The sequence below is a fragment of the Neovison vison genome, chromosome 4 (assembly GCF_020171115.1).
Source record: "Neovison vison isolate M4711 chromosome 4, ASM_NN_V1, whole genome shotgun sequence".
NCBI classification, from domain to species: domain Eukaryota; kingdom Metazoa; phylum Chordata; class Mammalia; order Carnivora; family Mustelidae; genus Neogale; species Neogale vison.
Genome location: NC_058094.1, coordinates 169,487,862 through 169,632,040, shown reverse-complemented (window position 1 = coordinate 169,632,040; position 144,179 = coordinate 169,487,862). Strand labels below are relative to the sequence as shown.

At 39.4% G+C, this 144,179-nt stretch overlaps 2 protein-coding genes and 1 pseudogene across 3 annotated transcripts; 1 reads left to right on the top strand and 2 right to left on the bottom strand.

The window, feature by feature from the left end:
- Positions 1-4,576: 4,576 nt before the first annotated feature.
- On the bottom strand, positions 4,577-6,929 carry ARL4A (ADP ribosylation factor like GTPase 4A). Of its 2 annotated transcripts, XM_044246122.1 has the most exons (3): positions 6,743-6,929; positions 6,033-6,160; positions 4,577-5,591 (listed from the first exon to the last, which is right to left on the bottom strand). In XM_044246122.1, exon 3 carries the CDS (start codon positions 5,503-5,505, stop codon positions 4,903-4,905), a length of 603 nt encoding a protein of 200 aa, XP_044102057.1. In that variant the 5' UTR covers positions 5,506-5,591; positions 6,033-6,160; positions 6,743-6,929; the 3' UTR covers positions 4,577-4,902. The 2 variants fall into 2 exon arrangements, with proteins under 2 accessions (XP_044102057.1, XP_044102058.1); XM_044246123.1 differs by lacking the exon at positions 6,033-6,160.
- Positions 6,930-54,311: 47,382 nt separating this feature from the next.
- Positions 54,312-131,459, bottom strand: SCIN (scinderin). The gene is made up of 16 exons (XM_044246121.1): positions 131,200-131,459; positions 124,412-124,566; positions 118,833-118,994; positions 104,906-105,055; positions 86,202-86,294; positions 81,460-81,592; positions 80,953-81,041; positions 79,917-80,132; positions 77,722-77,843; positions 71,459-71,549; positions 69,011-69,181; positions 62,380-62,557; positions 61,989-62,110; positions 58,842-58,919; positions 56,421-56,481; positions 54,312-55,165 (listed from the first exon to the last, which is right to left on the bottom strand). The coding sequence occupies exons 1-16, from the start codon at positions 131,396-131,398 to the stop codon at positions 55,038-55,040; spliced, it is 2,148 nt and encodes a 715-aa protein (XP_044102056.1). The 5' UTR covers positions 131,399-131,459; the 3' UTR covers positions 54,312-55,037.
- Positions 131,460-132,967: 1,508 nt separating this feature from the next.
- Positions 132,968-133,116, top strand: LOC122905650 (annotated as a pseudogene).
- Positions 133,117-144,179: the final 11,063 nt, after the last annotated feature.

Here is a 144,179-nt window from a genome sequence, read left to right as displayed (position 1 = left end):
TTCCTTATTACAGACTCAGAGAAGAGAGGGCCAAAGAAAGTATGGGTTTATTTTGGCTAATAACCCAGGATTTTCTACTCAACTCCTTTTTAATCTCACATCTAATGTGGGTAATCTCAGCTTCAGCAAAACATGAGCAGAACACATAAAACCCTGACCCCAAACCGAAAGTAACTGGAAAACAACACAACACACATATCCGTCCCTCCAACACAAATCACCACCATCTACCAAATGTGCCCACAAATACTGGCAAGTTTCCACTGAAGAGTCAGCGTACAGACCCCAACTCATTATTGCATAAAATCTGCAAACTGGTAACAATCTTGAGGTATTCTGAACCACAATGTACACAGTTCCAGATTTTTTAATTTCTGCAGTGAAGTGTTCTATTTGTGTCTATACCAAAAAATAATCATGTTTTTAAATTGTGTATCTTAAAAGGGAAGGTGAGACAATATTGTGCTAAAACAGACTGTGCTTTAGAAATTTAAGGAAATGACCCAGACTTCAAGAGAATTTGGTACATTTCATCCTTCCCAAGTTCCACCAAGCTCCCGTTTTGTGCCATGCTGCAGGAAAGCTTACACAACAAAGTCCGAGCTTTTTGTGTCACAAATATTCCCCTCCAAAGTAAGTTTTCTTTAAATATATATTAAATATATAAATATATATTAAATATAAATATATATTAAATATAAATATATATTAAATATATGTCAAAAAATATTCTGGACATTAATAACAAAGATCCATTAAGTGTTTACTATGTGGCGGGTATTCCCTAAATATCATACATTGTTTCATTTAAGACTTTTAGTAAATTAAACACATAGTAGGCATAGGCTTCAGTTTACCAATGAAGAAACTAAGGCTGAGGGAAAAGAAATCGTCCCAAGTGAAAGTAGTACATGGTGGAGCTAAGGTTCAAATTTAAATTTTTCTGGCTATTACCAACTGCCTCTCAACACCTATGGATCCATACTTGTTAATGGTAATAGCTACCATTTATTGAGTTCTTATGATATACTTGATGAGGCACTAAATAGTTCACATTACTTCACTCCATATCCTCAATATTCTACGTGACAGGCTTCATCTTCCCAGGAGGGCATTCACATTTTTATTTTATTTTGTTTTATTTATTTATTTGACAGACAGAGATCACAAGTAGACAGAGAGGCAGGCAGAGAGAGGGGGGAAGCAGGCTCCCTGGTGAGTAGAGAGCCCGATGTGGGGCTCAATCCCAAGACCCTGAGATCATGACCTGAGCCAAAGGCAGAGGCTTTAACCCACTGAGCCACCCAGGGGCCCCAGGGCATTCACATTTTGAGAAGTTTCAAACAACAAGCCAAAAGGTCACAGGTATATAGCTGGAGAGCCAGAATTTGAACACTAATCTGACTCCAAAGCTCCAGCTGTTTTTAGCCAATACATGTATTCTCCTAAACTAGCCTCCCTTGTAGGCATTCATAGGTTTCTAATTCACATACACAGATTTAACACATACTTCAGCTGTGGTTTGTTGGGAATATCGTGTTTATCATATATTTTAATATTAACTTTACAATTATTAGTTTACCATGCTGTATGTTCATACTAAATTTTTTTTAAAGATTTGAGAGAATGTACCCGCACACTTGAGCAGGGGGGGCAGGGAGGCAGGGAGAGGGGAGGAGGACAGAATCTCAAGCAGACTCCCCGCTAAGCACAGAGCCCAACAGGGAACTTGATCTCACAACCCTGAGATCATGATCTGAGCCAAAACCAAGAATCAAAAGCCCAGCCAACTGAGCCACTCAGGCACCCTGTTCATATAAACTTTCAACACCCCAATCTTCCACAAAATTTGCAACTAAATATGATCTCTAAATTAGGATGCTCTCACTCTACTCTTGGCTGATGCTTAGAAACTAAGTGTACACTTAGTATTATAAATTCTTAATTGTGGTAAAACATACAAAAAACTTACAATTTTTAACTACTTTTGAATATATAACTCAGTGGCATTAAGTATATTCACAACGTTATACAAGCATCACTACTATCCATTTAAGAATCTTCTACTAAATTTAAGCCTTAAATGTAAAATTTCAACTTCAAATGATATATTCAAAATTCCATGGTTTATTTAGTTAAATGTTGACTGTTACATCACCAAAAGCTGAAAAAAAATTTTTTGTGTCTTTTGTGACCACTGAAGAAACTACTGTGTTTATATTACGGATTACTGAAATTTTTGTATTAAGTAGGACCTTGAAACACTCTACCAAAGACCTCCTTCCAGGCCAGTATGAATAATTAATCGGACACTGTTTAAGTGTCAAATGCCTTGTACAAACATACATTCTAAGTCTGGGTCTTTCCTTCTGTTCAAAAACCATCATGCTTCTACAGGCTAGTTCTCTACATACACTTATTATTAGTTAACTTCGCTTTTCAGCTTCCAAGGATTTATTCGTTTTTCCATTATTAATAAACATATGCTGTCTACACAAACTTTTTTCCTAAGTGCTTATAATCCATTTAGGAGTAAGTCTAGACATCATAATTAACTTATCTTTGATAGTAATTTGACCAGTAATCTGGACCATGATTGAGTATTAAACCAAACAACCTCAAATTAAAGAAATATTTTAGAAATATACTTTAGAAACAGGTTACCTTAGCACTGTCGTAACTCTTCAGGGTGTATTTTGGGAAGACTCCTTAGTGGAGTGGAAATTATGACCAGTTTTGGAGTTGAAAATGTGTTTTATAAATCAAAGCTAGTATTATATTCATGCCATTTTTGTTTTTGTAGTTGTGCACTAAATATGAAAACAGGTAACATGAATTTGCTTATCAAATTCTTAGGCTACAAAATAAGGGTCAACACACTTGAAACTCCCAAGAGATGGTTAAAACAGCACGATTTTATACAGCAAGTATATAAGAAGTACAGGTGGGCTAAACATCTAAATCCATTCACTGATCTTTTTTCAGCAAGCTTTATTAATCCACAACAGATCTAGTGATACTGAGAATATATACCATAATTTCATTTAGTGAAAGGTTTAAAAAAAAAAAAGCTCTCGCAAAAATCGACCTTTGGTGCCTCTGTCACACTTGAGGAAAACCAAAACTTCTCTGGGACTATGTAACCATGTAACCCAGCTGTCACAGTTGTTTTTGCACACTTAAAAGCTTCGGCAAACGGAAATACATTAAAACTCAAAAGTCAAACACTGTTCTCCTAGTGCCTCCAGTAGTTTATTGGTAGTTATTATCCACATTTTTATAAATATAAACATTCTAAGTGACTGTCACTAGTGCAGGTACATTTAACAATGAAAGCTCCACAGGAAGCTACTTCATTTTGTGTGTAACAAGAAAAATCAAGGTTCCAAAAACTGTACCACTGAAAACGAGAGAGAACCCCCAAAACAGAAAACCCCAAGTCAAAATAAAACCCTGCTAGCAAAGTGCAGTTCTTTTGGTTATCTTCAGAACAAACAGCTGTTGGCTTTACACATAGAATTATGCTGAGTTGCTAACATAGGATCACTGGAAGTAAGTCCTTGCTTGTAGATAAGAATTAGGAAAGGGTTTTCCTCCTTTTAATTTAGAGGGCTTTTTGAATTCCAGTGTAAACAGCACCAGCGAATTTTCACAAAACATAGCTTTGCTACTTTCCCCTTCATTTTCTAGAATCGTAATTCTTATCTGCAGTACTGTATCATTTCTTCCTACCTTATAATCAGGACTGGACTGCCTACATAACACTTCTGAGATTGTAAACAAAAACTTAAAGCTCAGAGCACTTATAGGACATCTCTTACATTCTCACTCCACAGTGCATCAGGTGTTGTTTATAAAGCTTCTGCTCCTCTCAAAACACTACAAAAATATATGAAACCACATCTGTGTTCAGCCAGCAAGGATCAATAAAACAAGTATTTTACAGTTGGAATACGTTAGAGACCATGTATTGTAACTGCATCCTCTTGACTGAATTCATCAACTGCTTTCTTCATAAATCCATATATACCAAACATATGTGTTTAATCTACATGCCCTAATTTACTATATAAAAGAATTAAGTAAATTATTTTAGGTCCTTCAAGTGAAAGTGCTTCTGGTAATAAACTATTTCTAGAACAGCCCTAAATCCCCAAAAAAGGTGTTTTAAACCTGACCATGGAGAAGGATGCATAGCTACTTCTAAAAAGTAAAAAACTACACACCGAAACATGCATTGTCAGGAAAACGAATCCATGCACTTGAATATGCCCCAATACCTTATTTGTATTATTTTAAGTTAGACCAACTTAAACATTGTCTAGAATTAAGATATACCATTACATCATCTGATTCCAGAAAATGTCAAAATTCATTTGGCCAAAACTTAAAAAAGCAAACATTTCCTCCTTATCCCTTACTGGTTGGACCAATGTGATCAATATAACTGTGTATATATATTAATCTATCTTAACATTTCCATTCATTAGCATTTTATGTTAACATACAAAACCTTATATGCAATTTCCTGGTAAAGGCTTCCCCCAAAAGGTATAAGGACAAAACACTAGGCAGACACTCTTCAAAGTTTTATTTCACTAACTTCAGGTCAAATTTCCACAACTGTTTTCTGGTTTTCTGGTCAATTCGCTATCCATGCTTGGCTTCCTAGAATGGTAGTACCAAAAATTTGTGGGGGTAGGGACAAGAGACCATTTTAAGAAGCACTGCATTTACTCATCTTCCACAAGGCAAAGAGTTGGGCATCTGATTGTTCAACAAAACAAAGCTTTATCAGCATCCAAGAGGGCAGGCGGGCAAACCAGGCTGTAGACACTCTTCCATTTGTCAATATCAGACCAGAGAAAACCTACTCCACACAGATATAAAAAGAATCGCCACTCATCTCTTCTTTTTCTGTTGCCGCAACATTTTTCTTCTTTTAATTATCATATCATGTAGTTTCTCAAGTCCTTCCTTCAGTCCATCTCCTATGATCGCACAGGTGGGCTGCAAATGCCAGGGAGTTGATGAGCTCAGTTCACCCATTGCTAACAATTTCTCAATTTCTGACAGAGACAGTGAGTTCCTCAGGTCTTGTTTGTTAGCAACTATAAGTACAGGGACTCCCTGATTTTCTGATATCCTGGTTATTTTATGAAGTTCAGTTTTGGCTTCTTCCATTCTTTCAACATCAACAGAGTCCACAACAAACACAATGCCATCTGTGCATCTGGTATAGGACTTCCACAGTGGCCTTAATTTCTCCTGGCCACCTACATCCCAGAAGTGAAAAGTGACCGTTTTAGAATTTCCCAAGGTTACCTTAATTTTTTCAGTGTTAAATCCTTTGGTAGGTACAGTATTTACAAATTCATTGAACTGCAGCCTATACAATACAGTCGTCTTTCCAGCACAGTCCAAACCCAGAATAACAATGTGAAAGGACTGAAATGAAGGCAGGCTGGATAGGATAGAAGTCTGGTCTGACAGTCCATTCCCCATTTCCAGGTGCAAGTTAAGTGATCCAAATTGAAATGCTTTCTTCTCACTGCTTTAGTCTCTTCCTAGGGGATCCAGCTACCAGAGTGCTGAGGGTGAAAATGAACAAGTTATTTTGGTGAAACAACGTTACTACAACTGTTTTCCTCTCTTCCTGCTTAAATAAGCAAGACGGGGAACTTGAAAAATCCAACTTGCTTCAATAAACAAACCCAATGAGATATGAAACATACGCAAATCAAGGCAACCAACAGAGTAATCCCTGTGATTGCAATTCTTTAACATTGGCGAAAATTGCAGTAATACGTACTACTCTACTTCTCTGGGTTCCCAAATCTCCAAGCCCTCATTCCGAAGACAACCTAGTCATTAGTATCTGGTCCAACTCGCAATAACCACAGAAATGCCTCTTTGGGCGCAAACCCCCTAACATAAACCTATCTCAGGGATCTAATTCCACGTGCTTAACAGCATACCCAAGGTCACTATTATCCTCCCCGGCTTCCCCCAAAATAGCACAATGCTCTCACCTCCGGAAGTGGAGTCTGGGTCCAAATGAGAAAGCATTTGGTGGGCCTTTTTTTACGCGGGGTCCTGGGGGAGAAGCACCCCACCTCCGCTCCGCTTAGCTCTCCGCGCAGCTCTGGCAATTGCTGGACTAGAAACCGTAAATTCAGAATCTGGCCACGCCCACTCCTCCCGGCCCACCCATGAGCCCAAATCCCATTGGTCACCCGCGCCAGCGCGTCCAATTCACACCCGCCCCAGCGCCCTAATTGGCGAGAGTTAACTGCCGCTCCCAGTGCGGCCGAGCTGGGTTCTCTCTCGGTCCGCAGGCACCACCTGTTGCCCTTAAGTTGGAAAACAAGACGCCCGCGGAGGGAGCCGAGCGGCCCCACCAGGTGAGGGAACGCGTAGGCCGCTCGATCAGGTCGCCGCCAGGCCGCTCACGACGCCGGCCCCGGCGCACCTGCAGCGCGGCCCGCGGACGCCGCACCGCGGCTCCCACATCCGGGGCCCGCGGTCACCGCCGGCGCGTTAACCCTTTGTCCGCTGGCCGGAGGGTGCTGGCCGTGGCCACGCCGGCTTCCTGGCGTGAATGATTCAATGTGGGACCCCTGCAGGGGCAGGCCCACTGTCTCCGCGCCACTATCCCCTCACGTTGCCCCCCTCGCACCCGGACGGCTCCTCTCCTCCGGCAGGGCGTGGCCACACCAGCTGCCTGCCCCGCGCGGCTCACCTGACTCACAGTCCTCCGTCGTCCGGACCCCTTGTTGCTCACAGCCGCTGGGGAGCACGGTGGTACCTGCCGGAAGGCACCCGTGAGGCCAGGTTGGTGGCCGGAGACGAGACGCGGCTTCTGGAGACGCCGGGGGGACGCCGCGCGCCAGGAAGCCTAACGGTGCTCTGCCGACAGCTCCCGGCGCCAGCCGCGGCCCCGCCCCCTTTCGGCGCTCGCAGGGCGCTGGCCAGAGGGGGGCGCGCGGGAGCCAGGTCTCCTAGCAACGTCAAAACAGGGTCACGTTCGAACCGGCCTAAGGGGGACGGGCAACCCGCGAGGTCGGGCGGGGCTTCCGGCTTCGGCCTCGGGAGCTGTAGCGGTCTCAGAGGCTTTCTCTAGCCCGGGGCGAGTGACACGAGGGCCCTGTCGGGTTCCACCCTCCCTGCCTGCCTCAGGGCGCCGCGCGGTGTCCCTCTGGGCGGTGGCCGGTGACGTAGGGTCAGATTTCAGAGGACACCAGACGGGTGGGCCCCTTATATAACGGGGTGACGTGGGCGTGCCTCAGTAGCGGCCCTAAGCGCCTGGGCCAGACTAGTGCCTGAAATTCAGCTTCCTTTTGTAAAGCAAGTAAATCCCCTCTCTCCCACAGGATCCCAGCAACAGCCCCGTGAGGTAAAAATATCCCCGTTCTATAAATGAGGAAATAAACTGAAAGATGAGCTGTTTCTGCTGACCCAGGAAAGTAAGTGGTGGCCCTGGAACTAGTCTACTAGTCACTGAATGCTTAATGCTTCCATTCAATAATTCTGACCCTAAATGTCACGTGTGCTTGACCCATAAATTTGCAAATACTTATTGAACATTTAACAGTCAATGGGCACAATTCTATGTGCTTGGGGAAAGAATGGTGAGCAAATCGACATTGTCTTTGCTCTTGTACAATACTGGTCTCATGGGAGAAAAAGAAAGTAACCAAATTGCCACGTGATAAATAAATTTTATTAAAACTGATGAGTGATAATTGGTACTTAAAACATAGGAGGAGGGATACTGGGGAAGTGTCAATCAACAAACATCTTTTTATGGTGGACTTGAAGACTGGAACATGGAAGAATTTATATGGTGTATTTTAAAAACATTGCCCTTTTTATTTTATTTTTTGAGCAAGATTTTATTTATTTATTTATTTATTTTAAAAGATTTTATTTATTTATTTGAGGGAGAATGAGTGAGAGAGAGCATGAGAGAGGAGAAGGTCAGAGGGAGAAGCAGACTCCCCAAGGAGCCGGGAGCCCGATGCGGGACTCGATCCTGGAAGTCTGGGATCATGACCGGAGCCGAAGGCAGTCGCTCAACCAGCTGAGCCACCCAGGCGCCCCAAGATTTTATTTATTTTAGAAAGAGCATGATGGAGGGCCAAGGGAGAGGAAAAAAGAGTCTCAAGCCAACTCTGTGGAGCTGGGAGCCAGAGGAAGGCCACCATCTCACCACCCTGAAATCAGGGCCCTGATCTGGAGACAAAATCAAGAGCCAGATGCTTAACCAACTGAGCCGTCCAGGCACCCCAAACATTGCACTTTTTAAATGCAGATTGATGGTTCCTCAGGAATTTTTAAATTTTTCTCAACATCATTATTGCTAGTGATATTTACTGCTAGTGGTATTTATTGACTAGCATATAACAGTACTTTAAATTCGTTTCTTTTAGAGTAACAGAAAATCTTAGGACTAAGCATGGCATATATTTTTAAGACAGCAACACCGACTTTGAAAATAAAGCGAGAAGTCTCAAATAGCATATTCTATCAAGTTATTGAATCTAGTACAAGTTAAAGCTTGCCATATTAGTTTTAACTGTAGAACCTTATTAGCCATTGCAATAATCAGCAAGAAAGTGTAAAGGGTATAATGCAATGACTAGTCTCCTTTTCTTAGAAATTTAACAGGTATTCTTTGTTAAGCTGAAAAAATTTGCAAATTATCATTAAATCTAGAATTAAAGAACAAAAGTTTGTAACGCCCTTCTGTTTACAACAGTTTACGATCAGGTAGACCTTTCACCTGAAAGGTGAATATTGCAAGGCTGCATATTTGCAGTTTTCCCTGGAGCTAAAAGGAGATAGGAAAATATTGAGAGCTTCTACCCTTGCAGAATCCCTTTCACTGAATTGCACTTAATGCTATAACTTAGGCTTAAAACTAGAACAGGGCTTGGCAAACTACAACCTGTAGTGTGTGTGTGGCCACGTCAGGAGATAAAAGTCGTTTTTACATGTTTAAAGGACTGCAAGAGAAAAGAGAAGAATATATAATAGACGCCATTTGTGTTTCTCCAAACCCAAAATATTTATTCTCCCGCTCTTTATAGAAAAATGATACTCTTGCTCTATAATAACAATCATACAAAAACTGCAATAAATGATATAAAAAGTGATGAAATTTCTGGAATACACTCTCTACTTGGTTTATACAATCTACCTATAGAAGGCAAGTTCAGATACTTTATTTAGATGCTATTCCAGAAAATGTTCCCTTTAAGCTATATAGTTCATTTAGGCTCTGAGGGACGCTGGGTTGCCTCAGAACTCATGGGAATTCTAACTTTTTTTGAGGGAAACACAGCGCCATCTGTTGGACTCTGTTAACAACTGTAACTATTGTCTGGATCTAACCACTTAAATGGAATGAATATATTGGGGTATTTCTTCTGGCCTGATGCACCATGACAAAATTATTTAGAGACTAGAGGCTCTGTGAACCTTGGCTTTAGTTATGGTTTTCCAAACTTTGCTAACGGTGCTTGTAAAAATACACATTTCTGATCTCTATCACAGACCTGCTGACTCTGAATCATTAGGGGAGGGGCTAGTGATCTGTATCCAACAAGAATCCCAGGTACTTAATGAGTAGACATTTTGAAGAAATACTGATCTTATGAAATTGGTAAGCTTTCTTTTTCTAAAATACTACAACTGAGTAATTTACCTTGTTTCTCCTTTTTGAATTCCAGGACCCAGATCAAAGCTGATGCCTGTAGCATTTTTCCTCTCTTCTATAATCTTATTTTCTATGTTATGCCTAAATTAAGCAGGCACACACTGTAGCTAATGTCCTTCATGACCTTTGCTGCCCTATTTTTACATACTGTTTTTTGTTCTAGGATACTTCTCTTTATTTGTTTCAGTAGGTATTTACTGGAATCTCCCAAGTTTGAAGGTCTGGGTAAACAGAAGGCATGGACTCTAGTGGAAGGAATTGGTTCAGTGGAGGCAACAGACACACAGCATATAATTGCTATGAATACAGTAGGACTTCTGGATGGTAAGATAAAAGTTATTATCAAGTTCGATGCTTGTACAAACTTTATCTGACAGGGTGGCTTAAGAGAAAAAGATGTAATTTTATTTTTTTAAAAGATTTTATTTATTTATTTGAGAGACTGAGAGAGCACAAGTGGGGAGGAGAGGGAGAAGCAGGCTTCTCGCTGAGCAGGAAGCCAGATGCCAGGCTTGATCCCAGGACATGGGGATCATGACCTGAGCCAAAAACAGACACTTAACTGACTGAGCCACCCAGGTGCCCAAAAGATGTAATTTTAAAGATGAATATTAAAAGAACTCAAGATGTAGGAGAATAGAGTTGCAGGTGGAAGTGACAGAATGCAGAGCTTGGAAGCATAAAGTTTATTATATGTTCAAACACATCCAAAAAGAGGAGATTATAATTCCCCATGGGGGAAAAAAAGATGTTATGTCTTAGGGGGACTTTAATACCCACTCTCAAAACAAATAGACCATCTAGGCAGAAAATCAATGAGATATCATTTGAACAACACTATAGACCAAATGGACCTAACAGACACATACAGAACATTCCATCCAACACCAGCAAAGTATATATTCTTCTGAAACCCACATGGAACATTTTCCAAGGTATATCATGTGTTAGACCATAAAACAAGTCTCAATAAATTCAGGAAGACTGAAAATACCTTGTATCTTTTCTAACCACAATGGCTTGAAACCAGAAGTCAATAGCAGGAGGAAAAACTGGAAAATTTGCAAATACATGGAAATTAATGAACATATTCTTGAGCAACCAATAGATCAAGGAAGAAATCAAAAGAGAAAAAAATATGAGACAAATGAAAATGGAAATACAACATAACGAAACTTATCAGATGCAGCAAAAGCAGTTTTAAGAGCAAAGTTTATAGCGATAAATACCTACATGAAGAAAAAATAAAGATGTCAAATACACATTAACACCTCAAGGTTGGTTCAAAATATGCAAATTAATAAATGTGACATGCCACATTAATAGAACGAAGGATGCAAATCATATGATCACCCCAAAAGATTCAGAAAAAGCATTTGAAAAAATTTAACATCCTTTTATGATAAAAACTCTCAATAAATTAGGTATAGAAGAAATGTATCTCAGCATAATAAAGGCCATATGCAATAAGCCCACACTACATCAGACTCAATGGTGAAAGGTTGAAAGCTTTTCCTCTTGGACCAGGAACAAGATGAAGGTGCCTGCTCTCACCAGTCCTACTTGACATAGACTCAAATCATCTAAGAGGCTTCTAAATCAGAAAAGAAGAAGCAAAATTGGGATATGATCTTATATATAGAAAACACTAAAGACTCCATAAAAAACTATAACAACTAATAAGCAAATTCAGTAAAGTTGGAGGATACAAAGTGAACATACAAAATCAGCTGTGTTTTTATACACTAACAAACTAAAAAACTAGATAAACAAAATAAAACAACCCCCCCTTACAATAACATCAAAAAGAATAGAATATTTGTAATAAATTCAACAAGAAGGTAAAAGACCTGTACACTGAAAAGTATAAAATGCTGAAGAGAGAAGTTGAAGAAGACATAAATAATAAAAGAGATTCTGTGTCATGGATTTGAGTAATTAGTATTGTTAAACCGTCCATAATAACCAAGGTAATGTATAGATTGATCAATCTCTCTTTGCATTCCAATGGAATTTGAATTCCAATGGAATTTTTTACAGAAGTAGTAAAAATAATCCTAAAATCCATATGAAACCTCAAAAGACCCCAAATAACCAAAGCAACCTTGAGAAAGAATAAAGGGTCACACTTTCTGTTTTCAAAGTATATTACAAAACTATAGCAATAAAAACAGTATGGCACTGCCATGGAAACAGACATATACAACAATGAAATAGAATTGAGAGGCCAGAAATTACCATGCATAAATGGTCAACTGAACTATGACAAGGAGCCAAGAATAGTCAAGAAGAAAAGGATAGTCTCTTCAACAGAAGGGAATTGGAAAACTGGATATTCATAGGCTAAGAATGAAATTAGACTCTCATCTTTAAATACTAAGATGTTAAGACTTGAAACCTTGATAATTCTAGAAGAAAATATAGAAAAGAAGCTCCTTGACATTGGTTTTGGCAATGATTTTTTGAATATGACACCAAAAGCATAGTAATAAAAGCAAAAATAAATGAGTGGGACTACATCAAACTAAAAAGCTTCTGTTCAGTTGGTTAAGCACCCAACTCTTCATTTTCTCAGGTCATGATCTTGAGGTTGTAAGATTGGGCCCTACACTGAGCTCCATGCTAGGCATGGAGCCTTCTTTGGCTTCTCTCTCTCTTCCTCTCCTTCTGCCCCTCCCCTCATAAAAAATTTCATAAAAAATAAATAAAAGCCTTCTGCACAGCAAATGAAACAACAAAATGAAAAGACAAACTATGGAATAAGAGAAAATATTTGCAAACCATCTACCTGAGAACAGATAAATATCGGGTTTGTACCCAAAATATATAAGGAATTTATACAACTCAATAGCCCTAAATAAGTAAATAAATAAATAAATAAAATATAAACATAATCCAATTAAAACGGGCAAAGGGTCTGAATAGACATTTTTCCAAAGACACATTAATGGCTAGCTGATACACAAAAGGTGCTCAACATCACTAATCATGAGGGAAATGCAAATCAAAACCACAAGGAGATATCACTTCACACCTGTTAGAATGGCTACCATCATGAAGACAAGAGATACCAGTAGGAAAGGCTGTGAGAAAAAGGGAACTCTTGTCCATTGTTGGTGGCAATGTAAATTGTTGCAGCCACTGTGGACAACAATATGGAGGTGTCTCAAAAAATTAAAAAATAGAGCTATTACATGATCTAGCAATAAACTGAAATCACTATCTTGAAGAAATAATCTGCAACCCTGCATTTACTGCAGTTTTCCTCACAATACTGTCTCTTGGTTAATGATTGGATAAAGAAGGGGAGCCTGCTTCCCCCTCTCTGTGTTATATGTATACAATTGAATATTATTCAGCCATAAAAAAAGAAGGAAATTCTGCCATTTGCAACAGGAATGAACTTGGAGGGCAATATGCTAAGTGAAGTAAGTCAGAGAAAGAAAAATACTCTATGCTATCATTTATCTGTGCATCTTAAAAAGTTGAACATAGAAACAGAATAGAATGGTAGTTGCCAAGGTTTGGCAGCAAGGAAGAATAGGGAGATATTGGTCAGGGGTACAAAGTTCCAGTTACAGGTTCTGAGAATCTAATCCATAGAATGGTGACTCTAGTTAACATACTGTATTGATACCTGAAAGGCGCTAAGAGAGATCTGAAATGTTACCACCGCGCACACACATGCACACACACACACACATAAATGTGTGAGTGTGATGGATATTGTAATCTTATTGTACTCTCATTTCACTTCACAATATATCAAACCATCACACCGTACACATTAAGCTTACACAATGTTACCTGTCAATTACATCCCAATAAAGCTGGGGGGTGGGGGGAGATATGCCAGCCAAAGGGTATTTTTCTAAGCTCCAAATGATAAAAGTGGATGCATTTTATGTTTCCAAAGTGTATCGGTATCATTCATGTTATGGTAAATTATTCATGCTTCATAATCTTAGAGTCAGAAAGTTTTTTTGAGCTGGATTCCATTTCATATTGTTTCTTGAATTCCTCTGCCAAAGACCCAGCATGTTCAAAGCTTCATTATCACTTCATTATCGCTCTTGCTGAACCATGGCCCTGCTCTTTTGGTCCCTGCTTTGGCTGGTAGTAGTTCATTTAATAGCCCCAAGTAGAATCACAGAGCGATTTAAAAAATTCTCTGATGTCCCACTCACAATTAGCTACCCATGTCTCTTTAATCCATTTCTTTCTTTATATTCAATTTCCAGTACTTACAGCTGGTTCTCATAATGTCTTCCCTAAACTAGTTAATTTACCTCCTAACTGATTTCTCAGTTAATAGGCAGTGACGCTGGGATTTGTCTCCTATGTCTGGCACCAGTGTCTGTTTTCTTCTTCATGACACTCTAGGGAGTTCACATTTAGGTTAACTCACTTTCAGCCAGTAAAGCATAAAGCCGAGGTACAATTGGACAAGACTTTACAAAGAAAATGTCAGTATGGAGTATAATCCCAAAGGTACATAGAATGACTCCTAGATAAGAATTCACCAGTGGGGGGCGCCTGGGCAGCTCAGTGGGTTAAAGCCTCTGCCTTTGGCTCAGGTCATGATCTCAGGGTCTTGGGATCGAGCCCAGCATTGGGCTCTCTGCTCAGTGGGGAGCCTGCTTCCCCCTCTCTGTCTGCCTGCCTCTGTCCCTACTTGTGATCTCTCTGTCAAATAAATAAAATCTTAAAAAAAAAAAAAAAAAAAAGAATTCACCAGACCTATAGGTCCTAAACCCTCCACATGAACTTCTTTTATGGGCAGCTTCAAACTACCTTCTCTGATTTTAAAGTCTCAGAACAATTGGCGCTTTCCTCTGAGAGGGCTGTCACAGGCCTCTGGATACTTGGTCATGCCCAGATGCCAAAAGACACACTGGTGGAAAAGTCTCTCCATACCAAACAAAGTCTACCTTTTTTTCCCCTTCAGTAAGACAGCAGAAGAGATGATTTATTGTGTATGTGTAACACTCAGGCACAAATGAAAGCAGAATTAGTCCCAGAAGTCACAGGTCCAGAGCAAAGAAGCAAAAGAGATTGTTTTGGTATGAACAAGTCAGGTCTCTCAGAGGTGTTCATTGTGATCTGATGGTGATGGATAGTCTAAATCCATTAAATCAAGCTCTAGAGAGTAGGCATGCAGTCCAAAAATTAGTACCAGCGTCCCTGGTCTCTGGTTTTCCTTATTTCTGCTCTTGTGGCTCCCTGGGTGCCCAAGCCAGTGGTTTACTTGGACCTCTGCCTCATCTTTCTTCCTTTATGCTTCAGTCTGTGCGTTCACTTCTTCCTCCTCATGGTGCAGAAGTTTCCAAGATGGCGGTAAGGCTGAGAACCAAGGTCTGTTTTCTATGTCCCTATTTCCTGGCCTTGGGCCTGCCTCTTCATACATGATTGACAGTGAGAATGTTTAGTCCAACAGGACCCCAGTAAGACTATCACATCAGAACAGAAGAGTCCCGATTCTTCTTGTTTTAACAAGCACTGTGTGTTGAGGCACCTGGGTGGCTCAGGGTGATGCGTCTGCCTTCAGCTCAGGTCATGATCCCGTAGGTCCTGCACTTGAGCCCCACAGCAGGGAGTCTGCTTGTCTCCACCGTCCCTCTTATGCTCTCACTCAAATAAATAAAATAAAATAGAAAAACAAACCAGACCAAAACCAAAACAAAATCAAAACCAAACAAGCACTGTGGGTTATATTTGATTTCAACAGTCCTGTCCTGTCGTGTCCTTTTCACGTTTCTATCTTCTATCATGAACACTGTAATCCTCCCCATCACATTCATATTTTCTTGTTGGAATGCTCCAAAGCTCTGTGTTTAGGACTTTAAAAACCCTTTACTCTCCTAAGTTTGTTTCCAAACTGGACCTATTCCCCAAACTCCACAACTAAGATGAATATAAACATCTCAAACAATTCCTAAACCTACTCCTCAGACTCAGAATTTCCCATCCTATACATTAGCACCCAATTCACCTACTTACTCAGAGCAGGAAACTGGGAGCCATCCTCATACACCACATCTAATCCATCCCATGGACACATACATCCACATCGAATTACTTCTTACCACCCTACTGCTGCCTTACCATGCCACACTTCAGTCTGTGTCCATTGTGCCCCTGGTCCTCTCATGTGGTCTCTCTGCTTTTGGGGGGAAAGAGGAAAGCTCTTCCCTCAGGCTCAAATGTTGCTCCTGGGAGAGGCCTTCCTGAACATTTTATCTAAAGTATCTGCCCTACCTGTGGGTGCTCAGTTGGTTAGGTGACTGCTTTCAGCTTGGGTCGTGATCCTAGAGACCTGGGATCAAGTCCATTTGGCTTCCTGCTCAGCGGGGAGTCTGCTTCTCCCTCTCCCTCTGCTGCTCCCCCTGTTTGTGCTCTCTCTGTCCCTCTCTCTCAAATAAGTAAATAAAATCTTAAAAAAAAATTTTTTTTTAAAAGTATCTGCCCTAGGTCACCTGGGTGGCTCAGTCGGATAAAGCCTCACACTCTGGATCTCAGCTCAGGTCTGGACCTCAGGGTTGGGAATTCAACCCCAGTTTGGAGCCCACTTAAAAAAAATAAAGAATCTGCCCTGACCAACCTCCCACCCCCCTCACTACTTTCTATCCCTTACTCTGCTTTATTTCTTCTTCCTAGAATTTGTATTTGTTTATTGTGTGTTCTGTCTGTCTCCTTTTCCATTACAGTTCTAGCAGGCAAACAGGATGTCAGTGTCACGTGTCACTCTATCCCCCAGTGTCTATGTAGTGTCTGGCACATAGTAAGAGGTCAGAATTTATTGAATGAATGTTTCATATCCTAAGAATAATCGCTCAAACAGGAACCAACTGATGTCCATAGAGACAAGTGATAACTTTAAAGGCGTAATTCTACACAGAGGAAAAAACCAACAAAACAACTTGTACCTATTACCGAATAGGCAACAGACCTATAGAAACAGCTTTGAATGCACCATTATGACAAAACAGAATGCTTAGCTTCTCCATGTAAAATATCTTCATTAAGCTTAACTGTTATTTTACTACTCCTCAGGCTAGCCATCAGGTGCTTACTGTTTTTTATAACTAATGGATCCCTTCAAGTGGTTTTCTCAATCCCAAGAGCAGAGGGACCCAAAGCAGTGTTCAGATCTTTACAACTTTTGAGGCAGTAACTAATTATCATTCTAAGACGAAGAATTTCCCCTACCTTCAAACTATCCTTGTTTCCACTCTTTTAGCTCAAGTTTCAGCCTGACTTTTCTGTTTCCAGCTTTTTCATTTCTTTGTTCGCACCCAATATTTGTTGCTTTGTTTTGTTAGTGGTAGTTATCCTGTGGTGGGGGTGGGAGCCCAGGTATCAGAGGGTACTCCATTCACACTGTCCACTGTTCCTCTGAGATAACGGATAAAAAACACTTTTATTTTATTTTATTTATTTATTTGACAGAGAGAGTCAGCGAGAGACGGAACACAACCAGGGGAAGTGGGAGAGGGAGAAGCAGGCTTCCTGCCGAGCAGGGAGCCTGATGTGGGGCTTGATCCCAGGACTATGGGATCATAACCTGAGCCGAGGGCAGATGCTTAACTTAACGACTGAGCCACCCAGGCACCCCAGGAATAAAAAACATTTTTACCACGAGTCAAGAATGGGCAGAAATTCCCCTTTTCAGTTTCTCTAAATGTGTCCTTACTCTTTAACGTCAAGAATTCATATGTGCCTTGTATAAAATACGTAAATGATGATTTAGAGCCACTCTATATAATTGAGGTGCTCCCTCCTTTGTCAAACACAGAATAAAGGATTAGATAACTCATTTCAAATTCTCTAATCTAAACTGAACATCTAGGGGCTCCTGGCTGGCTTAGTCAGTGGACTGTCTGACTCTTAATCTCTGGGTTGTGAGTCTGAGTCCCATGTTGGGTGTAGAGATTACTTAAAAATAAGATCTTTAAAAATAAAAAAAGAAATAAACTGAACATTTGTAGAGTTATTGAGGGGAAATTAGATATTACCCAAAATAGAATGAATATCATAGCATTTTGGGGTGTTTTAATTAACACAAAACAACATTCTATGATCTGGTGAAACGGTAGATAGTCAAAACAGTGCCCCAAATACTCCCCATTATTAAAGAAATCCTAACAGTTTAAGGTATCTTTATTTTTTTAATAAGTTTTTTTTTGTTTTTTTTTTTTTCTTTGTTTGTTTGTTTTTGAGAGAGAGAGAGAGAAAGAGAGAGCACAAGCCAGGGAAGGGGCAGAGGGAGAGGGAGGAGCAGGCTTTCCACTGAGCAGGGAGCCTGATGAGGGGCTTGATCCCAGGACCCTGGGTTCATAACCCGAGCCGAAGGCAGACCCTTATCTGACTGAGCCACCCAGGTTCCCTTTAGGGTATCTTTAAATAAGCTTTATGAATATACATAAACAGTAGATTAGTTCTCTTTGCAAAAAACCACCTAGTAAGTAATTTTACTGAGACAATTTAGAAAAACTATGGCCTAATATCCTAGGGAAAATAAGAAGAAAAAGTTCGGTTACATTACTCTTTAGCTCATTTTATGGATTTGTTAATTCACTTGCTTAAAAACAAATTTCACAAAGTTTTTGTAGAGCAGTAGCCTAGTACTGGAACAGATGTTTAGAAAACCACAAGTTGATTTTTGTCTTAATGTGTGTGTATGTGTGTGTGAGTGTGTGTATCTGTGTGAGTGTGTGTATATGTGTGAGCGGCATTAGAGTCGTTGACCAGGTGAGGCAGGTGATAATCTGGAAGGAAGACAAAGGATAAGTCAGGTAATTAAATATAATTTACTAATCCTGATGAAGAAATAACTAGTTTATGATGACAAATAATAAAATAAACTACTTTTTTTATTGCCTTACATTTAGCATTTAAGAGCAGCTTGAGGTTTGGTTTATTTTAAAATTGTAAGTCAGGTAGAATCTTCGCTTCCATTCTATGAGTTCTCATTACCCATGGAAAACATCTTTTGTTGGGAGAATTGTTCTTGATAGATGAGAAGAAAAGTTTACTTAATCGAGAAAAAGAAGACAATAAAAATACGTCACATGTGTTTGGATATCAACATCTCTCTCACTCTATAAATAATATATTTTGGTTGCCTATGGAGAATATTACAAAAACCTAGGTGAGCTTTCTGTTGTGATACGGAAGTTATAATTAAACTCTAACCCCAAATAGAAGGGGCCTTCTATATTTTATTTTAATTTTATTTTATAAGATTTTATTTATTTATTTGACAGAGAGGAGAGAGAGCACAAGCAAGGGGAGCGGCAGACAGAGGGAAAGGGAGAAACAGGCTTTCTGCTGAGCAGAGAGCCCAACCTGGGACTCGATTCCAGGACCCCAGGGTCATGACCTGAATTTAAGGCAGACGTTTAACCACTGAGCCACCCAGGCACCCCTGTACTTTATTTTATTTTAAATTTCTACTCCTTACTTTATTTACATTCCAGTTGACATGGAGGAAATCTTTGATCACATCTGAGTGGCATACTGAATACTTCTGTGCTGCCAAATATATGACATCAGTGATTGTTCATGCTGCTGAGCGTAGAGAACTCTTTTATGGTTAAAAATATAAGTGATGACTGACAAAATCATGTGTGTACAAAATACCTTGGTTCCTCCTCTGAGATGATATTTTAATAGTAAGCCAATATAAAGTGGTAAAATGATATAAAATGGATGTAAAACTAATATGAAAATTCAATGTCAGAAAAGATCAAGGCTGTAGCATGGGTCCACATAATGTCATGAAAATGTCCGAAGACTTGGACTTACCTTCAGTCAGGAGGAGCACCCCTCACTGAGAAGTCGCTGTTGACGCCGAGTCCCACAGGAAGGCTCTGAGCTGCATGTGCTGGAGGAAGGCGGGATGAAGGAACAGGCCAGGAGAAGGAGCTGTATTCCAGGAAGAAAGAAGGAACAGCATAAGCAAAGGCACTGGAAAGACTTAGAATGTGTTCCAAGGAAAGAGCAGGTAATTTATCAACAAGCAAGAGCACAGGACTCTGTGATATGAGGCAGATTGAGAAAGGAAAAAAAAAAAAAAACTGACCTTGATAGTGGAAAGTCTTGAATAATTTTGGTAATTTGGTAATTTTATGGGGATACATTTTTTAAATCTTTACATTAAAAATCTGTTTCATTAGTAATAAGTGGAATTGTTTTATTGACACTTAATTGAATATTTTTTTTTCCCACCTCTACTGAAACTATTCTTTGGGAGGTCCTCAGTGACCTTCTGCATGGTAAGTAACTTTTGGAAAGTGACCAATGCATCAAAAAGTTTGTTCAGTCCCAGTCCAATATCTTTTTTAAAAAGATTTTATTTATTATTATTTATTTATTTATAAATAAAATAATTTATTTATTTTATTTATTTATTATCACCACAAAGTATTTACAGATAAGGCTGGCTCTTTAAGTTCCCATGGTTATGGGATCATTCAGGCAGAGAGAGGAGGCCCCAGGAGACAGATTTTATTTATTTGACAGAGAGAGAGATCACAAGTAGGCAGAGAAGCAGTTAGAGAGAGGGGGGGAAGCAAGCTCCCCGCTGAGCAGAGAGCCCAATGCAGGGCTCGATCCCAGGACCCTGAGATCAGGACCTGAGCCAAAGGCTCAATCCACTGAGCCATGCAGGCACCCCCAATATCTTTCTTTTATAACATCTACCGCTCCTTTTTTCTTTTTTATTCTTACTTTTTTTTTTCTCAAAAAGCATAAAATGCTTATAAAAAAGCACAGAAATCTTAAGTGTGTTGCTTGGTAACCTCTAAGAAAGTGAACACATCTTTGTAACAACTATCAAGAAATAGAATAATATCACTTCCCTTTAAGGAGTTACTACTCTGCTCAGGTACTCTACTAAGTCTTGGATGGAGATTTTGGAACTAAGTTGGTGTGGGGTAATAATACCTCAGAGTCATCAATGGCGGAAGCCCAACTTCCTTGGGGGTGCCTGGGTGGCTCAGTGGATTGAGCCTCTGCCTTCGGCTCGGGTCATGATCTCAGGGTCCTGGGTTGGAGCCCTGAGCTGGGCTCTCTGCTCAGCGGGGAGCTTGCTTCCCCCCCTCTCTCTAACTGCCTCTCTGCCTACTTGTGATCTTTCTCTCTGTCAAATAAATAAATAAAATCTTTTTTAAAAAAAGATATTGGACTGGGACTGAACAAACTTTTGGATGCATTGGTCATTTTCCAAAAATTACTTACCATGCAGAAGGTCACTGAGAACATCCCAAAGAATAGTTTCAGTAGAGGGGCACCTGGGTGGCTCAGTACGTTAAAGCCTCTGCCTTCGGCTCGGGTCATGATCCCAGGATCCTGGGATCTAGCCCCACATCGGGCTCTCTGCTCCGCAGGGAACCTGCTTCCTCCTTTCTCTCTCTGCCTGCCTCTCTGCCTACTTGTGATCTCTGTCTGTCAAATAAATAAATAAAATCTTAAAAAAAAAAAAAAGAAAGAATAGTATCAGTAGAGGTGGGAAAAAACAAACAAACATTATTTAATTAAGTGTCAATAAAACAACTCCAGTTATTACTAAAGAAACAGATTTTTAGTGTAAAGACTTAAAAAATGTATCCCCATAAAATTACTGTCCTCCCATCAGAAAGTAAAATTAATATTTTAGCAAAATGTACCACATTACACTACAGATTTCAATTCCCCCCAGACACCTCCATGTTTCCCTCAAGTTGTAATACTCCACTTTGTAGAGCTTTGATTACTGATTTTTTGGCTGGCTTTCTACCTCATCGGCCACTCTTCCTTCTCCCTACCTCCCCACCCTCATTCCTGAGCTCCACCCACATGGAGCTCTTACTTTTCTAGGTATTCTCTAGCATACCACACTCATTCATGCCTCTGTCCTTTTAATACAGTGTCCACAATGTCCCCCGTCCATCCCCCTTCCAGCCCTGCACAGACCCTTGTCCCCTTGTCCCCTTGGAGATCTGTTTACTGTTCAATGCAAGGTTCTGGAGCCTGTTCCTTGGTGAGGATTTTCTCAGTTTCCCAGTCAGAGTAAATCCCTCTTTTCCTTGTGCCACGTCAGTTTCATGTACCTACCACCCCTTAAGCACCCATCACTTTGAAATTCTGTTTTCATGTCTAATTCTCCTGCTAGACTCTTTGATCTCTAATGCCTTGCACAATGCTGGTACAGAAGTTATCACAGCAAGGTGATTTATTAGGCTGATTATTTTTTTAACCCAGACACATCTGCCATGTAAAAGCTGCCAGCTGCCTCTCTGACTGGGAATGAGTGTAAGTTTCCTTGAGGCGTATCTTTCGTTGTTTAAAAAAAAAAAAAAAAAAAAGGCAGTTTAAATGCCCTTTTTAGTGAAATAAATGCAACACAATTAGGTAAAGATTGCCTAGGAAATGAGACAGAATAGGGCCCTTTTTTGTAAACAGTATTGCCACTACAAATGGAATTGTTACTTAGGGAAAGGTACAAAACAGAGTCTGAAGCCAAGGAGCTTCTTGGGTGGAAAAGGAATAAAAGGCCTTGTACGTTTCTGAATCTTCTTTTTTTCAGATTGACATGGTCTCAGTCAAGGGCTATAGCAGGAAAGGGCTTCAAGTGGGAACTTCTGAGAAGTGGGGCAACAGCCCCACTGGGACCTGGACTCAACAGCGGGGTTTGAACGGAGATGGGAGAAAGGCCCAGTTCTGGTGCATGCTGTGGATGAATGCAAAAGTTTGTCCTCATCCTGCCTTCCCAGCAGGGTGGACTTCCTCCAGATGTAAGCTCACTCTTCCATGATGTCAGAACTACTGCGGGCTATGCAGAGATCTTGACTAATAATCACATTATGGAGAGTAGGTCTTGTCTGGAACAGTAACACTGCAGTACAGACTAAAACAAAGGGGCTGAAAGACAGGCCAATGGGAGGCCACTCATATTATCCTTGACTCTATCATCACAAAGTATTTACAGGTAAGACTGGCTCTTTAAGTTCCCATGGTTATGGGATCATTCAGGCAGAGAGAGGAGGCCCCAGGAGACAAACAGTGGTCTTCGTGCTAACCTAATATTTGATTCTGAGGCAGTCGTTGAAAAATAAGATCTCTGACCTTCCTGTACCCTCAGCTCTTGAGGTAGGTTCCACCAACTGCAGAATGAATAGTCAAAGATCTTTTTTTTTTTTTTTTTAATTTGAAGACAACCAACTTCAGATCTGTGTTTTGAGAAGACTACCCTGGCAAAAAATGGTTAAGAATAGCAGGGGGGATGGGGTGCCTGGATGGCTCATTTGGTTAGGCAACTGCCTTTGGTTCAGGTTACGGTTCTGGAGTCCTGGAATCAAGTATCGCATCGGGCTCCCTGCTCCGCCGTCATTGTGCCTTATTTCCTCCTTGGCTTGTTTTTGGGGGCACTGAATGAGGTTAGTCTATGCATAACACCAACAATGCTAAATAAACTAGTACTTTATTTTATATGATTTCATACCTAAAAATAGTATTTTATTTGAAAATGCTTACTTTTACTTTTAGGCTTCCTGAAGAGCACAGAACTTATTACCTAAAGCATTTTATTTTTTACTTTTTAAAAAATATTTTATTTATTTAACAGGTAACACAAGTAGGCACAGCGGCAAGCAGAGAGAGTGAGGGAGAAGCAGGCTCCCGGCTGAGCAGGGAGCCAGATGCAGGACTCAATCCCAGGACCCTGGGATCATGATCTCAACCGAAGGCACATGCTTAACTGACCGAGCCACCCAGCAGCCCCTCCTGAAAGCATTTTAGTTATAAGTAATTAGAGTTAAAAATTACTCTAAACTGTTGAGATTTGGGGCGTAAAAATGGTAGAATGAGCAAAGATGCAGCATCATGTCTGACCTACTAAAAGAGAGATAAAATTATTGGCTATTAGACACCTGGGTGGCTCAGTCTTAAGCATTTGCCTTCCACTCGGGTCATGATCCCAGGGTCCTGGGATCAAGCCCTGCACTGGGCTCCACACTCAGCGGGAAACCTGCTTCTCCCTCTCCCACTCCCCCTGCTTGTGTTCCCTTTCTCGTTATGTCTTTCTGTCAAATAAACAAAATCTTTTAATAAAAATAAATGTTGGCTCAAAAAAAAGTTACTCACCGGACATGGGGAAATAGAGAGGAGAAGGGAGTTGGGGGAAATTGGAAGGGGAGGTGAACCATGAGAGACTATGGACTCTGAAAAACAATCTGAGGGTTTTGAAGGGGGGGGTGTGGGAGGTCGGGGTACCAGGTGGTGGGTATTATAGAGGGCACGGATTGCATGGAGCACTGGGTGTGGTGCAAAAATAATGAATACTGTTATGCTGAAAATAAAAAATAAATTAAAAAAAAGTTACTCACCAATGTGAGTAATTTAATGAACAAACTCCTAAATTTGATATCTGATAAATTATTAACATTTATAAATATTAATTTGTTAAATAAACACATGAAGAGCAGTTACAGTCTACAAACTTATTTTAAAAAGGGGTTTTCCCCATTCATCAATTATCGTCCAAACTGCCTTATAAGAAAGATCTGTGTGATTTGTCCCAACTTTATAAATGAAGAACTTGAGGGTCTGTGAAGTTAAGTGATTTATTTGCCAAGGGTCACTAAACTAGTGTGTATGTGTTTTGTTTTATTTTGTTTTTAAGATTTATTTACTTATTTTAGAGTGAACTTGTGAGGGAGGAAGGGAGGGGCAGAGGGACAGGGGGAGAGAGAGAGAGAAGCAGACTCCTGCTGAGCCCAGAGCCCAACAGTGTTTGATCCTATGACCCTGATATCATGACCTGAGCCAAAATCAAGGGTTGGACGCTTAACTGACTGAGCCACCCAGGCGCTTCACTAAGCTAGAGTTTTGGAGTTGTAACTTAGCTAACTCCAGGTAAGAGCTCTCTCTGTGACCACTTGCTGACTCAATTCTGGGATGGGGAGAAAAAGGAAGGGAAGTTATTTCATAAAGTTTCCAGGGTAGCATATTAGGGCAGCAAAAAAATGAGGAAAGTCAATATGTGCTTGTTTTGAATGTACACTTTCTGTTTTTAGTACATTAATTCTTAGTATGCTTCATTTATCATGAAGATAGAGTATTTGAGGATTAATAACTAGCAGTCTGGAATCTATTGAGAGTTGGTAGCAAATTTATGATGTTCTCAATCCAAAAGGATTATATAGTCTTAAGGCATATCCAGATGTGGTTTCAATGAAATCAGGGGAATGCAATCAAGTTTAAAGGTTAATACTCATAGAGAAACAACTGGTGTTGACGGACTGTCCTGCTATCCTCTATTTTAAGATATAGCAGTGCCTTTTAGTAGAAAATTGGGGCTTTCTTGATGCCACATGTATCACCAATTGGTCTTCAAAAGTTCTTTAGACTAATAACTCTCTGTGACATAAATTGAAAGTGTGTTGGATGGCTTATTAAACAGAATCAGGGGCACCTGACTGGCTTAGTCGTTAAGTGTCAGCCTTCAGCTCAGGTCAAGATCCCGGGGTCCTGGAATTGAGTCCCGCATCCTGCTTCCTGCCCAGGGGGAAGCCTGATTCTTCCTTTTTTACTCCCTCTTATATTCCCTCTCTCCCTGCCTCTCTCTCTCTCTGTGTGTGTCAAATAAATAAATAAAACATTAAAAAAAAAAAAAACCTGAGAGTCAATATTCTCCAACAGAAATCTAAAAATCAAATCATCCTAATAAACTGAGAAATCACTTCTGTTATAACTTAAGACATTACACAGAAATAGTATACACGCCAGGTTCTCAAACATTTCCAAAATGCTGAAATTAAACTTGTCTCCATGATGCCTATATACTAAATTTAATAGGACAATTCACAAAAGACCTGAAATATTAGAAAGCTGTGCATGTGAATTATTACAAATATAAATAGTATTCAATTTGAAATCCTGCTTGTAATATAAAACAAAATAGAACCCAATCCTATCCTTTTTGTCTCAAACCAGAAAAAACTTTTTATTTCATTCTAAAACAGAGGTACAGAGAAAGTATAACTGATCCACCAAAATATGTTAACATTTGATTCTAACAATATTTGTCAGACTATTAGTATCAGAAGATCAACTTAAAATGTAATGTTTTGTATCTTAGAGTAAAATTAGACCTATTTTTAGTTCTGTTTATTCAAACATATAAATGGGAAATACACTTGGAAAATAATTTTACATATTCTATTTTAAAAGGAAATTATACACGATGAACATGGTTATTATTTTCTAATTTTTTTCCTGCTTTTTATCAGTAAGTGGGGTTTCCATTTATTTAGTCAGAGGTTAGTGAAGGGCATTTGATTAGCTTGTAATGAAGGAATGAAAAGTATAATATAATGCGATCTTCTGAAGGTCATATACAACTTGTAAAATTGCAAAGTATAGTTATACATAATATAGCAAAGGGCGCCTGGGTGGCTCAGTGGGTTAAGCCGCTGCCTTCGGCTCAGGTCATGATCTCGGGGTCCTGGGATCGAGTCCCGCATCCGGCTCTCTGCCCAGCAGGGAGCCTGCTTCCTCCTCTCTCTCTCTGCCTGCCTCTTTGCCTATTTGTGATCTGTCTCTGTCAAATAAATAAATAAAATCTTTAAAAAAAAAATTGTTTCCTTCTTTGAAGAAACGGATATTAAAATCAGGCTTCTAAAAATCAATTACCATTTAATATTTTAGATTTCAAATAACAATTTCCAAACAATTAAGACATTCTGTTTGCTTTTATTTTACTCAAACATTAAAGATTATTATATTATTGGATACAGAAGTAGAAAGTTTCAATGAATTCCTAAAATATGTAAATATTTGGAGATTAAAAAGTCATATGCAGCTGCTGCTAGGGACACACGACAGTGCAGCTGCTTTGGAAAACTCTGGCAGTTCCTCAAAAGGTTAAACAGAATATCCATAGGAGCCAGCAGTTCCAGCCCTGGGCAGATTCTCAAGAGAAATGAAAACACGTTCATGCAAAAATTTGTATATGAATGTTCCGAGCAACCTTATTCATAATAGTCAAAAAGTGGAAATCACCCAAATGTCCATCAAAGGGTGAATGGATGAACAAAATGTGGTGTATCCACACAAAGGGATATTATTTGGCAATAAGAATAAAGAAATCCTGTTGCGTACTATGTAACATGGATGAACCTTGAAAACATGCCAGGTGAGAGAAGTGAGTCACAACACCTATTGTATGATTTCATTTATATGAAATATCCAGTTTGGGCAAATCTGTAGAGACAGAAAGTCTGTTTGTGGTTGCCTAGGGGCTGGGAAGAGAGAGAGATGGGGAAAAATGGTATGGGACTGCTAATGGGTCTGGGGCTTCTCTCTATGGTGATAAAAATGTCCTAAAATTGATCTTGATGATGACTGTACAATTGAATATACCAAAAATTATTGAGCAGGTTTTTTAAAAAAGGAGGCCATTAGCAATCTCTCAAAAACTAATCAGCTCATGCAAGTAAATAAATATCTTTTCTTTCTTTCTCTCTCTCTTTTTTTTTAAGATTTTACTTATTTATTTACCAGAGAGAGAGAGAAAGCAGGGAAAGTGGCAGGCAGAGGGAAAAGCAGGCTTCCTGCTGAGCAAGGAGCCAGATGTGGAGCTCCATCCCAGGACCTTAGGATCATGACCCCAGCCGAAGGCAGCTGCTTCACTGACTGACCCAGTCGACCCAATCATATTTCTTTTATGAAGATTTTCACACTCACCCATATACAAGGATATAGAAATCTAGCACATTCATAGTAGTAAAAACAAAACCGAAAACTTATACTCCCGCTCTCCAGGATATGCTACAATTCCTGGTGTGTTTGGAAGAACAGACATTTGACTGAATTTTTTACAGTTCTACTTCAAAGGGCAAATACCATCAGGCTCTAACAGATCTTGAGTTTTGGTATCAAGATGTCAGGCCATCTGAAGAGTGATTGGTTGACAAGGAAATAAAGAACATGAGCTAGCTTCAGTTACATACGCAAGACTCCCCAAAGCAACATGCCTTGTGGGTTTCAGTTTAGGACCGGGTCCACTATGTGTTTTCATCTCACAGATAATTCACTCCAAATAAAGTATAAAAATTGTGCTGCTGCAACATCAAAGAAGAGGACTAAACAAGGATGAAGCAAAGGTATTTGGCAATCCTCTGTGCCAGTAGACGGAGACAGAGATCTCAGTTTGGGCAGCTGTGTTTGTATACATTCTAATCCAGGCTGAAAATTCGGACTCCTTACCAAGCTGAACGCCCATGTGACTGGTAAAACTTTGGCATAAACACAGACAGTGTTATGTATGTGAATTCCTTTTGCAGCCTGATATTTATGTCTTGGGAATTAAACATGTATGTGTACAAAGGCAGAATATATCTGCACATATGTACAATATTTATAGAGTCTATTCTTGCCAGCACTGTGCTAGGCTCTGGGGAAATGAGATATATATTGATACCTATTTATAAAATAATGTAGAAAATGCAAAATGTTCTTTACCGTTGTTACAATAGATCTCACTGCATTTATCTTCCTTCATGAGGTGAGTGCTAAACACACTACAAATTATTTAATCAAATACATAGAACACTAAAATTTGAATTTGGTTGGTTTTCCCTGTGCATCTTCTATGCACATAACTTTGAGTGACTAAACGAGACCAGGACACCAGATTTCTCGTGTGCCATCCTGAGGAGCTCTTACAACAAAACATTTCACACATGAAAGGAGGAAACTTTTGGTTCTTTCTTAGATTTTTAAGATATACGAAATTATCTACTAGAGGAACTCGGGGGACTGTCCTGAGATGATGGAACTTTCTGCGTGATCCACGATGTTCTGGAATCACAGCCCTCGCTGAGGTAAGAATTAAAGGTAATTGCATTAGAAAATCATATTTTTTTTTCCAGGAAACCCTCAATTTCAACACTTTGGTCTGCACATAGCAGTTGAGGTTTGAAGCTGCCAACAAATGAAATAAATCAGTTCCACTTAGTTAAGCAGAAAGGGAACATATAAAATGTCAGATAGCTCTTTGAATCTGCGGGAGAGCCAGAGACCTTGGCTTAGGGGCTGCACAGCCAAAACCCATGCCAAACTTCTTTCAGGAATTTCCTGTACTAGCTCTTTCTATGATGTCACCTCATGCTCCCTCCTCAGCCCCTGAGCTCCCTCGGTAACTGCTCTCACAGAAGTCAGCAAAAGACTGTCAGAGCCGCATCTGACAGACAGTGCTTAGATTTTTATCTCCCTTGATCACTCAGAAGCTTTGAGACTGAAGACTCTTCTTTCCCCCAGGTTTCTTAGATACCACAGTCCAGTCTTGTTTTCCTTTCCCTCCTTCTTTGGCCTTTTCTTCTGAGGGTCCTTGGAAGCTTTTATTTTCCAGTAGGGAAATTTCTTTTTTTTAAAGATTTTATTTATTTATTTTTTGACAGAGAGAGATCACAAGTAGGCAGAGAGGCAGGCAGAGAGAGAGGGGGAACAGGCTCCCCGCTGAGCAGAGAGCCTGATGCAGGGCTCGATCCCAGGACCCTGGGATCATGACCTGAGCTGAAGGCAGAGGCTTAACCCACTGAGCCACCCAGGTGCCCCAAGTAGGGAAAATTTTTTAAATGTTATTCTTTTGACCTTGACCTTCACCTTTTCTTTCTCTACAGACCTCTTAGGGCTTCCGCATTTCCTCTTACCGTTCCGAATATCATCTGAATGATGACAACTCCCAGATCTATATGCTGGAGACACAGCCTAAGCTCCTCATGTGTGTTGCCAGCACTTACGTTCGCATGAGCTCATGGACATCACAGACTCAGAACACTCAAAACCAAGCTCATGTTCCTCCCACAGAGCTTGTCTGTTTCCATACTCTCTCTCTCATGAAATGACAACACCGCTCGCTCAGCCGACTAAGCCAGAAAACTGCCATCACCTTTATTCATCTATTTGTCTCACCCTTTATATCCAGCCATATGCAAAGTCCCTACTTCAGTATCTCTCAGGACTATTCACGTCTCTCCATCCTCAAGGCAGCTACTCTAGTTTTTACCATCACTGTTCCTGTCTGGATGGCTGTCAGCTTCAATGGTGGTTCTGCTTCCATTCTTACCCCTTCCAGTGCATTCTCTACCCTGCAGCCAAGGAAACTTTCTATTATGCAAATGTGATGACTGGCTTCTTTCCCTAAAATCTTTTAGTGGTATCCCTAAGGCTCCTAGGATAAAGTCCAAACTCTTTAACATGTTTTAAGGTCTTCCACTGATCTTGTTTCTGCTTGCTTGTCAGCCTTAATCTTCACACACAATGCACCAGGCATCTGTACTAGATGAGATTACATCCAACTATATGTAACTAGTGACCCAAAATCACTGAAATTGGAGGGAGGGCCCATTATTACTTACCATATCAAGAAATTCAGCAATAGGGCCCCTGGGTGGCTCAGTGGGTTAAAGCCTCTGCCTTCGGCTCAGGTCATGATCTCAGGGTCCTAGAATCGAGTCCCACAGCAGGCTCTCTGCTCGGGAGTGAGCCTGCTTCCCCTCTCTCTCTGTCTGCCTCTCTGCCTACTTGTGATCTCTGCCTATCAAATAAATAAATAAAATCTTAAAAAAAATGAAATTCAGGAGTAGACAGTTCAGGGTTAGAACACTGGCTCATGATATCATCAACCTCCTAGACTCCTTATTGTGTCTTTCAACCCTACCACCCACAGATCGGGCTTTTCTCCTTATGGTTACTTCATGGTTTCAAGATGGCTGCTTCATCTCCATATTCCAGGTAGGAATCATCCATATTCCAGATAGGCGAGAAAGGAGGAAGCAACAAGGAAAAGAGATAGAATCTGTAGCAAATCACCTAAACATCTGCTTACGTCTCCCTGGCCAGAACTCTGCCAAATGGGCCTTAACTGTAAGTCAAGTGTTAGGGCCAATTTAATGTTAAAACCTGTTTAACTGGGGCACCTTGGTGGCTCAGTGGGTTAAAGCCTCTGCCTTCAGCTCAGGTCATGATCCCAGGGACCTGGGATCGAGCCCCGCATCGGGATCTCTGCTCGGCGGGGAGCCTGCTTCCTCCTCTCTCTCTCTGCCTGCCTCTCTGACTACTTGTGATTTCTGTCTGTCAAGTGAATAAATAAAATCTTAAAAAAAAAAAAAAAAAACCTGTTTAACTGTTAGGGCCTGCTTAGCCAGAGCGACTCCATATTGCCTAGGTAGCCATAGCCATAGCCATAGTCGTGTTTACATCCACGGACTTCATTCCAGGAATAAACGCCCCCGTAGTTCCTGGTATGGTTCTGGGTATCGATTCCGGGAGTAAACGCCTTAACAATAGAAGCCACATACCTTGGGTCTGCGGTTATGCCCTATAAAACCAGCCTGTGAGATCGGGAGGGGGTCACTCTGTTTGGAGGCGGCCCATCGGTCTCACTTCTAATGCTTGGTATACAATAAAGCTTCACATAACTTTCACTTTGTCTCAGTCTCATTCCCCTGGTCGGTCAGTCTAACTTCTAAAGCTTGGCATAGAACAAGGCTTTGCATAGCTTTCACTTTGTCTCAGTCTCGTTCCTTTGATAACGGACCCCAACATCAAGCAAAAACATGTAGTATTTTTTGTGTCTGTTTTTTATCTTTTAACCTCAATGGTTTTCTCCTTTGAATAAAATCAGAATTCTGTTCATAAGAAAAAGTAAAAATTCCATATGGACTAGGGACACCTGGATGGCTCAGTGGTTCGGCGGCTGCCTTCAGCTCAGGTCATGTTCCCGGGGTCCCTTGCTCAGTGGGGAGTCTGCTTTTCCCTCTTCCTTCTTCTCCCCCTGCTTGTGCTCTCTCTCTCTCTCTCCTCCTCCCTCTGACAAATAAATAAAATCTTTTTTTTTTTAATGACACATGGGCTAAATAATAGCATTTAGCATAGGAGCTTTCTCTGAATTCCTGAAATATGAAACTTTTTCTGGAAGGATCTTTTGTCATTACCCCTGTTACTCTTTCCCCTGGAACAGTTTTTCATGACGCTTATTTGCCTGGCTAACATCTACTTATTCTTCAGGTCTAGCTTGAATGTTACTTCTTGTAGAGCGTCTTCTGTGAGGCCCTCCTATCCTACTCTCCCTCAAATTTCAGACTAGCTTCCTTACTACTTCCAGTATGATTGACTGTTTGAAATGTGATATAATTTTTCTTTAATGTTCTGGCTTTTCCACTACACTCTGCCTATTTTGATCAACACTGTATGGTTTTTTTTGTTTGTTTGTTTTGTTTTTAAAGATTTTACTTATTTATTTGACAGAGAGAGAGAGATCACAAGTAGGCAGAGAGGCAGGCAGTGGGGGGGTGGGAAGCAGGGCTCCCTGCTGAGCAGAGAGCCCGAGGCAAGGCTCCATCTCCATTGAGGCTTTTTCCAGATATACAAGGAAATTTGAGTTGTAGTGTTCACTTGTACCTGTGAATGTGATCTCATTTCAAAAAAAAAACATTCTTGCCGATCTAACTATGGCTCTCGAAATCAGATCATCCTGCGTTAATGGGGCGTGCTCTAAATCCGGTGAAAAGTGTCCCTATAAGAAGAAAAGACAGTGAAGGAGGCCTAGTGAAGGATTGGCTATGAGCCAAGGAAGACCTAGAGCTTCCAGAATCTGAAAGAGCAGGAAGGGGTCTGCCCTCGAGTCTTCAGAGTGAACGTGACCCAGACGACACCTTGATTCTGGATTTCTGCTTCCAGAGCTGTGAGAGAATAAATCTCTGTTGTTTTAAGCCACCAAGTTTGTGGTAATTTGTGATGGCTGCCTTAGGAAACAGACAATTTATGAGAGTAATAAAATAACTACAACTAAATTATCTGATTCGCAATCCTCCCGACTCCCTCACCCTTCTAAGGAGGCAAGGCTCTCCCCTCAGCTCAGCCAGTTATCGCTTGCTGGTTTGCTTTTGTTGCTTTGGGGCTCGATCATGTTGAAGGGCGACAAGGAGAGTAACGGTAAGAGCAGGAATTGGGCTGGAGGCTGGGAAGAGATTAAGGAGGAAATAAGCAGCTTCTGAGAAGAGGAGATTTGGGGGAAGGCCTGCTCTGTGTTCTTCTATATTAAACCCCCTTTTGTTGCCTTCACAAGAGAACTTCAACCAGCCCTGGAAGTACTTCAGAGGCTTCCGGGAGCGGGGGTGTTTTTCTCTTTAGTTTGCATTATTAACTGTCATTAGAGTGGTGGTGAGGGGCACGTAGATTAGGTTACATTTTTGTAACCAGAAAATAAAGGTGATTTCTCCGTGACAAAACAAAATGTGTGTGTGTGTGTGTCTGTGTGTGTGTGTGTACACCAGGATACTCTTGATATCTTGTATTCAGAGATGGCTACAGATGTTCAGGAAAAGCAAAGCTTCTTTTATTTCTGCCCTGACCACGGGCGCCCCGACCCACCCAGACGGACAGCACCAGGATCTGTTTCTCCAATTGGACAACAGATGTTTTCTGCTTGTCTCAAGAGCTTCTATCTCTACATGATTTGCCTGGGAAACTGACCCCAAAAGTATTATTCTCTTATCTAAAAATGGAAATTACGTGTCAAATCTGCCTTCTGGGCTCTGTAAGCACCAATCTAGCCATGATCTGCTATAGCCTAGAGCACAGGCAGAGAGCCCCCAGACTCCTCCGTCTCTGGCCTTAGAGCCTGCACACGTTAGCCCTGCAAGTGTGCCGTGATCTACAGGCAGGGCGTCTCCCCAAAACAACAGCAGCAGCAGCATTAGCAGTTTGATGAAACCCCTTAAATCCCAGCAGCCCATGTAACGATGAGGCCCAAACCTGAGAATACCCCTGATCTGAACACTTAGCTTTTGTTAATTCCCATCTGATTCTGAACACGTGAGATCATCGTGCATACCACATACTTACATACAGCAGGCTGCATCTATAAAAATTCCAAGGCTAAGTGTGGTGTGACCTGCGTAAAGCCAGGGGCTGTATACTTCACGTGCACAGGGCAACCAATGGCCAGGATTTGCCACAGTGCCATTTTAGCCAACTACCGTGTTAAACACATTTAATGTGGTTTAGATTAGGGATAGTGGTTTGTATTGTGTTTACTCATGTTACCTGTCTCCAGGTCAAGTAGTAGTCAAATGGATTATTCAACCATTTTCTTCCCCTGGTGATCACAGAGACACTTCTTCTGGATTTTATTTCCTTCCTTAACACAAAGCGATCATGGTGGTGTTGTGTATTGACACCAAAATGGCCCGTGGTCTCTAGCACACCTCTTACCTCCACCCCAGGCCTCGCCAGGGAGGGCATCTCCTGACTCCATGGACAGGTCTCGCTATCGGACGTGTGACTTCCGTTTTTTTAAGGTGGTGCTCGGACATGGTCAAGTCTATATTTGCCTGTCTACTGTTTACCATCCATAGAGAAGTGGGTTCAACCCGTAGACAGATGGGTCAGGAAATGTGCTCTCAAAACCACATGCAGCAGCCCTGAATCGAAAAACACAGCAGCTCCACCCAGAATGGGTCACACTTTCTAGCATCTCGTTCTGTTTTTCATATTCCACGAACTCTACAACTTCACTGACACCTTGAGGTAATTTGTGTCTGAAAAAAATGATAGCATTGATAATAAATACCTCCGGGACTCCTTCCATAGGCAGAGGGCAGGGAGAAGCAGCAAGCTAGAGACAAATCATACGAATGAGCCTTGGCAGCAGCTTTCTCCACGATCTCCCTTTCCAAGCATCGGATCCTTCTAAGATGAGGGAGACAGTCACAGTCCCCCTCACTTTAATTGCCTGCCTGCCTTTTTCATCTTATTCCCTGAACTCTATCTGACGTGAGCTCCATGATGCATAATAAACACCTAAAACGTTAAGCAAGACTGTTTTCCAGAAGGTACAGTTGCTAAAGACTCCTTATTCAGCTGCTATTTCTAGTTCATTGGAAAAGGAAGAGGTCAGGAGGGATTTCCACCTGTTAGCATCTTTGGTGGGTCAATGTTCCAGTGACAACTTGTCCCCATTCATCTCTTCCTTTGACCATTCTGAGGAGCTGAGGGCCATCCCCTGTGGTTCTTGTTCCACTGAATCCAGGGATCATCAGTCCCCTGGGAGGAAAGATCTTATAAAATACATCCCAGCACACGCTAATGCCGATGCTGGATAATTAGGAAATTGAAATGATCTCATTCTTGTTTATTTGTTTACTTGGGAGTTGACATTAGCCAGAATAATTTGGATAACATCAACATTAATCTTAATTCATGAATTATTAAAACAGACTGTGTCACAGCAAATTTGCGGGAATAATATTTTAATTCAGTACTGTTCGTAATCAGTATGGAAATGCATTTTATGATCAAGCATTTTTAATAGTTTCATTTTTATCATAATAACCTTAAACATAATCCCTCTAAAGAAAATGGACTTTGTCAAAGTAACTACATCAAAAGCCAGTTTTTTTTCAGAGGCTCTAGAAAACATTATGACTACTGAATTCTCATGCTGGCATTAGGAAGAAAATGGATTGGAAATCATCATTCCGAAGAGAGGGAGACAGGATGAAATATGTGCAAATATCATAGTCCATTCTGTGCTGAAAATGACATCTTAATTCGGGACTGGTGTTGTCAAATAAGTCAGCTGCCATTCACATCATAATGATAGAGAAAAACACAAGTTGCAAAGCACAAAGCAAATAATACCTCCAATTTGCTTTCCACTGATTGCATTATACAAGGAAATTGTAAATCAGTATGTTCATTTCTTTGCCAATGCAAAAAAATAAATTCATCACTTAAAAATTATCATATCTTTTGGTGCACTTTTGTATACATATCTATTGGGACGCCTGGGTGGCGCAGTTGGTTAAACGACTGCCTCCGGCTTAGGGCGTGATCCTGGAGTCCCGGGATCCAGTCCCACATCAGGCTCCCAGCTCCATGGGGAGTCTGCTTTGCTCTCTGACCTTCTCCTCGCTCATTCTCTCTCACTGTCTCTCTCTCTCAAATAAATAAAATAAAATCTGTATACATATCTATTGGGTGTATACCATGGAGTGAAATTTCTGGGTCCTGGGGTATGTATGGATGTATTCATTTTAATCAAAAGTGGAAGTTTTTCAAAACCAACCTATCAGTTGCAACTGTGTATATGAACCAGCACTGGCTGAGACTTCCAGACGCACCACACCTTCCCTAGGATTTTTACTTGATATTGCCAAGTGAAATATTTTATTTTAGCCACTCCCTAAAGAAGACTGAAGTCGAAGCACTTTTTCTGTTTCTAGAATTGCTGTTCTTCTCTTCGATCTGCCGATGGATTTGCAGGTGTTTGCAATCTTTAGATAAGCTCTCTAGCTGATCTCCTGCTAGCTGAGGTAGTCTCAGCCTGCTACTTCTCCGCCATCTTGACTCCTCCCTCAGTCGAAGCACTTTTTATAGGTGTAATGGCTTCGTTTGTATCATTTTTCATATAAAGTTATAAGCCTCTGGCCCCACCCCCAGGTTGTTTTTCTTACTGGGGGACAACAGCTAGCTAGAATGAAAGGTCATTCTAGGCTGGACATATGTGCCTTTGAATCCAAACCCTGTTCAAATGCATCAGGCTTAAAGTGCACGTTAGGGTTTTTCCCCTTCTAATTTAAAGTAAGTTTCAGTTTACTGCTTTGTAGTCAAAGGGCTGGTTGCTCTACACAACAGTATCCATTCAGAGTGTGGAGCTTTGGGAAATGGCTGGTCGAGCTCCCGCGAGGCTGAATGATGAGTCTGTTGGACAGATGCTTAATGTTCAACTCTATAGCAGGCTTCTCACCATTACTGGAGGATAGACATTCCTAAAAATACAGTACAGAGGCCATTCTCTTTACCAGGACTGTTAGAAGAGAAGGTGATGTGAAGAATAATTCAAGAAGCTACTAAGATAGGAGATAGGAATATCCAGAATTATGCTGGAGTAAGTACAGTTGATCTCTAAATGGCACTCCAGAGCACGTGGGTGGCTCAGTGGGTTCAGCCTCTGCCTTCGGCTCAGGTCATGATCTCAGGGTCCTGGAATCGAGTCCTGCATCAGGCTCTCTGCTCAGCGGGGAGTCTGCTTCCCCCATCTCTGCCTGCTTCTCTGCCTACCTGTGCTTTCTCTCTCTGTGTGTCAAATAAGTAAATAAATTCTTTAAATGGCTCTCCAAGGCAGAGCACTTCTGACTGGCTGTATTTTCTTGTAGGGAAGCATATCATATTTTTTTTTTCTTTGATGCCTTCTGAGAGCATATGTTATTGCTGTGATGCATTCAGAAATCATATTGCTATGCTTTCTTCTCTTCTCTTTCTTTTGGGCAGGTTACAACTCCACAACCAAACTGAATAATCATTTTAGGCTTTCGCAAGATTATCATCTTGCTGCCTGTCCTGTCTGAGATTGCCATTCAATAGAGGTTAACTGAGATCCTTCTATATGCCTAGAAATCAGAGATAAGAAAAAGCCACTAGATGAACTACAGAAACATAGTGAAATACAATTTACACTGAGTCACTAATCTTGCTCATTATTAATTTTATGAAAAAGTACTCTGATTCCTTCTCACCAGCTTTAAACAAAAGCTTACCTGATCCTGACAAATATTTTTTTTATTATTTTTCATTCCATAATTCCTAGAAATAATGCTTTCTTATATTGTTTATGTCTAATGCTCAAGTGCCATCTTCATTAGTATCCAGATTAAACTTCTGTAGCAAGAAGATTCCTTTTCAGGTAAACGCCTATTAAGTAAACATCAGTACTGAGTCACGTGGCCACGATGGGCTCCAAATAAGGCTGAGAGATTTCGGTTTTACCTCATTAGCCATGTATTTGCTAAAATTTTGGTCGATTCTATGATTAGAAGGAATGAAGGGATGCTGAACACTAGGGTACCCTAAGTAGCTTCTACCGTGATGTATTTGTATGATAACTCAGTTATCCCCTGTCTCTCTTTTTTTTTAATTAACTTATTTATTTTCAGAAAAACAGTATTCATTATTTTTTCACCACACCCAGTGCTCCATGCAATCCGTGCCCTCTATAATACCCACCACCTGGTACCTTGACCTCCCACCCCCCCCCCCGCCACTTCAACCCCCTCAGATTGTTTTTCAGAGTCCATAGTCTCTCATGATTCACCTCCCCTTCCAATTTACCCCAACTCCCTTCTCCTCTTTAACACCCCTTGTCCTCCATGATATTTGTTATGCTCCACAAATAAGTGAAACCATATGATAATGGACTCTCTCTGCTTGACTTATTTCACTCAGCATAATCTCTTCCAGTCCTGTCCATGTTGCTACAAAAGTTGGGTATTCAAAAAAAAAAGTTGGGTATTCGTCCTTTCTGATGGAGGCATAATACTCCATAGTGTATATGGACCACATCTTCCTTATCTATTCGTCCGTTGAAGGGCATCTTGGTTCTTTCCACAGTTTGGCAACCGTGGCCATTGCTGCATAAACATTGGGGTACAGATGGCCCTTCTTTTCACAACATCTGTATCTTTGGGGTAAATACCCAGGAGTGCAATTGCAGGGTCATAGGGAAGTTCTATTTTTAATTTCTTGAGGAATCTCCACACTGTTCTCCAAAGAGGCTGCACCAACTTGCATTCCCACCAACAGTGCAAGAGGGTTCCCCTTTCTCCACATCCTCTCCAACACATGTTGTTTCCTGTCTTGCTAATTTTGGTCATTCTAACTGGTGTAAGGTGATATCTCAATGTGGTTTTAATTTGAATCTCCCTGAGGGCTAGTGATGATGAACATTTTTTCATGTGTCTGATAGCCATTTATGTGTCTTGATTGGAGAAGTGTCTGTTCATATCTTCTGCCCATTTTTTGATATGTTTGCCTGTTTCGTGCGTGTTGAGTTTGAGGAGTTCATTATAGATCCTGGATATCAACCTTTTGTCTGTACTGTCATTTGCAAATATCTTCTCCCATTCCGTGGGTTGCCTCTTTGTTTTTTTGACAGTTTCCTTTGCTGTGCAGAAGCTTTTGATTTTGACGAAGTCCCAAAAGTTTATTTTTGCTTTTGTTTCCTTTGCCTTTGGAGACATATCTTGAAAGAAGTTGCTGTGGCTGATATCGAAGAGATTACTGCCTATGTTCTCCTCTAGGAGTCTGATGGATTCCTGTCTCACATTGAGGTCTTTTATCCATTTTACGTTTATCTTTGTGTACAGTGTAGGAGAATGGTCAAGTTTCATTCTTCTACATATAGCTGTCCAGTTTTCCCAGCACCATTTATTGAAGAGACTGTCTTTTTTCCACTGTATATTTTTTCCTGTTTTGTCAAAGATTAATTGACCATAGAGTAGAGGGTCCATATCTGGGCTCTCTACTCTGTTCCACTGGTCTATGTGTCTGTTTTTATGCCAGTACCATGCTGTCTTGGTGATCACAGCTTTGTAATAAAGCTTGAAATCAGGTAATGTGATGCCCCCAGCTTTATTTTTGTTTTTCAACATTTCCTTAGCGATTCGGGGTCTCTTCTGATTCCATACAAATTTTTGGATTATTTGCTCCAGCTCTTTGAAGAATACCAGTGGAATTTTGATCAGAATGGCATTAAAAGTATAGATTGCTCTAGGCAGTATAGACATTTTAACAATGTTTATTCTTCCGATCCAAGAGCATGGAATGGTCTTCCATCTATTTGTGTCTTCTTCAATTTCTTTCATGAGTGTTCTGTAATTCCTCGAGTACAGATCCTTTACCTCTTTAGTTAGGTTTATTCCCAGGTATCTTATGGTTCTTGATGCTATAGTAAATGGAATCAATTCTCTAATTTCCCTTTCTGTATTTTCATTGTTAGTGTATAAGAAAGCCACTGATTTCTGCACATTGACTTTGTATCCTGCCACGTTGCTGAATTGCTGTATGAGTTCTAGTAGTTTGGGGGTGGAGTCTTTTGGGTTTTCCATATAAAGAATCATGTCATCTGCGAAGAGAGAGAGTTTGACTTCTTCATTGCCAATTTGGATACCTTTTATTTCTCTTTGTTGTCTGATTCCCCTGTCTCTTTCATCCCACATACGTCCTTTCCAAGAGTGAGCAATGCAGAGTTGACTGCCGTGCCTCCAGTCGCCAAGTCCCACACACAAGTGCAAATATCCTGACATACAGCGATGAAATAGAATCAGGAAAACCATAAGAAAGATTCCTACTTGGACATGCAAAGAATGGGAAACCTCCAGAATCGCTTGTCTAGAGCAGCGCTAAGATCTTGCTGGACAGAAAGGGAAAAGAGTACCTTCACTACAGGTGGAAAAATTTCCTTAATGAAATCCTGCTTCTCTCTCTCTCTCTCTCTCTTTTTCAAAAAGATTTTGTTTAGTTATTTATTTGACAGAGAGAGACACAGTGGGAGAGGGAACACAAGCAAGGAGAGTGGGAGACGGAGAAGCAGGCTTCCCTCCCTCAGGGCAGGGAGCCTAATATGGGACTCGATCTCAGGATCTCTGGGATTATGACCTGAGCCAAAGGTGGATGCTTAACGACTGAGCCACCCAGGTGCCCCATCCTGCATTTCTCTCTGAAAAGCCCCTTGTCATTTTGGTCTCTGGGCTTTGTCCTTTGGGAAACTCTCCTCTGGCCAAAATCCCCAGGGACACAGTTCCTATGCATGTTGGAGAGCATCCCTTCTCTTCCATGCTAGATGGGATGATAGACAAGGAGTTCTATGTTTTGAGCAGAATTTAGCATGAGTTTCTCTCTGCTGAGAGGATCTTAGGTGGTGCTTTATGGCTAAATAATCACAGATATTTGTAGACTAGACTTGTAAGTTCTTTAGTGGTATAATTGGCTCAAAATCAGAATTGACTCTTTGTCTACTTGTTCCTGGTAGTTGTATATGAAAGAAACCACAACTGGAGACTTTATTTGGATATCACTGTAACAATCATCCCTCTCTCCCTTAAATTAAGAGCAGCTACGATGAGAGGAAAAACACCCTTAATCTGATTTTGGATTGGCTCACATTCCTGGCTGAGAACACTTAAAGGAAGGCTCCTGAATAAGGTCCTGAGCTACAACTTTATCTACTGTTATTTTGTTTATAGAAACAGTTGGCTTTTCCAAGTTACTAATCCCTTAGTCAATTTAGATTAAAGGCCACCTGCTGAGAAGAGAGCAGCCTTAGATCCCCTTTCATCTTTGCTTTAAACTGATTAATTCCCGCCTGACTTCATCGCTCTCTTAGAGCACATTGCTAAAAGCTGCAAGGAACCCCCAGCACACATTAACATTCTGCACTTTCTCAACCTTAGCAGGCATCTAATCTGCCTTCTTAGTTACCACTGGTAACAGTTTTATTTACTGTTTTACCATATAAAGGATTATGACTATCTCAGCCTGTAATACCTACTTACTCACTCGTAGCACGCCTGTCACTAAGTCAGGATGCCATATATTAGAACAATTTTAATTTATTTATATTTATTATTATTATTATTTTAAGATTTTATTTATTTATTTGAGAGAGAATGAGTGAGAGAGAGCATGAGAAGAAGGTCAGAGGGAGAAGCAGACTCCCCTAGGAGCTGGGATCCCGATGTGGGACTCGATCCTGGAAGTCCAGGATCATGACCTGAGCCGAAGGCAGTCGCTCAACCAACTGAGCCACCCAGGCGCCCCTATTTATTATTATTATTATTATTATTATTATTATTATTTTATATTAGAACATTTTTAGGAAAAACTCTACTTCTGGACTCAGTTTTTGTATTAATGAGGGTACAGGTTGAACTGCTCTAAAGAGACTCCGGGATACAGTGGCTCAAATATGGCAGAATGTACTTTCTTTTTTATTTATCAATCTTAAAATAAGCAGGTCCAAAATCTGTCATCTACTACATGAGGCTTCTGTCTCTGGGCGCAAGGTAGCCATTCAAGCTCTCGTCACTTGCCAGTGAGTGGGAAAGAAACAGAAAAGGGAGTACAGAGAACTTCCTTCTTAAGGAATTGACTAGAAACCTGCCCTTAGAACTCAAAAGAACTTGTTCTCCTATGTCAGTGGCCGGAATTTTGGTCAGACGACCACATCTTGCTTCTGGGAACGAGAAAACATGAACCTTGAAGGCATGTAAGTGGGTTTCTATTACTAAAAGGAAAAAGGCGAGAATAGATAATATAGACTGATTAGCAGATACAGATATCCCATTAATGTTTTGTTCCCCCCTTGCTTGTGTTTTTGACATCACTTTGAGAGAAATAGCACATATATGTAGAAACAGTATTTTTAGTTCCCAAGTTACATATAAAATTACATATTTTTCCATTTTTTTCAGAGCTAGAGAGAACACCTCTTTGGACTTCTACCTTCAACTTTCTGAATGCTCAATATAATTGCAATGTCTTACTGTTGTGCTGGGTGTATCTGGTAAATGCAAAAAGTGTGTGGATATATAAAATGGTTAATAACATTCCAGTGTGAGGTGGATATTTTTCTTCCAAACACTTCTTCCACCCAAATTTCTTCCATAAACAAAGGAATTTTCCCTACCTTCTACTTAGCTGTTGTTTAATTAATTTTTTACTTCTCACCTTTGCATATACAGTGAATCTCATGGAGCACAAAGTATTTCAAATCAGAAAGAGAGTTTCTGGCACTCGGGTTTCTTCCCCATTGCCTCACGCTCACCACCATTATTGTTTTATTGATTCTACTCAATCCTTGAGCTTCTCCCAACACTCCCTCCTCTTCCTGCCAAGGTAGCTATGAGTAGTGAATAATTAATTATGCTTAAAACCCCATTCCTCAGCGTATCCACTTTTTGACACGTCCATGAATTTTGGTTTCGTACATGCAGTTTATCTTGTCTTCTTGGTATTCTGTACATTGGAGACTGGCCATGCTCTTGTTCATTGTCTCCTTCTCTTGTCATTTGGCTTAGCCTGGCCTGGCCGCCCGTGACCTCCCGCCCGTTGTTCCGGTGCTTTCCCAGTTCCACACTCCCCAGTGAAAGCTGTCTTGTATATGGATTGTAAGATGAGCAGGCAAGCAAATGTAGGCTTACCTATTAGAGAACCCGAGGTTTAAAAGTAATTAAGCAATTTACCTAATATCCCCGTCCCAACTAGTAATGATAGAGCCAAGGTCCTCCTGACGTTTCTTTTAGTTAAAGGACCTATGAAGACACCATGCAGTGTTTAGTGGGATGTTGGTATCAGAACCAACTACACTGCTTTCTGACAAAACAAAGGAAGTCCAATAGATCAGTCATCTGTCCAGTGTATTTCTATTAGACGCCATCATAGGGATGCCCAGGAGGGACTCTTGTTCTGCTGAGACCGGAGCTGTTTCCTTTCTGTGGGAAAAACCATGCCTGGAATGAAATTATACCCTTTCCTTTTGGAATCAAAAAGTCCATAAGTACTAAATACATTAAAAAAATAAAAACCAAGGCAGCTAGAAATTTTAGGATCATAGAATATTTTCACTAACTACAGAGTACCTGTGATCCTTACCGGGAAATAGAACATAATAACTTTGCTATTGATGTTTTTTCATTAAAAGCTGTGGAATTATTATTCCGTGGCTATTTGTTCTTACACATTCTTTTGAGCTTGTGGCAGTTCGAGTTTGTGGCAGAATATGAAAGGATTTGCTCCTATGTATCATTTATAAAATTCCTTGAGAAATATATGGGTTTTGGCAGCAACTTCTTTTCCTAAGGAATCTCATCATGGGAACATAAAGCAGAGGGTTGTGTGGATTCTGGAGGGATGGTTAGGCTTTATATAAATTTTCTACTTTGAGTAACTGATGACCTCTTGGGGCCTAAAACATTACAAAGGCAAATATAAAATACAGACTTAAATGAGCCGCTGATTCAAGGATTGTAAAACCAGATGTTATCAGTACTGCCCCCATAAAGGTTCATGTAAAATAATACTTGACCGAATAAAAAATATGACCTTTTTTGAAGTACTTTTATATTCAGGAGTCAAAATTTCAAATAATGATTCCTCTCATTCAAACCCGGGTTGAATATTATGTACCATTAGAAGTCTGTTGGCTAACCTCACAGATGACCTGCTGAGACTATTATCATTCTAGTAATGTCTCTACTGTATCTCAAATACAGGCATTCACAGATATCCTGTACCTGAGAATAGAAAAATGCCACTCTCAAAAACCAAAGCTCAAAAATCTCTTATTAAATTGGATCCTTCAAAATATTGTTGTTCAAAATATTTTCAAATTGTTGTTCAAAATATTTTGGTTTTGGCTAAAGCCCAGTGAAATATTATTGTACCTACTCCCTTGTCCCCATAATTGTCCCAGATTTACTTTTGTCTTTTCAAGTAGTGCTACTATAATCATACAGATAGCAAGGGCCTATGTCCGCCCAGGATGAAGGATTTCCTTCTGCCTCCATATAATATTCTCAGGTTAGAGCAAGAACAGCAACTTGGCAAGAACTGGGAAAGAGATGAAATGCTGACCAGATGTCCCTCTAGCTACAATGATATTTGTCATCTGTTTTGGAAATGAGGTTTTAAGGCTGAAGGTGGAATAGATGGAAGAGAGTTGGAAAATCTGTTTCTCAGCTTTCCCCCAATATGCCAACCACTAGAACATGGAGTTCACTATATGCCTTTTTACCTTGTGTGGTAGGTAGAATTACAAACCCTCAAAGATTACCATAACTTGCCTGGAACCTGTGGGTACATCACCTTACATGACAACCGTAGGAAGGAGTAGAGGTAGGAAAGTCAGTCAGAGAAGGAGACATTACTAATGGTCACACAGCAGAGGTCAGATAGGGAGAGAGAGAAAGATTTTTGAAAATGCTACACTGCTGGCTTTAAATACAGAGGAAGTGGCCATAGGCCAAGAAATGGAGGAGGCCACTAGGAGCTGGGAAAGGCAAGGAGAGGGATTCTTCCCCAAGAAACTCTAGAAAAATCCAATGCTGATAATCCATTTTATAATTCTGAGCTCCAGAACAGGAAGAAAATATATTTGTCTTGTTTCAAGCCACTGAATTTAGGATTATCTGTAACAGCAGCAATAGGAAATGAGTACACATCATTGATGGTAAAATTGATCATAAATTGATTGTAAAATTGATTCAACATCAATTTTAAATATAGCATCTCAAAATTGTAGTGATTAAAACTGAAAAAAAGGCTCCACATAAACACACTGGTGTCCATATATTTTAATATCTGTTAAATAACTAAGTCTTAGGTATAGGGTCCCTATTTCATGATGCTAAGAATATGGCAAATTGAGTTAATCTGAAGATCTCATTTGTCCTTTATGTGAAATATCATGTTAAAAAACACAGCTGTCCTATCATGTGGTAATATCTCATTTTAGCTTCTCTCCTTAAAATTTCTCTGGGGGTAACCCACTACTTTTTTTTACATTTTGAAATGCGGATCCTCTAGGTTTGGGATTCTTGGACTTGGTGATGTCGACTTGTTGGACTAAATAATCCCATGTCGCAAGGGGCCGTCCTGTGCTCTAGGATGTGGCCTGGCACCCCTGGGTTCCATCCACTAAGTGCGAGCAACTCTTGATGTTCCTTAGTGTGGCAACCCAAAATATCACTAGACATTGCCCAGTGTCCCCTGGGGAGCAAAATTCACTCTGGTGGAAAGCCACTGTTTTAGGGAATGCACAATTTGGTGAGAAATGCCCCTTAAGCATCCACTACAACATTCACAAGAGTATGATTATATTGTGGGAACATTATCAGAAAGACACGGGTTGTTGTACGACTAAAGGAGGCTGACATCCTCACCATCATGGATGCCCTTGGACTTCTTGCCTCACTTTGGTCTTTTTCTCATCTTTGGTCTTTTTCTCATCTTTGCTGCTCCTCCCCACCTCTTGTGCGTCTCCACAGTGGAACATCCTGGGACTCAGTTATCCTGTCAGATGCCTTCTTTATCTACACTCACACCTCATGTCATCACGTCAGCTCTCACGTCTTTAAATGTAGCCATGTGCTGACTCATAGCAAATATATGTCCCTGGCCATGAATTCTCTATTGAACTTGACTAGTCTACCTGACAACTTCCACTGACAGTCCAATAGGATGAGCATCTCAAAAGGGAACATGCTCAACTCCTGTTTCCCAAACGCCTCCTCCCACGGGGTTTCCCAGCTCAGTAAATGGCAATTCCTCTGAGAGTCAATTTCTCTCATTTTCTCACAGCCATTATCAAATCCATTATTCTCTTACTGGCTTCATATTTCAAACATATCTGAATCCAGTCCCTCCTCACCAGCTCTGGCCTGGATTACTATCCAATCTCTTCACTGGCCTCTGCTTTCGGGTTTGCCATCCTCAGTCTCTTCTTGACTCAGCAGCCAAAGCTATCCTCTCAAAATGTGAGACAAATCACGTCACTTCACTGTATCTTACCCAGAGGAAAAATGAAAATACCACAATTTCTAGGCGATCTATGCTTCTACTACCTTTCTGCCTCATCTCCCGCACTTCTCCATCCCTTTCAATCCTCTCCAGCCACACTGGCCTCCTCACAAAGCCTTGAAAAAAACCAAGCAGCTTCTTTTCCCTCTTGTTGAAGACTCTGCTAGATCTGTCCAGAGATACATCCAGGGTATTAGTCATTGGTCATGATTCTCCAGAGAAACAAATCCAGTAGGAGATGTGTGTGTGTGTGTGTGTGTGTGTGTGTATTTGTGTATAATTGAAAATTATTTTTAAGAAATTTGCTCATGTGATTCTGAAGGCTGAGAAGTCCCACAATACTCAGTCTACGAGCTGGGGACCCAGGAGAACCAGTGGTGTAAATTCCCATCTGAGTACCAAGCCCTGAGAACCAAGAGAGCTGATGGTGTACATCACAGTCCTAGGGCAGAAAACTGGTATTTCAATTCAAGTGGTTAGACAGAGAGAGCCAATTCAACCTGCCGCCACATTTTTGTTCCATTCAGGCCCTCTACAGATTGGATGAGGCCCACCCAGGCGGGGGGAAGGCCAACTGCTTTACTCAGTCTACCGATTCAAACGCTAAACACCCCCACCTATAACCCAGAAACTATGTTGAACCAAGTATATGGGCATCTCATGGCTGGGTCAATGGGACACAAAGTTCACCATCAAAGACTCAACCCCTTACTTACTTCCTTTAGATCTCTGACCAAATGTCAGCTTAGAGAGGCCTTTCCTATTCCCTCCATCTAACATGGAATCCCTCATCCCACAAATGCTATCCTTTCTGGCCTTAGTCTTTTTTTTTTTTTTTTAATTTTTTAATTTATTTGACAGAGAGAGAGATCACAAGTAGGCAGAGAGGCAGGCAGAGAGAGAGGAGGAAGCAGGCTCCCTGCTGAGCAGAAAGCCCGATATGGGGCTCGATCCCAGGACCCTGAGATCATGACCTGAGCTGAACACAGGGGCTCAACCCACTGAGCCACCCAAGCGCCCTTCTGGCCTATTCTTTTTATAACACCTATTGCTATACAGCAGAAGACATATTTGAGGATTTGTTTCTTTTCTGTCTCTGTCCACTAAACTGTAGCTTCACTGAGGACGGGGCATCCTTAACTGTCTGCTCTTTGCTGTATCACCAGGTCAAGGATATACGTGAGGATTGATTTATCTATCTATCTGTATCTATATTATATAGTTATATTATAATAGATATTATAGGTATATATCAATATAGATATATAGATATAGATAGATATAATACATATATCAGATAGACAGATAAATATGCTAACATATACATGTTGGCATGTAGCAAATATATTATAAAAATCAATATATGATTGCACTCTGTCGAACCTCAAATTTAGAGGATAGTATAAAATATTTCTAGAGTGAGAACACAGCCACATTTGACCTGCCTAGAAGCACCATTCTTTTTCAATCTAAAATAAAAGTAAATATGACTATTTTTCAGTGTTTTGACCAACTAGTGAAGTCTGCCTTTATTAACATGGAGGAAGAGTGCCCTCTACTGTGCTGTTTAGATATACGCAGTTCTAAAGTCTTTTAAAAAAAGTCTTAATTTTTGTTTTAATCAGGCAGAACATTGATTTCATTAATTTGAAGAGAGTTACAAATAGATAATGTCCATTCTTATTGCTTTAAAATAAAAATCTGTGTCTACAGTAAACGGAGAATAAATCTTATGCTGTGGACATGCAGATTTCTTGTACTGGGATAATTACTACCTCAAATTTGATTCAAGGCTAGAGTAGGACATGGAAAGAAATTTTAAGTCAAAGGCATGTTTGGCAATTATCAAATACTGTGTTTGAAAGATAAACAATGATCGTTTTTGCTGTTCCTGCATATAAAAATAATGTAAGTATGCTCCCTGGTTAATGAAGAGGGCTCCAGAGCCTGAGAGAGCTGTGTTTGATTTGTAAAAGGCTCTACTAGGTTTCTACCCTTGCTGCATATTATAATCACCACGGAGCATTTAAAGACTATTAATGCCCAGATCGCTTTCTTTCTTTCTTTCTTTTTTTTAAGATTTTATTTATTTATTTGACAGAGAGAGAGAGATCACAAGTAGGCAGAGAGGCAGGCAGAGAGAGAGAGGAGGAAGCAGGCTCCTCGCTGAGCAGAGCTCAATCCCAGGACCCCAGAATCATGAACTGAGCTGAAGAAAGAGGCTTTAACCCACTGAACCACCCAGGCGCGCCCCCAGATCACTTTTACCAAGAATCCTTCTTCTTTTTCAATCTTTGAGTTTTTAGGTCTCTCTCTTGTAAGAGTGGTTCTCCATGAAGGAGCCATTGTGCTTCTCTATCTCCCCAGGGACTTTGCAAATGTCAGGGGGCATTTTCAGTGGGTTCACTGTTGGTAGAGGAGGAGAGTGCTACTGGTATGGGGTAAACAGGGGCCAGGGACTCTACAAATCAACCTGTAATGCTCAACCCCTCCCCCCAACACTTAAAACAAAGAATTACAAAATGTCAATAGTGCCAAGGTTCAGAAGCCCTGCCTTATTACACTACTTATAACCCCCAATAAAATTTGGAATAGAAAAGATTAGAACAAACAACCGTATTTTGCTCCAGATCTTACTGAGAAACGTTTTTTTTCCTCTCTCAAATAGGATGTACATTTTTTGCAGATCGAGAAACTCCCATTCTACTCCTACTTCGTTGAGAGCTTTTATTATGAATGGTCATTGGATTTTATTAAATGCTTCACTGCATCTATTCAGATGTTCATATGGTTTTTCCTTTTTAGTCTGTTAATATGGAGGATTCTTGACACAGTCTTAAGTGTTAAGGTGGGCTCCATGACAAACTTCTTCAATTTTTACATATTGTTGGATCCAGTTTGATGTATTTTAAAGGTTTTGGTATCTATGTTTTGAGAAATGCTGGTATGTAGTTTTTCTTTCTTATAATCTGCTTCTTTGGGGTATCAGGATAATATTGGCCTCATCAACGAATCAGGAAATGCTCTCTCCTTTTTCTTTTTATCATCTTTTAGTGTGTATATAGAATTGGTTTTACTGCTTTCTTAAATGTTTGATAGAAGTCACCAGTGAAGCGAAATAAGGCAACCGGAGAAATACAACTATCATATGCTCTCCCTGATATGAGGAAGTGGAGATGTAATGTGGGGGGCTTGGGGGGTAGGAAAAGAATAAATGAAACAAGATGGGATCGAGAGGGAGACAAACCATTAGAGACTCTTAATCTCACAAAACAAACTGAGGGTTGCTGGGGGAAAAGGGGTGGGAGAGGGTGGTGGGGTTATGGTCATTGGGGAGGGTATGTGCTATGGTGAGTGCTGTGAAGTGTGTAAACCTGGCAATTCACAGACCTGTACCCCTGAGGCAAATAATACATTATATGTTTATTAAAAAATAAAAAATTAAAAACAAATAAAAATATGCAAATCTGCAAAAAAAAAGAAAGAAGAACAAGAAGAAGAAGAAGTAGTAGTAGTAGTAGTAGTAGTAGTCGTCACCAGTGAAGTCCAATTAAGCCTAAGCTTTTTTCTGCTAGATGTAACTATGAATTCAGTTTCTTTAGCATGCACACATTTTGCTACTTAGGTGGCTGGAATACTTTGAGTTAACCTGACTAGTCTTTCTCCCAAGGAATTTGCCTGTTCATTGATGTCAAATTTATAAGCATGAAATTATGTCTCTTATTTTTTAGTGTCCATATGTTCTATGGACTCTTTTTTTCTGATATTAGGAATTCATATTTCTTCCCCTTTTCTGGAAGAGTCCATATTAGTCATTCCCATCTCCCTGCTTTCTTTGGGTTTAATTTGCTCTTCTTTCAGTTTCTTAAGGTGGAAGCTTACATCATTGACTTAAGGCTTTTCCATTTATGTTACATTAACATTTAATGTTACAAATTTCCTTTTAAATACTGAGTTAGCCAAAAATTTGATAGTCTGCATTCCAATTTTCACTGAAATACAAATAGTTTCTCATTTCCCTTGGGATTTCTCCTTTCATCCAAAGATTTGGAGATAAGCCAGATATCTCCCTGTCATTCACATCCTGTTTAATTCCACTATGGTTAGAGACCATCGTATGATTTTTTCAATTCCTTGTATTTGTTGAAATTTCTTTTATGGTTCAGAGTATTATTTTCTGTCTTGCTGAATATTTTAAATGTCCTTGCAAAGCAAATATGCATGCTGCTATTACTGGTGGCATGTTCAGTACATATCAATCAGGTTAAGCTGGTTGAGAACGTTGTTTGAGAACTCCATGCTCTTACCGATTCTCTTCTCACTCTACTAGCTGTTGAGAGATGATTTCCCTATTGAGATGTAATTCCGTGTTTTCTTCTGTTTTTTTTTTCATAGTTTCCTTTTCAGTTTAACTTTTTGAACCATATAGACTTTATCTAGGCACATATATGAAAATGTGGATTCAACTTTTTCTTTTTCTTCTATCAGCATCAAAGTAGCTTATCATTAATATTTTAGGTAGTATGGTAAGATGGTATTTGAGAGAAATTATTCTAGATAATTGTAAAATATATAGCATAGCTTAAAAATATCTAATGTAAGTCTTTAAAACTGAAAGGGAAGAAATCATAGTGGAGAATAAAGACAGCGAGAAAAGTTTCAATAACACATTTTGAACTACAACATATGCATTCTGTACATATAAAATGAATACTATTATTCTTTATTTTGACTAGAATTCCATCCCTCTGAATAATTTATCTAATGTGGAGGTTATTTTGAAACCAATTTTCTAGTGGTCTTGCAAAATAAAACAAATGTTAAGGTAAAACAGTAGTTCATTTTACATAGGTTCCTCATTTTCTGGCCTTTTGCTCAAAGTTAATGTCACAGTCTGATTTCTTATTTAAAATTTCTGATATTGGGGTGCCTGGGTGGCTCAGTTGGTTAAGCATCTGCCTTCAGCTCAGATCATGATCCCAAGGTCCTGGGATGGAGCCCCATGTCGGGGGGGGGGGTCCCCTGCTCAGCAGGGAGTCTGTTTCTCCCTCTCCCTCTGCCCCTTACTCCCTCCTCGGGCTTTCTTGCTCTTTAGCTCTATCAAATAAATAAATAAAATCTTAAAAATCTTTAAAATTCCCAAGATGTGCTACTTCTGACTAAAATATTATTTCTTTTTTTTTTTTTAAGATTTTATTTATTTATTTGACAGACGGAGATCACAAGTAGGCAGAGAAGCAGGCAGAGAGAGAGGGGGGAAGCAGGCTCCCCGCTGAGCAGAGATTCCCCATGCGGGGCTCGATCCCAGGACCCTGGGATCATGACCTGAGGCAAAGGCAGAGGCTTTAACCCACTGAGCCACCCAGGCACCCCTTAGAGTATTATTTCTGGTTAGCACATGGTTTTCCTGGATTCACTAAATTTTGTTTTCTAGTCACACATTTCATACAAAAAGGAGTGTGTTATATTATTTGAAGTAACGAAAGGTCTGTAAAAGCACTAGTCACTGAGGACCAGCTATATTTTTTTGTTTTTTCATCCCCAAAATCTTTGAGGAAAATAAAAAAGAAGAAATATAAAGTTCATATTAAAAATTAATAAGCAATAACTCCATTCAAGAAAAATATAAAGTTACGAAACTTCTCTATCTTAAGCTATATAAAACTGCATTTTAAATCCAGAAGATGAACTTCTGTGAGGATTTACATAAAATCTGAGTTTTAAAATGATACAGTATCATGGAATAACCACCCTTCTATAATCCACCAATCGCCTTTTTAGAAGTAGATGGTTCCCCTCCCCTCATAATGATTTTACATGATTTGCAGGTGTTTCTTCAAGCCATAACAGCTTTAGGTATGAAACTCAAAAACAGCAACTCCCTAGCTCACCCTTTCTAGGTAATTTTTATAAATCATCTTATTCCCATCTCCCCACCAGCTGCCCACCACTTTCCTAAATGTCAGGTTTTTAAGTCTTCTTGACACAGAAGCCGTGGTTGCTGGTAATTTCTGCAGCCACCTCCAGTGTTGGAGCTGGGCACCGCTGCTCAAGACATCCATCCCCCCCACAATGCTTGCGCTGATTACCTGGCTGGCTCCTTCGTGGTCACCATCTCTGCCTCTGAGGACTTGGGTTTGGGTTTAGGAAAGCAATCTCTTCATAGCTCAGGCTTAAAACAGCAGTTCTGCTTAAGATGAATTTGTTCTAGTTCAGTGGTGACAGGAAAGAACCCTAAGGGATCTCCCTGCTTCTTCAGAATTCAGGCATGACAAAATGAAGCCATTCTATCAGACATGCTCCCAACGCCTGTGTTCTTGGGATTCCCTCAGACTGGCTGCGATCACAAGGTCCATTCCTTCCCCGTTGACTCCATGTTTTGTTATCATCTACCCAAAAAGACCTTCTATAACCACTCTATTAAAATTGTACTCTGCCCCACTCTTACCTAATATTTCCTGTCCTCCCTCCCTACACATCAGTTACATTCTGTTAAATTTTACATTCTATATTTACATTCTATATTTACATGTATCCCCGCTTATCCACAGGGGATACATTCCAAGATCCCCAGCAGATGCCTGAAACTAAGGTTAGTAGAGAGCCCTATACATGGTATTTTTTTCTATACGTGCATAGCTCTTGTTGAGGTTTAATTTATAAATTAACTCTTAGGAGCGCTTAACAATAACAACAAAATAGAACGATTATAATATACTGTAATAGGAGTTGTGTGAATGTGGGCTTTCTCTCTCTCACAAAGTCTTACTGCACAGTCTTATTCTTCCTGGGGTGAAATGCCTGTGGGACGCAACAATAAATGGATGAACCATTGTGTCATAGCATTAGGTTACTATGGGCCTTCTGAGCTTACCTCAGGAGGATCATCTGCTTCCAGATCACAGTGGACCGAGGTTAACGGAAACCAAGGAAAGCAAGACTGAGGGTAGGTGGGAACAACTGTATCTACTTAGTGCCTTTGTTTTTGTTAGCTTCTTCCCTGGACTATAAAATCCATGACAGTTAGGATTTTGTCTGTTTCATTCATGTTGGATCCCAAGTCCTCAGAATAGTGCCCCACACCCGGTAGATGCCCAATAAAAAGATTTACTGACTGAACAGTCTCTAGAAGTGTAGCTTCTCACGGCTTCCTCACCACTCACACAAGCTGTGGGTCCCCGCATGACTGCTCGCTTTTCTGCCACAATGGTACGGGGCTTGATTCTGCATGCCAGGACCATGCCAGGACCCCGTTTGGAGCACAGCCATCCTTCATCCCCCAGAGACAGTGTGAGAATTCCTCAGATCGTTCCTTGGCTCTGAGTCCCCTTTCCATGGAAATGTGACTTCTGCTCCTCCACAAGTCACCTCCTAGCCTACTGTCAAAGTTTGTTTCTGCTTTACTAGTGCTCCTCCTTCTGGCCCAACTCCTATCCTGGGGTCTGTTAAATTATTTAAACAAGGAGGCCATTAGACTGAGTCGTGGCTCTAACGCTGCAGAGACCCATGTCGGCAAACCAAAATCTAACCCTACAGATGCCTCAAGGTTACAAAATCAAAACCTGAGGACAACCCTCACAAGCAGCCAACTGGGCATTCAGTCTAGCCAATCAAGAATTTCCTTACTTTGGTACGTCTGGGTGGCTCAGTCAGTTAAGCGTCTGCCTTAGGCTCAGGTCATGATCCCAGGGTCATGGGACTGAGTCCTGCGTGCAGCTCTCTGTGCAGCAGAGATCCTACTTCTCCCCTGCCTGCTGCTCCCCCTGCTTGTGCTTGCTTGCACTTTCTCTCTTTCTGACAAATAAATAAATAAAATATTTTTTAAAAAAATTCCTTACTTTGTTTTTTCTCTAGAAAAGTCTTTCCCTGCACTCCTGCTGGTAGAAGGCTCCTAACTGCTTTTAGTTTGGCACTGCCCAATCCAAATTGATTTTTGCTCAGATAAACTCTTCAAATGTTTAATACACCTCAGTTCATCTTTAACAGGGCCCAGATTTCATACGCACTGATATTTAAAATCTTTCATAATTATGTAACCTTGGAAAAGTTGTTTAATTTTGACTACTTAATGAGGATGAATTAAGAAATATTAAATTCATATTTATTTATGCATAAAAGTATTTAACCTTAAAACTAATTGTGTCATTAACTCACATGTCATATTTAAATAAAATGTCACAACAGAAAACCTTTCCAAAAGAGATGCATTTTAATGATGAAAGACAGCATTAATGAATTTTTTCATATGTAACCTTTGTGGTATTAAACGTGTACTGTCAAATACATATATCTAACCAGATGAGACTGTAATTATTTTGTCATGAAAAAGCTGTGATTTCAAAGGCTTTTAAAAAGGCAAAAATGGTAAAGTTACTCTTAGAAGATGATACTTAGGAGTGAATGGTAGCAGAGTCACATTGGCAGAAGAAGGCAAATAACAAACATTTAAACCATCTTAACATAAACCTCATTGCAAATATACAATTCTTTTGAACACAGCACATGGGAAGGAGAATAACCTCCAAGACATTATGGTTTACGTCTCTGGCATATAAAGAACTAGTTTGGTTAAAGTTTCTTGAATTATAAAATTCCCTGATAAACTCCCCTAGACTATGCATAGCTTTTCAAACTTTTAAAAGGTCATATAAAAAGATACAAATGAGTTTTCAGCAGAGCTAATATTGGTCTGTAACAAAAATTCACTTTAGGTTATTTCAAAATACTGACATAAGAAAATTCTAGTTTAGAAAGAATTCCAAACCAATACAAGGCATTAAAAAATTGTCCTAGGGCTGAGGTTAATTTTCTAAAGTCAAACAAACAAAAAACCTTTCTTCCCCTCAAAACAGCAATGGGACAGTGGCTCCAAAATATTTGTGTTTTTTTTTTTTTCCCCCCTATAAAAGCCCGTTTACCACCTTCTGGAATCCCAGCCCAGGAACCAGCCTGTAAATGTGGGTGGCTCATGGCCCTGTTTTACAATGACTATTGGTGTCCTCTTGTCTCTTCCAGAAGGGTCTGTCTCAAGATACATTTTGGCTATAAAGAATTGAAAGATAAACATATTCAGTTAGTTGTTTTTTAAAAAAAATTATTTAAATTCAGTTTAAGTAACATATACTGTATTATTAGTTCCAGAGGTAGAATTCATCAATTGCATTTAAACACCAAGTACCATTACTTCAAATGCCCTCCCTGATGCCCATCAGCCAGTTACCCCACTCCCCACCCATCTCCCCTCCAGCAACCCTCTCTTTGTTCCTTATAGTTAAGAGTCTCTTATGGTTTGCTTCCCTCTCTGTTTTCCTCTTATTTTATTTTTCCTTCCTTTCCTCTGTGTTCATCTGTTTTTTTCTTAAATTCCACATATGACTTAAATCATATGGTATTTGTCTTTCTCTGATTTATTTCAGTCTTAAGTCTTCTGACCTAGAAGAATACACTCTAGCTCCCTTCATGTTGTTGCAAATGGTAAGATTTCATTTTTTGATGGTTGAGTAGTACTCCATTATATATATATGCATATATATACATATATATGTCCCACATCTCCTTTATCCATTCATCTCTCGACGGACATCCGAACTCTTTGCACGGTTTGGCTATTGTGGACATTGTTGCTATAAACATTGAGGTGGTTATGCCCCTTCCAATCTCTCTACATGTATCCTTTGGATAAATACCTAGTAGAGCAATTGCTGGGTCATAGGGTCAGTTAGTTTTGATTAAACTAAAGTAACTATGGAGTGAAAAGTCTCTCAATAAAAATAATGAGTCAAATTTTCATTGCCCTGAAGAGCCAAATACTGTTCCATACGAACAATTCCTTATTGATTTCTCTCATCTGCCATGGATTGCACATAAAGTCTAATGATTGCTTATAAAGATTTCAAACTTTATAGAATTATCCTTATGGCATAATTATTCTTGTACTTTTTAAAAATAAAAAATTGTTCCAGAAAGAGCAGCATTACTCAAAAAGAATTTTTAAAAAAATCTAGGTTATCATAGTTACAGAGGTTTTACTAGTTCTATAATAAAGTGTATTTGAAGTTTGTAGAATAATTGGTGTAATCATGTTCTAAATTAGGTAACACAACATTTTTCTTATTCTTATTCTGAAATTCTTCAGTTCAAAAAAATTCCATTACACTTCAGTTCAGAAAGCAAAAGCTTGTTAGATTCTGCCTGGTTTTAATATGTGATTTTGAAGAATGTGGTGAAAAGAGCAGTCAGGAACTTCATAATAAGCACTCAGGGTAAATGCCATCATTGTCCGTGGGATCTTGCTTACCAGACTTCAGAGATTCTGTCCTCTCAACTTCATTGGCGTCTTTGCCGATCCAAATAAAAATCTGAAAAACAAAACAACAATAATACGTATTGTTTGGGGAGTGTTGGCTCGGTGCAAGCCCTATACCAAGAGCTTCTCACACATGGCTCAATTCATCTTCACAGCAAGCCCCCAAGTTAGGGACGTGGAGAAGGAGGTACAGGGAAGGTGGTCCATCACTTTCCCAATGTTTGCATTTACTAGGAGATACTTGAAAGTGATATCCAGCCGGTTTGGCTCCAGAATTCACATCCTGATATTTCAGGTTTATATAGTATTTTCTAGTTCATACACTTGCTCAAAACAATACATTGGCTGTTTTCTGCAGCCGCCCCTTTAAGGTATGTATGTAAGGCAGTTGTTATCCCCATATTATTTTTCTCCTGCAGGGACCTCAGCCTCCCTTGCAAATCCTCTGCCTTAAGCCTGTAGTGTACACCTAAAACTGTATCTTCTAACACTTTTGTAAAAGTGCTACAATGTTTAGTATTTAAATATTGAGGTTTTTAAAATTTTTTGAGGTTTTTTTTTTTAAAACTGATATAATTACATATTCTGTATGTATCCTTCTTGTCAAATGCATAGGTTGTGAACTTCAATGCTGAAACATTCTCTTGAATTACCTGAATTTATTTTTAAACATTTTATTTATTTATTTGAGAGAGGAGAACTGGCACATGAGAGAGCAAGCATACCCAAGAGCTTGGGGAGGGCCAGAAGCAGGCTCCCTGCTGAGAAGGGATTCCTGATTTTGGGGGGAGTGGGGAGGTGCAGCTGCTCAATCCCAGGACCCTGGGATCATGACCTGAGCCAAAGGCAGACACTTAACCAACTAAGCCATCCACGTGCTCTTTATTTTATGATTCTTTTTAAAAAAGATTTATTATTATTACTTTTTTTAAAAGAAGATTTTATTTATTTATTTGTCAGAGAGAGAGAGAGCACGAGAGCGAGCACAGGGAGACAGATAGAGAGGCAGGCAGAGGCAGAGGGAGAAGCAGGCTCCCCTCCGAGCAAGGAGCCTGATGTGGGACTCAATCCCAGGACGCTGGGATCATGACCTGAGCCGCAGGCAGCCGCCTAACCAACTGAGCCACCCAGGTGTTCGGATTATTATTACTTTTTAAAAGATTTTATTTTTTTGACAGACAGAGATCACAAGTAGGCAGAGAGGCAGGCAGAGAGAAAGGGAGAAGCAGGCTCCCCACTGAGCAGAGAGCCCGATGCGGGGCTAGATCCCAGGACCCTGGGATGATGACCTGAGCTGAAGGCAGAGGCTTTAACCCACTGAGCCACCCAAGTGCCCTTATTTTATAATTCTTTTTTTTTAAATATATATATATATATTTTAAGATTTTATTTATTTATTTGACAGAGATCACAAGTAGGCAGAGAGGCAGGCAGAGAGAGAAGAGGAAGCAGGCTCCCTGCTGAGCAAAGAGCCAGATCTGGGGCTCCATCCCAGGACCCTGAGATCATGACCTGAGCCGAAGGCAGAGGCTCAACCCACTGAGCCCCTCAGGTGCCCCCTCTTATAATTCTTAATACACAAAGATGTTTTTATTGACATGATGTTTTAAATTTCAAATCTACAACTATGTGATCCATTCACCTGGGGACAATCTGTGACTAGATTCCAAATTCTAACATGTTAATTCTAGACCAAGAAGATAAGGGATAATATAACCAAATGATTTTAGCAATTAAGAAGAGACCTAGAAGTCTTTACTTACTGGTGTTGACTCTAAGAGTAGGCCTAATTCAGATGCAGGTATCATAGTTGTTCTGTACATTTTAGTCCCTAATATATCTATTTTTCCTTTCTATTATTATCAGTTTACACAAAGGCTAAACAACAACAAAACCCCAACTATCAGATACGGCATGCCAAATCCCCATTCATTTCCTCCCAAACAAAGCCACACATAACAGCAACATATTTTCTGTATAGAGTCACGACTATTCTGTGTCTGTTTCTTCCCCAGGGGAAAGGTCCCCTATGATGACTCCTTTTAGGATTTCAAGAAAAACTCTAAATCTTTGACTTTACCGTGATACTGTACCCCCAAGGCATTGTACCCACAAATACATTTGCTCCTTAAATGATGAATGCATGAAGAAATTAGGAGTGAATGAATTTTATGCATAAATGAAAAATAGAACTTTTATGCTTAAAACTACACAGCCCCAGACGGTAGCATGGAATTTTTTCCACATTTGGAAATCAATTTGCTACAGGCATCAGTTTTATTTTTTGCCAAACTGTGTTGAGTCTTTCTAAAATGTAGCCTAAACTCACAAGTCCATTTATTATTAGACTTGCCATTTTTCAAAGCCGGTTTTGCCAGCTCCCAGGTATAAACACACCAAATACGATTTTACCTGTTCCCAAGCATCTAGTAACATGACATCATCTTCTGCTAAATCGTCCTGGGTGAACTCTCCTGGAACCTCTTCAATCTGAAATGTTTGAAAAAGCCTTAGGATCAAAGAGTAAAGCAATAATTTTTCTAATATATAGGGTACCAATGCATTATATTATTTTAAAACACCATAAAAATAAAGCTTGGTAGCCATTTTTTTGTTCTTTCTGGGTAATAAATATTTAGGTAATTATTTGTTTGTTTAATCGTCTCTCACAAGCTGACGGAATCTGATCTGGGAAGCACAGTGCTTATGACAAACGTGACACTGGAATGCCTCAGGGAGTCTGTAGTCCGTTTGACCACAGTTCCACTGCCAGTCCCCTGTGACAAGCTGCTTCACAGATCTCCGTTGCCTTCCTAGTCCTTAAAGACATTTGAACTTATGGTCTAAGTATTCAGTTGCCTTTTATTTTGTAGGTCAAGATTATTTTAATAAAATAATAGGTCTGGTCATTTTCAAAATCAACAGGTCTGGTCATTTTCAAAATCAATAGGTCTGGTCATTTTCAAAATCAACAGTTCTTTTTTTTTTTTTTTTAAGATTTTATTTATGTATTTGACAGAGAGAGAAAGAGAGCCCAAGTAGGGGGAATGCCTGGCAGAGATAATAAAATCAATAGGTCTGGTCATTTTCAAAATCAACAGTTCTTTTTTTTTTAAAGATTTTATTTATGTATTTGACAGAGAGAGAAAGAGAGCCCAAGTAGGGGGAATGCCTGGCAGAGAGAGAGGAAGAAGCAGGTTTCCTGCCGAGCAGAGAGCCTGATGTGGGGCTCCATCCCAGGCCTCCAGGACTATGACCTGATCTGAAGACAGATGCCCAACTGACTGAGCCGTCCAGGCGCTGCCTAAATCAACAATTTTTGACACAATGTTATTCCATATGCAAAGTTTTACTATTATTATTTTAAATGTGTTAAATCATGTTCTCTGTAGTTAATTTTAAAGTTTGCTAGGGAGGGTTAGTTTAATGCACACACTACCAGTGGGCAGGTATTAATCCAAAGTTCCAAATTTTTAAGGGATAACGAAGCCCCTGACCCTTAGGAAGGTATGGTAGACAGGACTATAATTCATAACTCTTCACTTCTTCCCTCTGTTGTGTGACTCTGTAGTACAGTAGAGTAAGTGGAGATAGTCTTGGCCTTGGCCATGTCTTATCAGCAAATGTGACTCTTCAGGGACCCTCTTATGCTCCTGGGCTCAGTTATGGGAAAAACAGGCATGAATCCAACCTGTAGTCCAAAGGAGAACCTTCCAGCTGGGCCAGGCCTGGGTAAATTTGGTCCCAGGCAACCTGCAGCCTTCTGACCTTAATACATATTTATTGTAACCTGATGAAATTTTGAGACTGTTATATAAAACACAGACAAAAACTACTTACAGAAGGCAAAAACTTAGTTTATATTATCTTTTTTACAGAATATTTAGCAAGCACATAATGATTTAAAAAAAAAAAACAACTTTAAATACCTTTCCATGTCAGGCACTGTTCTAACTCCTTTATATGAACAATTAATTTAATATTCACACAACTCTCTGAAGTGGGTACTAGGATTATCCCCATTTTACAGGTGAGAATACCTCAGCACAGAGAGGGTAAGTAACCAGCCCAAGGTCACACAGGTAGTAAGTAATATCACCAAGTAAGTGATATTGCATAGGCAGATTGGTTCCAAAACCTATGCTTTTAACCCACAGGCTCTGCTATCTTATGTAAATCTATAGGTCTAAGGCCTGCTTTTTGATGATGATAACTAGATCAAATACTTCAAATCAAATCAGTCACATTTCTTTTCCTTAAATTGTGAAGGGAATAGTCGGAGTTCCAAATATCAAACAAGAAAATGAGTAGGTGTAAAGGAAAAGTATATTTCCCTTAAATATGTCCATGACAAAAACAAAGACTAATGGATTTTTTTAAACCTGACTGAGAACAAAGCCTAGGTATTATTTTTGTAAAATACATCTTCATTGGAGACGAGCTTGTTATTTATAACAATAATAACAAATAATACTAATAAGAAATTACAGAAGTGTTAGTTGAAAAAAGTTGGTAAGATGCCATATCGAATCAACAGTCAAAAGAGTAAAGTAACATTTTTTTTCTGGCAAGTTTCTAAAATACATGGATTTCCTAGAAAGTCAGTGAGCAACTGTGGTGCCCAACAACCAAATATTTATCACAATTTGAATTTTTAATTTGAACCTTCAAGTTTTAGGTCAAATCTCTTATAATCTTCAAGTTTGGTTTGAACAGGAGCATTTTCTTCCTCAAAGCATTTTATTTCTAGCAAGCAATGTAGCTGGGGAATGATTTAGACAATTCATGTGTATGTGTTGAAAAATAAAGCTTGTATTCACCAGAACATGGTGACCAAATCTTTGTATCAAATTTTACATAGGAAAGAAGTCTGTTCTTTAAGCAAAATATTTGCTCCAAAAGCTAGCATGTCAAACAGAGAAGAAAACAGAATTTTTACGCTTCAACTGAGATGAGGGGCAGCACCCCAGGATATTTTAGAGCCTGATATAAAATCAGTCTTGTACACCAGATACTTTGAAATGTCTGCAATTCAAAGCCTGTGAATGACTATAAAATAAAACCTTCTTGCTGATTTCACTCAATTTGCAGGTGCATATTGTAGCTTTCTATGATTCTGCCCCATGATCACAATATTTTCATAATATTTCTAGTCAGTCAACATGGTGAAACTTTTTATTCCCTGGGAAACGGAAGTGTAAAACTGACACAGTTGGATCAGAAACCACCATGGTTTCCCACAGAAAGTGTCAAATTATTAAATTAGTAAATCCAACCATATGCATATTCATAGAGCTACAGCCTCACGCTGACACAGGTGCCAAGGAGTTGATATTTTTAAAAGCGGCTTGATTTATGTAGTACTTGACGGTGTTCCTATGCTTTCACATTTATTATATCATGGACCGTTAAAATGAACTAAGATGATCACCTGCTTGCAGATAAGCAAGCTAAAACTGAGAATCGGAGCACTGACGTGGCTGAAGAAGGCAAGAGCCCCATGGGAATGCCTCCCCCAGCGTTCTTTGGTTCTAACCCCGTGTTTTACAAGACACTCACGATGAATCGTCCAGTTTTGTTAGAGCAGCCATAAAGCCGAGGTGGATGGTCTTCAGCCTGGGCTTCTAGCAGTGGAGAAGTCTGGTAGTGTTTTCTCCCTCCAAGGGAATTCCAAAACTCCTCTGTGAAAAACACAGTGAGTTAGCCAATGCACTTCCAGGAGCCCAGAGCTGTTCTTGCCTTTACATTAACAAATGATATTATTTCATCTTGACTTGAATGTTAAGAAATTACTTAGATAGAGCAGGTTCCATCACCCACTTTTGCAACTTAAGGGAAGGATCTGTAATGCCCTATAACTTTTACAAAAGCCCTGTTTATGAAAAAGTTTTAAAATTACGTGATTAGCAATTATACCAAATACGAGTCCTGGCTAGTGTCCTTGACCCACCTGGTTCCTCGCCTTCCTGAATCTTTGTGGTTTTGCATTGAAGGACACTTGCCACATACTCCGCTCCTCTCTCCTCCTCCTGGCTGGCACCTTTTCCTATCCAGATGTAGCCATTGTTTTGTCGTAGTTTCAAGACAAAAACATCATTGGAATTCAAAGACTGTGCATCAACATCTACCTAGAGTATAAAGAAAAATAACAGAGGGATTCAGATTCACCACTACTCCCTCTAAAAGATGTCCGGGAAGCTGTGACAGGAACAAACCATCCGTCACCGTCTGTCCTGATTCCAGGGTGGCACGAGGACACCACTCTGGCATTAGAAACAGTAGTAGTACTTTGCTCTGTACCACTTTTATGTTCAACTGCCCACAGACAGCAGCAGAGGGCTCTAAGAATAAAGTTGGCCAAACTTAAATGAGAAGGAACAAAGATAATATTTAAAGAAACCATAAGAATAGGCATTGACTATAAGTGATGTTTGGAAAGTGGGTGTGATAGATACAAATGACACACATAAAGCAAAGATGTTCAGTTTTGGGGGCACGTGGGTGCCTCACTGGGTTAAGCCTCTGCCTTCAGCATGGGTCATGATCTCAGGGTCCTGGGATGGAGCCCCACATCGGGCTCTCTGCCCAGCAGGGAGCCTGCTTTCCCCCCTCTCTCTGCCTGCCTCTCTGCCTACTTGTGAGCTCTCTGTCAAACAAATAAATAAAAATCTTGAAAAATAAAGATGTTCAGTTTTTCTCTCCCCTATTTATGAGGTTTTCCAAATAATCAAAGGGACACCTACCCAAAGCAATTTACAGATTTAATGCAATCCTTGTGAAAATACCAACAGTATTTTTCCACAGAGTTAGAACAAACAACCCTAAAATTTGTATAGAACCACAAAAGACCCTGAAGAGCCAAAGCAGTCTTGAAAAAGAAAAACAAGACTAGAGATATCACAATTCCAGACTTCCAAGATACATTACAAAGCTGTAGTGATCAAAACAGTATGGTACTGGCACAAAAAGACACTTAGATCATTAAAACAGAATAGAAAGCCCAGAAATACAGCCACGCTTATATGATCAATTAATCTTTGACAAAGAGGCAAGAATATGCAATGGGAAAAAAGACTATCTGTTCAACACATGGTGTGGGAAAACCGGACAGCAACATGCAAAAGAATGAAACTGGACCACTTCCGGGAGCCTGGGTGACTCAGTTGGTTATGTGTCTGCCTTCAGCTCAGGGCATGATCCTGGGGTCCTGTGATCAAATGCTACATCAGGCTCCCTGCTCCATGGGGAGCCTTCTTGTCCCTTTCCCACTCTTTCTCTCTCTTTCTTTGTCTCTCATGAATAAATAAATAAATTCTCTTTTAAAAAAAGATAAAAAAAAAAAAAGAAATTGGATCACTTTCCTATATTTTACACAAAAAGTAACTCTAGATAGATTAAGGCCCTAAATGTGAGAACTACAAAAATTTTAGAAGAGAGCAGAGGCATCATTTCTCTGATGTTGGCCATAACAAAGTCTTTCTAGATATATCTCCTGAGGCAAGAGGAGCAAAAGCAAAAATAAACTATTGGCACTACATTAAAACACACACACACACACACACACACAAACTTCTGCACAGCAAACAACCAACAGAACTAAAAGATACCCTACTGAATGGGAAAAAACATTTGCAAGTGACATATCCAATAAAAGGTTAGTATCCAAAATATATAAAGAACTTAAGTAACTCAGCACCAAAAGAACAAATAATCCAATCAAAAGCAGGCAGAAGACATGAATAGACATTTCTCCAAAGAAGACATCAGATGGCCAAAAGACACATGAAAAAGATGCTCAACATCCCTCCTCATCAGGGAAATGCAAATCAAAACCACAAGGAGGTATCATCTTACACCAGTCAGAATGGATAAAATCAGAAACACAAATGTTGGTGAAGATGAGGAGAAAAAGGAACCCTGATGCACTGTTGATGGGAATGGAAACTGGTGCAGCCTCTGTGGAAGACAGAATGGAGGTCCCTCAAAAAGTTAAAAATAGAACTATCCCATGATCCAGTAATGGTGCTACTGGGTATTTACCAAAAGAATCTGAGAACACAAATTCGAAAGGACACGCCTGCCTATGTTTATTGAGCCGAATTATGGAAGCAGGCCAGGTGTCCACTGATACATGAGTGGATAAAGAAGAAGCAGTATATATATATATATATATATATATATATATATATATATATATATATATAATTCAGCCATAAAAAGCAATGAGATCTTACCATTTGTAACAACACACGTGGATCTACGGAATATCAGGCTAAGTGAAACAAGCCAGGCAGAGAAAGAGATATAGCAGGTAATTTCACTCATATGTGGAATTTAAGAAAGAAAACAAACAAACAAAGGGGAAAAAAAGAGAGACAAACTGAAAAACCCTTAAATATAGAGAACAAACAGGGTTACCAGAGATGTGGTGGGTGGAGGGATGGGTGCACTGAGTAATATATGGAAGTGTTCAATCACTATATTGCACACCTGAAAGAAACTAATATAACACTGTACATTAACTATATTGAAATTAAAAAAAAAAAACACAAAAAACCCCACAAAACATAAAAATCATAAAAAATCATAAAATCAAAAAAAGGAAAAAAACATAAAATCATAAAAAATCATTAAACAGGGACTGGAATCCAATGTTGGCAAAGAGATAACAATGCAAATTCACTAAAGGGTTCTCCAAGCTCAGATAAATTATAACTCAAATTGTAAAAGGCTATAGCAGATTAGTAACAGCACTGACATGCCCTTTCCTTTCAAGCAAGTAGCTGTGGCCACTATCTGGAATCGGGCCAGGAAAGCACAGCTGTGTTCCCTGTGGCCACAGAGGAATGAGGAGGACCCGCATGGGCCCAGACTCTGGCTTGAGGAGGAGGCAGAAGCTAGAACATCAGGGCAGGACAAGCTGGTGCAGTCTCAGGCCTGGGAGTGAGCCCGAGGGCCCCATGATGGGCTTGTGTCTACATGTCTACAGTCTTGGGATCCTGTGACTCTTGTCAAATTCTGTGAGAGCCTCTGTCTGACCACATGGCCATGTGACTATGACAGGACCAGTGAGCACGTCTGAGATGGAACAGCCACGAGAGAGGAAGGAAATACAACGCTGGTGTTATGAGGGCATTTCAAGAAGGTGTCAGATGATGGTGTTTGGCCAACTGGGTCGAGGTGCCATCAGCTATGCGGACAGCTGAATTTCACCAGGTTCACCAGGACCCAACTCCAGAGAGAGCCCTAGAGGAGGAAGGAACAGTTGTTGGAACTTTTATTTTTTATTTATTTATTTTTTTATTAAAGTACAGTTGACACACAGTCTGTTAGAAATGTTAAGGATGTGTTCCAGGGGTTGCTAACATTCAGGGATGTGGGTATCATACTTTTGTAGGAGGAACAAGGCCTCTTGGACTCATATTCAAAGGAATCTTCCAGATGGGATGACGGAGACTGATAGGATCCCGCACAGCCAGTTTCTCCTCCGAATGTCTCCTTATTGGCACAGAGGGAAGAGCTTGGAGGATAGACAGACAGAGGACAAGAGACCCACACACAGACTAGTGTGGCTTTGGGGAAGTAGTTCCAAAATAGAACACCATAAAGCTTTAGCCTCCCAGGAGATGAAAACAGAAAGCCTTACAATGATTTTGATGAGCACACTTCAGAGAGGCTGGGAACGTGAAGGCCAGTTTGAGAGCCAACAAAGGAACCAGGTCACAAGCAGCTCACATGCCTCTTAAAGACATGCCTGCGGGGAAGAGACTAGGAATGCAAGGGTTCTAGACTCTTCCATCTGAAACCAGCTGAGAGTGCCTACAGAGTTACCTTGACAGATTTAAAAAAAAATTAGTCATAGGGGCACCTGGGTGGCTCAGTGGGTTGAGCCTCTGCCTTCGGCTCAGGTCATGATCCCAGGGTCCTGGGATCGAGCCCCGCGTCAGGCTCTCTGCTCGGCAGGGACCCTGTTTCCTCCTCCTCTCTCCCTCTGCCTGCCTCTCTGCCTTCTTGTGATCTCTGTCTGTCAAATAAACAAATAAAATCTTTTAAAAAAAAATTAGTCATAATAGGACATATGAGAATCCATGTACAGAATGTTCTAGATGAGGTCAATATACATGATGGCATTTAAATGATAAGACTGAATGAAATCACCATGGCGAGGGCCAAGACTGAGCCCTAGGGGTTTTGGAGGACGGGCAGAGGAGAAGCAGACACTGGACTGATGCAAGAAGTGGAGTGAAAACCCTCTTCAGAAACTTGGAAGAAATTCTGGTTAAGTGTGGTTGCTTCAGAGGCTGAGTGAAAAAAAAAAAAAATAGTGTTTCAAGAAGCTAGGGAAGGGTGACTGTGGCAAAGGCCAGTGGAAGGTTAAGGAAAGGGGTTAGAAAAGATAACTTCTGTCTCCGTGAAACGCAGGTACTAGGTAAATGCTACGCAGTACACAGGACTGGAAAATGCTAGGAGTGGCTGGAATGACGCCCGAGGAGAACGGCTTAACAACGAAGAGGCTTAACCATGTAGGGACGAGGGAGGGAATGAGGCCAAGGCTTTTGAGGATCCGTGCTCTCTTAAGAAGGGTGGAGAAAGGATATGGTAGCTGGAAAGGTTGGGGTTAAGAGAAGGGTTTTGAATGGAAAATGGGAGTGTTTTGAAGGCATGCTTGTTATCTGAAGTAAATGATCCAGAAGAGAAGAAGATACTGATGACAGAGAAGAGAGAGCTTACTGCCCGCCATAATGATGAACTGGAGGTGAGGTAAGAACACGGGACAGAGGGGAGCTCTGGGAAAGTCCGCAGGAAGTCAAGAGGGCTGGGACAGAAGTTGGGGGTAGTGGTAGTGGTAGGAATTTGGTCTCAGGGCAGGAGTCACATTTTATTTATTTACATAATAAATATGTATTAATTTATTTACTAATATATTACTTTTTACAAACATTACTTTGTAATGCTAACTTATGGATAAGAGTATATTGATATTAATTTATAAAATCATTATTATTTATATCTAAGGAACTATTATAAAATACTTACAAATTTTAAATATAAATAAATTACATTCACTTCATGAAACAGGCAGGAAGGAGAATATATGTGTACAGACAGGAGCACGTTGGTCATACTGGAGGGGAGTAGATGAGGTGATTCTTGTGTGATTACATTTATGTTCTCTGAGAACTCTGATTCTGTGCTCAGTGGAGAGCAGGCGTGTTGGAGGTTTGGAGAGGGAAGACATGAAGGGTGTGTTGGATGGAGATGGTTCAAGGACTTAGGTTTGAGACTGGAAATTGCTAGAATGTGCATCCTAGAGTAAAGGGACCAAACGACAGGAGAGGGTTGTCAGAGATTAGATGCTGGAAACAGATGTTCGAGGTGCTAAAGTTATAGCAAATTTCAGTACAGGACAACATGAGTGCTCTGAGATAAAAGGGGTCAAGGACAAGACTGTTTGATGAGAGAAGCCAGAGGGATGGAGTCAGTGAGACAATGGCTGAAGTCACCAAAGAATAAGAGGGGAAGGGCTGGCGGCTCCATGGACGACGGCACAAGGATGATGAGGGAGGGAAGTCTGATAAGAGGGACAAAAATCAAGGAGGCAAGAGTAGGCCAGGAGGGTACCCTACTCGCCCCCATACCTGGTAAGAGGGCACTGAGGAAAAACAACTTGCCCTTGCGAGGGCTATATGGGAATCTGTGTCCTCAGAGGATGCCACAGAGCAAGAAGGTACAGGGGGAGGCTGGTTCAGAGAAGAGACTGCAGGTGGAAGGTATGTCACGGCCCAGCTGGTTTCAAGGGCTCGGCGGAATGGCTTGTGCCAAGGGGAAGGTTGGCAGGTAGGTCCAGGTGTGGGGATTACAGAATGTGGTGGGCAATTTAGGGGTGACTGGGGAGACGTGGATTTCCAACAGTGACGGAGATGTCTGGATTATGAAATGTGATGGATGGTCCCAGAGGTCAAAACACTCAGCCATTAGACACCCGGGCCTGCTGGCTGGTTCATGCATGAGGTCTTCTTGTCTTCTGACCTGTGACATGGAGTTTGGTTGGTTCCCCAGCTGCAGTCAGAGACAGCTTATTTGGCTGGTTGAGTGATGGCTGCAGACCAATAAGGTGAAGCCTGCCTTCCACATTTGTTACACTAGGACAAACAAGGGTTTTCCCTCTTGCATTTCCCCTGTGACCACCTGGCCATCACCCGCCATCCATCTTCCTCCAGGCCTTTCTAAAAGATAAAGCTTCAGGTCTTTGACCATTTGATTTGTTACATTACTCTTAAAATTTTATTTTATTTATTTATTTTTTTTAGTACAATGCAGTTGAAAAGTGTGAGAGGCCCATTATCCAGAGTTCACTTTTTACTTGGTTCTCCTGTTTTTGTTTTGTGGGGGTTTGTGTGTGTGTGTGTGTGTGTGTGTATGTGTGTTTTTGTTCTGTTTTGTTTTTGGTGAACAATGGATTAATTATTGAAGTAGAGGGAATCTACTTGCCAATTTTTTGAAGACTAATATTTGTTGATGGCTCAGGTCCACCGGGAAGTCCATAAATAGGGTACGTTTGATTGAAAGCATGGCATTACCTCCATGATTCTGGTGATGGATGCCAGGTTTCTCCGGACTTGAAAGAGGCGTGTAGGGGGAGCAGGTGCCTGACCTCCTTTCTTTGATGTTCCATTCTTGTAAATAATGAGCGGTTTGTCTTTGAACAAACTCAGCAGGTGAGCAGGCTCTTTGCCTTGGGAGACTCGGATCTGGGAGGAGGGAGGATAAAAGAAACGTAAGGAAGGATGCAATGAAGGAGGGTTGTATTTCCACACGTATCTTCCCTTTTGAAAACAAAGCAAAAAATAAAAAATAAATAGAAAATTGAGAGCAGGAGGCATGATGATTAACAGAAAATATAGGTGAATGCTAATGAAGCACGGTTTTCTGGCTGAGTTAAGCGTCTTTGACTCCAGACACAGCACACTGAACTATTTCTTCCAGGGGGAGACAGCACCATAGGGCACCATGTCCAGCTTCCAGAAAGTCCAAAGCTGTAAGTGTGTTCATGTACATCTCCAAAAGAGAAAAGACAGCAAAGTGCTGATGTATACCATTGTTTGTAAAAATTACTCTTTTTTCAAGAGCATTGACACTTGACAGTTGTGTAGTGACACACTTTATTTCAGAAATATTTTGGAACTTGTTCAGAAGGTAAGGAGATGTGCATTTAAATGCTTCCAAAAATAAGACGACACCAAAGCATACTCATTATTTCTACATCTCTGTAACCACGAGATGAAAAAATGATGACAATCTGGCTTCCAAACATCAAAATCTGGCAAAAATAAATAGAATTTATTTTCTACTTTTTATTCATAGGGATGGTAATAGATTTGCTTGATATAAGCACTCTAAAAATATGTAATATAAGGACTTTTCAGGACAAGGAAATTAAAGAAAGTAAATGGTAAATTATTTACTTTCACTTGTTAGTTTAACACCAGACATTGGATTAGAAATGAGTGCCTTATTTCTTACATAAATTGTTGATGTAATTTCTTACATAAAGAGTTCAACTTTTGTGTTAGCTCTCTATTTTTAAAATTATTTCAATTTTTCAATTATTTTTTAATTATTATTTTATTTAAAATTGAACTGTCTTATGCACCCTGGTGTGTCTTTTTCTAGAAGCCCAAGTAAATGCACACACCATAGCAGGGAGGCCTAGGGAGCACTAAAATAATTAACATCACAGGTATCTTTCTTTTTCATTTCATTTAAAAAAAATTTTTTTGAGTAATTTCTATGCCCAACGTGAGGCTTGAATTCACAACCTCAAGCTGAAGGGTCGCATGACTCATGACTGAGCCAGCCAGGGGTCCCCCACAGGGATCTTCCAATTAGTAGGCATTCAAATAAGCAAGTAGCAACTCACAGAAATCTTTTTTAAATCACAGCCCCAAAGCTTGGGATGAGGTTAGCTAGGATTACTTAAAACTGTTGCTGCCTTGCCATTTCCCTTAACATTGAGAAAACCTCAATGTTAGGTTTTTCTATGTCGCCAACATAGATAAAAAAGGGGGGGGGGAAATAATTAAGATCCATTTTTCCATTGTTAAATTCAAATAAAAGAGATAAAAGTTAAGTTGAAAATGTTTCGCTATTGTTAACATACTCTACAAAGGAATTTAAAACAGCGGCACCCGGGACTGGAGTTGTTTAAACATTACTGTGAACTACTGCCATCTAGTGATTAAACTAAACATTACCATCTCATTGAGAATTTGGGATGCGACAGACTAACAATGGAAATGCATTCACTGGGTGTATCAAATATTTTATTACAAAATACAGAATTTATAAGTCACAATGTATGTCTTCAAAGTTTTTGAATAATTTGGTAAGGAATACTTTAAACGTTAATTAAATGATACTCATGTCAGTTCTTAACTAGAAATATTTCATTCAAGAAGTTAGGGGAAAGTAGAGTTCAGAGCATTTAAAGAATTCGGTCATCTTGCTAATTTGTAAAAATATTAAAAACTTAATATGAAACTTCAAATTTTAAGATCTAACTTGCTTTATATATTGACTGTGAAGTACCAAGACAGGAAAGAAACCAGCTAGAAGACCAAATTTGGCATCCACACCTTAAATTTTATGTACTAAAATATCTGATTTACCTCGATGTTTAATTATTATCTTTTAAGAAGTAATTACACACTTACAAAGATCTGAAAGCTGGAAAGTGATCAGCTGGGAGTAATAACTTGGGTTGAACAGTTTTATGTCAAATAACTGTCAATTTCTTTGGTTCCTCTGATCTGTTAACTAGTTTCTTGGTTTTGCTTTTGTTTTTCAATTTTGTTTGCTCCCTCTTTTCCAGAATCTGAGAGAAGTGGTATGGCGTGAAAGTAGGAACATTTAAGTTGCAAAATGAAAAAATGTAATCTTTAGGAAAGGCCAGCTGGAGAGGAAGTCTTTAACTAGTCACTGGGCTAGCAAATAACATGGGTGAGTTCTGGGAGAGAAACTACCCCAACCTGCACAGCCTGTCCTCTGAGGGATCTATCCAGCTGAACCGTCAGGAATGCAGATGTTGTCAGCTCATCTCTTGTGGCACCTGCTCCTTGCCTGGAGGAACCAAAGTAAAGAAAATTAGCTTGTATTTAAGTTTTAAGACTTTCTAGTGTAGGCATTTCAGAGATTTAAGTCATTAGGAAAGATCAAGATGAAACCACTTTGACATGATATGGCCAGAGAAGGTATCGTTTTTCTGAAAGTGCTAACTTGACCCATGAATTGCCCTGCGTATTGCCTAGACCTTCACATGATAATTATATTTTTTAGCCTCATTTTATAGGAAAAGAAATTGAGGCTTATCTCCTTATGTAACTTAGCTCAGTAATCAGGTCTGTCTCATTTCAAGTGGGGGCTGCCTATTTTGGGAAATTGTCTCCACAGTAAAAATAATCCATCTGAGTAGAATATGAGCCCCATCTATTGGGCTGGATATTAGAAGCATCCTATCTTTACATCAGCATTTGGTGACCATAGTAACAAATGTCTGGACCCAGAAAAATCAAGGAAAGAATCATCAGAAGTACGTGACAGAGTGGCTCCATTTTGTCATGCTAGCAATTCTCTTTTTTTTTTTAAAGATTTTTATTTATTTATTTGACTGACAGAGATTACAAGTAGGCAGAGAGGCAGTCAGAGAGAGGAGGAAGCAGGCTCCCTGCTGAGTAGAGAGCCCGATGTGGGGCTCGATCCCAGGACTCTGGGATGGTGACCTGAGCCGAAGGCAGAGGCTTTAACCCACTGAGCCACCCAGATGTCCAATGCTAGCAATTCTTTAAAGGTTTTATCCATAACACCATAAGAGTGGCTCAGTTACCAGAGACCCAGACAGGGGTCAATAAATCAGTTCGTCCAGTTCATTTGCAATTTCTCTTTCTAAGGTACCTTGTGGCTATAACTCTAACTACTAGCTTAACCTGTACAGCAAACTTTGGGAGATCGGCTTGTTTGATGAGTTTGTGGGGGGAAAGCCGAAGCACTGAGCATGGTTTGCTTCTAGCCAATTATCCCACCTCTGCCTGACTAGGGGTTAGCAGGAAAAATACTAATCCAGGAATCGAATCTCAGAAGCTAACTTTATTAGGGTGTCGGGTTGGCTCAGTCGGTTATGTGTCCGACTCCTGATTTTGGTTCGAATCATGATCTGGAAGTCATGAGATTGAGCCCCACATCGCATCGGGCTCTCTGCTCAGCAGGGAGTCTGCTGGAGTCTCTCTCTCTCCCTCTCTCCTGCTGCCCCTCCCCCCAACTCACACACACACACTTGTTCTCTTTTTCTAAAATAAATAAATAAATCTTTTTTAAAAAGGAGTCAACCATATCTTTTCTTCTGAAACCTTAAGAGTGACCTACTTGTCCAATACCCAGAATAGATTAGCAATAACTTTCCATCCTGGGCAATACACATATACATGTACACATGTCCCAAAACACTGAGTACAGGAAACAAGTTTTGTTGATTTCAGAATATTTCATTGAACCGCAATAGAGTCAATTGCTAGAAAAAATTTCTAAAAAGGGGGGGGGACATGCTCATGTGAGGCACACATTCAAAAGAAAATTAAAAATGTTTTCCCTAATAAAGCTTACTCATAAAAATAGTCTTTTAATGCCAATAGCTTAAATTTTTCAGGAGCCTATAATGTTAACAAACACTTCAGCAAGCCTCTGGGAGCACCGAGTAGGGAGTAACACAGCTGGGGATGAGAGCTCGGTCTGATACCACCTGTCCTTTCTCTGTCATATCTGCAGTTCCCTGCCTAGTTCTCTATTTCCTTTTTTTAATCTGTAGGAAAACATTCAACTGACTATAGACATTATCACCAAACTTTTGTCTCAATTTCCATTTTTTTTTCCTTGAAGCATTTCATCCAGCAAACCTAGAAACCCTCACCAAACTCCTGCCTTCTGATGCTCTTAATAAATTTTTCACTACTTACCTCCAGCTCCTCTTCCACTTCCTGTCAAAGTGACCCTTGCTCCTATCCACACAGATTCAGACTCATTTGCTTTATGGATCTGTGACCCAGGGGGTCAAACACTCCACCACAACTAAGACATAATAAAGTTGCTCTTCGCCTCCAGTTTTGAAAACCTACACTTAGGGGCAGTGGGGGTGAGAGGGGAGAACTCTACTTTGACATGGTTTTTCCTCTATAAATCTTTGGCACTTGTTACTCATTACAAATAAATGCTGCAGGAAAGTAGAATTTACTGCTTTGAGAGATTCATCATTGCCATTGTTCAACATTTGTTCAATTTCAACTACCTGACATTCCCGAGAAAAGATCACATTTTAGAATACAAGTGGTTTCAGAAATTTTTTAAAAAGCCACAACAAATATGTGTATTCAGTAGTTGGTTTAATTCTCGTCCTTCATCTTTTACTGTGCCTCGGACTTAACCATTTACATTCCTGCATCAAAATTATCATATAACCTGGGAAGCTGTTTAGTTTGAAAGCTTATATTCAAGAGATCTGCTTATTTTCTAAATGTCTCTACACTGCCTTTACACAAGCTTTTGAAGTCCTGCAAACCACACAACGTTAACAAACTGACATATTTAACATCCATAAAAATAAGACTCTCAAAGGACCCTCAAATATCTAACGTATCTTCTTGATATCTCAAAAAATGATAAATTCTCATCATAGGAAACTTGATCACATAAAATTGGAAAGAACAAATTAAATGACCTCTTCTTCCACCCTAGCCCCATCCTAAACAGAGTAATTATTAAGAATATGGCATATTCTCACTTTTTCCCTCTGAATTTTTTATAGTAAGGGCCAAACCTGCCCTCCTCCTGAGTTTCTTATCTCAGTGAATGAAACACTACCCATATGTGCATGGACCAGAAATCGGGGGACACCTGTGATTTGGTCATTTTCCCTGTTTCTCATACCCAGTCTTTCTGATACCAATGCCTTAATACTACAAACTCATCTTATCTGCTCCCTCCCTGTTGCTCTAACACTGAGTTCTGGCCACATTATCCCTTGGCTGAATTACTGCAACACATTCCCAGTGGCTTCCCTGCCACCGACCTTCTCCCATCAGCCCATTCTCAGAGATGTCAACCAAAAATAATTTCTGTAAGAGGAAAGCCAATCATATTGCTCCCTGAGCAAACTCTTTGACTGGTTCCCAATGCCCTGAAAATAAATTTCATCCTCTCTAGGATGGTTCCAAGGCTGTTCACAGGTTGGCTCCTTCTGATTTCTCTGATTTTATCTTTTGCTCCCTAACTTTGCTCCAGCCATAAGTCGTTAACTGGTAAATTAGAGCACACATCCCCTGAGTTGCTTAGTACAACTTCTCTATTTGCTTGCCTGCCTATCTGCTCCTCTGTTCCCAGTTAGATGTCACTTCCAGGAGGCCTACTGGTGGGCTTGGTGTCTTGTCTAGAATTCCCCAAAGATTGAGCCTGGTTTTATCTCAAAATCCTTCATACTTCATTGAAATGCCTGTTAATCACCTGCTTCTTTTTAAAGTATCAAATCTTGGTGCTCCCAGGTGGCTCAGGGGGTTAAGCATCTGCCTTTGGCTCAGGTCATGATCTCAGGGTCCTGGGATAGAGCCCTACATCGGGCTCTCTGCTCAGCAAGGAGCCTGCTTCCTCCTCTCTCTCTGTCTGCCTCTCTGACTACTAGTGATCTCTGGCTGTCAAATAAATAAAATCTTAAAAAAAATAAATAAAGTGTCAAATCTTGGGACACGAGTCATTTTTTTTTTCACCACAGTATCTTTAGTATCTATCTAGCACAGTGCTTGGCACATAGAAAGTGCTCGGTGAATACTTTCAAATGAGTTGAGAAAAAGTAACTGCATTTAACATTTATCATCCAATTCAGTCTGTCTTGTTACAGCCACATAGGTGTTTACATAGATGGTGAATTATCAGTTTTTCAAAATGTGCTCTTGTGCTGCTTGTTTCATCTCTCTTGTCTGAGCTAAGTACCACAATCAATTAGATTTTTTATATGCAAAAGAGAGCAGAGAGAAAGACCAAGAAACAGAATGTAAAAGAAAAGCTGACTGAGAACAACCGATTTGTCCCTGTAAAGGCCATGCTTTCCAGAAACACTTTTCTGAGCTAATATTTTGGAAGAAGAAATTGCAAAAGAAGGACAGAGCTTACACCAGGGTATAGGGGCGCTCAACTTTAGACTTAAAGAGAGCTGTTTATCAAAGTGTGAAATGCTCCTTCACCAGGTACAACAGTTGTGAATTTGGGTTAAGTTACTTCATCTTAAGTTACTCCCCTCCCTTTCTGTCTTTCAAAAATAACCTGGTTGTGAGGAAAGAAACATAATAATGGAAACACCTAGCACTTTGCTGGTACAAACATGCTGCTCAAAAAAATGGTTGCTATGAAGATGACATCATAAACACAGAGTCAAGTAGCTAAATACATTAATGATTGACAGGATTTGATGGGAACCATTGCCTAAGGTGGTGCAGGGCCTGTTAATCAGGAGAGTGCATGTAGATCATCTGGGGATCTTGTTCAATTGCATGTTCAGCTTTAGTGGGCCAAAGGTGGGTCCTGGAATTGTACATTTCCTTTTTTTTTTTTTCTTAAAGATTTTATTTATTTATTTGACAGACATCACAAGTAGGCAGAGAGGCGGGCAGAGAGAGATGAGGAAGCAGGCTCCCCGCTGAGCAGAAAGCCCGATGCAGGACTCGATCCCAGGACCCTGAGATCATGACCTGAGCCAAAGGCAGATGCTTAACCCCCTGAGCCACCTGGGAGCACCAAGATTTGATACTTTAAAAAGAAGCAGGTGATTAACAGGCATTTCAATGAAGTATGAAGGATTTTGAGATAAAACCAGGCTCAATCTTTGGGGAATTCTAGACAAGACACCAAGCCCACCAGTAGGCCTCCTGGAAGTGACATCTAACTGGGACATCTCATCTGGCAGGACCTTCACCACAGAGAAACGTCTCCATATCAACAAAGACCCGTGTCCATGTACACTCAATATACCCACTGAATGTTGCCATCATCATGTAGGCAAAAGTAGATCCTGCTTCACCCCTGTACCTTCCACCCTGATTTCACTTAATAAAAAGTTGGAGAATCTGACACTATATGATTTGTTGTAGAATCCCCATCCCTTTGGAACAGCCCAGCATGGTATATATGCTTAACTTAACCCAATTGGACATTTCCCACTGATCAGAGCCTTGGCACTAGACTCTAAGTAAACTTAACCTTCAATTAACTCAAATTATTATGCAAAACCACATTAAGAAGTGGGTGTGCTGGCATATTTTTTTCTCCTTTATTGCCACAAATTTCATGGGGACCAAGAGTAAAAATGCATCAATTTGAGGTCCCTGGGGTATGAAACAGAGCCATAAATGATATATATCCTCCAGAGGGTTTGGCTCACTGACACTTTGCAGCTCCAATTACGAAGGACCTCAGTGAATTTTAATAATAAGAACACATGGTATTCAGTACTAGCAAGCTGGAGTTAGCTTGCACAGGAGGCAAGATATTCAACTGCATATCTACTAAAAGAACACTACATTTGGATACTAAAATCTTGTTCCTACACTAGAAAGGATGATTCTAAAAGAATTTATTTACTTATCTGAGAGAAAATGAGAGCATGCATGAGTGGGGGGAGGAGCAGAAGGAGAGGAAGAAAGAGAACCTCCAGCAGACTCCCTGCTGAGCTAGGAGCCCCACCTAGGGACTTGATCTCACAACCCTGAGATTGTGACTTGAGCTGAAATTAAGAGTCGGAGGCTTAACCAGGGGCCCCTAGAAAGGATGATTTTTATCTAACCCTTCCTGCTTGTGGAGAAGAGTTACAAAACAGAGTCAAAAATCATATTGAAAGAAAATACCACATGCATGCTATACAAATCTCACCTGGGTAGCTATAGGAGAATTCTACCCCTTGTCCCATGGAATTTTTTTTTTTCATAAAGATTATTTATTTATTTGACAGACAGAGATCACAAGTAGGCAGAGAGGCAGGCAGAGAGAGGGAGGGGGAAGCAGGCTCCCCACTGAGCAGAGACCCCCCCCCCCGGACTCGGGGCTCCATCCCAGGACCCTGGGATCATGACCTGAGCTGAAGGCAGATGCTTTAATCCACTGAGCCACCCAGGTGCCCCATCCTGTGGAATCTGATGAAATGTAAATGGAGTAAAATCTGTCCACCTTGAAACTTGAGATTTTAAGAAAGAGGAGAACTTACCAGGTGTAGATGATCTGTCCTCTGGGATAAGTATAGAGTATAATGTAGCAGTCACCACCATAGAATTCACCATAGGAGTTCTGGTCAATTTCAACCCTACCATTATTTTCTACACGCCATATCTGAAAGGAATGGAATGTCCATACCAAAATTAAAATTTTCTTGATCTAATAGTACTTCTCAGGAGTTATTATTTTTTTTAGATCTATTATTAAATAACTTTTAAATACTTTTCTAACTAGCTTACAAATTAAACGACAGAAAGAGATTTTATCAGTTTGACAATTGGTTCACTGATTTTTTAAGTGTTTATACATATATTTTTTGCATCCTCCAGAGTACTTACATCAGTTCTGAGCCTATTAATACATACCTACTGTTCGATTGATTAGTGAAAATAACACAAGACTCTGGTGGAATAAGGAACTAAAATATTCGGCTCAGAAATATATCTCTTAACTTGCATAAAATATTTCATTCGTTGGGAGACAACCTGTTTGTTTATTAAAATTTTTTTTCCCCAGCACAGTAAAGCATGATTATTTCCTCAGGCAAGAGTGGCAGATAGGGACCAAATAATCAAGATGCCAATTGCTTGACTATTTTCAAGAGGTACCATTTAGGCATAAGACTGAAAACATAAAAGTAGGCAAAAACTTTTTTTTTTTTTTTTTCCTGGCTTCTCAACCTCATCACAGATTAAAGACACTCCAGGTTGGAGAGATGAGAGCTGTAGATGAACCAGGAAAGCAACACGAAAGCCTGCCAGGCAAGGTGCGCATGCGCACCCTCCGGGGGGACGGGGAGGATACACGCCTCCCCTTGAAATCTGGCTATGGAGGAGCGGCAGTGCTTTCCGAGAGAAGCATGACATCCTGGTGAGCAGGGGAGAAACAACAGCACCTCAAGGCTAAACCCAAAAGCCTAGAGAAAGCTCCCAGACTTCCAAAGTCAGGGGCTGACTCAGGAGGACATCTCAGAGTCAACACAAGAGACTGTCCCTGAGACCTGGTGCTGGAGAGCCAAATCTGCCACGAGACCCTCCTGCTGTGCTGAGCTGCAGAAAAGCGCATGTGAGCAGGAGACAGACCCAGACAGTAAGCTGATACCCCTCGGACAATGGCCATGTGGGGCCTTTCTCCCTTTGCAGTTCTTGCAACCCCCAGATAGCTGAGATGCACACCTTCATGTCTTTGAAAAGAGGCAAAACTACTTCTTAAATTTCTTTCCCACATACTTTGCTCCAAACATTGTAGTAAGCCTGGGAATACAAGGATAAACTATTCAATTCCAGCCCTCAAGGAACTAAGGAGAGGGCCAGGAAGAAAAATAAACTGTTTTGCAATCCTTAGATGATGGTTCTGTGAGAAATATCACTTATAGTTTGAGCACAAAGGCTGCTCCAGGACAGAGGGAAGGCTTCTCAAAGAGCCTCAGCTTGTGACTGAACTGAATTCCGCAGGAAAAGGAATGGAGACTTGAGCCAGAGGGAGGAGGGAAGAGCTCTCAGGCAATGGTAGAGTGAGGCAGCCAGGAGAGCAAGGATCAAACCCTGGAAGAGCCTGCAGGCCCAGCTGAAAACGGAAAGCCATTAAAATGTTTTATAATAAGACACAACATTACCCAGTTCTCATTAAGTTAGATGACTCAAGAGTAGAGGGTGAAGAGGGTTGAATTAGGGATATTTATTAGGGGGTTATGGGCATTTTTTTTTTTTTTTCAGAAAAAGAGAATAAACAACAAACAATTTGAATGCTCTAAAAATATCTGTGAGTTTAGCACATACCCAATTTGCTTTTGTGAGTGCCTATAAGGTACAAGGAAAGATCTAACTAATGGTCGCTGCTACATTCAGAGCTACTCGCCCTCACTGGACAATCCCAATTCCAGGAGTGGGAGCAATTCTGGACCAGGAAACAAGATGGCTGGGTTCCACAGCATGTCTAATAGTAATGAGGTGATCTTGCACAGATAGCCTAACTTCTTGGAATCTCAACATACACATTGTAAAATAGGATTGAAGGTGAGAAACTGTCTCTTCCAACTTTAAATTCCCTGATTTAATATACAGTCATGGGCCACCTTTATTAATAAGTAAAGTTAAATGACAAAGTTTGTAGTCTTCTGAAGTTACATTTCCAGGTATACATGGGCTTGAGGAAAACAAACAGACACAAACAAAAGCAGCCAATTACCTCCACTTTTCCGGAACCATCATCCACCATATTGTGCTGGGCAGCCATCTGGGGAGAAGTGTGTAGTTTTGAGGCATCAAATGGAATTTGTTTTATTTGAGCCACTTTCTCAGTGACATAGACTTTCCCGAAGCCATCACTCTGATCTTTCTCTCTCCAGTCCTTAAAGAACTGTTTGAAGATTGGTGTTTCCCCTCCTTCTGGAAGAACTTGAATCTAAAATTTAAAACAATGATAATTATTCTAAAAAGAAAATAGACGGAGGAAAGACATTCATCTAGGAGTGGAGAAAAAAACTCAGGAAAAGACTGTCTTGGTTTCTGTGGTGACAGATGTAAACCTAGAAGCTGGGATCTGTGGGTGAGTGTGAAATGGAAGATTATCAGATATGAAGGTGAAACCATCCACCTCTGCTTTTTGTCACAACTAAAGTGATTGCCCCTGAATTTGGATGCTTGAAGTAAGAACAGAGCTCTGTCATGTTACCATTACAGTCAAATATGTGTGACTCTTATTCTGCATTAGGTTTATAAGAGATCTGTAACCTGGAAGAAATGATCTCATTGTGTTCCTTGTGTGAAGACATAAACTGAAGAGAAAGGATGAGACCGAAAGACTCAGAAAAGGAAGAGTAACTAATCAGGCGTCTAAGCGGATGTCAGTGAAGCCAAATATTATCTGGCTATTAGCCCAGGTCTGTACAACCTGCTCCAAGGACTAACTGAAAAGTGCTCTCAGTGCATCCAACTGTGGTTGATCATCTCGACTGAAATGCCGTGGAGGAAGCAGATGGGGTCTTTTTTCATAATGCAGCCCCATGGAAGGTCTGATCTCCAGTTTCTGCAAAATTCCATCCTCCACAAAACTATGGTTCTAGGGACATGGGACACAGGGTGGCACACACACAAGGGAAGAATGACTTCCACGCATAGGGTACTTTGATCCAAATTCTCACACAAGTTTTGTGAAGACAGGATGAGCTCCCACATTTTTAGTTTTTTTTTTTTCTAGCCAGCTCATTTCCACACACACTTACTTGGGTATTGCTGGAATAATTCATTTGCTTTAGGAATTCTTCAGCTGTCTTCATTGCAGCTTTTCTCTCCTGGGGATTAGCGTCTTTACCTAAATGGAAGATAAATGAAAAGGACAGAATATCAGAGAGGGAAAACATTATATGATTATGAACATTTGCACACCCCAAGCAATAAACATGATTATAATTTTAATTTAAATATGACACTGAGCATGGCAAAACTGTCCTGGTATGTTAAATATATTTTGTAGTATCCTAATGATTGCCATTATATATAAAAGATTCTTTTTATATTGCCCAATGCTATCTTTAACCCGATCGTTCTTGGCAAATGATACTAGTAGGAAGAAAACACAGTTTTGATATCTGCATTTTATATGAGCTCTTTACAGATCAAGTCTCAAAATGATAGGCTTTCTTTTTTAAATCAGAAAAGTTTTCTTTACCTTTTCAAAGAGATAGCCATTAAGTCTGCAGTGCAGCTACTATGTCAATGGCATTTCTTACCCTTCCATACGAAAATTTGTTTTGCAGAACCATGGTCCAAAATAAAGCATTCTTCGGAGAGCAGCATCGCCATGGAGAAAGGGTTCTCTTCTGCAACCACAGTCACTCGCATGGATCCACTGGCATCTGAAACCTAATATAAAAACCACGACCTTGTTTGCAGATAATAAAAATGTTCTAAAATTACATCATGGTGATGTTTGCACAACTCTGTAATTATAATAACAACCACTGAATTGCATACTTTTAATGGATATGGTATGTAAATTGTATCTCAACAAAGCTATTAAAACAACAACAACAACAAAAATCCATGAGCCAAATTATACCCTAAAAGGCTATTTTTTAAAAATTTTTAAAAATTTTTAAAAAGATTTTATTTATTTCTTCGACAGAGAGAGAGTAAGAGAGCCCGAGAGGGGACACAAGCAGGGACGTGGGAGAGAAAGAAGCAGACTCCCCGCTGAGCAGGCAGCCTGATACGGGACTCAATTCCAGGACTCTGGGATCATGACCTGAGCTGAAGGCAGGAACTTAACGACTGTGCCACCCAGGCACCATACCTAAAAGACTTTTTATTTATTTAAAAAAATTTTTTAAAGATTTATTTATTTGACCAACAGAGATCACAAGTAGACAGAGAGGCAGGCAGAGAGAGAGAGAGAAGAAGGTATCCCGCTGAGCAGAGAGCCCAATGCGGGGCTTGATCCCAGGATCCTGAAGGCAGAGGCTTTAACCTACTGAACCCCCCAGGTGCCTCCCTAAAAGGCTTCTTAAAGGTTCTTTGGACAATCAATAAAACTAAAAGACAATCCACAGAATGGGAGAACATACTTTTGAATGACATATCTGACAAAGGGTTAGTATCCCAAATATATAAAGAACTTACATAACCCAGCACCAAAAAACCCCCAACGGTCCAATTAAAAATGGGTATAAGACATGAACAGACACTCCTCCAAAAAGACATACAGATGGACAACAGACACATGAAAAGATGTGTCATCAACATTTATCATCAGGGAATTAAAAATCAAAACCATAGGGGCACCTGGGTGGCTCAGTAGGTTAAAGCCTCTGCCTTTAGCTCAGGTCATGATCTCAGGGTCCTGGGATCAAGCCCCACATCGGGCTCTCTGCACAGCAGGGAGCCTGCTTCCCTCTCTCTCTCTCTGCCTGCCTCTCTGCCTACTTGTGATTTCTGTCTGTTAAATAAATAAATAGAATCTTTAAAAAAAATCAAAACCATAATGTGATATCACTTAAGCCTGTCAGATCGGCTACAATCAAGAACACAAGAAAAAACAAGTGTTGGCAAGAATGAGGAGAAAAAGAAACCCTGATGCACTGTTGGTGGGAATGCAAACTGGTACAGCCACAGCAGAAATAGTATGGAGGTTCTTCAAAAAATTAAAAATAGAACTACCATATGATCCAACAATTCCATTATTGGATATTTAATTCCAAAATGCAAAACACTAATTCAGAGGGACAGATGCATTTCTATGTTTACAGCAGCATCATCTACAATAGCCAAATTATGGAAATAGCCCAATTGTCCATTGATTGATCAATGTATAAAGAATATATGGTGTGTCTATAAACAATGGAATATTACTCAGCCATAAAAAGGATGTTTTGCCATTTGCAGCAACATGGATAGATCTAGAGAGTATACTGCTAAGTGAAATAAGTTGGAGAAAGACAAATACCATATGATTTCACTCATATGTGGAATTTAAAAAAAAAAAACAGGGGCGCCTGGGTGGCTCCATGGGTTAAGTCGCTGCCTTCGGCTCAGGTCATGATCTCGGGGTCCTGGGATCGAGTCCCGCATTGGGCTCTCTGCTCAGCGGGGAGCCTGCTTCCTCCTCTCTCTCTCTGCCTGCCTCTCTGTCTACTGTGATCTCTCTCTGTCAAATAAATAAATAAAATCTTTAAAACAAAAACAAAAACAAAACAAATGCACAAAGGAAGGAGAAAGAAACCATAGAGAACAAACTGATGGTTACTAGAGGGGAGGTGGGTGGGGCGATGCGTGAAGTACATGAAGGGGTTTAAGAGTACATTTATCATGATGAGCACTGAGTGATGTATAGAATTGTTGAAACACTATATTATACACCAGAAACTAAGATAACACTATGTGTTAACTATATAGGAATTAAAAAAAATTCTTTTGGGGTAAAAAAACCATTAACAGAAAGTTAAGTTTCAACGCTGGACCTAAAAAACCAGAAAATAATAGTGGTAATATTTGTTGAGGTTTGTTGAGATTTCCAAATAATAGGCACCAGGCGATGAACTTTACATGATTAGTTACTAATTTTTATAGCAATCTTTCCAACTAGGTAATAATCTAAGACTCACAGCACCCACATTAAAAAAAACAAAGCTTAAACCTTTATTCATTCAGCATTTATTGAGTGCCCTCCATAGGCCAAGCGCTATGCTAAGAAGGCAGTGGCACATTACAGTCTATGCATAGAGACTATTCCCAGATTAGGTCCTGTAATTTAAGTATTCTTTGTGTAAATTGTCCAAGTAAATTTCTTCTGTCACAAATATTTATTTAGACTGTCTAAGTTTGGAAACAACTGCAGAACATTTCTTTTTTTAGTGGCTCAGTCAGTTACACAACTGCCTTCAGCTCAGGTCAAGATCTTGGGGTCCTGAGATTGCTGATGGGGCTCCCCACCCAGCGGGGAGTCTGCTTCTTCTGCTCCCTCGTGTGCGTGCACACACACGCACACACTCTCTGTCTCAAATAAATAAAATCTAAAAATAAAAAAAATTTTTTAAAAGGACAATTTTTTTAAAGGTGGAGGTGGTATTGCAAAACTGAAAGTGATATTAATGTTCACGTCAGAATTCCCTGTTTTTCAAAGACCAGCTTGTAGGCTGCAAGGTAATCACCCATGTACTTGATAAATATGTGGATTCTGGGGCCTTCCCTAGATCAGTGGTCAAGCTGTGCAGCATTATGCTGGGGCTTGAATTCCGTTTTTTTATAAGTTGTGTAGGTGACTGTTTCTCAGCTGTGTTCTGCAACTCCAATTAAATTTATTTACAGACCTGGTGTTTTACATATATGCAATACATTTTATATCCACTAGAGGGAGGAATGATTCAGGATTAACATCTTCCCATTTTAAAACATTTCTTCAGTTGCTAATGCTGTCCAAGTGGGAGAATGGTTTTATTTGATGATGTGGCATAAAAGATATTTGTTAAGCTTTAAATGGGTTTTAGAAGAAGTAATGAAAAAAAAAGGTGCCATGAAATCTTTATTTTTAAATTTTTATTTATTTATTTGAGAAAGAGAAGAAAAGAAAGCAAGAACACATGTGGGGGGAGGGGGCAGAAGGAAAGGGAAGACAGGATCCCAAGCCGACTCTGCACTGAGCTTACAGTCTGGTAGTCATGCCCATCCCTTGACCCCGACCGAGATCATGACCTGAGCCAAAACCAAGAGTCCATGCTAAACTAACTGTGCCACCAAGACACCCCCTCAAAGTCTTTAGAATAACAATTTCTGTGTAGTTTCTATTAAAATCATCAGTGCTTAGCAGAAGTCATGACCACATTTTTTCCCTTGCCATCTAAGAAGAAAATAATTCACTTACTCCTTACAAAACACAACTTATTAGACACAAGTTAACAACTTGATCTTCATTCAAAATCAGTTTCTTGAGCGTAAAGTTGTCTTAAAGCAGGAAATGTAACTCCTTCCTGTGGTGGCTGACGACTACTTAGTTCTTCAGTGAGATTAATGGTCTGCTCCAAATCATGCACTTGGAAAGTTACAAGGGGACGGAACTCTTGCAGGATCCCATTGACTATTCTCCTTAACTGGTGTATCTGTGGCTTCTGTTACCTTCACCAGCAATAAAATAATAAAATTCTGGAGTTCTAAGGAACCTGAATAATCTTCTAAAGCAATCTGTCTCTCTTTTTTACAGATAAGAAAACCGAGACCCAGCATGATCGTATCTTGCCCAAGGTCATACAGTGGGCCATCGCCAGAGAGGTGACATGGAACTAAGTATCCAATGCCCAGGACAGGGTCGTTTTTACCCTGTTTCCTCCCAGCTGTTTGATTTGATAGCTTTGCCCTCCTGTAATAAAGAAAGCCTTCATTATGACTAAATAGGATATTTAAAATAACATAAAGATTTTATAGTTTATCAAAATTTTGGGGTGCCTGGGTGGCTCAGTTGTTAAGCGTCTGCCTTTGGCACAGGTCATGATCCCATGGTCCTGGGATCCAGCCCTGTATCAGGTTCTCAGCTCAGCAGAAAGCCTGCTCTCCCTCTCCCACTGCTTCTGCTTGTATTCCCTCTCTTGCTGCCTCTCTCTCTCTCTCTCTGTCAAATAAATAAATAAAATCTTAAAAAAAATTTATAAGAAAAAGCTTACTGAGTATTTTTATTCCACGAAGGAAACATTTTAAGAATGTCATATATCAAAATCTATCATTGCAAACTAGCATGGCAGCACTATATAATTTTATATAAGTTGTAGCAATAATTTCACTGATTTGACATTTTTAATAAAAATAACTAAAAATAATAAAAAGAGGAATTTTAATAAACATACTAGAGGAAAGAATGGATTCTACTGATACACTTCTCTTTGAGAGCAAGGAGGATTATCAGCGGTAGCAGAGTCCCATCCAGAACATGTCTCCTGGCTGCATCCAGTCCAGTGAAAACAATAGAACTCACTAACAGTGAACTCACCATGTAGAGTTTAGCCATTTTCCTGTTCGTTATGTCTGCTATGGTGTCATCGTCATCGTTTCCATCCGGAAGCTCCGGCTTTGTCCCTAAAACCTGGAAAAAAGTGAACAGATAAAAGATAAAGACCTCTCATTAAAGGATGCAGAGTTAAAAAACAAAAAAAGTAAACTATCTTATATTTCTGAAGACATAAATTATAACATATTTGCAGTTAAAATGACCAGACTCAAACATTTCTCACCAATCATACGGCATCGGCCTTTGCTCATGGACCAAATGAATGAATTGACTGAAGTAAACAAACGCTGAGTTTGCTTATGATGTGAACTTCCAAGAAAGTAAAATCCTACACCTGAAAGCAAAGGTGTTCGTATTACTGAAGACTAGCGGGAATCAATTAAAATGTGAATTCTAAATTCACTTCTGTAAGAGATTTCTTCTTGTGACCTCTGCTTCTTAGGAGCAAATTGTAGGTTGAATTACAACAAATCTTGGATCAAATTACTATTGGAGGGGAGAGGACCATTATAATTAGATAAAGGGCAAATTCTGGAGTACATAATGCTACATTTCCTGCTGTATATTTGGCACTTAAAAGTGTCTGGAGCATGAGAGATGCTCATTAAGTAATTGTCAAATGAATAAATGAATGTATTTTTTGCATATATGATACAATCCAAAATTTAAGTATATAAAGCATTAATAGAAAGTACATTTGAACCTGCTTTGATTTTCTACACACTAGAAGCACAAAAAAATAGGTATACAAAGCAACTTTATTATTAAATTAATTGACACAAATATAGACTGTTAAGGACAGGAAAAAAATCTGAATTTACTCTAAACAGTGTGACTTTTATAACAACATAAGCATAAATTCAAGTTTAGAAATGCAAAGAAGGTATTCATTTAGACTCAATAAATATTTCATATACAATGAAATTCCTTACAGAATGTGTTTTATTGCTCTCTACAAGACATTGTATGAAAATACATTCTGCCAAATACCAGGCAATAATAAAAATGTATATAAATTCTAATCCTTGTTCAAATATGGGCACTGCCTGGAGTTTCGAAGCACATTAAGGAAGTTATTTTCTCTGGGAACTTGCTCATCTTTTTATTGACACAGTGATCAATAAAACACTTTGATCATTGTACCTACTGAATGATTATAGTACAGTTTTTCTTTTTTGCTAAAAGTAGGATCAAGACACAAATTAAAACACTTGGAATCAAAGGTACTTTTTAAGAACACCTTTACTTAAAAATCTTAAAAAAAAAAAAAAAACAGCTTTACTGTGTTAGAAGTATGTGTATCTTTGAAGAGCAGGAAAAGCCTCCTTGTGTGCCCTTTTGTGATTCTTCTGTAACCAAGAGAGTAGTTTGGATCCACAGTTTGGGTTGAGGACATATCTAGGACTTGGAAGTTTCCCAGGAGGCCAAGTGAGTCTGAGACTTGGAGCATACGCTAACTTTTCATTTTCAGACAATTCCCATATGAGCCAAGTTTCTTATTTAGCCTCTCAAAGGGTTGTAGCACAATTGGGAATTGAACCCATTTACCAGAAACAGGCTTACCTGCAGGGATAGGGGGATGCTGTATATTGTTAGATATCCCCAAGAATCATTTTATTATTTTATTTTATTATTTTTTTATTTTTTAAAAGATTTTATTTCGTTATTTGACAGAGAAAGATCACAAGTAGGCTGAGAGGCAGGCAGAGAGAGAGGAGGAAGCAGGCTCCCTGCTGAGCAGAGAGCCCGATGTGGGGCTCGGTCCCAGGACCCTGAGATCATGACCTGAGCCGAAGGCAGAGGCTTTAACCCACTGACCCACCCAGGCGCCCCCCAAGAATCATTTTAAAATTTGGTACAACAACTAAGCATTTACCAAAAACCTCACTGGGGTATACAAATGAGTTTCTAACCATCTTCCCAAATATGAAGGACTTTACATCTTGTTTAGAAAGAGGAAGATAACTAAATATATTCTCTTTATCATCTATGCCATATATTTTGACCTTTGAAATAAACTACAAATACAGCTGTTCTTTTTTCTTTTTCTTTTTTTTTTTTTTTTTACAAGTGGGATAATACCTAAATTTTAAACAGTCATTTTAGGTTTGTCAAGTGATTAGCATTTAACTCATGTAATCCTTGGTGTGTGAAAAAACATATATTTTGACAAGTTAAAGAGGAAGGGGGTGGCGCCTGGGTGGCTCAGTTGGTTAAAACGCTGCCTTTGACTCAGGTCATGATCCCAGGGTCCTTGGATGGGGCTCCCTGCTCACCAGGGAGCCTACTTCTCCTTCTGCCTCTACCTCTGCTCCTCCCTTGACTTGTGCTGTCTTTCTCTAAAATAAAGAAAATCTGGGACACCTGGGTGGCTCAGTTGGTTGGACAACTGCCTTCGGCTCAGGTCATGATCCCGGAGTCCCGGGATCGAGTCCCGCATCAGGCTCCCAGCTCCAAGGGGAGTCTGCTTCTCCCTCTGACCTTCTCCTAGCTCATGCTCCCTCTCACTGTCTCTCTCTCAAATAAATAAATAAAATCTTTAAAAAAAATAAATAAAATAAAGAAAATCTTTTAAAAAATTAAATAAACTTTAAAGAGGAAGGGAAACAGAGAAGCCTTATCTGAGGATGTTTCTTAAAAATTTCATCTATTGTTCTAGCCAAGACCTGTCACTCAAGCTTGGGAGTCTCCCCACCCCTCCCCTTCCTTCAATTATTTTCTGTAAATTTCCACTTAAAAGTATCATCCTCCTTTAACATGCTCCAAACTGAGCTTAACTTTCCATAAAACCAACCATTCTCAATTCCCCATTTGCGTCAGTGAATCTCTGTTCTATTCACCTGGACTTAAAATCAGAAGGTCAGTTCTGAACACTGCCAGTCCTCCATATTGAATCTCCTACCCACTTGGTCATTAAATTCTACTTCTTTGTAATAATGTTTGGAGTCACCTTAACTCCCACCTTAGTGAAGTCCCTCATCACCTGAGCGATGGGTTCCACTGTTCCTGTCGGTTCCCTCTGCCTTCAGGCTCACCTCATTTTTTCATCCAGAAAGTTATCCTGTACACTGGCTGGAAGGCCCCTCATTTTACTTTACTCCCAAATTTCAAGAACATGACTCCAGGAAAAAAGTCTTACGTCCTTTATCTGCACCAGTGACTTAAAAAGCTCTGTGTGCTCAAGCAACATCTGGGTAACCTGATAAAATAAACAATCTCAACAGCCAGCTATTAAGTCATTAGTTCTGGGGTGAGGCCCAGGGAACTGCATTCCAGATGATGCTGAATTGGCGGCTTATCGACAGAGCCAAAACTTGTGTCTGGATTCCAAAGCCCCTTCAGAGCTGGATGTTACCGACACCTGCATTATTTCTCAGCATTCTCTACCATCTCCCTTCTCTTACCAAGCTGATGTTTTCAGTGTCCCTTGTGGGAGCCACACGCTTGCCTTCCCCAGGGCTCTCCCAAATGCTGTATGTAACTTCTACCTAGGTTGACTTCGTGTGGTAGAAGCAAAACTGAGCAATTATTCTTTGGTTGGCTCAGCTAATTATAATTAGCCCAGGAATAGTTACTGCTTATTGTGTGTCTACTGTGAGTCACACACCGTGTCAGGAGCTTTGGACATGTTTCATCTTAATAAGAGATCCCATGAAGGGGTGCCTGGGTGGCTCAGTGGGTTAAGCCGCTGCCTTCGGCTCAGGTCATGATCTCGGGGTCCTGGAATCGAGTCCCACATCGGGCTCTCTGCTCAGCAGGGAGCCTGCTTCCCTCTAACTCTCTCTCTGCCTGCCTCTCTGTCTGCTTGTGATCTCTCTGTCAAATAAATAAATAAAATCTTTAAAAAAAAATAAGAGATCCCATGAGCTAGATACTGTTATCCTCATTTTACAGAAAAGCTCACTGATGCTCAAAGAGGAAAAGTGATTGTTCCACACAACTGCTAAGTGTTGAGGCTTAAGTTATGTCACAGATCCCTTCAATGCCATTATTTCAATGATTTTTAAAAATTTTTCTATTTTTAATTTTTATTTTTTTAGAGAGAGAGAGAACGGGGTGGAGGAGAAGAGGTAGAGGGAGAAACAGAGAGAATCTTAAGCAGGCTCCATGCTCAGCATAGACCCTAACCCAGGTTTCAGTCTCATGACCTTGAGATCATGACCTGAGCTGAAATCAAGAGTTGGACACCTAACCGACTGAGCCACCCAGGCACCCCTCAGTCATTTTCAGAATAATTAGTTGCATACTTCCTTAAATCAAGGGAAACTAGGGAAGTTTTGGAAAGAGACAAAAGGATTCTTTCCAAGGATGGTGTCTAGGGGCTCCTTCTGGTAATCTGATACCATAAAGTTACTTTCTTTCCTTGTCTTTGTTTTCTAATTCAATAGAAGATTGATAGCAGCAAATGATTTTTGTCCACAGAGATGCACAGGAATTTTGACTGGTGGAGATGAAACTAATTTCTTCCCTGTGGAAGAGGTCAGCTTTACATTTATCCACAAATTCATCTTAACACTGATCACCCATTCACTTGTCTGTTCTTTGAATTCTTCTTCAAACTAAATACAATACCTTACTAGTTCTCTTATTTTTTTTTTTTTTTAAGATTTTACTTGTTTATTTGAGAGAAAGAGAGAGAGAGCACAAGAGTGGAGAGGGGCAGAAGCAGAGGAAGAAGCAGGCTTCCCGCAGAGCAGGGAGCCTGATGTGGGTCTTGATCCCAGGACCCTGGGATCATGACCTGAGCCACCCAGGCTCATCTTACTAGTTCTCTTATTAATGAATGACTTAAATAAAAATCTTTGATGTGGGTTATTTTATATTTGTATGAGACTCACGATTTTATTGGTTACTATCTTTTTTTTTTTTTTAAAGATTTTATTTATTTATTTGACAGAGAGAGATCACAAGTAGGCAGAGAGGCAGGCAGAGAGAGAGAGGGAAGCAGGCTCCCTGCTGAGCAGAGAGCCCAATGCGGGGCTTGATCCCAGGACTCTGAGATCATGACCTGAGCCGAAGGCAGTGGCTTAACTCACTGAGCCACCCAGGTGCCCCTATTGGTTACTATCTTTTAACTAAACTACTTTTTAACACCTAGTACCTGTCTTGTCTAAACCACATATATTGAAATCTGTTTACACATTTATGGTCTTTTTTAATGTATTACATATCTCCAGCTTACATTTCTCAAGTGCTACTATGTGCCATACTAGGGACTTCATAAATTTTGTTTAAAACATCCTTCCAGGGACACCTGGGTGGCTCAGTCAGTAAGCATCTGACACTTGCTTTCAGCTCAGGTCATGATCTCAAGGTCATGAGATTGAGTGCCACATGGGGCTCTACCCTGAGAGTGGAACCTGCTTTGGGTTCTCTCTCCCTCTACTTCTGCCCCCACCCTCCCCTTGCATGAGCACACTCTCTCTCTCTCTCTCAAAAAATTAAAATTAACTAAAATAAAAAATAAAAGATGCTTACATATCTCTGCTTACCAGATACTGGTCTAAGAACATTGGATTTATTAAGTCATTTCATCTTCACATCAATGGGGCACTGTTATTATCCCATTTTATGCCTCAAGAAACAGAGTAAGTAACTTGCCCACTGTCATGTGGCTTACAACAAATGACAAAGTCAGGATTTGAACTCTGGCTCCAGAGTGGGTGCCCTTATCTAGCCTGCTGTGCTGCTTCTGTGGGCACTTCAAAATGGTCTTCACAATTAATTGTTGAGGCCTGGTCTCTGGAGATAAAGCAGGAGGTGTTTTGCAACAACGACTGTAGAGGGAACTCTCTTAGGTCTCCTTTTTATTTTCCTTAAGATTTTATTTATTTATCTGAGTGAGAGAGAGAGAGAAAGCACGAGAGGGGGAGGGTCAGAAAGAAGAAGGCTCCCCACTGAACAGCGAGCCCAATGTGGGATTCGATCCTCAGACTCCAGGATCATGACCTGAGTCAAAGGAAGACGTTCGGGACGCCTGGGTGGCTCAGTGGGTTAAGCCGCTGCCTTCGGCTAGGCTAGGGTCATGATCCCTGTGTCCCGGGATCGAGATCCGCATCAGGCTCCTTGCTCGGCGGGGAGCCTGCCTCTCTCTCTGCCTCTGCCTGCCTCTCTGCCTGCTTGTGTGCTTTCTCTCTTTCTGACAAATAAATAAAATCTTAAAAAAAAAAAAAAAAAAGGAAGATGTTCAACTGACCAAGCCACCCAGGCATCCCCAGTTCTCTGTTTCTGATGAGAGCAATACTAGCATGTCTATGGTGCAGCACACATGCTAGTTGCTATGGTGACGGAGTTCCTCCCTCCTCCCTCCACCACTGTTCTCATCTCTCTCCAAATCCTCTCTCCACTCCCCTTCCTAGCAGCTCTGCCCATGCTGTGGGCATCAAAGGCTGACAGAAGGAAGTTCTTCCATCACATCAGGTATTCTGTGAGCAAACAGCCCTTCCAACATGATACAACAGTGTACAACCAACCTGAGAACGCGACGAAGGAATGTAAAATAAAGCAAAAAATAATTCTTTATCCATAAAATTGTTACAAGTTAGGAGACAACTGACAACATCCGATGCTGGGAAAGATTCTTTATTCTATTAAGAGCTCTCTGGTAAGAAGTAGGTAACAGAAATACAAGAAAGAGACCAATTATTAAACCCAGTAATTCTATTCCAGCGGTTTATTCCAAGGGAATAATTAAAATACATGCACAGAATCAACCTAATAAACACATCACAGCATTTTACAATCCTAAAAAACACAAACCACATAAATGCCCAAAATGAAAGGGATTCATTCAATAAATTAGGCTGTATTGATAGAATGGAAAACTACACAGATATTAAAGTATTATAAAGATTATGTGATGGTCAGGAATTAAATGTTTATAATATCTTAAGTATAAATTTAGCTTGCAAAGCATTATCTACTGTAGGAACTTCTTGTGAAAGCACAGAGATACATACACAAAAACAAAGATAGGAAGGATTTAGTTATTTTTTCCTCAAAGGTGGAAATATTTTTTTCTCTATTGTGACTATATATATTTTGTAAAATTTCAATCATAACAAACAGGTAGTTGGGGTACCTGGGTGGCTCAGTCATTAAGCATCTGCCTTGTTAAGCGTCTGTCTTCAGCTCAGGTCATGATCCTAGAGTCCTGGGATCGAGACCCTTGGAAAGCTCCCTGCTCAGGGTGTAGCCTGCTTCTCCCTCTGCCATTCCCCCTGCCGTTCTCTCTCTCATTCTCTCTCTCTCTCTCTCTCTGTCAAATAAATAAATAAAATCTTTAGGGAAAAAGAAAGGTATTTATCTTTAATAAATAAAATTGTAAAAGTTTGTATTAAACAAAAACTACTATTTATTTTCTCCCCCCAATGGAAGAAACAGTTGGCATTTCATTACTTCAAATGCAGAAATTATAACTCCATTTTAACTTACAATCTACCTTAGGCTTCTTCCTCAGACTTCCTCATTCGGTTCATCAAAGCATACTAACTATTCTTGATGGATTCCTAAATGCTCTAGGGATTTTGATCAGAGAAAATTTCCTTAATGTAAAGACCTAGAAATGGCCACCAGTGACAAAGGGACCTTATTTTTTTCAGCTAGAAATTGAGTGATTCCAAAGGTCAGAGGTGTTATTTTGTTACAGGTGTGAAATGAGTAGAAAAATGGGAGCATCTCTTTCTTCTCTCTGTTTGCCGGTAACATAATGGAAATGTTTAACTACTGAAGACACTACTCTACATTAAAGAGGCTGGAAATTTGTGAAGGTATACTTTTGCTCTATGCCAAAGTAGACCTTCTGCTGTGCCGTTCACTCTTTGCCTTCGACAGTTCAATTCAAAATAATTCAGAAGATACTTATATTAAACCATTATAGCAATTATACCAACTTGCTTTAGATTCACAGTCCCCTAGCTTCAGATTTTCTTGAGTTCTCATGACATGGGTCAAGACCATCCTTAGTGTTCTGTATTTTTTCTCGATGACCAACTGTGACTTTTTCTTTTAAAACGTAAATGGGCCTATGTGTAAATTTGTTTTAGAAAGGGCTGGTAAGTTAAGAAAAAAGTTGCTCTCTCTTCAAATCTTTACTTAACTTTCACATTTGCCCCTGCCCTGACTTTATTTATTTATGTTGAAACTTTTAGCCAGCCCCACCTCTTTGGAAAATGGAATTCCAATATTTACCGTTTTGCTCCCTCAAGATGCACTTTCTCTATTTTAACTTTCTACAGAAAAGTCAGGATGCTTGGACAATTTGCAGTAAGTATTCAGAGTGAATAGTAGGAAAAGAAAGGATAATACGTGTTCCGGAGGGAGGACAATATCCAACTCAAAACTCTAGATCACTGTGGATGAAAATGTTTCAAGTTAGTGACGAGTCCCCAGAGCATTTAATATAAAGAGTCTTGGGACGCCTGGGTGGCTCAGTGGGTTAAGCCTCGGCCTTCAGCTCAGGTCATGATCTCAGGGTCCTGGGATTGGCAGGGAGCCTGCTTCCCCCTCTCTCTCTGCCTGCCTCTCTGCCTGCTTGTGATTTCTGTCTGTGAAATCAATAAAATCTTTAAAAAAAAATAGAGGGTCTTGTATGCTTCTCAACTGTGATTTCAGCTTGACAGATCAGGAAAATGAGAATGAGAGAAGTTAGGAGTTCTGCCTGGGGTCAAAGTTTCATAAAGAGTAAAGCAAGATAATCACGTCAAATAATGGGCAGAAGACATGAATAGACACTTCTCCAAAGAAGACATACAAATGGCTAATAGACACATGAAAAAATGTTCATCATCATCAGCCATCAGGGAGATTAAAATCAAAACCACATTGAGATACCACCTTATACTAGTTAGAATGGCCAAAATTAACAAGACAGTAAACATGTGTTGGGGAGGATGTGGAGAAAGGGGAACCCTCTTACACTGTTGGTGGGAATGCAAGTTGGTGCAGTCACTTTGGAAAACAGTGTGGAGATTCCTCAAAAAATTTAAACTAGAGCTACCCTGTGACCCTGCAATTGCACAACTGGGTATTTACCTCAAAGATACAGATGTAGTGAAAAGGAAGGGCCATCTGTACCCCAATGTTCATAGCAGCAATGGCCACAGTCGCCAACTGTGGAAAGAGCCAAGATGCCCTTCAATGGAAGAATGGATAAAGAAGATGTGGTCCATATATACAATGGAATATTATGCGTCCATAAGAAAGGATGAATACCCAATTTTTGTATCAACATGGGCAGGACTGGAAGAGATTATGCTGAGTGAAATAAGTCAAGCAGAGAGAGTCAAGTATCATGTGGTTTCGCTTACTTGTGGAACATAAGGTATAACATGGAAGACATTGGGAGATGGAGAGGAGAAGGGAGTTGGGGGAAATCGGAGGGGGAGAAGAACCATGAACGACTATGGACTCTGAGAAACAAACTGAGGGTTTTGGAGGGGAGAGGGTGGGGTGTTGGGTGAGCCTAGTGGTGGGTATTAAGGAGGGCACGTATTGCGTGGAGCACTGGGTGCATAAACAAGAATGCTGAAACACTGAAAATAAAATAAAATGAAATGAAATGAAATAAAATAAAGTGGAAAAAAAAAAGAGTAAAGCCAGGATGTAAACTCCAGGCCTCCCAACTCCTTCTGAAGTGCTCCTCAAAGCAACGGAGTCACAGTCTTCTTAAGGTCATCACTCTAGTAGGCATGGCTGTTTCTGCTCTCACCAGGTCCTAAGAGTTAACATTTTAATTACCTAGAAATTCTCCTGTCTTATTCCTTTCCCTAACTGGGAAAAAAAAAAAAAAAGCCCACACAGTTAATTGTTAACATACGGTGAATAGATACAAATTATAAAGGCAAAATATAGCCTTGTTATGATATATTTTCTTTCTTCCAGGAATTTTATGGTTTAGGTCAGACAAATATTTGATAACAGGAAAGACATACAGAGATATAAAATTACAAGCAATTCTGAGAAAAGCTGTGACCCCATTTGGCTCGCTCCACCTAATCTTCCAACATTTGCTCTCCGGATCCCAGTGTGTGCTTCCCTGAGTTTGAAATACTTCTATCCTGTTACTGATAAGTCAAATAAAAAGGGTAATGTGATATATCAAATAGTGGGTAAAGTTATTTTAGACTGAGAGAAAGCATGGGAAGTACATGTTAGGATAAAAGGATAAAGTGAATGACGAGACTGCAAGAGAGGTTTGGTTATTTAATAATCTGGACTGCCCAATAGAATCTTCTGTAACTGAAATATTCCTTATCCAATATGGTAGTCATTAGCTCCCTCCAACTACTGAGCACCTGAAATGTAGCTACTGTAGCCAGGTAACTGGATTTTTATTTTATTTTATTTTAATTAATTTAAACAGCCATATGTGTCTGACAATGCTGTGTTTGACAGTGTAGCTCTAGTGGACTCAAGGAATGCTGTGACCTTGGAAAACTCACCATGATGCAGGTCTGTTCCTCAGTGTGATAGTAACCTCACAATAGGAGAGATTAGATTTAGAGTGTACATCTCACGAAAGTCAACTCCTGTTATTACAACATGGAGAGCAAATTGACTAGTTACAGAGTGTACAACTCACAAGAAAGCCAACTCCTAAGTTATTCTTATGTGGAGAGCAAATTGACAAGTTACTATACAATGGAAAGCAAACTTACAAGATACTATAACATGGAAAAAGGTAACTCACAAATTATTAAAATACATAAGCCAGAATGCCAATTTATTAAATTAGAGTAGTTATCTTAAGTAGCTATGTATTAGAACCATCTGGGGAGTTACAATAACAACTACTAAAGTCTGAGCCCAACTACTAAAATCTGAGCCCAAAATTCCTGGAGCCCTGGCATGGTGTATTTTCAAAGCCCTCTGGGCTTGGTTCTGGGATATATTCAAGTTTTTAGTGGCATCAGCTTTGTTAATCTAATCTGTTTCATCTATCTCAACCATCAAGACAAGTCTGCCAAGCATTTCTGATGTTCAAATAGCTTTGCAGGGAAACCTTCCCTGGACAAATGGTCATGGTCTGGGAGTCAGGAGGCTGCCCCAGAGCAAATCTCAGGTAAAGATTTTAGCCCACCTGTTCTTTCTGGAAATCATTAATTTTTCTTTTCTTTTCCCTCTTTCTTTTTCTCTTTTCTTTCTTTTTTTTCTTCTTTTTTTTTTGGTAAGACCACAAACCCATTTGGACATTTCTGTCTGATTAGGGCTTGAATAGAGACTCCCATTGTTTGCCTCTGGAGTTTCTAATTAGTATGTTTCACAATGACCATCACCCCTTTCTTTTTGACAATCCTCATTTGGTAGGAACTAGCACTTTGAGTTGGATGGACCCACTCCTGAGTGACTTTGTGACTTTGTTTCTACACTTAAAATGGTCTAATAATTAATGCCATTCACCCATCATGATGATTAAGTGAAATAATGTATGTGAAGTGACTATCACTATACCAGACACGCTGTGAGAACTCCACAAAACTCAGGTCTCCTCCTTTCTCCACCCATATATACATTGAACGAAGCCTGCCTTTCTTAAAGGGTCGTTCTCTCTCCTTGGTGTGACCTTGCCAGTCACCCCTCTGATTCATTGCATGATGATTTTACCACTGAACTTCCTGCCTTACACCTCCCTGTGGGCTTATATTTACTTATTCACTTACTACTTATTAAATAAGTTATTACTTTGTTTATGTCTTGATCTAATGATGTCATTAAGCAGTCTCTATGTCTTGACCATGTATCCTTGTCAAAGTCTTTAATTTTAGATTAAAAACTACACCTGGAAGACAGATCGAAATATCCCTTTTCAAGTGAAACCAGAAGAATAGTCTCCTGTGCCTCAGCAAGGGAATCATAATGTTGAGAAGGAAAACAAGACAGAGTAAACTCTTCTCTTCTTTGAAGTTTCTCCACAACTGAGGTATGTAGGATACCATTAGTCCTTGGTTATAAGGTGGATTCTCTGATCTTCCTATGTGTTTCAATTCTCTCCCCCCATTTAGTCCTGTACACATGACCTTATCTTGGGGAGTCAGCACACATTAGCTACAGTTTATTTATCAGTAAGTTTGATGTATGGAGTGTCTATGATATATCAGCACCATAAGAAAGAGTTGGGCTATAATGATGAATAAATTAGTTATGGCCCCTCTCTCAGTGAGCTAACTTTCAAGGCAGGGATGCTAAATAGGTTTGGCCTGTCCTTGCTAAGTGCTGGAAGCTCCTGGAGCAGTCTACAGGGAAAGATGCTGAGGTGGCTTCCAAATTTTGTGAGTAAGTCTAACATGACCCACCAGCTATCACACTCATAGGCAAGTAGAAATGGCAAGACACACTGCATTTGTTTTCAACCCTAAATACATGAAAATTGCCTGTAATAATTCTCAAATTCAGAGATGTGTAGAGAGTGTATCTTGTCTGGGGAGGATCACCCTCTTCCTCTCAAGACTGGCTCTCTATCATAGTGCCTCTGGGCTTCTCCCCTCATCACTTATTGCTTATTTTCACCAACTTTGGTGATTACCAGAGGAAAAACTACTATTGGTTGGTTGAGGGGAGGAATGAAGAAGAAACTGCCTTTCTTCTCCAAATTCTTCTTTAGAGGCAACAAGAAGACACCTACACAGAGCATCCGTACTCTGAGAACATGAGCTAAACAAACTTCCGGGAGTATTTTCTCATTGTCCCTTATCACCACATACACATATGCACATATTTACACATATTTATTCCATTTTATCTCCTCTATCCCTTTAGGGAGAGGTAAATAAACCTGATTTATATATTCTCTTTAATCAGATTAAGCCAAGTTTTATGGCAAGAGGGTTGTGAAAGCTTCCTCTCCATCTATATAGTTCAGAATATTTCCCAACACCAATATTTAACCAAAAAACTCCAAAAAGCTTTCATATACTCTGAGGTTCTTGAAAAATATTTCCATACTTTTATACACACATTAAAAAATGTATTTTCCTTCCTAGAAAATGTCTTCCCAATTACCCTGTATTACCCTCCATAGTAAGGGTGAAAGGTTTCATGCTGACAGCAAGAGATGAAACAAAGGGACAAGCCAGGCTACTGAATACAAACATTATGCCACTAAAGGTATTATGATAAGGAATACATAAAATAATATATAAAATACTACATAAAATACATAAAATAATACATAAAATACTTTGTCAAAGTATGTGGCATAATTTTGGTAGTTCTTTTTTTTTTTTTTTAAAGATTTTATTTATTTATTTGACAGACAGAAATCACAAGTAGATGGAGAGGCAGGCAGAGAGAGAGAGAGGGAAGCGGGCTCCCTGCTGAGCAGAGAGCCTGATGTGGGACTCGATCCCAGGACCCTGAGATCATGACCTGAGCCGAAGGCAGCGGCTTAACCCACTGAGCCACCCAGGCGCCCCAATTTTGGTAGTTCTAAAATAACTCCACGGTGGATGGGATTCCCATCTCTCTGTATGTTTAAGATGGTTCCTCTGTAATGAAGACTGCCCCGTGAATCACCATTCTCCCATTCCCACTCTCCCTTGGGCAAGTTAGGCAGCCTCTCCATGACTGACTTCCTTCATCCATAAAGTAAGGATATAGAGATCCCATTGGTGCTCCACCCATTCCAACTTGTTACCTCAGAGATCATCTGTAAGATAATTTCTTTTTTTTTTTTTTTAAAGATTTTATTTATTTATTTGACAGAGATGACAAGTAGGCAGAGAGGCAGGCAGAGAGAGAGGAGGAAGCAGGCTCCCTGCTGAGCAGAGAGCCTGATGCAGGGCTTGATCCCAGGACCCTGGGATCATGACCTGAGCTGAAAGCAGAGGCTTTAACCCACTGAGCCACCCAGGCACCCCTGTAAGATAATTTCTTAAAGGTCAAAGACTTTTGCTCTCTGATGGTATTTTCTGGCCACTGAGCTGTACTGCATCCATATACAAGGAAGGCTGGAATTCTGGGACGTTAACCCCCAATGAGTGACCCTCAACCAATGAAAGATGGGAATTATTGGCTAAATCCTGCAGCAATGTCAAGTGCCTGTGGGCTGATTCTGAAGGGTGATTCATACAGTTTTCATAGGGTCCCTCTGGGACTAAGCCCCAGTGCCCCACAGCAGAAAATTACTCACCAACAATAAGCGTCACTTTACTCCTACTTGCTGCTTCCAGGATCATCTTCCAAAAACCATCTGCCCCCAAGTCCTGTATAGAGCTGGCTTTTGGAGGAACACAAACCAATACAGGGGATAACAGACATATCCTCTTCCTGGGGCTGTGGTGAGAACTAAATGAGCTCATTTTTGTAAAGCCCATAAAAGAATGCCAGTCACATGGTAGGCACTGGATGTTTGCCATGATGGTGGCAAAAAAAAAAAAAGGTCTATCACAAATTTTTTCCTAGATGATGAAATTTTTGGGTTAATAACAAGAAGTACTCGTATGGGGGTGCCTGGGTGGCTCAGTGGGTTAAAGCCTCTGCCTTCGGCTCAGGTCATGATCCCAGGGTCCTGGGATCGAGCCCCACATTGGACTCTCTGCTCAGCAGGGAGCCTGCTTCCCTTCCTTTCTCTCTGCCTGCCTCTCTGCCTGCTTGTGATCTCTGTCAAATAAATAAATAAAATCTTAAAAAAAAAAAAAAGTACTTGTATGATGTAAAGAAAGTGCAGCTAGAAAGATTAAGGAACACATAGAAAATTCAACCTGCCAGGGAGCCACTTGCCTTTAAACCCTGCAGAACAGCAAGATGAGAGAAATTAAGTCATCACAAAACAACAGAGCTCCATGACAGCGAATATCACAGCAACTGGTATTTAATTGTAGCGCATATGCTCCTTGCCTTGAGATGGTTTTTGATTAACCTATTTGTCTTGTCCACATGCACTCTGTCAGTCTTCATTAAAATCTATATTCAGTTTGGTTTGCTTTTCAGTTGCCAGCATTCATTGATATTGAGCACTGATAGTTAATTTCTCCACCATGCCTGGCACAGGACTTCATTTCCCTGTATATTTGCATGGCTCATTTGTTTGTATGCAGGTACTTAAACATTTTAATATTTTGTTAACAGTATGTTAGTACTTTTTCCCCTGATTACTAGAATGTTATACCCAGAACTGAGGATTGCCTCTGGGTTTCCCCTGGAAATATACTATATTTACCTCAATGAGCCATGCTTTCCTGACAAAGTCACTTTAAAGTCCTTTTTACAGATAAATATGTATATGCATAGTTATACAGATTACATATGTAGTATACATATGTGCGCACATATATAGTGGGATAAGATGAAATTGTCCTAAAATAGCTGAAAGAAAATATACTCTTACTGTTAGTTTTTTATTGTACAGTATCACTAATATTATAAAAAGCATGAGGAATAATATAAAGAAAATGTAACCTGGCATTCTGATTTTATATTTTTATTAGTTTATCAAGTCCACTATGGACTTTGTGGGGACAAAGATCTATCCTTCTATATAGTCCATCTGTCTTAGAACTGTACTATCTTATTTACAAGGCTTATCACACTATTCCCTCACTTCAGGCACAAACTAAAGGAAAAACTGCCTCATTCAGACACGACTGCCAAGTGATATTAATTTAGGTTCATTAAATAAAAGTGATACCTTGATCAATATGGTCGCAAGTGTTTGTGTTGAACTTTGGTATGACAAATTGGAATATTATTTGAAATATTATATTGCAGCATATGGTTAACTATACTGTTACTGTATTTCTTATCTTTGCTCAGAATATTTCAACTTCCTGGGGCTCCTGGGTGGCTCAGACAGTAGAGCATCCAATTACTGGTTTTGGCTCAGGTCATGATCTCAGGGTCCATATCAAGCCCCACATCAGGCTTCATGCTCAGCTGGGGTCACCTTGAGATTCTCTCTCTCCCTCTCCCCCTCCCCCTACTCATGCACGCATGTGTGCAGGCTCTCTCTCTCAAATAAATGAATCTTAAAAACAAGAATATTTCAGCTTCCCCCCACCGGATGAACAGGCAAGGAACAAAATGTATACCTGAATGAATTCATGTCCCTTATCTCTATCACTAATATTTTATTTTTTTAAAAGATTTTATTTATTTATTTGACAGAAATCACAAGTAGGCAGAGAGGTAGGCAGAGAGGAGGAAGCAGGCTCCCTACTGAGCAGAGTCAGATGCGAGGCTCAATCCCAAGACCCTGAGATCATGACCTGAGCCGAAGGCAGAGGCTTAACCCACTGAGCCACCCAGGCACCCCTCTATCACTAGTATTTTGAAACTGAAGTTATATTTTACAATTTTCTTCTTCAGTTTGCATTTTCTTTTTAACAGTGTAATGTATTAATTAAAGTATTAATTTACTGCTTAATCTTTTTTTCTCTCAAAACTCTAAATGAAATCCAATAAGCAAGCAAACATATACACACACAGCTGGGGCCTTCAGGCTGTGCCTTCACTTCCTGGTACAGAATACAGACTCCTTGGCAATTAAACACGGAAACTGCCTAAGAGACAAGGTTGGATCACTGATTGCTGGAAACCAAAGGGACCACAGAAGCCACTCTGTCTAACCCTGCACTTTACAAATGAGGAACCAGAAACACCAGAGGTTATGGGACTTCCTGAAGACCCAAGAGGACAGAAGAGAAGCTAGTCTGATACCTACCAGAGCACCCCCTTTACTACTCCACCAGAACGAATCTTGGTCCTGAGTCTACACTTTGCAAAGACTCATTATTAAAACGAGACATTATAATCAATTAGAAACACATCTTATTTATAGATTTTTGCTTCCAAATATGAGATCTGGAAGACTTAAATGGTGATTACATCTCTAGAACAGAGGTCTTGAAAGAATATTAAAAGTTCAAGAAATTATTTTGAATAGTTTTCAAAGTCTAATTTATTAGCAGTGTTATTACAACTATTGAAAACTCAGTTAATCCCTAATTTTACTTTGTTTTTCTTTTAGTTGGCCTTTTTTTCCTGATCACAAAGGGAAAACATGTGAAACAATAAAAAAAATAATAAAAGGAATACACGTCTATTATAATACATTTTGAAAACGCAAGGACAAATAAAGAAAAAAAGAACAAGGAGCCATATCCCAAGAGTCAAAGACAATATTGGTAATTGGCAATGTTTCAGCATATCTTTCCCAAGTATATATGTATATACAAATATACAGCTATATACCTAAATATAAACATATATTAAGATATTACAGTATATAAAATTTCATATCCTGCCTTTTCTCTTAGTATTTGACCATGAACATTTTCCCACTGAATAAAAGTCATTTCTAAAACATTACTAACATGAAAGTCTGTGTTTAGTAGTTATTAAAATAATAAAGTTTAAAGACATTATGACAATAAAATTATCCCATATAATTTTTGTTCACTGGACTATGTAGGCTATTACTACATTAAGTAACTCTAATGCATGGAAATTGCTCTAAATCAAAATTATTAAAAACATGTTTATAAGACAGTTGTTAGAAAAACTTGAGTGCAAGGATGCTTGGGTGGCTTGTTGGTCAAGCATCCGCTTTCAGCTCAGGTCACAATCTTAGGGGTTCCCTGCTCAGCGGGGAGTCTGTTTCCTCCCTCTCCCTCTGCCTCTACCCACCCTGCTTGTGCACTTTTTCTCTCTCTGTATCTCCAACAAATAAATAAAATACTTAAAAAAAAAAAAAAAGAAAAACTTGAGCGCAGATAGCTAAAGTCATTGAGGAAAATGTGTATTCTACCAAGAAATGAAAACTCACAGAGATACCACCTGCTACTATTAAACACAGAAAGATTCAAAATGATATTATTATAACAGTAAATCTTCACAGGGTTCTGCAAAGTCATGAGGGAATAAACATTGGTACAAACATTTAGTGCCTGACATACCACTGTAGTTCAGTAAATACTGTGGAATGAACATATGGAAATCAATGTATTAACATGTCAAGGCACCTGAATATGATTATGCCCTTAACTCATAATCTTTTTTTTTCTTAACTCATAATCTTAAGGTAAAATATAAAATATACACACTGAGGCACTCGCTGCTGTTTTTTTAAAGGGGAAAAACTGGTGACAACTAAATGTCCAAGACTGCTATAATTGTTAAGTAAATAACAAAGATATAAAGAGTTGTGGAGATAATTTTCAAATTAATTCAACAAGTATACTAAAATCACAGGGGTCTTGCTGAGAATTCTTAGTTTAAAATTGAAATATATAAAATATTGGTGTATTCATTCTCTTAAAATAAGATTTTATTTCATTCTTTTATTAGAGTAATGAATGCTAAAAATTGCATCACAGCATTATCACAGCATTAAGCAATATATATTCAGAATCCCACATGAATAAACTATTATTTTCCTTCCAAAATATATTATTATAGTCAAGGTCGAAGTGTTACCCATCTGACTGCCTACACCACAGAAGATGGAGTCAGAGCTTCCTCTGGTGGGCATACCAGTGGTGAAAGAAAAGAGAACTGACTTTCTATTTTCTCTATATCATGACTTTGATAACCTTGATGTTTCCTCTTACCTAATCTTAGCCTAGGCCCAGTATTAGGGAATTTGTCAAAAGTAACACACATAGACAGATAGACAGACAGACACACACACACACACACACACACACCACTGACAGTAGTAAACCTTTAAAAAACAACTCAAGTCACAATACCTTTCTGAGCTCTGATGGCTCACTTCCTTCTTCCACCACAATCAGTTGAGATCTTCCTTTTCTCTCATTGTCCCGAATGCCAATGGCAACCTGGCTTGCCTTCAGACGCTCGTATTTGTTGCACGAGGAACCACACCATTGGTAAATTTCCTAAAAGGAAGAGACAGATCTTTTGACCCAGAAACATGTGGAGGACATTTAGTCCTGTTGTAATACTCACTGTTAGTATTAGGGAAAAAACAAAAACACATAAAAAAATAAAATGAAAGTTATCTATTGTTGCGGTACATATAATTTTACATGCGTACACCTCATTCTGTATCGGTTGCTTTCAGTTAGCATTATGAAGTAACCATTTTTTACACATGGAAAATATAATTATATATCTCACCATTCTTTGTGTGTATCCATTAATTACAACTTATGAAAGTATACTTATATGTTTTACCTAAGTGTAAAATAATAATTTGACCATATTTCAGAAAGGTAGTAAAGAATCTGTCACAGTAATGTGCTCTTGATGATTATAAAAATTCATCTAATGCTTTTGGCAATTTAATGAATCTTATCAAAAGCCATAAAAAGAATTAAAACCTTTGACCCAGTGATATCACTATCTGGAATTCATTTTAATAAGTTATTCATAAAGATTAGGGAGAAACCACATATACAAGAAGTTTTAGTGCTATATAATTATACTAGTGAGACATTGGGAAGATATTAAATATTCTATAATAGGATAATAGTTATATATATTTATGATACAGAGAAAAAACAGATAATATCAAAGTTACATTTTAACATAGACATTTATGACAGTTCAATGTATTCTAAAATCAATAGATTATATTAGCTGTCATTTAGATTAAAATATTGTATATTTTAGACAATATCAGAAGATATAGATACAAATGTAAACTAATAATAAAATATCATTTTCTCCATTTAATGTGGTTTTAATGAAAGAAAGGAAAATGTAATGGCACCTATGCTTGGCAGGGAAATAGGAATGAGCGTTGTCATTTTCTATTTGGGTTGCATAAACTGATACAGGCTTTCTGAGGGAAATTTGGTTTCGTATCAAAAAATTACATGTGCTTTTAGGATCAGGAAATTCAACTTCTGGGAATCTATCCTACGGAGGTATTCAAACATGGTTTATAAAAACAAAGAAAGAGAAGAAAAAACCCACAAATGTCCATCAGTAGGGGGATGACTATGTAAATGTTGTTATATGGAGATTTCAGACTGTTTTTTAATGCTTAAAAACTGAGAAAAGTGTTTAAATACCAACACAGAAAATCATTCAAGGTATACCCTCAAGAATAAAATAAAGTCACAGAATAATACAGTTCCATTTAAGTGGAAGCAGGAACAAAATCTCTGTTTCTGTATTTGCGAAGAAAGAGTTTTAAAGATAAACAGTTTCGACAGATGGAGAGAGGCATGTATACGCAGGAAGAAAACCTTCAATTTTTATTTAACTTAATAGTTTTTTTTCTCTCTCTTTTTTTAATGTCACATGTATTAAGTGCCTGCAATGAGCTACACGTTGGGAATAGACAGAGGAATAAGAGAAAGCCGGCAAGGACAGATGACGTGTAGACAACAAATGCTAATAATGTATTTGTACTACACCTGCTTTCAAAATGGTTCCACACGGAGTTTGTGCACAGTGCATTTTGGAGAGGTGATTAATGCAGTGGCTAAGTGTTAAGGAGACAGACCCGGCTGCAACTTACAAGCTATACAACCTTGTGTTTGCAGTACTTAAAAGAGCATGTCATGTCTGTCAAATAACTAACTAACTAACTAACTAACTAAATAAATAAATAAATCTTTTTTTTTTCTTTTTTTTTTTTTTTAAAGGGGGCACCTAGGTGTCTCAGTAGGTTAAGCCTCTGCCTTCAGGTCATGATTCCGGTGTCCTGGGATGGAGCCCCACAAGGGCGGGGGAGTGGTCCCTGCTCAGCGGGGAGCCTGCTTCCTCCTCTCTCTCTCTCTCTCTCTGCCTGCCTCTCTGCCTACTTGTGATCTCTGTCAAATAAATAAATAAATAAATCCATTAAAAAAACAAAATAAAATAAAAGAGCACATCAATTAGCAAGAGCAAGATAAAAGAGCACCCAGCATCCACAGAAGCCACAGAAAAGAAAATGGCTCTTTTCTCTGAAGCTAAAATATTTCCAGTCCAGAGTCATTACTTTATTCACGAATGTTTGCTGATTGCCTAAAATGGGCTCTCTTCCCGGCCCTTGACACCCAGTTTTGAATTACACAGGCCTGGAGGAGGCTCTCTGACCCCTCACCCCATCCCTAGGTTCCTGATGCAATTATTCCATATTCCTCTTCAAGAATAAAATATACGTTTTAGCCATTTGAGTCTTTATAAGAAGAAAAATAAAAAAGACTACGCCTTGTAACTCCTTTCACTCTAGACTCTGAACTGGTCTATGCAGTGAAGGGGTGATATCTTTTCTGTTTTTAAAAGAATGGTGCACTGCTGTTGTTTCCTCTCTAATTTCTTTTTTTACATCTGGGCATCCGAAGAGGAGACCCACATTTGGAATCCATTTGAATACTATGCCCAGGTCAGCAATTCCAAAGAGTGAAAACAAATGGTGCCCAACCATTCATCCATGCCTATCACCATGCATTAAAACCAGGTGGTGGTGTTGGGCGCCTGGGTGGCTCAGCTGATTAAGCAACTGCCTTCGGCTCAGGTCATGATCCCGGAGTCTCAGGGTCATGCTCACCGGGAAGTCTGCTTCTCCCTCTGACCCTCACCCCCTCCACTCTCTCTCTCAAATAAACAAATAGATAAATAAATAAAATCTTTAAAAAATAATAAAATCAGGTAGTGGCATTGAAAGGTGATTAAAAAAAAAAAAAAACAAAAACAGGAACCTGAGCACTTGCAAAGGATCTGCAACATCTAATGACCCCGTGCAGCCAAGTGTGCTTCTCTGCTCAGTACCCCTAGGCTCTTGGCTCAGGTTTCTTTCCCATCTTATCCCATGAGATTTTGCCCATGATTTTTTTCTCAGTGGGTCTGAGAAAGCAAACTTCTAATATCTATGTTATAGTGAAATACAGGAACTGAATCAGAAGATTAGATCTCTAGATTTCTCAGACTTACTCGTAACTTACACGACTGATTTGCTGTGCATTTATCTAATCGTCCAACAGATGTCTGTGTTCTCTCTAACCTAGTTGTGTAAGTGACTTCTCATCGACTTCAAAGAGATTATATAAAATCACACTTAAACTTTATTAGCTTCTGTTAAGCATTATGCTAGCTTGGTAAAATGCGTTTAGAAGAGAATTGCAGATAATAATTTGATGAACATAATTATTATTTAATGTAGAATTTTACAGTAGTCCATGGATCCCCAAATATTTTCTATGACATGACCTTGGGTTGGGAGTTTTTATGTGCAGTATCAGTTCACAGATAAATTTAGTTATAGAAAATATTCCTCACCATTACAGATGGACCTCAGTTTCTACCTTAAAAATGGCAAAAAGAACAAAGCTGGAGATACACCAATCCATGATTTCAAGATATACTACTAAGCTACAGTAATCAAAATGAATGAGGTGCAGAAGTAGACACATAGAACAGAACAGAGAGCCCAGAAATAAACTCATGCTTATATAGTCAATTACTCTATGACAAAAGGGGCAAGAATATGCACTGGGGAAAACATAGTCTCTTCAACGTGTTAGGAAAACTGGATCTCTGCATGCAAAAGTGTAGAACTGGACAACTTTCTTACACCATACATAAAACTGAACTCAAAATAGATTAGAGACCTATAAATGTAAGACCTAAAACCATTATATTCCTAAAGGAAATCCCAGGGGGGATCGTCTTGGACATCAGCCTTAGCAATACTTTTCTTGATATGTCTCTTCAGGCAAGGGGGAGAAAAAGCAAAAATGAACAACTGGGACCACATCAGACTAAATAGCTTCTGCACAGTGAAGAAAACTAGCAACAAAATGAAAAGACAAATACATGATTTCACTTAAATTTATCTAAATCTTAAAAAAAAAAAGAAAGAAAAAATCCAGAACTAAACAAATACCAGAACTACAATCAGAAATACAGAGAACAAATTAGTGGTTGTCAGAGGGGAGAGGCGTGGGTGAAATAGGTGAAGGAAATTAAGAGGTACAAACGTCCAGGTATAATGAAGTCACAGGAATGAAAAGTACAACATAGGGAATATACTCATTAACATTGTAATAATGTTGTATGGCGACAGAAGGTAACTATACCTATTGTGGTGAGCACTGTACAATGTACGGAGTTGTCAAATCACTATGCTGTAAGCCTGAAACTAATATAACATTGTATGTCAACTATACTTCAATAACAAAAATTTTTAAATAGCAAAAAACACATCTAGGAAATGCTCATAAAAATAATTAAACTGTTTGAAAGTAAAATTTTCCTTTTTAACTCAAAGATGACCCAGTCACTAAAAAAGGTGTTAAAGAAAGTTTCTTACTGGGGGGTGCCTGGGTGGCTCAGTGAGTTAAGCCTCTGCCTTCGGCTCAGGTCATAATCTCAGGGTCCTAGGATTGAGCCCCGCATCAGGCTCCCTGCTGAGAGGGAGCCTGCCTCTCTGCCTGCCTCTCTGCTTACTTGTGATCTCTGTCTGTCAAATAAATAAAGTCTTAAAAAGAAAGTTTCTTATTGGGCATGAAAATGAATGCTTTGTGCTATGCTTACTCTTTTATTATTTTCAGTTAATTTTGTGTTATTCTTTCTACAAAACTGACATATTATCTTATTTCCTAGACTTAATTTTCAGTGGTGAATTCAGATAAGAAATACAATAAAAATGGACTTTAATTATAAATTGCCCAAAGCCAGAATTGTTTAAAGAGTAATATTAATTTTAAAAACCCTCTTTTTTCAAGGCTACTTAAGTTTTTCTGCAAATATATTTCATTCAATCATGGCAGCAACACATTAAAACGTGCTTTGGATTTTAAATAGAAAATCTGTTTAGATTTTAAACAGAATTTAAGCAATTCATTAAATTTGAGCAATTTAAATTCTCTCATGGATGTATGATGCAGTTAGGACATCTCATTTTAACAAAGCTCTACTGTGCTAAATAAATGTGTATAGTACTATTAATAAGCTGCACTACCAACACTTACTCTATTCAGAGGTAGCTGGGTAAGACCACTTCTTTGCTCTGTGCACAAGGAAACTCTGTGCTCCATTGGCCCTGTGCTTGAAAAACGCTCCCATAATTCAACTTACCCTGTTTTTTGGAGAAGGAGTGAGCTAAAAAAAAACTAAGAACACGACACAGAGCTAAAAAAGATACCCAAATTGGTGTAACAGGTGATGCATACTATTACAACAACAAGAAAAAAAGTAAAATTTAAAATAGTAAAACACAAGTTGTTTTATTTATGATACTTTGAAGGAATTTAGATAAAAATTCTTTGGTAAAACTGATTTAAGCAGTTGAGACCCTGAAAATGATAAAACAAACATGGTTTCAGAGGCAACTATTTACACTCTAAGATTCTAAAGAATTTAACAATTCAACACTAAATGTTATACTTCTTTGGGGGAAGGGACATAAAGCCCCCTGTCAATATGGAAGGATCAATTCAATTCAGAATGAAATGCACTTAAATTTTGACCAAAATTTGCTGATGTACAAATTGCCCATGAACAACCTATAGTTGAAGTTTGTCCAATTATAATTAACTCTGAATACACAAACTAGTAAAGGAAAACAAAATTACTCTGGATAACTGGAAAAGTAAATGAGGGAGTAAAGACAACAGTTACGGGCAATTTGTCTGGACCACCCATAAGGGAGTAAGTGGTATTTATGGAAACAACCATACTGGGGACAGGCTAGAGGTTTCTAAAATTTCCTTTAAACTACACGGTCAGAGTTAACAAGTAAAACATCAAAGTGCAGCCAAACCTCCTTTGGGGGCAGGAAATAAGAGGAGAAATAAAACAATGCTCAACGATGCCCTTGAAGGGAAGCAAGATTTCAGAAGCTGAGTTTAAAGGAACAGTCAGAACAGCCCATGTGATGTTGACTCATAACACATGCAAAGAATTCAGCATAAACTTGTTACTCTTTTGTCCTTTGCTCAGTTATTTATTCTAAATACATCTACAGTTTTATGAAAGGAGAAGAGAGGCCAGACCTCTTGCTCTCCCTTGCCTCTGCTGGCTTTATTTTTACTGTGCTTACTTTTCCCTTAGATCGAGTTAACAAAATATAAAAAAAGCTCGTTCAGATATCCTCGTTGCCTATAACTTACACCATAAATGACTTGTGAGATACCTCTAGGAATCTACATTTTCCTATTTATAAACTTTAAACCATGACTTTTTGGGGGTGTTTTTAGATGAACAAGTGTTTATTTACATCCTATCTTGTTGATCAAAGCCAAGGCAACTCAACATCATTCCATGATGCATATATGTATTTTTTAAAACACCTCTGACTGAAGAATGGGAGATGAATGGAGTGATTGTGCATGGCCACTAAGGGCTTGGTGAACGGAAAGGAAGAGATCACCTGTGAACTAGGGCAGGGCAGTGGCTATGGAAAAAAGAAGAACCAACGGATAGCTTGAAGGTTAATAAAGCCTACAGGATTGGTCAACAACGCCCTTTGAATGTAAACTGGAGGACAAGGAGAGAGCGCCATGACTTGGACCCCTCTAGCTTGGCTGCTGATAGTGGTGTCACTTTCTGAGACCAGATGACAGCTTCTGGAGCATTGTTTTTGTAGTGATAAGGAGAGTTGGTGAAATTATGTTCTCCATACTCTTCCGAGTATTTGGCGAAACAAAGAAGTTTTACAGTCGCACTTCATCAAAAATAACTTCTGGCAGCCACACAAATTGGTGACTTAACTATTTTTAACTGATCTGGTTTTTTCAGACACGTAATTAACCCTGAATTTTCCAGCACCTTTAGACATTTCCCATATTGAAATGGTTCTCAACGTTAACTGAAAAAGGACTTACCCAAAGTCCCATCCCAAAACTTTAAAATCAGAATCTTTAGGGGTCACATTACACAGTATTTTAAAAACCTCTCCCTAATGATTCAAATGTGAGCTTGTAAGAATGAAAACATAAATCCTAATACCTTGAGAGCAGTCTTTCCTAGTATCCTCATCTATTCTCTAATTGTAATGTGTGCGTCTCCATTCCAGTCCTTCCTTCTACCTCATCATACTCCAAGCTGTGTATGTGTCTGTGCCTCTCACCATTTGACAGCACCTGCCAGTCAATGACTATCTGGTTTCCATCTTTATACTGTAGCATCCAGCACACACCAACTGCACAGTAAATACCATTCATCCCTACTTCTATTGAAGGGTAAATTTTAGAGATTTAACACTAGATTTATTTTTCCCATTATCTTTTCTTATTGCCTCAAGGCTTTCTCCTTATAAAACTAGTAAAATGGATTACTTTCAGATAATGACAAATTTACCCAGAACAAAGAAGACTTTGCTCATTTTGTTGTTGTTGTTGTTGTTCTCAAATGAACATTTTTAAGTCATAGTGGAGACAAAAGTTCAAAAGCCAACACAGGTCTAATTTAAAAGAACCTTAATTTTGTGAGAGTAATGTTTTCTGAGGGGAGGAGTTGAGGATGCAGCAATTTACAGAAAATTGGTTTTGCATATCAGGAACCAGAGTCTTGGCCTTAGGGGTTAACACCGTGAAATAGTATGAGACCGGTTGGTCAGGTCCAAGAAGAGAAGAGTATGGGGATTACAAGAGAACTAGGAAACTTGATCAGATGCAGTGAATCTCTGACAAGAGCTCAGTACATTCCCCTCCAACCCATTTGTGATATATTCATCCATGACCTTGAACATTAGAGTAGAACCAACTGCAGGCAGTGTCCACGCAGTCAGACCAATGAACAGTGGTACAATGTGGGTACAGTATCCCCACAACAGCATGTGGTATGGGAAAAATAAGTCAGAATTCCAGAGGGGCTACTATAATGGCTGACGGAACCAGAAAGAGTAAGATAACAAAAGACCAAAGTAAGGCCATAGATATTTTCCAGGAAAAATCTTGGGACAGAGGCCAAAGTTCAAAGCCCAGAGCTCAAGAACGAATGAAATGGCAAAGTCTCAATGAATGTTAGAGAGGAATGAGGGCTAAACACTGCAAACCAGACTCACTTCCATTCTCAACCCGGTCCCCCATCCCCAGGCCATAATATCACACATACACACCCTCTATAACTGGGAGATAGAAAAGGGGATGGGTGGATAGGTCTGATTTGCTTTCATGAGAAACAAGGTTCACCTTATAGGACAAGACTATTTTATTTTTAATGCTTCTGTGGAAATAGAAGCTTGACACTGAAAAAATAAAATAAAATAAAAATAAAAAAGAAATAGAAGCTTAACTATGAACTCAGGTTGAGCTAAAGGTGAAAAAAAGAAAATTATATCTCTATTCACATGACTGCATGAGACTGTACATTTGTTGAGTGACTGTAAGTTCTGGGCTTTCTAATAAGGACAAAGTGAGTGAGTGAGGTTGATAAATGAAAGGACAGGAAATGTGGAAAATGGCAAGTCTGCAAGTTGATAAGAAATAGGAAATAAAGGCTTGTTTAATTTTCCAGGGGTGTGAGGTGGGACAGGGGAAAGAGGGAGAAGGAGGCCAAGAAATACATCATAAAAGGAGCAATATCAGAGTTGAATATTTAAGGATGAGATGATATCAGACACTTAACCAGAAAAGTGATGCAAAGCAAGAGTGGATCTTAGGCAAAGGAAACAATGTGTGCAAAGCAAAAGCATGGTGACTTGAGGGAAAGTGTCATGTGCAAGGACAATGAGATAGTATCACAGTGATAAAGAGTATGGGAAGGATTCAGGAGACACTCAAGAGGTAGAAGAGAGTAGGCCCAGTGAGCAATTGAATGTAAAGTCCCTGGGAGAAGTCATCTCAATGACTTCAAGATTTGAAGTTTGAGGTCTGAAAGATGGGTAGCTCCATTCAACAAGGTAAGAACAATAAGAGGAGAAACCATTTTGGAATGAGAGGGTGAAGTTAATGAGTTCCATTTTTAGACTTGTTGAGTTTGAGGTTCTTGTGATACACACAAGAAATATCTGGGAGGTAGTCTGAAATGCTGACATAGATCTCAGTTAAGAGTTCTGAGTGAGTCTATAAAATTGAGATTTACCAGTGGATGAATAGTTGAAGCTTTGGGTGAGGGCAAGTTTGCTCAGGAAGAATGTATAAAGAGACAATGATCAAAAGTGAAATCCTTAAAAGCAAACAAACAAACAGACCATGTGAAGAAGAATGAGAAAGAATGGCTTGAAAGGGAGGAAAAGCAGGAAGCCAGGGGTGGGAGGGAGTGAGGCTGAAATAAAAGGGAGTAATCAACAGTGTCAGTTGGAGTAGATAAGGAACAAAGTGTCCCCTGGATTTAGCAGAAGCCATTGCTCCAATAGGATGAACATTTCAAAGAAATGGTGGGAGTGAAAGTCAGAAAAAGAGGGCTGTGGACCAAACGGTAAATGCAGAAGTGCAGACTGCTGTTTCAGAGCAGCAGGAAGGAACAATGAAAGAGGGGGCAATAGGTTATAAAGGGCAAGGCGAGTGGGGCAAGGCTGCATACCTGACCAAACAAGTTAACAAGGAAATGGAACATGCCCTGTAACAGCACAATTAGTAACAACGGCAGAAATTCCTCCTCCTGTGAAATCCAACTCTCCCCTAGTGGTTGGCTCTGACACATATTTCTAAAAGAGTTAGTTCTAGATCCCAACTTTGAAATTATGGATTCTTTCCATTATCATCCACATTCTGTAGTTACTGATGGTTTTGTTGTAATATATTTAGATATGATTGTGTTAGCCATTTCTACAACTACTTCAACCACCTCATAGCCTTAAAAATAGTGGGAAAATGATGATTGATAAATTCACCAACATTAAAATTCACAGTTCAAAGATTCAATAAATTCCAAATTGCTAAGATTTCCAAAGATTCAGTAAATTCCAAATTGCTAAGATCTAGCCATGTCCCATATTATTTTCTGTGAATATACTAAATATAAGATAGCTCATCCAAATCATCCTCTTACAATGTTGATAATTTCTTAACATTCAAAGTGATTAAATAGGGAATTTTATAATCTCATGCTTTTGATCAAGGTGGTTACATGGTCATATCAGGAAATACTTACAGTAGTCTCAAATCCTATAATAGCATATGTTTCAAAGGTATATGGCATATCATAGTAACAATAGTGATTGCTGATCAAAAAAGTTGACTTCCTAAAATCAAATCAAAATATAGGATTTGGTTATGTCTATAACCTTAGTTTTGGCCAGCTGGCTCTAGATGGATGAGAACTTTAGAGGTCCAACCTATTTTTTTCATACCTGGATAATGAAACAAACTTGAAGAAATTACACTGGCTTCTTTTTGTACTGTCTAATGCAGAAGGTAATTTTGAAATCATGAAATCATTAAGATTTTATGGTAGAGGGCGCCTGGGTGGCTCAGTGGGTTAAGCCGCTGCCTTCGGCTCAGGTCATGATCTCAGGGTCCTGGGATCGAGTCCTGCATCGGCTCTCTGTTCAGCAGGGAGCCTGCTTCCTCATCTCTCTCTCTCTCTCTCTGTCTGCCTCTCTGCCTACTTGTGATCTCTCTCTGTCAAATAAATAAATAAAATCTTAAAAAAAAAAAAGATTTTATGGTAGAGAAAATTTTGGTCCCATGTCCTTCTTTGTTTACTGTGACATATCCCAAAAATACAGTCTCCAAGGTAATTGCAAGATCTTATCGCCATTCAGAAATCATTAACAACATACCAACTGGTTAAAGATTAGTAACATAAAAAGAGATCATGCAAATAAATGAGAGTATATGTAGTACTGCTTGATTCCTACCAGGGTATCTCTCTGGGGTATGGTGTACTTCTACAACATAAGAGACAATCAACTATCTCTGAAACAAAATCATTCAAAATGTCTCTAATCAGGCATGAGAGCAGGAGACAACCTGAAAGTCATTAAAGGTAATTAACTCTATAAAATAAAGATAATTTACTATTAAACAGATAATTTCCTTGAATCTCATAATAGAGGCTCTGTCCTCATAATAGAGGCTCTGTCTGAGCCTGTACTTATGGGCCATACTCCCATAGCAGACATTACCCATGGGAAGAGAGAATATGTCACTGGAACTACCATTCACCTGCCACAGCACCCAACTATCTAACCCATGTAGAAGCTCCATACTTGCTCAACAAAGTAATAAATGATTTCATTAACAATACAACTTTGAGAAGATTCTAAATTAGATTAGACATAATTCTGAATTGAGCAGATTCGGAAACTGTTGCAAGATACTCTGCTGTAGAACCATACCATCGTATATCCCACCAAGTTAGCTTAGAGTAGTGAAAAGAATGTAAATTAACAACAGAAAACCTGAGTGCCTGGGTGGCTCAGTGGTTTAAAGCCTCTGCCTTTGGCTCAGGTCATGATCTCAAGGTCCTGGGATCGAGGCCCGCATCGAGCTCTCTGCTCAGTAGGGAGTCTGCTTCCCCCCTCTCTCTCTATCTGCCTCTCTGTCTACTTGTGATTTCTGTCTGTCAAATAAATAAATAAAATCTTAAAAAAAAAAAAAAAAAGAACAGAAAACCCAGGTTACCACTCAGCCTGCTTTATTGTAAGTGACTTGCTCCCACTCTCTACGGCTTTTTGTCTTTTGTGGAAACCATGATGGCAACTTTCATTTCCAGATGTGACTCTGTGTCAGGGGAGACTGAATCATAGTCAGCCAAGGTTAGAAGTACCATCAGAAATCAGAGTCAAGATGAAAACAATAAATGAGGAAGTCAAGGCTTCAGAGCAGTTAATGACTCACTCAAGGTTAAAGATTAGATAGTTAGAAAGATGAACTGGAAGCTATTCGTGGTAATTAAAAAGATGATTGCATGTGTGAAGCAATTACATTACACACGAAAGTTATTTTAAGAAAGAAATATGTTCACGTAATGGCAGTAGGGAATTACATGACCAATTGGAAGGGTCTCTTCTGCTTAGGGGCCCCAGAGATCATCTAATCAAATATCCAACTTTTATAGGTTGATTAAGCTCAGCTTGCATGAAAACTGAGGTCTCTTTTTTCTATGAAAAAAGCTATCTTATATGTCAAAACACTTCCTAAATTATCAAGGGACAAGAGGTATAAAATGTTAGGCGAAACCAGTTAGGAGAATGGATTACCACTTAAAGTTGAAAAGGGCTCTTCCAAGAAATTCACAGTGAGGTTCAGGGCAGTGGTACTGCTGTCTGGGGTGCAGATGTGTAAGTGTGACACTGAGAAATGTACTTTGGACGTTATTAATAGGATGATGGCGACTGTGCACACAAGCTGGTGTGATCCAAGATAGTCAAATTATACACTAGCAGTAATAAAACTACAGGTATATCCTAACTGAGGGAAACCCATTAAGTTTATAGCTTGGGTCCATTTTCCAACTGATTTATAACTTTGCACACTTAATCTATGTGTTATCTCTAAGTTAATATTGCCTTTACAAAACTTTGACTGTGTGGCTCCATTTTCAAAATCCTTAGTGTCCCTTCTCCATGCAGGTGGTATAGACTCTTTTGGCTTTTTCTGATGTTTTCCCCCCAAATATTGTCCATGAAGAGGCAGTAAAATAAAATGCTCAGGTGGGAATCAGGTATCTTCAGGGTTGAATCCTGGCTTCACCGTTCACTGGCTCTGCACTGGGAGGAAATTCCACAGCCTGTGCACGCCTGAGGCTAACTGAAGCAGTGCAGGTCAGAGCAGGTCTCTGTACAATGCTAAGTGCAGAAAGGTTTGTGATGGTGAGGAGGGTGCTGATGTATATGGCTTAATAAGAAGGGGTTCATAAATGCTCACGGCTCTCCTGCCTTCTCTGCTTTTCCCATGGGTTTGCGATGGTAGAAAATGCCTTTTATTCTTTTTACAAAGTTTAAAAGACCCAACTTAATCCCACCTTCTAGAGTCTAGCACAAGACCTTGCAATACTTCTTTTCAAGATAATAATGATTCGGGGTGCCTGGGTGGCTCAGTTGGTTAAGCGTCTGCCTTCAGCTCACATCATGATCTCAGGGTCCTGGGATGGAACCCTGTAACCAGCTCCCTGCTCAGCAGGGAGTCTGCTTCTTAGTCTGCCCCCACTCCTTGTACTCTCTCCCTCTCTCTCTCAAAATAAATAAATAAAATCTTTAAAAAATAATTATTAATAAGTATACCTGAACTTAGAGGGGCCTCTTATCCTGAAAAAATAAAAACCTAAGTCAGATAATGCCCATCCCTTTAAGATGATACTTGATATTCATACTTGTCTTTTAATATTCTAAAATAGTTAAAAACTATGAAATAGTATGGTGTAGTATATGTGTGATATGTATCCCAAAATATCCCCTAAAATCTCCTCAGGCAGGCTGTTTAGACTCATCCTATCTCCATCTGAAATCCTAGAAGCTTTGCTTTCTGGGGGAATTAATTTGCCCCTGAAAAAATGTTTTCCCACACCCAATTAAGGACAAAAATAATTAGTGGAAGCTCTGTTCAGAATGAAAGGTAGATATATTAAAAATGATTCAATGTGTGTTCTATGGTAAGAAGAACTAAATCACTATTCCATTCTAAACTTATCAAAGAAAATAAAAACTTTGAAGTCTCACTTTGTATGATTTAAGTACTTGCCAGTTCGTCATATGATATGATTGCCTCTCACATAAACATGACCTCTTCCCCATGTGCAGAAAACGGGATTATCTTCCCCCGCACATATGTCTGATTTTATCTGAAGACAAGTCGCTCTCCTTTAGACGTCTGCCGTGTGTGTAACACTTACTGTGCCAAGGTCAATGATGAAGCAGTCGCCCTTGTTGAAACTTTCCCAACTAAGGGGAACTTCCGTAGCCCTGACCACTCTCCGACCCTTCACATGCAGGAGCCTCTTAGCTGTCAAGTCATTTGTGAGAACATGATTCAGTCCAGATGCCACGCCTCCAGCCTGGTCGGTGAGGGGGGTTAGACAGAAAACAAAGCAAAAACAGATGAGGTTTCTAACTAGATACAAAAACATATAAAACCACAAGTGTACATGCCTAAACTGCCTGTCAGGTCAAGGCAAAATAGCCACCTACTGGCATGTGAAACATTAAGTATGCAGAAGAGAAGACCTTGGAAAATCAACACTTTTTTTTTTTTTTTTTTCCTTTTAAGGCCTTTTGCTCTTCCTGTTTTAATCATTCAATTTAACATCGGAAGTATTTACTAAGAACCTGCAGTGGACAAAACCTGGGACATAAATGAAAAGAAGCAGTAGTCGTGTTCTTTGGGAATGAATGATTCTAAAACCAGTTAAGTGAGAGGCGGACAAGATTTCTAGGAAGAAGAAGACAGGAGAGTAGAGGAGAGTCAGAGTTCACAAGAGCAAGGGAGGGGGCGCCTGGGTGGCTCAGTGGGTTAAGCCGCTGCCTTTGGCTCAGGTCATGATCTCAGGGTCCTGGGATCGAGTCCCACATCGGGCTCTCTGCTCAGCAGGGAGCCTGCTTCCCTCTCTCTCTCTGCCTGCCTCTCCATCTACTTGTGATTTCTCTCTGTCAAATAAATAAATAAAATCTTTAAACACAGTGTTAGGACACAGAAGTGGAGTTGAGTCCTGGCCAGGGATGGGTGGATCCCATTTATGATCTTTGTTTTAACATTATAAAAATTGTTTTTCCTTATTTCTCTCTGTCTCTTCTTTCTTTCTCTCCCTCTCTCTTTTTTCTTCCTATGCCAGGCCCGAGTATTTATACCCTAAATTTGGTTGCATATCAGAAAACAAAACAAAACAAAACAAAACTATATGCAATTTAAAAATACTAAGGAAAATAATGAACCATATCAAGTACATCTTCCTGTCTTCTTTGAAACCAGCTTTTACCTTTTCACTTTTTCCTTTAATTAAATGCTAGAAATTGTAATCTTTATTTCCACAATTAATTATGAGGTAAAATGCATAATAAAGATGCACTGTTAGCAAATCACTTTTATTGCTCAAAGACCTCCTATATTAATATGGTAAGAAAATTAGCAGTATAAGAAACCTATAAAATGATTAAGCATATGACTCTTCCTTTTAGCCCAGGTCATGGTCTTAGGGTCATGAAACAGAGCCCCAAATCGGGCTCCATGCTTAGTGTGGGGGTCTGCTTGTCCATTTCCCTCTGCTCCTCTCCCTGTGCATGCTCTCTCTCTCAAACAAATAAAATATTCTTTTTTTTTTAAGATTTTATTTATTTATTTGACAGAGAGAGATACAAGCAGGCAGAGAGGCAGGCAGAGAGAGCGGAGGAAGCAGGCTCCCTGCTGAGCAGAAAGCCCAATGCGGGACTCGATCCCAGGACCCTGAGATCATGACCTGAGCCGAAGGCAGCGGCTTAACCCACTGAGCCACCCAGGCGCCCCAAATAAAATATTCTTAAAAAGCTTATTCATAAACATATATAATAAATCCAAAGAAAGACATTAAGTTGCCTATGTAATCATTAGCATGTGTTTGAAATTTCCACTGACTTTTTTTTTTTTTTTAAGTTATTTACTTATTTGTCAGAGAGAGCACACAAGCAATGGGAGTGGCAAGCAGAGGGAGAAGCTGGCTCCCCACTGAGCAAGATCTCAGGACCCTGGCATCATGACCGGAGTTGAAGGCAGACACAACCAGCTCAGCCACTCAGATGTCCCGAAATTTCCACTGACTTTAAATTACCACCATTCTCCAGAAAAAGACCTTCATGAATAGAAAGGTTTTATTACTATAAGCTAAAAACTGACTTCAGGACAATTGTAACCACAAATTTTATGAAATATATAATAATTTCTCAGTCCATAATTTTATCAAGGTTGCCATAAATAAACAAAATGTTATATAATAAAAATAAACACAAGTTTTCATCCACATATTACTATTTTCGGCCATTTCACTTTTTAAAAAAATAAGTACCTTGTGATCTGATAAACAGTGTAAGAACATTGTGATCTGAAAAATGTTACAAAATATAAAACAGACTGAGGATACTTATATAACATTTAAGCTACTGCCATATAGTGATATACATATCACAGAGTGATATATTTAACATTTAACAGTATTTTTTAAAAATTTTATTTATTTGACAGACAGAGATCACAAGTAGGCAGAGAAGCAGGCAGAGACAGAGGGGGACTGATCCCCACTGATTCCCACTGAGCAGAGAGCTCGATGCGGACTCTATCCCAGGACCCTGGGATCATGACCTGAGCCAAAGGCAGAGGCTTTAACCCACTGAGCCACCCAGGTGCCTCTTTAACAGTATTTTAAAAATTATTTTTGTCTTAATAAAATTTGATGTAAAAAGGCAAAAAGAAAAACTGTAAGCTTCATATATGTTGGTATTTCATAGTAAGTATTTCTGGAATAGTGTTTGAATTAACCCTAGAAACTCCCAGTCTCTTTCTACCTTCGCACAGCAGAATGAAAGCAAAGTGGATGATCCTTTAAACCATTGACACTATTAATACAGTTTTGCTGGCTGATGGATGTTTGACAGTTGCTATTTACAATCATGGCTGAGAGCCAGGTCTTACTGATCTTGGGAAAGAGATTTAATATAAGGAAGTAGTGGTAAGCGACACCTGGGTGGCTCAGTTGGTTAAGTGTCTACGTTTGGCTCAGGTCATTACCTCAGGGTCCTGGGATAGAACCCCAAGTCGGACTCCCTGCTCAGTGGGAAGCCTGCTTCTTCCTCTCCCTGTGCCTGCCGTTCCCCCTGCTTGTGTGCTCGGACTCTCTCTCTCTCTCTGACAAGTAAATAAATAAGATCTTTAAAAAGAAAAAGAAAAAAAAAAGGAAGTAGTGGTAAATATTACTCCTCTAGAACTCCCCCAGCCTAAAAGGCCTCATAAAAAGAAACCTCGGGTCAATTAAATGACATGAGAAGATGGTCTTAATGTTGCCTCGCTGAATCTTTACCTTAAACACGGCAACCTAATATGGCTGTTGCTGTCTTGGTAATGGTAGGCTTTGTCAAATTGTGTCCATCCCAAACAGACACGATACCCTGTTTCATAGAGTAATCTTAAATAAAACAATTCACCTTGATATTTGAGCCATTTATTTATATTGAGAGCATCACAGTATAGTGATTACTAGTTTAGGCACTGAAGTTAGATGGTCATCCAGTCACATATCCACTATTAGACCTTGTTAAGTTACATAATTTCTCAAAGCTTTTGTTCACATATCTTAATAGGGTGACAATGATAGAAACTGCACCACCAGTGTTATTTAGATGAAATGAGATAATATACATGAAGTGCTTAGCACATTCTTGTAAGTATGAAATTAAGTACAACATAATAGTCTTTGCCATTCTGGGGTACCTGGGTAGCTTAGTTGGTTAAGCATGTGACTCTTGATTTCAGCTCAGGTCATGATCTCAGGGTCGTGAGATTGAGCCTGGTGTCAGGCTCTGAGCTCAACATGGAGTTTGGTTGAGATTCTCTCTCTCCCTCTGTCTCTGCCCCTCCCCCCAGTTGTATTCTCTCTCTCTCTCTCTACTTCTCTCTCAAAATTAATAAATAATATCTTTAACTAAATAGTCTTTGCTATTCTGGGTGGCAAATTATCTTTGCTTCCACATTTCTTATCAGTATTTTGCAACTGCACACATTGCCATCTGCTCAATGTCACTAATGATAAGACAGTGAGCAGATTTTTTTACTGATTAATTTGACCTTCTTTTGCACATATCCTCTTACCAAAAAATGCCTGATTTTTAAATAATTTTGATCTTGATAATTAGAAGATACTTACTTTATAACTGTAAAATTGCTTGTTCATGTTCACTTTTAAATATATATCTGGAAGTTTGATTTCAGAGGTCCTGCTGATAGCCAGAAGGATTAATAATATCACAAGTTCCTACTGACTGTATATGTACTATATACATATTTTATTATTTAATTTGATCCTTAATCCTTACAAAACCTATATGAGGAAGCTGTTGTTATATCCATTATATATTTGAGGAAACTAAGCACAGAAAGCTTACATACTTGCCTGAGGTAAACAAGTCATATGGAACAGAAATGGGTTCATAACCGGGATGATGTCCTATTACATGTTTTCAGTAACTGTAAGACCCAGCTTATTCAAAATGTTGTCTCATTGGCATAAAGGAAGTTTGAGAATCATTTGACATAAACTGTAGGAACTCACATGAATTAAATAAAATGAGAAGTCACACATTATTTCCTATTTAGGGTTGTTTATAACCTAGAGTGAAAAAATCACTTCAAGAGAGAAGGGGATTTATGAGTGTTTATGCTCATCTCAACAGACATCACAAAATATTCACTAAGGCTCTGATTAGGCAAAAGTATAAATAAACCCTACTATTGTAGCAGATAAATTTAATATATAATCAGAATTCTAGTTTAGCTCTGAGGTCTTAGGTCTTCAGTAAGCTAACAGGCTCAAAGAGTAAGGTGGTGGATTCTGCAGAAGACCCATTGGAGTGTGTCTGGTTTTGAAAAGGATTGCTACCAAAAAGTTTGTCAAGGGAGGTATTTCTCACACGGTAACTGAACACTCTTGGAGGTAGGGGAGATTGTGAAGGGTGGCCAGTCCCATAAAGGGTCTATTACCAGACCCATAAAGGGTCTATTACCATAGAAGGTAATATATTTCGATGAAGGTTGCCTTAAAAGAAGGGAGTTACTTACCTTGTTTTCACTTCTTTTTCTCCCAGAAGGAAAGCCAGTTAATGATTAGTGTTTCAGGCCAAAACACATAAATTGTGTGCACGTGTGTATAACAGTGTAGGTATACTTGACTTGGTGAGGCTGAACCACACATATATTTAACTCAATGGTTCACTTCATTTGCATCATTTCCAAGATCAAACCACACGATTTGGAAGATGTGTGTATAGTCTTTTCTAGTAACTGGAATTATAATTGTTACAAATATTGCATCATGATATTCTAGAACAATTGAGATTCCCAAGTCTTGGGTCATCTGCAGCAACTTCAGAGGTTCTCTAGAATGGCATTAACAAAAATAACGAATACCCAAGTTCCCAATATTTAATTATTGAAAGAATTCCACAAAATTTTAAAGGGCTTTCTTGTGACAACATTACTGAAAGCTCTTAACTTTATTAAAAATTAACATATTATATTAAATCAATCCAGAACGTTTCACATATTATATCCATGTTCCATAAACACATATTGAGCACCTACTATGTATCCAGAAGGTTCTGGAATATATCATCAGTAAACAAAACAGATTGAAACAAAAATAAAACAAAAAACCCTGTCCTTAATGAACTTTCCTTCTCTGAAGACATAAATAGGAAGAGAAAGGGCGTCATAATGGAAATAGTTCAAATGTAATACCTTGTATTTCAGACCTCCTTTGAAATAGCCAACAAAGTCAGTAGATTCATAGCCTTGAAGTTCTCTACTCTGCACTGGCTTGCCACCCAAATAGTCATCCATCTGAACAGTAAAGATGGCAGCTGCTGTGCTTTCATCCTGAGTACACTCCTTTCCTGAAACAGCAAAAGACAGCAATTCATTTATCAAGCAAGGAAAACGACTAAGACAGAATTTTTGATATGAAAAGCCCTGAAATTTTCCTTGAATTTCTTGAATTATATCTACATCAACACAATAAATCATTTTCAGCAGAACAATCTTTTGACAGAAATGTTATAATATAAAATATTATTTTGTTAGTAGCTACAAGAATTGTTTTGTTCTTATTTTTCAATTCTTTTTTTAAAGATTATTTATTTATTTATTTATTTGACAGACAGAGATCACAAGTAGGCAGAGAGGCAAGCAGAGAGAGAGAAGAGGAAGCAGGCTCCCCGATGAGCAGAGAGCCTGATGTGGGGCTCGATCCCAGGACCCTGGGATCATGACCTGAGCCAAAGGCAGAGGCTTTAACCCACTGAGCCACCCAGGTGCCCCTTGATTTTCAATTCTTTTTAAAAAGATGTTTAAAAGAAGCACCTCTGGGGGCACCTGGGTGGGCAGTAGGTTAAGCGTATGACTTGGTTTCCGCTCAGGTCATGATTTCAGGGTCATGGGATGGAACCCCATGTTGGGCTCCATGTTCCATGCAGAGTCTGCTTGGGCCCATCTCTCTCCCTCCTTCTATCTCTCTCTAAAATAAATAAATAAATAAATCTTTAAAAAAAATCCACACACACACAACACTGATGTCTGTATATGTTCAAGAAGATATAGCACTATATTCTAGTAGGATGAAGATTCATTTGCTAATCAGAGCAGACTATGAGGATGTTTTCCAATTGTTTTAGCCTTTATTAGCATCAGTCTGCTAATATGTTAATATTTGTAAGGAATATGAACGTCATAGACAACAGATAAATAGCTTTAGAAAAGCAAGTGGTTTTTAGAATGGGAAAATGAACATCACTTGACCTTATCCCTATTTTTAAGTCTTAGTGCCCTCACTTCATTAGCTTATTGGTTGTAAGATTATATTCTCTAAGTGGAAAGGGAGGGTAAGAGAAAGATCCTAACATCCGTTGAATGTGAATGTAGGCATTATTAACCCAAGAATTTAACACACAACACACATTTAATTTTCACAATTCTAGAATAAATCCCATTCGGGCAACCTCACTCAGGTAAAAAAAGCAATCCTCCAGAACTGGCATATTCTGCATACACAGGGATTTGAGCCAGCCCTGACAAAACTCAAATTTTAGAAAGCACACTTCAAAACCCTTACTGCATCTGAGCTGTGTAAAAATCATAAATTATTCTAGAAATAATAACAGCCAACATTTATACATTTATAATATCCTTGATATGGGCCAGATACTGTGCTAGTGGTTTACATGGATGATCTCATTTAATCTTCGCAAACGCACGCAGCAAAAATATTTTCTACCATCTACAATAGAAGCAGTAAAGGCTTCGACAGGCCAAGTAACTTCATAAAGTTGACCTTTGGTAGAACATGACACAGAGGCAGGTTTCTGTGATTCTGGAGCATAGGTTCTTAGAAACTACAACACGAATCAATAGTTTTTTAATACTCAGACTCTCATCAGCAGTAACATGTTGTGGTGATTAGGTTATGCTATTTTCTTCCATGAGTAACTGATGTAGAAAATTTAGAAGTCGTAATAAAACTATAGTTCACAGGAAACTCCAACTGAGAGCACTAACCAAAGCTGAAGAAAGGGAAATAGCTATATTAATGAAAGAATTGGATTTCTTTGCATTCCTATCTTACTCTCAAAGAGAACCTGTGTAGCAATTTATTGTCTCAGCAAAAAAAAAGTCCACTAGCTCTAGGAGTATTTGACATAGTATCAATTTTGCAAACTTGTTGTGGTCAAAGGAAAAAAAAAAAAAACACAACACCTATACAACTTTGCAGTCCGAAAGAACACTCTGCACACTTTCCCATCTATAAATGAAAATACAAATAAGGATATAGATGTAGATTTGCACAGAGATGTTTTAAGAGGGAACTTTAAATCAAGGTTAATATCAAAAGCATTAAGCATAATGTGTTTGACATAAACATTCTTACTTGAGCACAAGTTGAAACACAGATTTCTTTAGATGGATGTAAATGGACAGGCATGCAATTAATGAGCGAACTGGAATTAAGTTAATTAAATTATGCTATCATCTTTTGATGCTTGTGTACTGAGCTGGACAAAGGAATATCAGTTTGAATAAGCTAGAATCCTTGTTCTAAAGAAGCTGAAAGATCCTAAAGAAGTCAATACCAGCTTTTGAATGTGAAAACTAGAAAGCAATTCAGTATCATGATGCAATTTAGCAATGTTCAGACTCATATGCACTTGCTCTATGAATTCTGCTTATCACTTCATTTATTTTCCCTTTTCTGATATCTTGTACTAATGTCTTTCAAGTTATGATATGTTCTTTTGTGTTATGTTATTTTATATTTTGTTGCTTTACATTTTATTTGTACATATGTGGCAAATTTCCCAAAATAGTATTAAGGATGTGATGACAGGTACATGATCTACATGCTAAAAGTTATAGAACGTTAATGAAAAAAAAAGCAAAGACCTTAATAAATATAAAGACACAGTGTTCAAAAAAAATAAAAGGTATAATGTTCATGGACTGTAAGAAACAATATAATGAAGATGTCAATTTTCCCAAGTTGATCCACAAGTTTAACACTATTCCTATAAAAAATCATAGGAAGGTTTATTATGGGTTATTTGTTTATTGTAAAATTTATATGAAAAGGCATAGTCCCCGAAAAAGTTAAAACATCTTGATAAAGAAAAATAAGATCACAGGAATAACTCTATCTGATATTAAGTTTTACTATACAGGTATAGTAATTACCACAGAGTTGTATTGGTAGAAGGAGAGACATAGATCGATGAACCAAATTTCCTCCAATGATCACATTTTTCAAACTAGAGTATAGTCTGGTATATCACAATATACTAAAGCAGGAGCATGGATGCACAGTGCAGCACAGAATGCAAAAACCAGTATATTGACATTGACACAATCCACTTACATTTCTCATATTTCCCCAATTTTCCTTGTATTCATCAATGTGCAGTTAGTTCTCTAAATCATCTGTAAACTCACATATTCATTATCCCAGTCAAGATACTATATAGTTATATCATCAAAAAATCCCTTATGTTGCTTTTTCATAACTACCCCCATCTCCCCCTCCTCACCCCATCCTTAACCTCTGATAACAACAAGTCTAAACTTGTTATTTCAAAAATATTATATAAATGGGATCATACAGTATGAAACCTTTTGGCATTGGTCTTTTTCACTCAGAATAATTTACTGGGGATTCATCTGAGTTGTATGCATCAATAGTTTGTTCCTTTTTCTTGCTGAGTAATATTCTCTGTTACAGATATGCCACAACTTGATTAATCAGTCACTTGTGGAAGGATATCTGGACCAAATCAAGTTTTCACTTATTCAGATAAGGCTTCTATGGATATGTATAAGATTTTACATGAATATAAATTTTCATTTCTCTGGAACAATGCCCATGAATGCAATTGCTGGGTCATATGGTAGTTGCAAGTTTAGTTTTGTAAAAAAACTGTCAAACTCTTCTTCATAATGGTTGTACCACTTTATATTCTGCCCCAAGCAATGTATAAAAATCCAGTTTCTCAGCGTCCTATTTATATATTATAAGTTCCTTGAATTGTACACTGTATATTGTAACCCAATTCTTTGGATTCTCAGTGTCTTGCATAGAACCTAGCACAGACTAGATATACCACAAATGTTTACTGCTATCAAATATATTTATGTAAAATTTGAAACTGGAAAAGAGAGATGAGGAGGGAGGGTGTTTGTAGCTTTCATCCAGGATGTGACTGAATAGCTTTATCATCCTGCTGTGCTCAGAGACAGGAGGCTCTAAGTAACGAGAAGCAGAAGTGGGTACATCTAAACTGCTCCGTACAGAACTGAAATGGCTTTTATGGAAGGACCAGTGCAACACCTTTTAAGTTATATGCAACAAATTCTTACTTTGTAAAATAAATAAAGGAAAAAATAGTAAAAGGAAATAATCTGAATTATGCAAGGGTATCATAGAAAGCCTCTGAGAGAGAGGGCAGGAAAGATGACTATTCCTCTCTTCTATTTTCTGTCCTGCTGCTTCTTGCTTCCCCTTTCCTCCTCTTACATGGCCTGCTTCTTGATTTTCATCCAGGTACTTCTCCAACCCAATCTGAGTCCAACTTCATTCCCCTTCATCTTCCTTCCAACTGATTTCCTTTAGTTGACTTCCTTTCCCCCTGAACTTTCAGCTCTCCCTCTTGGAACTTTTCCTCATTCTGCCTCTCTGATTAATTCTCATGAACTCATCCAAATATAGGTCTTAGGGTAGAAGATTTCGGACGAAATCCAGCTTGCTTCAGGGAACTAAAGTAGGAAGGGCTGTCGAACAATTCCAACTAAAGGCCGAGTGGACCATTTTACTCTAAACTTTTCCATGCTCCCCATGATTCTCTCTTGGACAAAATCCTTCCAATTACTATCATTTTCCTCTTCTCTGTCAAAGCTTCTCTCCTTCCCTGCTTCCCCATAACTGCAGACACTGTGTCTTTCACAGCGTTTAGCTGTTCTACCTGTGTTATATTGCTTGTCTTATTGTATCTTTGAGATTATAAACTTTCAGAAAAAGTCCATAAATTATTCACATGCAAAAATGCCTTACACAATGCTAGGCACATTGAATAACTACTGAATGAATTAACTTATTAATTAACACACTATTAAGTTCAGTTTTAGGAGACCTTTAAAAGCCTGAAGTGTTTCTGCCCAAAGCATTTCCTATTACAGTTTTCGAAACTGGTGAGCACTAAATGAATAATGGAGTTAATGTGCATCTGTAAACCATAAAAAAAAAATTTAAAGAGTTTCTTTGAGTAAGAAAGAACCTACAGAATAACCACCCCCCAAAAACAAACAAACAAAACCCACAAACTGTGTTCAAAGCCTCTTGCAGTCCTCTGACAAACATAACTGCTGCCTACAACAAGATACGCAGTGCCTCTGCTTCTTAATTCACCAAAATTACAAATGTGGCATTTGAGACACTTTTATTCATTCTAGATCCAAGTTCCAAATAGACCAAGAAGGACACTACTATTCTATCTGGCATCATTCATTCATGAACATGGTTTTACATTAAGCTTTCAGTGATTTCTGGTATAAAATGTATACAGATCACTATTTATCATAGGAATAGTGACACTACACTGGGAAACCAAAATGTGTTTGGAACTCTGCTTGACTTTGGTCAAGCAAGCCCAAAATTTTAACTTCAAATGCTGTAATAAAAACAATCCATCTCCCTCTTTGTATTTCTCACTGGGAGTGTCTCTTTCAGGTATTCACCACCATTGAGAACAACCCTTCTTAATGGTTTCTGCCATTTCATTTCTTAAAATCTTCAAAAGTTAGAAATAAAAATGATGGCTTTTCAAGGACTTCCAAATGCATATATATGTGTGTGGTTTTGTGTGGTCTTCCGGCAGGCTCAGGAATAAAGCTAAAAATAACAAACTCAAAGTCCAGGAGAGGCAAACAGTTTGAACAGAAGGCCGTAGGTCTCGGATAATCGGCATGTTGTTAGACCGGGTGTGCCCACTGGCACAGGATCCTACAGGGAGAGGCTGGACATTCAGGATGTTGACGAGTAAAAGTAGAAGGTGGAAAAGTAGAACACACAAGGCCCAGTATTCTGACAACCTGGCATAAGTGCTGCCCAAAATAATTACTACTGCTGGAGAAACTCTTTTGTTTTACACTGTGTCTTTGTTCAAATAGATAAGTAGTAATAATAAAAATAACTACTAGAATAAAGCAACTCATTTAAATAATACATAGGCCATATAAAGCTATTTATTTATATGAACAAGATCTGTATTTTTTTTCCCCCTCTTTTCCATCCAGGGTCGCCAACATCCTGACCAGCAGGAATTTCTGTTAGCCGGCTGTGTGAGCAGTGTGGAGCAAGTGGATTCTGATTCAAAGTTGCACAGAGCACTAACTGCCTCAGTGTGTGGAGAAATATAAACTGGGGCCCAAGGGCAAAAAATAAAAACAAATTAACCAGAGAAAAGGGCGGCGGGGGTGTGTATGGGGTGGAGGAGTACTTCTTGCCAGCTGCGGAGGATGCCTACAAACTTGTTTGACTTCATCTCCTCCCTGACAGGGAGATAGGACTGAACTTGTTGAAGGTGAGCGGGATTTGGCCAGAGCCGGGGTGCGCTAAGCAGCGGCCCTGGGCAGGAGCGGGGTTTCCAACTGGAAGGTGCAAGGGACAGAAGCTGAAGAAACCAGCCTCCGAGGCCATGAGACCGCCCTAACAGAGGTCAAAGCCCGTGGAGAAAGACTGCTCCCGACAGCTCTGCGCCCCGCGTTTGCAGCGGTGTTTGCAACAGCGGACTCTGGCGTGGGGAAGGTGGCCTTCCCAAAGACGGCCGCCCGGAGGGGACACGACAGACGCGACAGGTCCCCAGGCCCTTCCCGTTTGCGGTTCCCCTCTCCCCTGACCCCACCCGCACTCCAGCCTGCCAGTCTCAGCCTCCTGCGGCCTCGCCCCTCCCCGACCTGAGCGCGTCGGGGTCCCGCTGCCTGCGCTCCCTTACCCAGCCAGAAGTGCAGGCGGTAGGTGAAGCCCTGGCCCGCCTTGACGGTGTGCAGCACCAGGTAGGCATCCCCGACGTAGAAGTCGCCGTGAGCGCTCTGGGGCACCGGCACGAGCTCGAGCTTCTCGACCCGCCAGACCTGCAGCCCCGCCTGCTTGCCAGCTCGGGCGAACTCCTCGTGGTACAGCCCCTGGGACATGGCTCGGACAGGCTCTGCTCCAGCAAAGGGGCGTGCGATCCAGTGGATCTGGAAGTCGGACTAATCCGAGACCTGTATTAGGGACCCTGTTGGCCGCGTTTTTATAGGATTCGCCCCGCGGGGAGGCGGGGCTCGGAAGAAGGAGGGGCTAAGTGCCCGAGCCTCAGTCAGTCCGGGAGTTGGGGATCCCTTCCCATTCTCATTGCTGCGCCGGGGTACTGAACTCCTGTGCCCTACTCCGAGTGAGCAGGAGAATCAGAATCTCAGAAATCCAGAGATGCGGAGGGAATTTAAAGAAATTCCTGAAAATGCCTGCTGGTCTAAGGGAGGATATTTCTTTCCGGTAACACGTGGAGGAGATCAACAATCTAAATTCCAGTGGGCGCGGGCGCCTGGGTGGCTCAGTGGGTTAAGCCGCTGCCTTCGGCTCAGGTCATGATCTTGGGGTCCTGGGATCGGGTCCCGCATCGGGCTCTCTGCTCGGCAGGGAGCCTGCTTCCCTCTCTCTCTCTCTCTGCCTGCTTCTCCATCTACTTGTGATTTCTCTGTCAGATAAATAAATAAAATCTTTAAAAATAAAATAAAATAAAATAAATTCCAGTGGGCGCATACTTCTTGAAAAACAAAACAAAACAAACAAACAAATAAAAAGAAAAAGTCTGTCTAGGTAACAGTCATCTTCATCACCAACTCCTTCATTTCATCGGCCAGTCTCTCCATTCCTGATAGCCAAAATTTCTGTCTTGATCGTTCTGATTTGAAAATGCCGTGAAAAATAAAAATGTCAGCTTTCTTGGAAAGGATGAAGAGCTGGAAGGCTGATGGTCCTCTGCAGGGGACACAGCTCTTGTACATCCCCTGGGGTTCAGGAGCTGTGTTAAAGCTCTGCCACTTGCTGCCTTTGGCTGTGCGGTATTATGCGCAGTTTGCCTTGTGAGTTACCTGGTACCTGGCTTCAACGGGCTGATTTCTCATCATTTACCTTACAGTTTTTGCTTTTGCAGCACTGTATCATACATGTTGATGTTTATTCCTTATTTTGCATTCTTTTAACCACAGCTGGTATGGCAAAAGATTTTGTTATTGAAAAAGCAAATCGCCCAGGATCAGAAGATTTAAGAAAACTGATTTTAATGCATGTTCATTTTCTTTCACTATTTCCCAAATTACAAAAGTCCCCAGAAGGTCCCTAATCATGTACAATTCAATTTTTCCTTAATTAATTTATGTTTTTATGTAGGTATTACATGACTACAGGAAAAAAATGTACAAAAGTACAAAGTTGTGAAATTTAAAAATTAACTTAATTTCACCTGCTACCCAATTGCTTTCCCCAGAGGCAGCTAAGTTACCAGTTTCTTATGTATTTTTCCAAAAATACTCTTCTAGCTACAAGAATATAGGTAATATTTCTATTTTCTAATATAAATGGCGTTATAACACTGTTCTTAAAGAATATATCAATATATATTATTACACAGTGCTCCTAGAGCTGCTTTTTTTGCTACTGTGGTAAACAGAAATATCATCTTATAAATGTACTATAGCTTATTTAAACTGTCCAAGTTCAGCTTTGCGCAGTGGCAGTATCGTAGCCAATGAGGTTTATCCGAGGCGCGATTATTGCTAAACTGTCCAAGTTCATAGACATTTAAATTTTTTTCTGTCTTTTGCTAATACAATGTTATAAACACCATTTTTTAACATATTTCTTTATACACATCCATTATTATAACTGAGTTAAATTCCTAGAAATATAATTTCTGGAGGGGTTGGAATTAAATGGATGGTGATGATAATTATGAAACCAGTCACTACAATTTATTGTTCTGCAGTGATGGGCTATGGCACATCAATTCCTGCCTCCATCTCTTGGTTCTGAGGCTTTTGGCAAGTTAGCAAATCGTAGTAAGTCTCAGGCTCCTCATCTAAAAAATGGGAGAAGTAGTATTTACCATAAAGATTGTTATTTGGATGAAATGAGATGACACAGTAAAGCATGCGTCTGTTACATAGAAAATGCTCAGTCATCAAAAGCTATTATTTTTGCAGCAGTCAGCTTTCTGTTGCTCCTCTAGGTAACTTCACCATTCAGCCTACAATCTTCCCTCAGGGCTGACTTGCATGGACTAAAGCAACTAGTCTTTTATAACCTCAAGTTTAGGGTTCGGTTGGAAATCAAAGGGAGAAAGAAGAGTGAGGTCAGAATATTTGACGTGGTCCCTTCTACCACAAGTCACTGTAACTCTGTGTCGCTTTTTCTCTCTTTTTAGTTTCCAGCAATCAGGTGCATTATCCTTCTTGGTTTTTCTGTCCCTCTACTTCTATGTGTAGCCTACTAAAACAAAACAAAACCCCCCAAACTTCTGACATTTTCCTATTTTGTGAGTATCATATGCTTATAGGTTGAGATGCTGATTGATAAATATCATTAGCTATATTCTCTTTTTCCCCCCTCCTAACCAAAACAATAAAAGGTCGGTATAATGAGGCTCATTTTATAGATGAGAAAACTGAGTAAGGCTCTGGAACTTGTCAAAGTTCGTCCAACTGTAATTGGCTGAGGAAGAATTCACAAAGGCCACTATGTCTCATTCAGAAGCACATGCTGTTTACCAAATGTCATTCTTTCAGTCCAATTATTTAGTTAAGATTTTCTCACATAAGTAGACTTCATATTTTTGTTTCTTCCAGTTTATCCCCAGAGAATCTTCTGATCTAGTATGCCTCATGTAGCACCAAGTTTACTTTTAACTTTGTCACTGAGTCATTATATGTCTTGGTTTCCTTATCTGTAAAGGAGAAATTGTTTGTTCTCTTCTTTCTTCTTGTGAAAAATTATGAGAACTGGTGGTCTGGACACAAGATAACTTAAGATCAGAGTATCACTTAAGTTCAGTTTCAGTTTTAGTAATAATTTCTTTCCTGCTAGTGAAGGAATTCCTTTTAATGAGGAATTTTTTTTAAAAAAAAAGGGAATAATTTCTTTTTAGTAAAGAAATAAAAAAGAACGTTGGTACAGATAAGTGGAATTTCCTCTTTCTTAGGCCAAGACTAGGGTAAGACAAATGTAGCACCTGCCTGGGATGCAACAAAAAGGTTTGGGAATCAAGATCAAATTTCAGTCTCTTTCTCTCTCTCTCTCTCTCTCTCTCTCCCTCTCCTCTCTTTTTTGAGAGAAGAGGTTTTTTTTTTTTTTTTTTAGAGAGAGAGAGAGAGAGAGAGAAAGAGAGCATGCCAGCACAGGCAGACAGAGTGGTAGGCAGAGGCAGAGGGAGAAGCAGGCTCCCCGCCGAGCAAGGAGCCTGATGTGGGACTTGATCCCAGGACCCTAGGATCATGACCTGAGCCGAAGGCAGCCGCTTAACCAACTGAGCCACCCAGGCGTCCCGAGAGAAGAGAATCTTAAGCAGAATCCATGCCCAGTGTGGAGCCCAACACTGAGCTCAATATCACAACCCTGAGATCATGATCTGAGCTGAAATCAACAGTCGGACACTTAACTGACTGAGCTACCCAGGCATCCCAAGATCAATTCTCTTATAAGACAGTATTTTAACAAATCAAAATTGATGCAAAAATCATGATAAAAAATAAAGATTTTCAAATAAAGGTAGAATTGTTCATAATGCTCTCTGGGGCCATATTGGAGACTAAGGGAAAGGAAAAATACTGATCTTTCCTTACTTAAAATTTTGATATTTGGGTTGTCATTTTTTTGCATTAATTTTGATATTTTTACAAGTATCACATTGAAATGTTATTGATCTTAATCACTTTTTTCCCACTCCCCTTCAATTTGTGCCTGAGGCAAGTAAATCACCTCTGTCACACCAGTTCTATCCTGGCTAAGCAGCCTCCAGACTTAAATCTGCAGCTTCCTACTAGCAGACCTCCCTAAAATGATCCTGCCAATTTCAAGTTAGCATGTTCAAAACAATCTCATCATTCCCTCCAAACATGCTTCTCCTCCTCTTCCTAATTTCATTAACATGATGTAATTTTGACTCAGCATTCTCATTTTATCTCCACCTTTAATCAACTGGGGTATCCAAAATGTTTCTCAGTCCATCCCAGCTGCCCACATTCTTGCTCTAACTCTGAGTCCCATCTTCGGGAGAGGACTGCCTCAAAGTGAGGGGCCTAGTGTATAGTAAGGCCTTGATGGGGGCCGAATAATGGCTCTTGGACTTTTCAACTGACTGAGCTTGGACAAGTTACCTAACGCTGCTGTGTCTCATTTTTCTCACCTGTGGAATGGGAATACCAATTAAGAAAATACCTCATGGGGGCGCCTGGGTGGCTCAGTGGGTTAAGCCTCTGCCTTCGGCTCAGGTCATGATCTCAGGGTCCTGGGATCGAGTCCCGCATCCGGCTCTCTGCTCAGTGGGAGCCTGCTTCCCTCTCTCTCTCTGCCTGCCTCTCTGTCTACTGTGATCTCTCTCTGTCATATAAATAAATAAAATCTTTAAAAAAAAAAAAGAAAATACCTCATAGGATTGTCGTGAATATTAAATGGATAAATAGACACAAACGTAGAATAGCACCTGGCATATAAGAAGTGACAATAAATTCAAATGAAGTTGATAGTGGCTAATCCATCTCTCCAAATCCACTCCTATCAGAATAATGTCTCAAAGTCTAACGAGATAAGGACTGGCCATTTTCCATACAAAAAAGTTTCCTAAAACCAGATAACAAATTCCTTCCCATGCCTGTATTTTCTCTCTTTCATATCCTAGGTCCTTAAAAGTGGATTCTTTTCTCCCCTTTGTGTTATAGCCCCTCTTCTATATCTCTCTTAGCAATTCTTTAATATTTAATTAAAGATGCCCAGACTCAACAACATTGTTACCCTGGCTCCACTGAATTTCAGAATCCTGCATGCTCCCAGTGTTGTAGATACACAGTTACCACACGGGAAAGTATGTTTTTTCTCACAAGACTGTAGGCTCACTAAGTGACTTGTGTTTCATCATTTTCTTCTCTGGCCTTATGGTAATACACACTGAATCAGTGTGGTTGAATAGTTGATTTTGGATTAAATTACTTTTTATTTTTTTAATCAATTTCCAATACTCACTTAGTCCATGTCTAAACAGGCAAGATAATTAAGTCTTTCACCGAGAATTAGGAGGTTTGAGGTATGAGGACTGTGGTTAAATTCAAGACAGGTGTTCTTCTAGAAGGCTAGTGCTCAAGGGGAAATGTGGCACAGTTTAATTCTTGGAATAAATAACAATGGTAAAGAATATAATTGATTCATTGTGCAATTAATTGGAATGAGTTGATAAAAAATAAAGACATACAAACAACAAAAAATTGTTTCCAAGTGATCTTCATTCCTCAAGTTGCAGAACCTCAGAGCTCAGACTATCTTATTTTATTTCCTTCACAGAATTGTGACCACAGAATCGTTGAAATCAAATACATGCAGAAGACAGAAGTGTATAATATGTGTGTGTGTGTGTGTGTGTATAAATTTTTTTTTCAAGAGAAGGAAAAACTTCAAAATTGGCATTTATTTGCTTTCTTTTGTCTATCAGTAATGAAATAATGTAATTAAAAATACATTTGTTTTATTGGTAGTCCTGCTATAAATCAATCACTTTTGTTTGATTTACCAAATGATTTGAGAGTTTAAGTATGAAAACTAGAGTCAGAAGTGTTGAGTGTTGTGAGGATTAAAAGTGATAATGTGCCACAACTGTGAGAACACAATCAATAAACACAGTTAATAATTAGCAAGGGCCCTTAGCCCTAGTACCTATCAAAGCTGTGTGATTATTAAAAGTGAAAATGTACTCTAGGGAAGTCATATTTAAATTTTTCATGACCATACTAGACAAACTAGAACTTAGAACTTAAAAAAAAAAAAAAAAAGTTCGCCTTTTTCTTTTAGCTTCGGTCAGAATCTACGATTTTCTCTTTCATTAATTAATTTATTCAAAATTACACATACACTATGAAAACATGGTCCTGGCTCAGTATTATGGTGATGGTTTTACTGGTCTTGAAAGTCTGCTCTTTTCATAAATAATTCATTTCTTGTAAACCTACTTATTATAGCAGTTTGATTCAGCAATTTTCTTTCAACTATCTTCATTATATATTTAAAAAGTTTATTATTTTAATTATATAGGAAATAGCTAACTCCTGTAAGAGTACTGAGAGAAAACACCATCATTATTTTAGGGGTTCACATATTAGAGAATGCTTATGGCAAAAGGGAAGTTTGAGGATCCAAATTCCCATGGAGATTTATGATTTATGATCATTTTTGCTTTAAGTTTGTGTTTATGCAGATAGAGATCTAAAGACAATTCTGCTTTTAAAATATAAAATTGAGGCTAAAGTGCTTGAGATAATAGCAGCTTTTTTTTTGCCTTATTTTTCTAAATGCATCTATTTTCTAATTATCACAATTAACATTTCATTCAGTTTTGTTTGTGTGTTGCCCTAACTTTACCAACCTCTGAGAAAAAACTTCAGATTTTCAACAACTACTTAAATATTTGAACGTCAGAACTCTAAGACCATAGAGAATGACGGAAGTCAAATAAAACCAGATCATCATTTTGTGTCAGGTACAAAATAAGGCTAATTAATTCACCTAAATCACTTTGTGTCAGGTACAAAATAAGGTTAATTAATTCACCTAAATCAAATGGTAAGTTGTTTAAAAAAGTTAAGACGTGCAGACCAGGGAGGGGAGGAGCAAGATGGCAGAGCAATAGGAGACCTGAATTTTGTTTGGTCCCAGAAACTCAGCTAGATAGTTACCAAACCATTCTGAACACCTACAGACTCAACAGGAGATCAAAGAAAAAAATAGCAGGAATTCTAGAAACAGAAAAGCAACCAGTATCTGGAAGGCAGGACGTCCAGAGAAGTGAATCTGAGGCAACAAATGGGAAGATAGACTGTGGGGGAGGGGCTGGCTTCCGGCCAGCCATGGAGCAGTGGAGCACAAATTTGGAAGTTGGCTCCACCGAGGGACATCACTCCAGAGGGTAAGCACTGGGTGGAGCCCTCATGGGGACAGCGTGGTCTCAGGACCCATGGGGACACAAAAAGACCAGGGGTGTCTGAGTGAGGCAGAGCTTCCAGATATCAGAGCGGGGAAGCCGGCTGCAGAGACGGAGCTGAGGAATAGGGGCTCAGCTCGGGGTTGCCTTAAACCGTGATCCAAAGAGCAGGGACCCAACAAGCAGCAGATCTGGGGAGACTCACCTTCTTCTCTGGGAGGAGTGGCACGGAGTGTGGCAGGAATCAGCTGGGTTTGGAGACTCCAAACGGAGCCATGCGTCAGAGGCAGAAACGCTCGGTCACAGGCCAGGTGAGCAGAGAGTGCAGGCAGAGACCAGGGAGACAGGAGAGATTGACTACTTTTCTCTGAAGGCGCACTGAGGAATGAGTACCGGAGCTCTCTGCTCCTCCAGGCCAGAGATTGGGAGGCCGCCATCTTCATTCTCCTCCTCCAAAGCTGTACTGAAAGCATTCAGGGAACAAAAGCTCCTGAAAACAGGGGCGCCTGGGTGACTCAGTGGGTTAAAGCCTCTGCCTTCGGCTCAGGTCATGAACCTAGGGTCCTGGGATCGAGCCCCGCATTGGGCTCTCTGCCGCTCAGGGAGCCTGTTTCCTCTTCTTTCTCTGCCTGCCTCTCTGTCTGCTTGTGATCTCTGTCAAATAAATAAAATCTTAAAAAAAAAAAAAAAAAAGCTCCCAAAAGCAAACCTGAGCAGATTGCTTACCCTGGCCCTTGGCAAGGGTGGTACAATTCTGCTTCAGGCAAAGACATTTGAGAATCCTGGCAACAGGCCCCTGTCCCAGATTAGCAAAAACATCCAGCCAAGACCAAGTTCACCAATGAGAACTGCAAAACTTCAGAGCAGCAGGAATACAGCACATAAAATTCGTGGCTCTTTTTCCCATGATTCTTTAGTCTTTCAAAGTTAAATTTAAAAATTTTTTTTCTTATTCTATTTTTAAAATTTTTCCTCTTTCTTACTTCAACCTCTTTAAACTATTTTATGTTATCAATACCTTTTTAAGTCTTTTAAAATTTTCATTGTTATAGCCATGTTCTATCCCTGCATTGTATTTAACCTATTTTTTATATACATATAAATTTTTCTTTCTTCAAAATTCTGGGATACAGTTTCTTCTAACAGATCAAAATATACATTAGATCTACCATATGACTTTTTTCTCATCTCCAGAATGACCGCATTCTCTCCTTTTTTTTCTTTCTTCTTTTTTCCAGCAACTTCTTATCTTATCAATTCCTTTTTTAGAATCTTTTAAAATTTTCATCTTTGTAGTCATATTCCATCCCCTTCATCTTGTTTACCCTTATTTTTGTATATATAAGTTTTTCTTTCATTAAAATTTGAGGAATTTTGAGACAGTTTCTTCTAACAGACCAAAATACACCCAAAATCAAGTGTGTGGTTCTGTTCTAATCATGTATTTTTTTTTTCTCTTTTTTCTTTCTCCTATCTTCTCCCCCTTGGTTTTGGGTCTCTTCTAATTTGGTTAGTGTATATTTTTCTGGGGTCATTGCTACCCTTTTAGTATTTTGCTCTCTCTGGATAAAATGACAAGGTGGAAAACCTCACCAGCCAAAAAAAGAACAAGAGGCAGTACCAAAGCCTAGGGACCTAATCAATACAGACATTAGTAAGATGTCAGAACCAGAGTTCAGAATGATGATTATGAAGATGCTAGCCAGGCTTGAAAAAAGCATGGAAGATACTAGAGAATCCCTTTCTGGAGAAATTAAACCCCTTTCTGGAGAAATAAAAGAACTAAAATCTAATCAAGTTGAAATAAAAAAAGCTATTAATGAGGTACAATAAAAAAAATGGAAGGGTGCCTGGGTGGCTCAGTGGGTAAAAACCTCTGCCTTCGGCTCAGGTCATGATCCCAGAGTCCTGGGATTGAGCCCCACATTAGGCTCTCTGCTCAGCAGGAAGCCTGCTTCCTCCTATCTCTCTGCCTGCCTCTCTGCCTGCTTGTCATCTCTGTCTGTTAAATAAATAAATAAAATTTTTAAAAAAATGGAGGCTCTTACTGCTAGATTAAATGAGGCAGAAGAGAGAATTAGTGATATAGAAGACCAAATGACAGAGAATAAAGATGTTGAATAAAAGAGAGACAAAGAACTACTGGACCATGAGAGGAAAATTTGAGAGATAAGTGATACCATAAGTTGAAAAACTATTAGAATAATTGGGATCCCAGAAGAAGAAGAAAGATAATGGGGGTTGGGAAGAAGATATATTGGAGCAAATTATAGCAGACAATTTTCCTAATTTGGGGAAGGGAACAAGCATCAAAATCCAGGAGGCACAGAGAACCTCCCTCAAAATCAATAAAAATATGTCAACACCCCATGATCTAATAGTAAAACATACAAGTCTCAGTGACAAGAGAAAATCCTGAAAGCAGCTTGGGACTAGAGATCTATAACAAACAATGGTAGAAATATTAGATTGGCATCAGAGCTATACAGAGACCTGGCAGGCCAGAAAGGACTGGTATGATGTATTCAAAGCACTAAATGAGAAAAATATGCAGCCAAGAATACTGTACCCAGCGAGGCTATCATTGAAAATATAAGTAGAGATAAAAAGTTTCTAGGAAAACAAAAACTAAAAGAATATACAAACACCAAGCCAGCCCTATAGGAAATATTGAAAGGGGTCCTCTAAGCAAAGAGAGAGCTTAAAACTAACAGACCAGAAGGAACAGAGACAATATACATAACAGTCACCTTACAGACCAAAAATGGCACTAAGTTCACATCTTTCAATAGTTACCCTGAATGTAAATGGGCTAAATGCCCCAGTCAAAAGAGAATGGATTAAAAAAAACCCAAAAACAAAAAAAAAACAAGACCCATTAATATGCTGCCTGCAAGAAACTCATTTTAGACCCAAAGACACCTCCATATTGTGGAGAGGGTGGAAATAATTTACCATGATAACGGACATCAAAAGAAAGCTGGAATGGCAATCTTTACATCAGATAAATTAGATTTTAAACCAAAAATAATAAGAGATGAGGCAGGACACTATATCACACTTAAAGGGTCTGTCCAGCAAGAAGAGCTAACAATTTTAAATATCTATGCCCCTAACATAGGAGGAGCCAATTATATAAACCAACTAATAACAAAATCAAAGAAATAGATTGACCATAATACAATAATAGTAGGGGACTTTAACACCCCCCCCCACTAAGATGGACAGATCATCTAGCTCATTTTCACACCACAATGCTTTGAAACTAGAATTCAACCACAAGAGGAAAGTTGGGAAGAACTCAAATACATGAAGACTAAAGAACATCCTATTAAGGAATGAATGGGTTAACTAGGAAATTAAAGAAGAATTGAAGATTTATGGGAACAAATGAAAATGAAAGCACAACTGGTTCAAAATCTTTGGGATACAGCAAAGGTTGTCCTGAGAGGAAAGTATATAGCAGTACTAGCTTTTCTCAAGAAACAAGAAAGGTCTCACAAAACCTTACCCTACATCTAAAAAAGCTGGAGGAAAAACAGCAAAGAAAGCCTAAACCCACCAGAAGAAGAGAAATCATAAAGATCAGAGCAGAAATCGATGAAATAGGAACCAAAAGAACAGTAGAACAGATCAATGAAACTAGGAGATGGTTCTTTGAAAGAATTAATAAGATTGATAAATCCTTGCCCAGACTTATCAAAAAGAAAAGAGAAAGGACCCAAATTAACAAAATCATGAATGAAAGAGGAGAGATCACAACCAACATGAAGGAAATACAATTATAAGAACATACTATGAGCAACTATACACCAGCAAATTTGACAATCTGAAAGAAATGGATGCATTCCTAGAGACATATAAACTATCAAAATTGAACTGGAAGAAATATAAACCTGAACAAACCCATAACCAGTAAAGAGATTGAAGCAGTCATCAAAAATCTCCCAACTAACAAGAGCACAGGGCCAGACACCTTCCTAGGGGAATTCTACCAAACATTTAAAGAAGAATTAATGCTTATTCTCCTGAAACCGTTCCAAAAAATAGAAACAGAAGGAAAACTTCCAAACTCATTTTATGAGGCCAGTATTACCTTGATCCCAAAACCAGACAAAGATCCCATCAAAAAGGAGAATTATAGACCAATATCCTTCATGAACATGAACACAGATGCAAAAATTCTCACCAAAATACTAGCCAATAGGATCCAACAGTACATTAAAAGGTTTATTCACCATGACCATGTGGGATTTATTCCTGGACTGCAAGGCTCATTCAACATCTGCAAATCAATCAATGTGATACAATACATTAATAAAAGAAAGAACAAGAACTGTATGATACTCTCAATAGATGCTAAAAAAAAATTGACAAAGTACAGCATCCTTTCTTGATCAAAACTCTTCAGAGTGTAGGGATAGAGAGTACATACCTCAATATCATCAAAGCCATCTATGAAAACCCCACAGAAAATATCATTCTCAATGGGGAGAAACTGAGAGCTTTTCTCATAAGGTCAGGAATATGGCAGGGATGTCCACTATCACCACTGCTATTCAACATAGTACTAGAAGTCCTAGCCTCAGCAATCAGACAACAAAGATAAAAGACATCTGAATTGGCAAAGAAGAAGTCATACTGTCACTCTTTGCAGATGATATGATACTTTATGTGGAAAACCCAAAAGATTCCAATCCAAAACTGCTAGAACTCATACAGGAATTCAGTAAAGTGTCAGGATACAAAATCAAGGCACAGAAATCAGTTGCATTTCTATACACCAAAGCAAGAAAGAAGAAAGTGAAATTAATGAGTTGATTCCACTTACAATGGCACCTAAAACCATAAGATACCTAGGAATAAACCTAACCAAAGAGACAAAGAATCTTTATTCAGAAAACTATAAAGTACTCATAAGAGAAATTGAGGAAGACACACAAAAAAATTGAAAAATGTTCCATGCTTATGGATTGGAAGAACAAATACTGTGAAAATCTCTATGCTACCTAGAACAATCTACACATTTAAGGCAATCCTTATCAAAATGCCATCAACTTTTTTTCAAAGATATGGAACTAATAATCCTAAAATTTCTATGGAACTAGAAATGACCCCAAATAGCCAGAGGAAATAAAAGCCAAAGTTGGGGGCGGCACAATGCCAGACTTCAAGCTCTATTACAAAGCTGTCATCATCAAGACAGTATGGTACTGGCACAAAAACAAACACATAGATCAATGGAACAGAATAGAGATCCCAGAAACAGACTCTCAAGTCTATGGTCAACTAATCTTTGACAAAGCAGGAAAGAAAGTCCAGAGGGAAAAAGACAGTCTCTTCAACAAATGGTGTTGGGAACATTGGACAGCCACATGCAGAAGAATGAAACTGGACCACTTCCTTACACCACACACAAAAATAGACTCAAAATAAATGAAAGACCTCTATGTGAGACAGGAATCCATCAAAATCCTTGAGGAGAACACAGGCAACAACCTCTTAGACCTCAGCTGCAACAACTTCTTCCTAGAAACATCGCCAAAGGTAAGGGAGGCAAGGGCAAAAATGAACAATTGGGACTTCATCAAGATAAAAGGTTTTTGCACAGCAAAGGAAAGTGTCAACAAAACCAAATGACAACTGACAGAATGGAAGAAGGTATTTGCAAATGACCTATCAGATAAAGAGCTAGTATCCAAAATCTATAAAGAACTTAGCAAACTCAATACCCAAAGAACAAATAATCCAAC

What these genes read in the sequence shown, in the direction of transcription:
- SCIN (XM_044246121.1), bottom strand. Translation starts at nt 131,398, where the DNA reads ATGTCCCAGGGGCTGTACCACGAGGAGTTCGCCCGAGCTGGCAAGCAG. An exon ending in TCATCATTGACCTTGGCACA is followed by an intron (nt 105,056 to 118,832) that starts GTAAGTGTTACA and finishes TCTTCCTTTTAG; the next exon opens with GAAATTTACCAATGGTGTGG. An exon ending in ACAAATTTTCGTATGGAAGG is followed by an intron (nt 81,042 to 81,459) that starts GTAAGAAATGCC and finishes TCTTCCATTTAG; the next exon opens with GTAAAGACGCTAATCCCCAG.
- ARL4A (XM_044246122.1), bottom strand. Translation starts at nt 5,505, where the DNA reads ATGGGGAATGGACTGTCAGACCAGACTTCTATCCTATCCAGCCTGCCT.